At 38.1% G+C, this 144,179-nt stretch overlaps 1 long non-coding RNA gene across 1 annotated transcript; it reads right to left on the bottom strand.

Moving 5' to 3' along the window:
- Positions 1 to 73,191: 73,191 nt before the first annotated feature.
- On the bottom strand, positions 73,192 to 140,029 carry LOC140522644 (uncharacterized). The gene is made up of 5 exons (XR_011973360.1): positions 139,755 to 140,029; positions 139,042 to 139,109; positions 137,104 to 137,183; positions 94,245 to 94,317; positions 73,192 to 74,126 (listed from the first exon to the last, which is right to left on the bottom strand). It is a non-coding gene; the product is annotated as an uncharacterized lncRNA (long non-coding RNA).
- Between the last annotated feature and the right edge of the window lie 4,150 nt (positions 140,030 to 144,179).

The raw sequence follows: 144,179 nt of genomic DNA, 5'->3' as shown, positions 1-144,179 counted from the left end.
TCTATGTCTTCTTGAAGCTCAAATAATCTTTCCTTAATCAATTTGAATGCTCAAGCATTTGGAACATATAAGTTTATTACTGGTATTGGTTTATTTTCTATGGTTACTTTCAATATAATAGAGTTACCTTGTTTATTCTTGTTTAATTTTTTAATGTTTTGACTTTGTCTGATAGAATGATGGCAGCTCTTGTTTTTTTTAATTCGCTTGATGCATAGCAAATTTTTTCTATCCCCTCAGTTCTATTTTGCTTTTTTTTGTTTGCTTGTTTTAGGAATGTATTTCTTGTAAGCAACAGATTGATGGGTTTCATTTTATTATTTAATCCGTCAGTCCTTTTTCATTTTGCTGGATTATTTAATCCATTCACATTTAAAGTTATGGGTTAAGGTTATATTTTCCTTCATCTATCTTTAATTTTTTTTCAGGTTATGATCCATTTCCCTCCCCCCCCCCTTCAGTTGTAAAAACAGTATTTTGTTCCTTTGGTTACTTTAACCTTTTTTTAAAAAGATGGTTCTGTTCCCATTTGCTCTCTTCCCTTCACCGATAATCACCTCTTCTCCTTTGTAACCATTTTCACTTTAAAATTTTATTAATTCCCCTCTCTTGCTTTTATCTGGCTATGTAGTTCTTTGTTCTTTTTTTCCCCTCTTAGTCAGGTACCTTTTCCTCTCCTCCCCTTCACTGAGTTCTGATTCATTAGAGTTTTCTTTTTTTAATTTCAATTCAAAAAAATATTTGCACCTATTTCAAAAGGATTTCTCTCATTCTCTCCATTAGCCATATTCTATTTCTGTTTACTCTAGTATCCCATTATCTCTGATAGATGTCCATTATAACCATTTGGTCTCTCTCTCCTCTTCATATAATCAAAGATTCCAAAGTATCCATTTTAAGCTTTGCCCTCTAGGTACCTTCTGCCACTGCTTTGAAGAGCTTACTACATGGATTCCCCCTTTCCATTGTGCTTTACTTTCAAAACAATGCCAATAATAACAGGTGTCAGAGAGGGTACTACCCCATGTTAGGACACTTTTTCCCCCTTCCCCCTGACCCTTCACTGATCTATACCCTTTCTTAATGGCCTTTTCCCCCTATATTTGCCAGGGAATATCCTCCCTCTGTCCAGGCCTTCCCATTGCTCCACGTTCCAGTCATCCTGAGGAATTCCAATATTCCCTCTTCTAGGACAAGTAAATATTTAGGCATACAGTCTCACAGCCTTCATCTTGTATAAGATAGTGATCTCCCTTTGCTAGTAAGAGCATTTTTTAGTAGAATCCCCTCCATCATCCTTTTCTCCCTTTTTAAATCTCCCCCCTTCTTCCTCACCCACTCCCCTGTAGGCTTTTCTCTGAATCCACAGAGATCATCTCCTCATTGCTAGCCCTCTCTACCTTCCTGCTCTCCCCTACCTTTTATATACCCTCCTGCAAAAGATGCATTCACTCATAGGCAGACTATTGATAGCTTCCATCCATAATGCACCCTGACTGCCTTTTCACTGTTACCTCAACAAGATTTCTGCCTTTGCTTCTGTCTGTCTCCTCCTATACATTTAGAAAGAGATTTCTTACTGTTCTCTCTGTTGTCACTCTGTTGCTATTGCTATCAGCATTTTTTTCACTACTACATTTCTGTTATTTAGGGTATTTGAGAAATAGATAATCTCTTTAGTTCTGGTTTTCTTTCTAAAAATGTTTCTAACTCTTCTTTATTAGTGAATGTCCATCTCTATCTGAGATTTGCAGGATAGGTCACCTTGGACTGCATTGGAAGCTTCATTATCATCAGAACACATTATATCATTCCCTTGTTCTTTTTCTCCTAGGTACAAAATAGTCTTGTTTTTTGAATTTTTGCATTTGAAGATATTTTTCCTAGTGGCTTACAGAATTTATTATTTCTAAACTGAAGTGGTGAATTTAAACACTATGTCTTGAAGTTTGTAGCTTTTGTTTGTTTTCTGGAGGTGATTTGCGAATTCTTTCAATTGGAGTTTCATTTTCTATGTTTAGAAGCTGGTCAGTTTCCTTCATTATAATGTTAGGGGGGTTTTTGTCCTGTGGTGTTCTTCTGGTAGAACTGTGATACCTAGATTGTATCTACTCACCCCTTCCTTAAGATCCCTAGTTTTTTCTTGCAGAATGAACATATTTTTTTTAACGTTCTTGGTTGTTTTTTTTTTTTTTTGCTTCTCTTCTTTTAGTTTGTCTTTGACTTCTGTATATTTGTATTTCAAATCTAATATTCCTATATTTATTTAATTGTTTCTTTGCTGAGGCTTGGCATTGCTGATTCAACTTTTCCTATTCTCGTTATTCTAGTATACAGTACATAAATTGCTCTCACAATTCTCATTTCTTTTTTAAATCACCCAGGACCAGTGCATTGTGATTCCAAGTTCTGTTTAAATTCCAGAGTCCTCTGTCTCATTAAGTGTTAGATAATTTCCCTTCATTTTTGCCATATTTATTCGTAGATGCCTCTATTAGTTTACTAGACATAGAGGCCATATTTCCTTCTGTGGATATTGTTTTTCTATGCATTCATCCATTTACACACTGTTTGAGATTTATTCCTGAAATCTTTGGTATTTTCAATCTTTCCTCTCCCCACTTTACTATTATTATTATTTTTTATGACTCACTTTAGGGACTGAATCTCTAAAATGTCTCAGTCTCCTCCCACTCTTGGAGTACTTCACCAGCCTATGTCTCTACCCTAAGTGACTTTTGGGTAGTCAGAGCTGGCCCTGGCTGGATACTGTGCCCTTTCCCTAGGTTTTATGCAACACTACACAGCTCCCCACAGGCACCATATCCTGTCCTGGTATCCCATCCCATTCCCTCTGTTCCTTAGTATTTTGGCTAATTCTGGGTATCCTACACCATGGAAATAGCCAAAGTTGCTATATCCTTGGTGCAAAATTTCTGTTTTGGAAAGCTTTGAGAAGTCATGGGAATCAAGAAAATGTCTAATCTACCATCTTGTTGCTCACATTATACTGCCAATATTTTCAGAATCCACTGGGGCCTTCTGTTCTAACTGGACTTTCTAATCATGGCTTCCATGATCTGTCTCAGGAAGCTACTACCTAAGTTCTAGTGCTGGCAAAGACATTTTGTACACAGAGAAGAGACTAAGGTACAAAAGCTTTTAAAAGTACTTTGTAAAATTTCCCTCAGGTATGTGCTGTAGGAGCTTAGAATTTAAAACTACAAGGAACCTTAAAGATGATCTACTAGCAACCCCTTGTCTTACAGATAAGGAAACTAAAGATAGGTAAATTGGTCAATGGCACATGAGTAGCAGATCCTGGATCAAAGCCCAGGCTTCTGGCTCCAAATATTTCCTACATCACATCAGAGAAATAATTAACTCAGTTCAAAAACTGAGCACCTGTTATATGCAATACACTATGCTAAAAACTAGGGACATAAGGATAACCAACATGGTATAAGTCTTGACCCCAAGAGATTTACTAGCAATAGTGGAATGGGAAATATGATCAGATAACTAAAATAAAAATTGGAATATGATGACATTCTTAAGAAGGATCAAACAGAGAGGGAAGAGAAATTGGAAAAGGAAGACATCTCTTCAAGTTGGAGGGATCAGGGAAGATTCCATGAAAAAGGTGATACCTGAGCTGGGACTTGAGCTATAGAAGGATTTCATTCAACTCAATGCTATCCAACAAGCACTTATTAAACACCTACTATATGCAAGTCATGATGCTTTTACAAAGATAAAATTAAAAATTATTCTTGTCCTTAAGAAATTTGCATTCTACTGGAAGAATACAATATATAAAACACACACATGAATATCTTTGTGTGTGTGTGTGTGTGTGTGTGTGTGTGTGTGTGTTATTCAAAAAAGGAGAGAACGTTAACAATGTAGGGATCAGGAAAGGTTTTCTGCAGGCAAGGGTGGGCTGGTAAATGTTTAATAATCAGTTCTCTAAATATATACATATACATGAATATATATACATACATACATACATATATATGTATATGGATGTGTAGGACACTTTGAAGTTTAATATGTATTATTAACATTTTCATTTTCTTCATCACTTTTTGAAGTATGATCAATAAGACAATAAATCAAACCTGGATTTGTAGTCTTTGCCAATTTTTGAGGAGTAAATGATCACATTGAAAATTTAACATTCAGCTTTTGGGAGCCAATTTGAGCTTGTTCCAGCACACTACAGGTGATAATACTTTACTCCTTGTTTTAAAGGAAATGAGGAATTCCAAGAAGTAGAGATTGAGAGGGCATCCCAGGCATGGAGCAGTCTTTATAAAGTCATGGATACAGAATATGGAATGCCAGGTTCAGAGAACTACAAAGTTGGCCAGTTTGACAGAAATGCAGAAAGAGGGAATTCTGGACATGAGAGTCATTATGAACCAGTGAAGAGAGTCTGCAGAAGCCAAGACAAGATCAGAGAATGATCAAAAGGCCATTGCGTGGAAATTAACACTCAACAGATGGGAATAACATGATAAAATAACAGAAAGGTAGATTTAAAAGACCTTGGATCCCAGGCTATAAAATTTGTGCCTTTCTCATTACTTATAGACAATTGGGACCCATTGGAGGTTTTTGAGCAAAGAGGTATTAAATCAGAACTTTGTATTAGTAAGTGATACTGGCAACTATGTGAATGGGAGATTGGTGAAGGTAGAAAATGCAGGCATGGAGACCAGTTAAGAGACTATTTTGATAGAATAATGATGGACTGAACTAAGGGTAGTGATAGCATAAATGGAAGGAGGAAATGCACATAGACATTGTAGGATTAGATTGAACTGGTTGGTAGCCAGATATTAGAGGGTGGGAAGAAGAGTCAACGACTATACATGTCATCTATGATACTATTTCCTTAAAAGTGTGAGAAGACATAGTGAAGGAGATAGAAATGGGAAGCACTATTCTAGCAGTCAGAATACATATATTCCAGCCTTATCTATAACACTTCCTAGCTGAGTGAACCTTGACAAGTTGAAATCTCTGAGCCTCAATTATTTCATCTGTCAAATGGGAATAATGATACCTTGTAAAAGATGGTACTTGTTTATGATATGGACAGTTTGACTGAAAGAAAGTTTATTAATACTAATAAAACATGGTACTCCTTTATGATATGGACCATTTGACTGAAGGAAAGGACAATTGTGAGAGACACTAAAAAAGCAGCACCTAAGAAAAATGTCCTTCACACAGTAAAGATGGCTGAAGTATCCAGTTTCCCAGTCTCTAATTTACGTAGGACTTATACGAAAACTTGAAGCTTGATATCTGGGAAACGCTAATATCTAGAATTATTTGGGAACTGTGAGACAACTATATTTTGCCTCCATGTGGTTTGACTGACTGAAATGTGGACTTTGGTTTCTTATCATAAGAAAGAAGCAAGTCATTTCACCAAAGAGACTGTTATAGAGCAGTTATATTGGTCAAAACAAGACCTCCCAGTGGGACTGAGAGTCCGTAGAGCTGGATTACAGTAAGACCTCACAATCTGCACTGCTGTTTGCTATTTGAAAGAGTGAAGTATAATTAAAACTTTGCTTCTGAGAGAAGCTGATTAGAGGGAAAGTTTTGCTGCTCAACAGAACTGATTGAAGGGGAAAGGTTCTGCTTAACTTTCTAGTATGCCACCATCTGCTGATGTAAAAACATTTCAGAGCCAAAACAAAGGAGCAGACCTCGAAAAGCTCTTTGTGGCCACAGCTGAGGATTCAGTTTTACTAAGAGCCTAGCACTGCTTTGGTAGCCTAGAAGAGGAGTACTTAGGCAACAAAGATGTTGCTCCACATAGTAGGAGAGTGGAAAGACTCAGAGGAGAAGCATCCTGGTCCGCCACTGAACAGTTGTACAGAGTCTTCCAAAAAGGACTAGTGGATGTCATAGCACAAATTCCAAAGCTGGTGCATGTATAGTAGTGGGAGAGTGCATGAATAATAATGGGTAAATATTCTGTTTTAATTTGCCTTCTCTTCTAAATGCCTCTGATGAGTTAATTGTTAAGTGAGAGGCACACTAATAGGGGTTCAGGAGTCTGAGCCATAGGAATGTACCCCTTTCTCCCTCAGTATTACTGCCTTGAACATAGTAAGGATGTAACAATATGGAGAAAAGAATGGAGGTTGGGTTCTATGCCCATTCCATATCTGTACTTTACTCACATCACTGATCTCTGCTTTTTGTGGAAATCAGATGAAATGTAATCATAGAAATACTTTATGGGGGACACTTCCACCCACAAAGCTAGAGAGATTCTTCCTCAGTGTTACTTCCTCTAAGTTACTCTACTGAAAATGGAAGATAAAGAGGGAATAGGGCTGTACGTCATAGGGGCTTTGGGAAAAAGAGGAAAGAGACATAGCTTTCAATTTCCAAAACTGCACTGAAGGATGGACTGCTGGACAGAATGGCAGAGTAGAAAGAGAACTGGCTTTCTAATCAAAGGACCTGTGTTCAAATTCTATATCTGGTACTTGTCACTACTTGCCTTTGGGCAAATCACCATAGCTACACAGATCTTAGTTTACTCATGTATAAAATTATACAGTTGTGTTAGATGACCTCTGAGCTTCCTTTCAGCTCTAATTCTATGATCTAGTTATGCTCCCTGGCCCAACTGTACCTCCTTGCCCAACCCTCCCCCCAAACTCCCAATTGCATTTGTCCCAGGTGCTAGGATTCCTATTCATAGTCTTGATATCAACTATGCTATTATTTCTCTTAAAAATTTGTGAAATATAGAGTTTATGGTTTTCAGGGTCTTTTAATAGAAAATACTTTGTTAATCTTTATGTATTATATAAATATGAGCTACTATAATTATGTAATATTATTAATAATAACAAAAGAAAACAAAACAGGAAGATGGCATATTTTTCTCATTCCTAGATGGAAAAAATAGAAGGGGAGAAAATAATCCTTCCTGATTGGTCAATCAAATGAACAGTACATCATCCTGCCTCTCCCACCCCCAAACTTCCCATCCTAGGAGAGCTAGGCCCTCAGATACTCCTCCCTCTGCCTTTGAAATTTTCTGAAGTCTTCCCACTTGATTTGATGGAATGGGGGGAAGGTAGCAGAAAGAGAAAAAAGATTTATTCTCTCTCTCCCCACCCCTGTACCCCAGCCACGTGTGCTCTACTGTTTAACATGCAGGCAGTGCTTGGGATTCCCTGGCTTCATCAGATGGTTGAAAAAATTTTGTGGGAGCTGCAGCAAAAACAAACAGACTGTAGTGTGTCAGATTTTGTTAGGGGCTCACTGAGACGGGCTGTCAGAGCAGATTAACAAGAGGTAGGAGACCCGGAAATCCACACCAACAGGTTTGATTTCCTTGGTAAGTGGCAGTCTGAAGTTGGCCATGACTCCATCTTCCTTTCTTGCTCAATTGAAGTGAAACCATGGAGGAGTCACTAAAGCTTATAGAGGAGTATTTATTTAAATTGTCAAGATAAATTAACTTTTAAAGCCCCGATGAGAAAGTCCTACAAGTCTATATCACCAGTCGGGAGCCATGAATATGCAAGTACATGCAGCCATTGAATTAGCTAGTTGCAAACATATTTGGAGGCAGCTGTTCACTTAATAATCCAAAGGAGAAAAGAGGACTGGTTTACTTTGTCTAATTTGCATGGTTAAAATAATCGTTGTAGAACAGTATTGGAGCAGTTAACTCTACACCCTGAAACAAAGCCAGGGAAACATAACTGGGGGAAAATCTTGAGTCCCAAGACATTTAGATCAAGAACCATAGAAAAACTTGGTCTGGGCACTCTTCACCCTTGTTGTTGTCTAATGGATCTCTCTGGCAGTCTGGTGAGGCCTCTCGACCCCTCAGAATACCTTTTAAAAAATCATAATTGAAGGAAATACCAAATTTCACTTAGAGTTTACTGAAAATATAGATGTATCCCCCTCTAAAATCTCTTTGGGGCTATAGGAACCCCATGTTAAGAATCCCTGTCCTAGTTCAATCCTCTCATTTTATAGATGATGGAACCTTCGAGGGTCCATTGAGAGTAAGAGACTTGTGCAAGGTTATACTGGTAGAGAAGGGCAGAATTCCCAAACTCCAATCTAACACAATTTCTAGTCACACTGGTTGCTCCAGCCACAGGAGCCTGCAAGTTCTTCCTCATTAATAAAAGGCACTCATGAATGCCAAAAGCCCCTCATGGAAACCACTCAACACTTATATGCCCTTGGAAGAGTGGCTGTTCCTGAGTAGCAATCAATTCTGATTGGTTGACAATTAATGAGAAGAATGAATACTATGAGAGGTGGGCATATTCTAACAAGGGGAAAGGGAATGTGATTCTGATCACTCAGTCTTAGTCAAAGAGATTTAATTCTAATCCAAACTATTCTCTGCCCACCTAGGGCAATCTAGACAAATGAATTTACATTAGATTAAATTCTTTGTTAGGTTCTCTAGTTAAGTGAGGCAGCAACTTCACCTAGATAAGATGTTCAAGGTGGAGTAAATTTGGGGGCCAGTAGAGAAATTTTCTTAAAAAGGAAATAACTCTGGATCTCCTTAATAATTAATTATTTAATAATCATTTCTCTACTAGCATTGTGCCTTATCCATAACGGATGACTAATAAACATGGGGGCAACAAGGAAAGTCTGAGAGTTAAAACTTCTAGTTTGGAAAGTCTCTGGTTCTTACCTTTCTCTGCCATGTCTGGGTAAATAATAGGCAAGACAGCAGGACCAGAAAGCTCTGGAATGCTTGAGAATGTAGAGATTGTCAAGTCATTCTCATACAATGTCAGAACAGAAAGAAATCTCAGAACACAGAACGTTAAATCTAGAAGGGACCTTGGAGCACAGAACATCAGAGGAACACAGAACGCAGAATTTCAGAACTAGAAGGGAGCATAGAGGATTATCTAGTCCAATACCTGGAGGTATTGAAAACTCAGAAAACTGAGAGGTGCTGTGTATAAATGATTCATTCCAGGTCACATGGCAAAACTGGAATGAAGACCTGGGGCTGAATATTTCCAGCACAGGGTCTCTTTCTCCTGCACCTCATGGTGTGAAGGAGTAGTGATACAAATTTACATGTGGAAGAAACCTCAGTAAATAATGAATCCAATCTCCTCTTTTACTCTGGATTCTCTGACTACCTTCTTTCTAGCTGCCTGGCCACTGGGGACTAGAGTCCAGGCCCTATAGGTTTTAATCTTTTCATCTCTGGAACTTCTGCCCTGGGCTCTGCTGTCCTGATGAGTGAGCACTTCACCTGGCTTGCTGTTTCAGGCAGGTACAGCCATGTTTTTCTTGTTCATTATTCCTTCATCCTCAATTTGCCAGCTGCTGCATGTATATCCTCAACCCCTACTGTCTTCCCCATTCTGAAACCATGATCAAATCAGTTCTGAGGTTGCTCCAGTAAGGGGTGCATTCTTCTATTCTTCTGTGGGCCTGCTTACTATCTGTGAAATTTTCCAGATCAAAGTACCCTTCCCTGACTAATCCTCCCCCAAACATGTTGTCTTCCCCTATTAGAATGCAAACTAATTGAGAGAAAAGGATGGGTTTTTGTTTCATATTTATAACCCTAACAGTGCTTGGCTCACAGCAAGTACTTAATAAATGCTTTTTCATTCATTCTCTCATCTTTTTTTCATTTATTTTACAATTGGGGAAACCAAGACCCTGAGGGCAACATAACTTGCCCAAGTAATTCAGTGGAATTTATTTCTTCTTGTAATATTTGTCCAGAAGAGAAATAAATTAATCTCTTTCTTATGGTCCTCCTGGTTCTTTGGCAGAAGAAGGTGTACCACAGGCCGATAATGTGCACTCTGTCCCCTGAATTATTGGTGAGCCATATGCTGTAAAAATCAGACTCCCCCAGGACCACACATTCAGAATCCAACTCTAGAAGTTATAAACAACCCAAATCACCTCCTTTTTTTTTTTAGCTTCCAAGAGGGTTAATCCCCTGTCTAGTGCTTTATCAGTCTCATGAAGAACAGGCAGAGAAACCTGCCAATCTGAGCAGAGTACAGTGTGGTAAGGAGGGGGAAATCACATTATTCCATATCTGCACCTCACTGTAATTCACCAAACATCTCAAGCAGTAAAATTCTAATGCTATCCCTGATTCTTTTATTGAAATGAGAATAGAAATTGATGTAACATCAATCCACTCTTATTGCAGTGTTAAGATTCTCCTAAAATACTGCCTAGTGTTCCAACTCTGGGGAAATACTCAATGAACCTATTCATAGCTGCCTCACCAGTAGGCTTAGATTGCCCAGGATTATAAGAGCCACTAACCAGTAATGCTGAAAGAAGCTAGTATCCTGCCCTCTTTTTTCCACTCTCTACCACCATGTATCTGGAGCTGACAATCAGAGAACAAGGAATATTCTTGTTCTTTGAAACTACCTGTGAAAATTAAATTGTCTGATCACTCCCACTCTCCCAAGTCAATCAGAGTACAAACAAGTTCTGTAACAATGCATTGCCTTTTGGTCCCAGGTAGGCTTTGTTTCTTCTTGAATGAAAACTAGGATATAGGCTCCCTAATTCAGCAGGCAGTGGCAGTATGGTAGGCAGCTAGGAAGCTTACATTTGCAGAAAGAATGCTGCCTGTGAAGTCAGAGGATCTGGATTCAAATTCTGATGCCACTGTGTCCTACCTCTTTGACCTTGGGTAACCCATTGAACCTCCTCAGCTTTCATGTTCTTTATCTACAAAATAAAGAGGATGAAGAGGATGCCTCTAAAGTAGAATCCATTTCCTAGAGCTCTTAACCCTGTGAAGTGAGTCATGCAAACATTAATGTTAAGGACATAGAATGGTAAGATAGAAATGTCACTGACTCTGAAATTGGCGGACCTTGGTTTAAATCCCACATTTGCTGCTTGCTACATGTGTGATTTTTGGCAAGCCACTTAAAATCCCTTGGCCTCAGTTTCTTCTGTAAAGGGATCTGTAAAATTAAAAAGTGGACTAGATCAAGGGTTCTTATTTCAGGACCCACAGGGCACCTGTGCTGAGAAATTTCAGGGAAGGTCTAGGAATTTTGGATGGAAAAAAAAATGTTTTCCATTATTTCAATAAATGTGGTTTCTTTTGTTTTGTACGCATTTTATTTTATACATTTAAAAACATTATTCTAAGAAGAAATCCATAGGCTTCATCAGACAAAGACCATGATACAAAAACAGTTAAGAATCCCCAAACTATTGTCTCTGAGGTTCCTTCTAACTCAGCATCCATAAGCCTTTGAGGCAGACAGTGCACATATCATCGTCATCATCATTATGTTTTATTACCATTATAATTCTCATGTTATTGATAAGGAAACTGAAGCTCAAGGAGAAGAAATCATTTGATCAATATCACAAAGCAACAAAGTTGCAGAAAGATTTGACATGATCATTGTGGAGCATCCTGTCCTGGTCAGAACACACTTGGACTGCTATATTATATTCTTTTTCTTAAAAAAATATATGAATTAATTAATTTATTCATTTTTAGTTTTAAACATTCACTTTCATAAGATTTTGAGTTCTCAGTTTTCTCCCCTTCTCTCCCCTTGCCTCTTCCCAAGGCAGAATGCAATCCGATATAGGCTCTACATATACATTCATATTAAACATATTTTACTTTAGTCATGTTGGAAAGAACTAGAACCAATGGGAGAAACCACAAGAAAGTACAAAAATCTTTATAGTAGCTTTTTTTGTGGTGGTCAAGAATTGCAAATGGAAGGAAAGCCCATCAATTGAGGCATGGCTGAACAAGTTGTGATATAGGAAAGTTATGGAAGACTATTGTTCCATAAGAAATAATGAGCTGGACTTCAGAAAAACCTGGAAAGACTCACATGAACTGATGCTAAGTGAAGTGAGCAGAGCCGGGAGAACATTGTACATAGTAACAGCCACATTGTGCAGTGACTAACTGTGATTAATAGGCTTAGCTCTTCTTAGCAATGCAAGTATCTAAGACAACTCCAAAAGACTCATGATAGAAAATGCTATCCATATCCAGGAAAAGAACCATGGAGTTTGAATGCAGATTGAAACATAATTCTCTCTCTCCCTCTCCCTCTTTCTCTCTCTCCCCCTCTCTCTCTTGTTTCTATGTCACATTCTTGATACAGAATCTTAGTAAGAATCCTGACAAATCCAAGTTCATGTAGGGGTAAGGTGTTGGGTGGTAAGGTGGAGGACAGAGTTGGAGTCCATACTGTATGAGAATCAGCAGAGGGAACAAATAATACTAAGACAGGAGAAGAGAGAGTACAGAGGTAACAGGAGGGCTTTCAAGCACTTGAGCAATTGAAGGACTGGCAATTGCTAATGTATTTAGAAGCGGGGCAAGGAGTGATCACAAAGAAACAGGATAAGTTTTCATCAGGAGCAGATCATTCCAGACAAACCTCATTTTTTTTTGACAGAGCAGCTGGACTGCTAGATCACAGGGATGTCATGGATATAGTTTACCTAGGGTTTAGCTAAGCATTTGATAGTATCACATGCTGTTCTTGCCAGAATTAGAGATTCATGGGCTAGATGATGGAACAGATAGATAGATTAAGAAGTACTTGAACATCCCAGTCATAAGGGCAGCAATTAATGGTTCAATAACAACTTAGAAGGAGGTCTCTAGTGAAGTACCTCAGGGATCTGTGATTTTTAATCTTTTCTTTGACTTAGAAAAAAGCTATAGATATACAGGTGTAATGAGGAAATGTTTTACATGAGTCATAAGAAATGGAAAAAGCTGTGCAAAAGAAAGGCCACCAAGGAAAGTGTGCCAAGAGAAGGGGTGACGTAGCTCTCACCCTCATCCTCATTACATTGTTGGCTTATATTAAGCTTGGAATCTACCAAAACTCAGAGATGTTTTAAGTGACTATTCATGTCTCCTACATGTTATATTTTTGAAGTTTATTTTTTGAACCCATGCATAAGAATTTACATTTATTGCTACTGAATTTCATTTTATCAAACTAGGTCCAGTGTTCAAGCTCATCAAGTTTATTTTGAATCCTGGCTCTGTAATGCACCATGTAAGGTAAACACAGCTGGGTCTGGACAGTGGACAGGGCACTGGGCCCCGACTTAGGAATCAAATCCAAACTCAGACACTTACTGACTGTGTGACCTGGGCTAGTCACTTACCTATGCTGCCTCTGTTTCCTAAAGTGTAAAATGGGAATTATAATAACCCGTACCTCACAGAGCTATTGTAAGATAATATTGGCAAAGTATTTAGTACAATGCCTATCATGCAGTAGGTGCTACAAAAATGCTTATTTCCTACCCTGCCAAGCTATTCCTCCTTGCTGTCATCTACAAATTTGATAAGCATACCTTCTATGGTTTTATCCAAATCATTGATAAGAATGTTTAATGGTACAGAAGCAAGCAGAGATCCTCAGACACTCCACTGAGGACTTCCTTCTAAGCAGATGTTAAATCATTAGACTTTTCCTTGGGTTTATCCATTCATCCTATTCTGAATTCACTTAATTGAATTTTAGTCCAGCCCACATTGCTAAATTTTTCCCACACCAGTAAGAATAGCTAGTATGGATGTACAGCTTTAAGGTTTACAATGTACTTTTTACAAATATAATCTCATTCTATTTTTACAAATCGAAGTCAACTGCACATAGCGTCAACTCTTCCCTGATGTCATAGTCCTCTGAAAACGAAGGACAAACACAGCCTGTGAGTATATTGAGCTGCCTGAAGGGGACCCAGTTAGTTGGGTAACTCAACTCATCCTTTCCCTCTCCCTCTTCTCCTTCTCCTCTCCAAGGAAGGTAAAGTTTGGGTTTACTGGCTACATTTCTTTCTTCCTTCCTTCCTTCCTTCCTTCCTTCCTTCCTTCCTTCCTTCCTTCCTTCCTTCCTTCCTTCCTTCCTTCCTTCCTTCCTTTCCTTCTTTCCTCCTTTCCTCCCTTCCTCCCTTCCTCCTTTCCTCCTTTCCTCCTTTCCTCCTTTCCTCCTTTACTCCTTCCTTCCTTCCTTCCTTCCTTCCTTCCTTCCTTCCTTCCTTCCTTTCTCCTTTCTTCCTTTCCTCCTTTCCTCCTTTCCTCCTTTCCTCCTTCCTTCTTTCCTTCTTTCCTTCTTCCTTCCTTCCTTCCTTCCTTCCTTCCTTCCTTCCTTCCTTCCTTCCTTCCTTCCTTCCTTCCTTTCTCTCTCTCTTTCTTCCTCTCTTCCTTCCTCCTTTGTTTCCTTGCTTTCACAAAACTTCCAACCCAATTCACTCTGAAGCTCACAGATTGGACCACAATAGCTCCCTGCCCAAGTTCCACTTAATGGCTGTATCTTTGGCCCTCTTGGTTTAGAGTGAATCTCAGTGGTAACTGTTTCTCTTTGGAAAAGCAAACCTGAGGGTCTTCCCCTTCCAGCTTGATATTTTTTTTTCTAATTAAAGGGGCCATCCCTTGACTCACTTCTTAAAGAGGCCTATTCACTGAATGGGCATTACCTCACTCTGAGTACATGAAAAGGTTAAGGTCTCCCATTGCACCCTGGACCATCTCCAATCATCCTGATGAATATCTGGTCACTGGATCCAGATGGCTCTGGAGGAGAAAGTGAGGCTGGTGAACTGCACAGCCCTCCCTCACTTAAATCAAAGTCATATCGTGACTTCCTTGATGTCATGGTCCTCTTCAAAAATGAAGGACAAACACAACAACAACAAAGCCTGTGGAAGGCAGGTGCTATTATTATGCCCATTTTACAGATGAGAAAATTGAGGTAGACATAGGCTAAGTGATTTGCTCAGACTCACTCAGCTAGATAAGTGTCTGAAACAGGACATGAACTCAGGTCTTCCTGACTCCAGCTCCCATGCTCTATCCATTCCTCCACCCAGCTATCTATAAAATAAGAGACTTAATCAGAAATTTTGCTAATATTTCCATATAGCAGCTATTGGTCTAGTATGTCAAAAGGAGGAAACAAAAGTAGTCATGCACGATCAGTTTGTGATTAAAGCATGAAGGCTATTGCTAATTTCTGCCTCCTTTAGGATATTCACCAACTAGCTTGTCATCATCTTCTTTATCATTAATATCATTAATGACATTGACATATTATATCATAATAATAATAATCTATTCTCATTAATAGTATTATTATTAATTATATTATAATCATTAATAATGACAATACATTGTTAAATTTTGCCAGTAATCCAAGTTGAATTCACTGAACTAAAAGCTGCAGGCTCCAGTCTCTTTCCTTTTTAAAAAATTGGGACATTTGCCCTTCTTCAGGTTTTGTTTTGTTCTTTTTTACTATTCCTCTCCTATCCTTTCTATTCGAAGATCATTGACAATGGCTTGGCAATCACATCTGTCAGTTCCCTAAGGAGCCAAGGATGCAGTTCACTTGGACTCATCAAGGACAGCCAGGTGCTCTTTAAATATGTTCCTACTTATTGTGGGTATTAGCTTCATATTAGCGTATTTGTTCTCTCCTTTCCAGTCCAAAAATCATTTTCCTTGGCAGAGAAAACAGAAATGAGATTTCCATTTTTCTCCTTGTTAAAATTGTTTCTCTTCTGTCTTCAGAACTTTATTCTTAAGAATATCTCCTCCTTCCTATGCTGACTTTCTCTATAAAAATGTAGGCCACAGGATCATACCTAGCCTTCCTTCTGAATCCTTTGAAATATGATTTCCCCAGATCTAGAGTGTATATCAGATTAAGTTTGACTTTTCTTTCCTTCTCTATCACAAATTCTGAGGTGGAATGGTCACTTTCCTCAAAAAAGCTTGTCATTTTCCCAGCTTGGTAACTGGTTCTTCCTTATTCATTAGAATCATAGCCAGAAAAAAATTTAACCTTGCTGGTTTGTCTGATCTCCAACTATTAGTGCCTTCTTTCCCTAACCACAATTGTCTCAAACTACTCTATCTGAATTTATATTTATTCTCTCCATATTTGTCCTATACATACACACAAATATATATGCATACATATGTATATGTGTGTATATATACATGTATATATGTGTGTATTATGTATACATGCATACACACATGCATATGCATATATACATATATAGATATAAATAGATGCTTAGGTACATGCCTGTACGCTCTTCCCTTAACCAAAATTTTATCATCATTCTGTTCTTTCAGTCGTGTTTGACTCTTCATGTCCCCGTTTGTGATTTTCTTGGCAAAGATAGTGAAGTGATTTGTTAATTCCTTCTCTATTTCATTTGTAGATGAGGAAACTGAGGCAAACAGGCTTACATGACTTGCTCAAAGTCACACAACTAGTAAGTGTCTGCAGCCACATGTGAACTCAGGAAGAGAAGTCTTCAAGATTCCCGGTTTGGAGCTCTATCCACTGCGCTACCTAGCTATCCTTGTCTCAGATTACTTTGTATGTATTTGTATTTGCTCTCTTTATATTTATTCTGAATATACATATAGGTATCTATGTACATATGCCTGGGTATATACATATAGTTGCAGTCTCCTCTATTAAAGTATGAGCTCCTTCCCAGCAGACATTGTTTCATTCTTTGCATCTAGCACAGTGACTGGCACAGAGTAAGTGCTCAATAAATGCTTCGTGACTAACTCATAGGTTCCTCTATCTTTTGGGAAAAAAGAAATTAGGCTTAAAAGTAGATCAAGAAATGAGACACTATTCTGGTTTTGGTGGAAAACTTCAGCAATGACCTGGATATTTGGAGTCACTTAATATTATGCTTCCTTTCCAGATATGTGACAATAGCAAACTAAAACATATCCAATGGAGAGACCGGGCTTGTGAGGAATAGTAGGATCCATTGAAGGACCTAGGGATGTTTGATCTGGAGACAAGAAGAAACTGAGGGGTAAAGGATGGATGGAAAGTGATTGCCATCTCGGATATTGAAGGCTATTAGATGGAAGACCAATTTGTTGTTGTTCATTTCAGTCGTGCCCAAATCTTGGTAACCCTATTTGGGCTACCAGTATCCAGAGATACTGGAGTGGTTTGCCATTTCCTTCTCTAGTTCATTTTACAGATAAGGAAACTGAAGCAGACAGAGTTAAGTGACTTGTCCTAGGTCATTCAACTAGGAAGTATTTGAGGCCAAATTTGAACTCAGGAAGACTAATTAGACTTCTGCTTACCCATAGAAGACAGAAGTGGGAATGGTAACTGGGGTTCCAGAGAGGCAGGTTAGCACTATCTGAAAGCAGGGGGTCTTTAAGTAGAAATTGGCTGATCACTTGTTGAAGATATGTTATTTGTAAATCTTATTTCTCTGGGAGCATTGCCCATAGTCAGTAAGAGATTAAAAAATATTTATTTGAACTGTTTAGAGGATTGTCTATGGAGAGCTGACCTCTAGACCTATTCTGATTATTAACATTTTGTGACACTGTAAGGGATAAGGGAGGCATCTACAAACTGGATACAGGACAACCAGAAGTCAATAAGAAATATCTTTGGGGGCCACATAGGGTCGGATCTTCTTCAAAGAGAAGGCCATGGCACACCTATAGAGTTCAAAGGAAGATGTGGAGGAGCAAAAGTGCATCACAATTTCAGGATCAGAGGGAACACCTAGAATTCACATGTGAAGAGAAATGTGGGGGGCAAGCCCTAGAATAGACTGAGACCCCACCAGACCTAGGGTTGAAACCAAACTCAATGTACTTCAGGGAACTGGCCTGAAGGGCTTGGTTGGTCCAAGATTCAATACGGAAAAGGATGAAGTGACTAAAAGGCATAAGATTGGGTAACACCAGTGCCAAACCCTCACTGAAATCTCCTCTAGTCATGGAATCAGTAATAATATCACTTTCCTCTGAACTCAGCACTTTTCACCTCACTGGTGGACCTATGTTTGAATTTATATTATATTTATCTTTGCATATGCCTTGTTCCTCTTAGAAGATTATGAGCTCCCTGAGGATAAGGCCAATCTGCTGGTCATTGTTGGTGAAGTGGAAAGAGAAGTGTATTTGGAGTCAGAGGGCATGGGTTACTGTTAGTATTTAATACCTTTGCAAACTTGGACAAATTACTGAACCTATGCCTCAGCTGCCTTACCTGTAAAATGAGAGGTACAGACTAGATGATCTTAATGATCCCTTCCAATTCTAAATCCTATGATCTTCAATTTACTACATATATACTATATATACATACATTTGGATCTATATATCTATATCTATATGTGATCTATCATCTATCTATCTGTCTATCTATCTGTCTATCTATCTATCTATCTATCTATCTATCTATCTATCTATCTATCTATCTATCTATCTATCTATATCTTGTTTGTAGGCAGTTGTTTGTAAGTTGTCTCCCCCATTAGACTGTGACCTCCTTGAGATCAGGGACTGTCTCAACTTTCTTTGCATCCCCAGCCCTTAGCACAAAGCCTGGCATATAGTAGGCATCTAATAAATGCTAGCTGACTGACATATTGACTGAATGCTCCATCACCCTGCAGAATTATTTGAACACACCGTAGTTTAGTTCAACAAGCACTAGATTTGAAGTTGAGAAGCCGAGATTTGAGTTCTAACTGAAATGTTCCTGAACTACATGGAATTAGATATAAATAATCTCACCTCTCTAAGCCTCAGTTTATTCATTTGCAAAATAGGAATATTAACATTTGTATTATTTACCTCACAAAGTTAGTGACAAGGTTGAATGAGATTGCATGAAACACTTTGTAATTGGTAAAGGGCTATAAAAATGAACCATTATCATCACCATCGTTGTTTGGAGAACGCATGAACAAACCAATCAAATTCATCTGGTTCTAGATTTTGAATATTCCCATGCTTTTTTTAATTTTGTTAACAATGACCAGGGGAGGTTGGGAGAAGTAGAAGAATTCATGTGTGAGGAAGACAGTTCTGCTAAGATCATTTCCAGAATTCCACCTTCATTCACTTTCCTGCTTGTATGCCTTTGAGTGCAGAAGTAATAACTTCTATAATCTTCTGATTGGGGATAGCACTAGTGACCAGGTCTCCCAACATGCATAAATATGAAACCCTGAACTCATGGCCCTGCTGTTATTTCTGTCCCTGTTGTGTCTTTCTTTCCTGACTTGTGAAGGAGTGTTAGAGACCGAACAGACTAGACTGAAGCTTGGTGAGCATTGAAAGGCTGGAAGAGCACTGGACACAGGAAATGGAGTCCAGGCTAGAATTTGTGGGCAGCCAAGTTCAGTGAGGAGGAAAGCTCTAATGACCTGCTTGATCCAGCCTAGCCATAGGCTGATATCACTTATACCTAGTAGCAGACTGATGCTGGTTTCAGCAAGCATGAGAATGCCATTGCCCATCAGCTATGCTACATTCAGAGTCTGAATGTTTTATTATGTGAATTTGTGCTCATTCTCACAAAAGACAAAAATGATGTAGGGAAAGTGTTGGAGGGATATTTTTCTACCTATTCCTGCTATATCTTGGCAAACATCCATTTTTTTAAAAAGCTAATTGATGTTCATTGGTGTGATAATCACTGGGTTAATAATATAACTGTAATTGATTAATATTGGAGAGAATACACAAGAATGGGGGCTCACACAAATAGCATTAAAAAGATACTCCTTCCTGTAGAATCTTAAGCAGAGAGAGATGTAGCTAGCCAGCCCTTTGGGAGACCTAACTTGTTAGCATGAGTGTGAGTTGGGATAAGAAACCCTAAAGTTTATAATATGACTATTTTATTCAATTTTTAAAACTTATTTTGCACACACACACATATGTGTGTGTGTTATCTCCTCCATCTAGATTGCAAGCTCTCTGAAGAGAGGGACTGTTCACTTTTGTCTGTGTATTCTCAGAACCTAGCACAGTACTTGGCACATTAAGACACTGTACTTCTTGAATAAATGTTGATTAAGTGGTTTCTTGATTTTGGAGTCAGCCAACCAATCTGTTTTGAAGATCATAGTAATGTGCATGGGAATGTGATGTGTAATTCAGTATGTATGAACCTATCAGATAAATGAACAGTGGATAAACAGCCAATGAAGGAAGTAAAGTATAAAAGGAGATGGAGTTGGTATCAGAGGTCCTTGGTCTGAGTTCTTATCTGTATGAATAAAAATTTTTTATCCTCCTTGAGACTCAGTTTCCTCATCTACCTCTCTTTCATGGTTATTGTTAACAGGGTGCTTTAAAAGTCTTAAAATCCTATGAAGATCTGAGTTTTCCTTGTTATTCCCATGGACAAGAATGAAGGAAGAGAACTCGTGAAATAGGACTTATTAAGGAAGCCTTCAAACTTTTTATCTCTTTTTTCCCAGGTCTTCCAGCAAAGGCATTCTCTATTAGCAAATTAAGCTTTTTCACCCTCAAAGGGAGAGAAATAATAGGACAAAACTAATCCCGAGGAGATCTACAATCATAACAGAAGCTTGATGCTGAAGGAGAGGACAGTTTTGAATGCTCCAACCCCTGGAAAGAGCAGATCAGTGAAGATGGAAGGCAAAGAGCCCCATGTTTCCCTATGCTACACTCTCAGCAACACATGCTCCCAGAAAGGGTAGGGCTATGTGTGTTTGCTGGTGATGGGTCAGCATGAATAAGGATGAATAGTTCCCTGCCTGGAATTGTTCTGCAATTGCCATTCAGAGCCAGAAGGATAGACTGACTAGTGAATGGTGGGAGGGATTCTTTCAGTGGTGGGAGCTTCTGCTGCTCACTATAAGCTCTTTCTAACCTGCTCTTGGTCTTCTAGCCCCAACCCCTAAGATTATCCTTCTACCTCTGAATCTTCCTTGCTCCATGTTTCACCTAAATACCTGGTTCACAAATCTTTTAATCCAATGCTTTCATTTTACAGAAGAGGAAAATGACATCCAGAGAAGTGAGTAATTTGCTTAAGATCACTCAGGGCACTATTAGAATCATAACTTGAATTTAGGTTTTCCAACTCCAAATTCAGCATTCCACACACTGCCTATCTCAGAAGTAAAAAGTTTCTCTAGGACCTTCGCTAACTCCCCAAACTACAATTTGTCAGTCAGTCAATCAACAAAAGTGCTTTAAAGCACTTACTATGTGCTAGACATTGTGCTAAGCACTAGGGATACAAAGAAAGACAAAAACAAAGTCTTTGACCTGAAGGGACTATCAATCTAATTCCCCACATGTATGTAACTCCAGCATAGAAGGTATATACATAGTAGATGAAGGTCATTTCAAAGTGAAACGCATCCACAGCTAGGGAAACGAGCAAAGGACTCCTGCAAAATATAGTTGAAGAAAACCAGAAAACTAAGAGGCATAGGTGAGGGGGCCAGAGTATTCCAGGAGTGGGGTATGGCCAGTGCAAAAGCACAAATGAGAGGGAGTGTGTGAGATCTGAGAAACTGCATAAGTAGACCAGCGTAGCAAGGTTACAGAATGTGGAGAAGAAAGTTAGGCATATCAGAAGACTGGTATGAAGGGGTCATGTTATGATGAACTTTAAGTGCCTAACAGAAGACTTTATAGTTGATGCTAGAGAAAATTGGGAGGGGGAAGATGACATGGTCAGGCCTGTGGTTTAGGAGAATCACTTTGGTACCTGAGCAGAGGCTGAATTGGAGTGGGGAGAGACTTGAGACAAGGAGACCAACCAGATGGTTACTGCAATAATCCAGGTGAGAGATAATAAGGATGTGGACTAGGACAATGGCTGTGTGAATAGAGAGAAGGGGACATACAGAAGACATATTATGATGGCAGAAATAACAAAGTGACAAATAAATGAATTGTTGGCTCTTGAAGAAACTCCCAGAAACAAATTTTTGTAACAAATAATGACATTAGTACCCTATTAGAAATTACTTCCAAGAGCTCAGCTTTATCAGGGGAGCTACTCATCCTTCACATTTTCCATACTCCCTTCATTTGTCTTGATATATTATGGTAAGGGAAGGAGTAGGGCCCAGATAGCATCTTCCAGTCTCCTCCCTAGAGCATAGCACCGGAGAATCCATTTTTTACTGGAGTTGCAATTAACCACCAGACTACTTCAAGATGAATTTCAGTGGTGGAATCAAGTCAGTGAAATCTAGTATAGATCCCACAGTGGCAGTGAGGGCAAACAAGATATAAAAGGTATTTCTAGCTGAACAAACCAATGTGGTTGTGGGTCTCTTGGGTTCCTGGTTCATCTCAGATCTGGAAAAGATCCTAGAGCCCATCTAGTTCAACCCATATCTGAACCAGAATCCCTGTAACAGCATCAACCAATCAATAAATGTGTATTTAGTGTCTACATACCAGGTACTAGGGATGCAAGCAGGTATGATGAGATAACATATAAACCCATAAGTATATGATATATATATGTGTGTGTATATGTATACACCCATATACAAACATAAATATATACACACACATATAAATATGTACGTATATATAATAAATGCACAATATATACAAACAAAATAAATTCAAGGTAATTTGGGGGCTGGCAGAAGGGAGGCATTAGCAGGCGAGAGGGTGATCCGGAAAGATTTTATTTGAGCGGAGCTTTGAAGGAAATTAACAACTCCATGAGGCACAGGTGAGACAGCTTTCATTTTTTGGATTGTTTTCCTTGCATTCAGCTTGAATTTGAAGGTGGGGAACAGTTTCTAACCTCCAGTTCTGCTCCCAGAGCCTCACTTTTCTTCTTGGTTAAGTGGCCTGTGGCTCCCATTCAAGGAGGAAGGCTAACCAAGGGCTACCTCTCATTTATGTCTATATATACTCTGGGGAGAGTGGTCATGAAAGTAGCACTTGTCTCATTTACTTGGGGCTGTGGAAGAAAGCAGCATGGAGTCCAAGACTGCAAAGACACTAGGGAAAATAAACCCACAACAAGCCAAGTGCCCTTAGATATAGCTGCACCCTGAAGGTTTGAAGCTTCTGCCAGAGGCCTTCTCCTCTCTTTGAAAGCCTGCCCATTCCAGAGCCCTTGACAGCTGGTAAAAGAAACAGTTTGCAATAATTCTCCCATTAATAAGAAGGCAAGGGCAAGATAAGGGTATGTTCAGAAGAATATCAGCCCTTAAGAGAAAAGTCCAGCCCAAACACTTTTAGCTACTGCAGACCAGAACTTGCTGTTCACTCACTAGTTACTCTTTCACTTAAAGCTGCTTGTGGTATCAGTGCTTTATTAGAAAATGATAAGGTTGGAATGTGTTCTGGAAGGCAAAGGAAATTTATTAGGTACCCCAGACCTGCAGCAGCTCGGAGCTGTAGTAAGCCAGGTAATATAAATCTCCCAATGGGTGATCACCAACAGCACCATGTTAGGGAACACCATCATTCTCCTGGCCCCCTGCCATCTATCTAATTCATTATATGCTACATATATTATATATCCTTTACAGCTTGTTTTCCTTTTTAAAATAATATAGTAGATCCCTCTTTTAAACATAAAATATTATGGCTTAATAAACAATACTACAGAAATACAGTATCCAGATTAAAGAAGGTGATACTACCACTGTCCTCTACCATGAGCAGACTACATCTGGAGTACAGAATCCACATTTGGGCACCATATTTTAAGAAAGACTTAGTGGAGAACATTTACAGAAGGATACCCCGGATGGAAATGGGACAGAAAATCATGTCAGGGGAATAAGAAATAAGTGTAGAGCTTGGGAGTATTTAGTTTGGAGACCATAAAATATATTGAATGAAGAGAGTACCATTGATCCCTTCAAATATCTGAAGGCTGATTACAGGGAAGAGGAATCAGATGAACCTGCTTGACCCTGGAGATAGAACTAGAACCATTGGAATACTCAGGGAGATATGCACAGAGTAGAAATGTCAGATGTTATTCTGGATTGGAGACTTCCTCTATCAAGCTGTTAAAAAACTCAGCTCTGAGGTTTCCTTCTTGCACTAACCAAGATCATAATTATAATTATAATGTGTAGTAGATAGGAAGCTGGCCTTGAAGCCAGGAAGATCTGTCTGCAGCATATGCTGTCTACGTGACCCTGGGCAAGTCCCCTAATCTCAGTCCTCTTGGTTTCTATCTTGCTGGAAACCAGATCCAGACACCATGTCCTAGTCATCTCCCCAGCAATGCTGCTTGCACTCTGAACATGATCCTCATCTCTTTTCCACACCCTAACTGTGGACTCTGCCCCTGAGATGCTAGGCTCTGATAGATGATCTTACTTTGCATGGCACCCACTCTACCACTTCCCCATTATCTCCATACCACCTCTTTTCCCCCACTCCACTTTATATCTTCACTTTATATGTTATCTTTCTCCATTAGAACAAAAGCTCCTTGAGGGCAGGGACCATCTTGCTTCCTTGTATTTGTATCTGGAACTCTCAGTAGAATTCCTGGCATATATGGTGTCAAATAAAAGTTCTAACTATCTAGGTCTGTAGACAACTCTGTAAGACAATAAGTTGAAGAGAAGGTGCCAACCTGCTTGGTAGAGAGAGTTCTCTTATATACAAATTCCCTTTACCAATAAAATCATGGGCCCATTCCTTACTTCAGGCCCTGAAAATTGTAATAATAACCTATTTTAGAATACATTAAGTTTAAAAGAAAAAGCTTCAAACTTAAATCTCATTTAAATCTCACAATAGCCCATTGAGGCAAGTACTAAAGATCTATTATTCTTATTTAACACATAAGGAAACTGAGGATTAAAAAGATAAAATAATTTTTTCAGGATCAAAGAGCTAGCAAAATTTGAACTCCAGGTTCACTGTGCAGTACATTAGGCAATGCTGTCTTTTGTTCTGTGTATGTGCCTGCTTTCCTTGTGAGCAATTCAAGAGCCATGTGTCCCCAGAGACATATCAAGTCCATTCATCCATTAATCAGTCAATTAGCATTTATGAAACATTTTTAATGTGTCAAGCACTGTGTGATGTCCTGGGAATACAAAGACAAAAAAAATTCGACAATTACTCTCAAGGAACTCATTTTTCTTTTCCTCAAGGGAATAAGTAAGTGCCTATATAAATATAAGAGATAGGAACTAGAACTCTAATTCCACCAGTACAGTGAATTCTCAGAGGAGCAAACTCCCTCTCCCAATGCAGGCAAACATCTTCTCTGGACTTAAGGTCTTAGAGGGTTACCTAGAGCACTGGGAGTTGAAGTTATTTCTCTTGGGTCACACCACTAGAATGTTAGAAATGAGTCTTGATGACAGGTCTTCCTTTCTATATGCAGCCATATATGCAGTGAGTGAAATGATGATTTCTCTTGTATTAATAACCAATTATTACTATTATTAAAATTGGCTGGGACATATTAAACATAAAAAAGCTGGAACATATTAAAATTTTCCCTGTCTTCTTTCCTTGTCCAATATCTCAAAATTAAGGCTGGTGGAGTGTAGGATCAACATTCTCCTCATTGTCTGTATTACTACACCAACCAACCAGACTTCAAATCTAAGATGAAACTCCCTTCTGCTCAGGGTTGGATCAGGGATAAATTCTTTGAATCGATTGCCCAAGGGAGGTTAGTGTAAGTTAGAAATAAAGGACATGATCCAAGTACATTAGAATAAGTTCAACCTCTCATTGCAATATTCATTTTCTCATTAATTATTAACCAATCAGAGTCAATTGCCACCCTTGGGAAGACACCTTTTCCAAGGGCATATAAATGTGAGCCTATAGCCATTATTGTCTTTGGTCTAAGAGAGAGATGACCAAATGATCATCCTTTTATTAATAAACATGCTGGCATTATTAATAAAATGATTAAATTACCCAGAAATTATGTCTCTTGAACTTTTCAAACATCAGAACAAGATGCACATGCACACATATAGATATTTATTATATGTAATATACAATTATACACATTCATATGCACATGTATACAAATTATATATACCCAAAATATATAGAAGGTGTTTAGAGAGGGAAGGAAGTAGCAGTTAGAGGGGTCAGGATGGGCTTTGTGTCAAAGGTGGAGCCTAAACTGTGTCTTAAAAGGAATCAGGGATTCTATAAGGTCAAGATGAAGACGCAGTACATTCCAGATATGGAGGATGGTCCATACAAAAGCAAAAAAACAGGAGATGAAGCATCATTTGTGAGGAGCAAGATAATAAGTCTTTCAATGCTCTAAGCAGTAGACGGCCAAGGACCCTTCCTTACTGGGGGGGGATGCACCTGCTTGGCCTATTTAATCCCCAGGGATTGGCTCTCAATTGGACAGTCTCCATGGTCATACCTTGCCTTTTCTCCTAACTTCCCTATATACTTTTTCTTAAATACCTCCCTCATATAGCAAAAAAAACCAGGAGATAAAGGGAACTTTTGAAAAAATGATTTTCCCTCAAGGCTAGTGGTAGGGATCACCCATATCTATTACTTTGGGCTTTATATTGAGTAAGTCAATCATTAAACATCTATTAAGTGCCTACTGTGTGCCAGACACTATGCTAAACTCTGGGCTTACAAAGAAAGGCTTAAGGCAGTTTGTGTCCTCAAGAAGCTCTGTCTAATGGGGGAAGTCAACACAAAAAAAGAAAGTGGAGCAGGGAGAGAAGAAGGGTACCTGGCCTGGTGGAGCACAATGAAGTCCTGCAACTCAGTGGGAAATAATGAGATGACTACACAGGGTACCCTCCTATAAAGATCTGTGAGTAGCTCTCTAATGTCTACTCTTCCCTGTGTCAATCAGAAGGGGGAAAGGGCGCCAGGGGTAGGAAGTACTGAGCAAATGTGAGCTTCAGAGGTGATGTGAACTTGCAGGAAAGTAAATTTCTGGAAACAATAATGAAGTCCAGGAGAACAGCAAGGTGGGAAATGAAGTGCCTGACTTTTGGTGTATATGGGATAACATAGCACGCTGTTGTATCATCTCAAGAAAAAGACTCCCCTATGATGAATGGCCGAGAATCACTTTGGGGAATTTCTCACAGCTCTGTCACTTTGTCTCTACCCAGGAGAAACAAGACAAAACAAAACAACAAAACAAACAAAAGAAAATAAAACTGGGAATCTCATTAAATACCAGTAAGTGGTTACCATTTCTCCTTATGGTTCACAAAGGTCAAAGGCAGGAAGGAAATCTATATATTTACATTTTAAATAAAACAGAGAGATTTTTATGATAAATCATAGAAAATATTGACCCTTCCCTCTCCACCTCTCTTCCTGTCTATGTCTCTGTCTCTCTCTGTGTCCTCTGTCTCTCTGTCTCTCTCTCCCTCCTACCCCCTTTCTCTGCATCTGCCTCTGTCTCTCCGTCTCTCTGTCTCTCTCTCTCTCTCTCCCCGTGTCTCTACCTCTCTCTCTCTGTCTCTCTCTTTCTCTGTCTCTCTCTGTCTCTGTCTCTCCTCTGAATCACAGTCAGCCACTAGATAGGGTCTCTTACAGATCTAAGCATGCAGTGTCTCTTGCATCTCTCCATAATTCCCAGCAGTGGGCACCCATCCCTCTGCCTGTAACTCTCTCTGTAGTCACCAGAAAGTGATATCAATCAATCCCTCTTCCTGACTTGCCCCATATATTTTCTAGCTCCTGAGCTTTGCTATGCCTGAAGTTCATATCATTTCATGCCACTTCATGCTAGCAAGTCGCACCACTAACTCTTTTTTCAGAAGAAAAACATTATGGAGGAACCTACTCCTTGTGACAGAGGGAAATTTCAGGGATGTCATTTCAGTTCAAATTCAAAGCTAGAGATTCTTGCATTCTAAAGTCTTGTGTTATAATTCCTATTGGACTTTGAGATTCACACAAAAGTCTATCCAGTCAGGAACACAAATTGACCTCTCCTCATTCCAGAGGAATCTCTGTTACTGGCATTGAAGTGGATCAGAGTAAATCCATTTGAATGTCCCCTTCTCCTCTACTACCTAATTTGTAGCAGATCCTATAAATCTAAAAGTCTGGTAACTTCACCCACCACTTATACCTCTTCAATTTGTCCCTAGTTGTCTCTCAAGATTCATAAGTTCTTCCAAGGTCAGGAGTCTTCAAATTACACTGAATGGCTTACTTTGTCTCTTGTATACTATAATAGGTCCAGACTCTCCCCATGTCCAAAGAGTAAAAGAAGGAAAACAATAAAATTTAAGTCCCAGGCATCTACTTATGTTGCCTGTACTCTGACCATCATTTTTATCTCCTACTCCTTTCCCTCCCTCCAACTGTGGGCTGCCCCTGAGATCCTGGGCTCCAGTAGACATGCCTTTGTGTTAGTTGCCCTAGAACCAGGCCTTTACACCACTTCCTGGCCACCTCAACACTATATAGCCCCTAATATACCACCTTGTCTATTTACATGTTGTCTTTTCATACTAGAATAGAAGCCTTTTGAAGGTAGCACCTTGCTGCTCCCTTGTTCCTGTATCCCTAACACTTAGCACATTGCCCAGTACTTAGTAAGTACTTAACAAATGATTTATCATCTGTCAGTCAATCTATCTTTGTGCTGTAAACCTGCAAATATTTCCCTGGGGCAATATAGTATAATTAAAAGCATTCTGAACATGAGGTCAGGGTGTCTTTGACATCCTGACAGTTGCTAGCTCTGTGACCACGAGCAGGTCACCTCATATCTTATTTGGCACTCTCGACTTAGAATCAGGAAATGTTTCCTTTCTCTCTCTACTATCTATTACCTTATTGACCTGATGAAAACCCTTTAACTTCTCTTGTCTTCATTTTTCTCATCTGAAAAATGAAGTCTTGGATGAATAGTCTCTGAGGTCCTTTCTCTAAGGCATCAAGGGGGTACAGTGGGTAAAGTGTTGATCTTGGGGCCAATCAGATATGATAATCTTGCCTCAGACATTAGTTTCCTAATCTGCCAAATGGGGGTAAAAACAGCATCTATCTTCCAGGGTTGTTGCTGGAATGAAATAAGACATTTGCAACCTTTTTTTCTAAACCATAAACCATTATACAAATGTTAGTGATGGTGGTGATGATGATGACAATGGTGATTTCCAGATATTCATCCTAGTCCCAGAAATGAGCATAATAATATTTTCATGTTTTATCTCCTAGATTGGTTGAGAAGAAAGCACTTTGTAAACTTTAAAATTTGATAAAAAATGTGTTTTTAAATTATTACTATTTATTGAAGTGTAGAGAGGACATGTTTGCTAGAAGTGATGTAATTAAAAAGAAATGGGAGGCTGATACATAAAAAGATATTGGCAGGAAGGGAAGATTCCTAAGGCTTGGAAAAATCTTAAACTTTATTAATACCAAAAAAAAAGGTAACTGAGAAAACATCAATCCCTGCCAATCTATATTCCTACTCTTTCTCTGTACAAAATCTTTTGGAAGGTCATCTATACATTAATTGAGGCCTTCCTGTAAGAGGGAATTACCAGCAAACAAGAAGGCTTTCACAACTTCTACTCAACTATATTTTTACCATGTCACATTTGTTTATAAGATGTGGAAAGTAAGAGATCTTATGTGCTTATTTTTGTTGGTTATTTTTTAAAGACATTTTTACAACAAAGTGTCTACTAATTCTGCGTCAGGATCATTGGAAGATAAAAACAAAAATAGCTCTATTAAATGATTTTCTGACAATATACATTGGACAAGGGAAGTAACAAACATGAGACTGGACAGACTCTGAGAGACAGTGGAAGATATAGTCCATAGAGTCACAGGGAGTCAGACATGATTAAGTGATTTGTGAGGACCCCCGCCCCAAAAACCACTCCTCTTTTTCCTAATCTCTTTTCTTACTCTTAGGAGACACCTTGTTTTCCAGAGCTAAGACCCGGCAAGTAACCTGTGCCCCTGAGCTTGGCATAACAACAATCCTTTGTGCTCACCTATTGGATGAACTCTACTGTAGTCAAATCATAGAACTGGCTCAAACCAGCCTGAGGTGGTCCCTGAGCTTGGACAAACACCTTCAGGAACCATGTATGTAACCTGGTACGAATAGACTGTTTGTCACTAGGCAAACATTATCGCTGTTACAGCTTACTGCTGTGACTACACCTCACTACCTGCCTCTTTGTCTTGCCGCAACAATATGTATCAAGGCTGAGCCTCGATGCCTTGGATCTCCTCAGTGTTAGAGGAACTTCTGGCATGCATATCTAGTTTCCCTCCTCAAATGGGATAAAGAAGGCTTCTTGCCTGTAACTTCTATGAGCTCTTTGGTTTTATTTTATGTTATTTTTCAGTTAACAGTTGGTGTACAACCTCTGTGAGCCATTTGGTAATTTCGGAGTTTACAGTTGATACATAGCCTCTGTGGCTCTTTGGTCATTTATTTTCAGGGTTTGACAGACTGAGCAACAACAAAAGGGATAAAACACAACTCACCTGTGAAAACTGCAGTAATGGCGGAGATCTAGGATAGAGTCCAGAACAAGCACAGATTGCTGTAAATAGTGTAGTAAGATCCTCCAGATGCTCTTATTTTCAGACGCCATCGTGTTAATTCTATCCCTCCCCAAGACGCTGCTGAGTCTCCTGATTATAAAATGCTCAAAAAATTTGACCTATCTAGCTAAAGACTAAGTGGATGAAGAATGTCTGTTTGGTAGATTTTAGCTTGTATCTGAATGGACACTCAATAAAGTTTGGGTGAGATAAGGGACAGACAATGCACATAAACAATTATCTGGTCCTAGAGAAGTAAAGGAGGGGAAAACTCTACATAGCTTCCAGGAAGTTGAAAAACTTTTTTACTGATGCCCCAATCTTTCACTAGGGACATTTGACTGATGTTACTACGTTGTAGCCAGAACTGAAATAGCACTGCCTCCAAAGATTTGAAGGTGATTCTTATATAGAAAATAATAGAAAAGTGCATGGTGGGTGTAAGCAGAATGTGACATATAACCAATGAAGAACTCCGTAGAACATATGGAAGACATCATCAAGGAATTGTACGGCTGGAAGAAAAGATGGTCTGGTCAAGGAGTGAGAGCAAGGGCTAATGAGTAGAGATAGTCAGTGTGCTCCATGTATCTCTTTATTTTGGAAGAAAGGGAAAGACTCTAGAACATTGGATAGACCCCAAATGTTGTATTTTGGAAGGATGTGGACAAGGGTCACACAGCATTGTCACAGATATACATCCTGGAAGGAACTGCTAAATCAATAAGATCACTCAATCATTTGAATACTTACTACAATTACAACCATTCAAAAGTGCAAAATGTTTTTCCTGGGGGTGAGGGAGATCCCTATCCTTGGAAGTTTCTCAAGTTAAAGCTGTAGACCATGAAAATAATGAATAGAGAGTATGAGAAGGCTTATATGAACTGATGCAAAATGAAGCAAGCAGAACCAGGAAAGCAAAATACATAATGACTACAATAGTGTAAATGGACAGAACAACAACCAAGTCCCAAAGAAAGATATGGAAGGCACCACCTCCACCCCAGTCTTTGCCAAACTATTTCCCTTCCTTTTATATTGTTGTAGTGAATGGCTCTCAGGAAGAGGGAGGGGGAAAATACAGGTAATATAACAGCAAAAGTCATTAATAAAATTCATTTAAAAACAGAAAGAAAATTGTATTATCACTTGTTGAGGATGTTATAGAGGACATTCTTGACCAGGAAGAAGTTGGAGGAGATAACCCTAGAGATTCTTCTCAACCCTGAAGACTTTCTGTAATACATTCTATAAGCAGTTTAATTGACCCTTAGATACTGAGCTTTGTTTGCTGGGTTAGGATTTAGGACAATCAGCTCCCTGGCTCTTCCCCTTTACTTGGTACGAATGTGAATGGGGGGAGGGGAGGTTGCAGGAAAGCAAATTGAAAAGACTTGGTGGGAGTCCTGCTTCTAAGTCTTCCAAATGTTGTGATTTCCCCCTCCCTGGGCCTTAGATCCCTCAGCACTTTTCCTGTTGTCACTGCCATTCAGTCACTGCAGTCCTGTCTTGTTGCTTACTAAAGACCTGCAATCCCGAAGTAGGGAAGGATATTTGGGGGGTGTGAGCTATCCAGCCCTTTACCCACAGGGAGAACTAGCAGTACGTGGGGTTGGACACATTTCTCTGTCACTAGCCAGTTAATATGACAGGCTTTGCAGAACTATTACAGTGCTATAGGTAAGATTTATGATCATTACAGACCCATTTCCCTATCCCATGGGCCAAATCAGGACTTCACTAAAGGGTAACGTGTTCATAAATAAAATGGGCATTAATATTACCATTATACAACACTGTGGCACTTGACCAAATGCCTACTAATGACGTATCATCTGCACCTTCGCATACACCACTAACAGCAATTCCCTGAAAACAAATATATTATTTCCCGAGCCCTAAGAATCCACTTGCTATACTATGCTGTAACCCTCTTAAGTGAGTGCCTGATAAATTAATGGACCTGTTAAAAACCATTCATTGCAAATTTCCACTCTCATCCATTTTACCTTGGTCACAGGGATCCAAGTTAAACAGCTTACAGGACTTACAGAAGAACAGAGAGTCTGTGCATATAAACACATGTGAAAGAATGCTAATCTGTATAAGCATGCACGTGAATGTATGAGAAGTCATATAAATATGATAAGAATTCAGGACTCTCAGTTCCTAATCTAAGGTTCTTTTCAACAGTCAGAACAGTGGAATGGAAAGATCACTGATCCCAGACTTGGGAGAGCTGGGTTCAAATTCCAGCCTTGCCATTTACTAGCTTTGTCATCCTGAGGAAATTCCTTTGCCTTTTTGAACCTTCCTTTTCTTTTTCTTTTTCCTATCTGATGAAGACAGTGTAGTGTAGTGAAGAAAGGACTGAATTTGGAATCCAAAGACCTGGACTTTACTCAAAAGTTGCTGAGACTGAAGTTAGGTGGCACCATAGTGCACAGAGTACTGGGGGTAAAGTCAGGAAAACTCATCTTCCTGAGTTCATATCTGGCCTCAGGCATTTACTAACTGTGTAACCCTGGGCAAGTCACTCAACCCTATTTGCCTCGGTTTCCTCGTCTGTAAAATGAGCTGGAGAAGGAAATGGCAAAGCATTCCATTATCTCTGCCAAGAAAAACTTAAATGGTGTCATGAAGGGTCAGGCATGACTGAACAACAACCTGGAGCCAGAAAGACCTGAATTCAAATCCTACCTAAGATACACTTACTCTGTGTGACCCAGGGCAAGTCATTTTACTTCTGTCTGTCCCAGTTTCCTCATCTATTAAATGAGAGTAATAATAGCACTTACTTCCCAGGATTTCTGTGAGGATAAAATGAGATAATAGGTGGAATACATTCATTTCAGTCTGAGAACTTTCCCACTGTCAGAGCTATCCACCAATGGAGCTGGCTTTATAAACGTTAAAACAGCTAGGGGCAGCAGTGGAGCAGTTGACAGAGCATGGACCCTGGACTCAGGAGGTCCTGAGTTACATCCAGGCTGACACACAAGTTGGGTGACCCTGAGCAAGTCACTTAGCCCTGTTGCCTCAGTTTCCTCATCTATATAATAAGCTGGAGAAAGAAATGGCCAACTACTCCAATGCCTTTGCCAAGAAAACCCCCAAAAGTGTCATGAAGATTTGTACATGACTCAACAACGACAAAATTAAAAACCTTAAAGCACTATAGAGATATTGGCTATTATTCTTAGTGTATAGATCCTTAATCTAGAGATAAAAGAGGAAAGGAAAGCCTGATTCTCACCCTCAGGAAATTTGTACTCTATTGGGATGATAGGAAGTAACACTCAAAAGCCTTAGCTTTTTCTTTAGTTTTTTTTCTTTTATCAATGTTTGAGCAATTTTATCAAGATATTTTAGATAAAGAGGAAAGGTGTCCTTGACATTTTTTAGTAAAATCATAGATGACATAAAACTATCAAGGTCAGCTAAGACATGGACAGCATAGAGGAGAAAATCAGAATTAAAAATAAAATTCTTGATGTGCTAGAACATTGGGCCCAATCTAGGAAGATGAAATATAATAGGAATAAATAGAAAGTCTATACCTGGGTTCAAAGACATGCACAAGAGGAGTGAAATTCACCTAGAGAGCAGTCTGGCTATAAAAGATCATGAGGTTTCAGCAAACTTCAAGCTCAGTGTGGATCCATGGTAAATTTCCTAGGTCCCAAAAGATTCCGATAATCGAAGGCTGAATTGAGAGGCTAGCTGTCCAGAGTGAAGGAGGTACCCACTCTATTCTCCTCTACCCTGATCCTACCACATCTATAGTCTTGTGTTTAGATACAATATTTTAGGAAAGCCACTGATGAAATGGAGATTTCCTAGATTAGTTAGGATAGAGCCTGGCCTGCAGATTATCCAATACAACCTGGCATGTTTGGGGAAAGGAAAAGCATACGGAAGGATCTGATAGCAGTCTTCCAGTATATATGAAAGAAAAGAGTAGAAATTTATAAGAAAAATCTCCTTTGGCGTGCTTGGCCCCAGAGAACAAACTAGCAAAAATGTGAAGAAATTGCAAAGTGGCTCTGTGTGTGTATGTATATGCATATATGTGTATATATATGTATATATAAAATAAACTATGTACAAACAACTTATTTACAGGATAAATTGGAAATAATCAATAGAGGGAAGGCACTAAGAATCATGAAGACTAGGAAAGACGTCTTGCAGAAGATGAAATTTGGGATGAAACTTGAGGAAGTTAGGGAAACCTAGAGGTGAAGTTGAAGAGTGAGAGCATTCTAGGCATGGGAGAAATCCAGACAAAAAGCTCAGACACATAGAATGGAAGGTCATGTACAGGGGACAGCAGCAAGGACACCAGTGTCTCCAGATCACAGTATGGGCAGGGAAGGAATATATAAGACAACCAGAAGAATAGGAAAGGGCCAGATTATAAAGGGCTTTAAAAGGTGAAGATAGGATTTTATATTTGATTCTACAGGTAATGGGGAATCACTGGAGTTAATGAATGGGGGGAGGCTGGGGAATGATATGGTCAGGTCTGCATTTTAGGGAGGCCAACTTGATAGTTGAATAAAAGATGGATTAGAGTGGAGAGATAGTTAAGGCAGAGAGACCAACTGCCCCCTATTAATTAATTAATTAAGATAGATAAGAGAGTGATTTATACATGTACACATCTATCTATCTATCTATCTATCTATCTATCTATCTATCTATCTATCTATCTATCTATCTATCTAACTATCTTATCTGTCTATCACACACACCAGAGACAAAATGAATTCTAAAGTGCCAGGTCTGGGAAGCACCTTCAAACATAGAATCTTAGGAAAGTATCTCATGGCAGAGATCATAGAATCACACAGAAGGCAAGGTAGAACATTGGACATGGCATGCATGAACTGGAAGGGGCCTTAGAGTTTAGAATATAGAATGTCAGAGACAGCAGGGGCGCTAGGACAGATCATATAGAATTTCAGAGGTGAAAGGGGGCACGAAATATTAAATTCAGAATGTCAGAGCTAGAAGGAGGACTATTACTGGCTTCCTCATTTTACAGGAGGAACCAGGGCAACTGAGTGATTTCCTTGAATGAGGCCACCTGGGCTAATCCATAGCAGAACCTCCCATCTCCTGACTCTCTTTCCTGGGCTCTTTCCACCCCACTTTGGATCCAAGTGGATCCAAACACACTTTTGTGTGTGTGTATGTGTGTTTTAGAGACCATGGCTATTTCCATGAATTATTTGCAGTCTTTTTATTCTAAGCTCCCTCTCCAGCTGTCAGTCGGTCTGTATCATGTACTCATGTGCTTTTACTCCCTCTCCCTTGGAGCGCAAATTCAAATGAAACTTGGGCCTTTGAGGTCTTTGATTCCATAGGCAACAATGACAGCTCTTTCCCATTCATTCTGACTGGAGAAATCAAGGGAAAAACAAATGTTCAGTGCTGACTGATTAGCTGCTCAGGCCCAGGATTGTTTTCTTTCAGTCAGAATATGAAGCCCCAGTGGTGTCCTGAGTCACAGGACCAACACAAGACAGTTTCTGGTACTGGCCAGTGATCCATGGAACCAAGGGATGGAAATTAACTCTTCCCTAAAGTAATAAGGCATAATGAAAAGAAAACCAAGTTCAGAGTCTGGGAGACTTAGGGTTCCACTTCTGCCTCTGCCTCTCTAAGCATCAGTTTCTCTAATTGTAAAATGGGAATAAATTACTGCTCACTTCAGTGAGTTAAAGTGAAGAAAGTGGTTTGTTCTGATTAGTTTTCCTGTTTCAAGTCTCTTCCTACTCCAGTCGATCTTCTACTTAACTGCGAAGGTATCTTTCTAAAGCTCAGATCTGATTATGTCATCAATCCTTGACTCACACACAATAAACTCCAGGGGCTCCCTTTTACCTCCAGGACCAAATATGCAATCTACTGCTTGGCTTCCTTTACACATTGATCTCTATCTACCTTTCCAGTCTTCTTACACTTTCCTACCTTCTATATACCCTACAATCTAGTGATATTGGTCTTTTTTTGTTGGTCATTGAACATGACATTTCATCTCTCAACTATGTGCCTTTCCAGTGTCTGTGTCCCACACCTGGAAAGCTCTCCTTCATTACCTTGGCCTCCTAGCTTCTCTGATTTACTTTAAGAATAAGTTGAAATCCCATTTTCTTCAAGAGGTCTTTTCTGCACCTCACCTTTACTCCAACGTCTTCCCTCTAAGATCATCTTCTATTTCCATCATATATATGTGTATATATATATATACATATCTTGTATAGTTATTTTCATGCTGTCTACCTAACAAATGGGATTTTCTTGAGGATCATATTTTTGCCTTTCTTTTTATCCCTAATACTTAGCACATGGTCTGGCGCATACAAATACTTAATAAATTTTTTAACTGATTTATTTACAAACCTTGAGATAGTGTAAAAGTGAAGATTGTTTTTATTATTACTTGAATCATATTGAGTTTAAATCCAAGTTTTGCTATTTACCAGCTGGTCACTTTGGGTGGATCACAACAACTTTGAGATTCAGTTTCATTCATTAATAAGGAAATCAGACTAGGTCCCTTCCATCTTTAAATCTCTGATTTTATGGTATGATAGTGCCAAAATGGCATGGTGTTGTTCAGTTGTTCAGTTGTGTCTGACTCTTTGAGACCTTATAAACCATAGAACGTCTGACCCTTCTATCCTCCACTATCTCCTGAAGTCTGTTCAAGCTCATATTAATTGGTTCCATGACACTATATATCCATCTCATTCTCTGCTGTCCCCTTTTCCTTTTGCCTTCAATCTTTCTCAACATCAGGGTCTTTTCAGTGAGTCCTGTCTCCTCATTATGTGGCTAAAGTATTTTAAGCTTTAGCTTCAGTATTTGGCCTTCCAGTGAATAGTCTGAATTAATTTCCTTAAGTATTGACTGACCTGATCTCCTTGTTGTCCAATGGACTCTCAAAAATCTTCTCCAAGACCATAATTCCAAAGCATCAATTCTGTGGTGCTCAGTTTTCCTTAGAGTTCAACTCTCACAGCCATACATTACTAGTGGAAAAGCCATAACTTTTATTTTATGGACCTTTGGAGGCAAGATGTTGTCTCTGTTGTTTAGTATGCTGTCCAGATTTACCATATCTTTCCTTCTAAGGAGGAAGCATCTTTTAATTTCATGACTGAAAAAGTCTCCATCTGTAGTGATCTTTGAACCCAAGAATATAAAATTTGACACTACTTCCATTTCTTTTTTATTTGCCAGGAAGTGATGAGACTGGCTGCCAAAATATTAGGTTTTTTGCTTTTGTTTTTATGTTGATGAAGTGGACATTAATTAAGGACAAAATAGTCAGAAAAAGTCGTCTTCCTCTTCATCAACTTCTCCCTCTTCACATACTAACTGCCCTCCAAATTTACAGGTCTTGATGGTACAGCTAGTATTTCCTACTGCCTATTTTCCTTCTTGAGGAGATATTCTCATATTCATCCCCACCCTCCACCCTCCCAAACTCGAAATGTAAGGTTGAATTATTACCCAGTATTCTGGTTCAAAGAAAGACCTAAGGAAACACCAGACCAACAATTGTCTTGCTGAGCAGACAAGAAGAAAATGCATCCAATAAGAATGATAAGATTGTGTAAATTGCAGGCCACTTTTTCAATTTACATATCAAGAAGCCATTTAATAATCAACAAAACGTTCTTCTACTCAATTCCTTTGCAAGGGGTCAGCAGGGGATGCTGGAGTAGGCATGAGAGCCAGATATTAAAATGCTTACATACCTAATGCTCTGTGTCTCACGTACATGAGAACATTTGGAAATTATTTCAAGTTCAGCACACAAAAAAGTGCCAGACATTGAGAAGATGGAGAATGGGAGGCAAGGAGAATGCAGCCTGTGGGGGGGGAAAAGCAGCAAAGTAAGTCAGAAGTTGAGACTGTGACTCAGTAAAGAAAAACTCCTCCTTAGGGCAGCCTAGAAAGTTAAGTGAGCTCCTCATAATGGGAGGCTTTTGAGCAGAGGCTGGTTGGCCACTTGTTAGAGCCATATTAGAAAGGATTCATATTTCAAGTAGGGATTGGACTATATGACCTCTGAGATTCCTTCCAAATCAAAGATTCTGATTTTAAGTTTCTGTGATTCTAACTTTCTATAACTTTGAGTGTTTAAAACACTAAGATTCTGTTGGTCTAAGATTCTTTACTTAATTACAAAAGTCTCAGATTTAGTGCTAGCAGCTTGTTTATTCCTCTCAGTTTTTAGAAAAGGGAGCTGAAGTCCAGAGAGGATGTGACTTATGAGCTTTTTTAAGCAAATAAGGGTCATAGCCAAGTCTTCTGGCAAAGTCATCATCAATCTTCCCATCATGCCATGATGGTCAGATTTATGCCATGGGAAATTATTTTGGCATATGTGCTGCAGATAGATTGCAGATACGTGAGATTGAAAATAAGAATTTTTTTCTGAGCAGGGAGTAAAGATACAGGCTACTTTGAGGAGGGGCATGATTTTATAAAATCTGTTAGAATTTTATGGGGATGTTTCTTGGGAACTTTGACCCTTCCCTCCACAATTTTCTCTTATTGAGATTATATTTATAAAGTCCTTAGCACAGTGCCTGACACATAATTTGTTACTGTTCAATTACTTCAATCATGTTTGACTCTTCATGACTCCATTTGGGGTTTTCTTGGCAGAGATACTGAAGTGTTTTGCCATTTCCTTCTCCAGCTCATTTCACAGATGAGAAAACTAAGGCAAACAGGATTAAGTGACTTACCCAGGGTCACGCAGCTAGTAAGTGTTTGAGGACAGATTTGAACTCACAAAGATAAGTCTTCCTCACTCCAAGGCTAACATTCTGCCCACTCTGCCACCTAGCTGTCCCCTGGTACATGATAGTCACTTAATAAATACTTGTTTTTATTTAATAAATGACTGTCATTTAATAAATTCTTATTTCCACTTAGTCAATGCTTCCTTCTGCCAGTCCACTGCCTACGTGAAGATTAAAAAAAAATTCAATAAAGTTTCTCATGCTGTGCTAATGAGCAAAAGGGACAGACATGGACTAAATGACATAACAGATAGGTGTGGATTTGGAATTGGTTGAATGAATAGGACCCAGAATAGTGTAGGGTAGTGGTAGCAAAGTCAAATAGAAATAGGGTCATTAAAGCACGCATAAGGATTCCTATGGGCTACATATTGACTTAGAAAGCTACATATTAACCTTATTTATGTTCCATTATATTGTCATTTATTTTTAAAAATATTTCCCAATTACATTTTAATCTGGTTCAGCTGCATGTTTGATACCTCTTCTCTAGAATGTAGAAGAATTTTGATAGGTCATTTAGCCCAGTCCAAGACTCCAAATTAATTAGCCTCAAACACATGACAATTCTCATATTTTTCAAGCCCTGGTTTTCCCTTTTCCTAGATGAAAATTGTACTGGATAGATCTTTCTCATCTCTCTTCGGTGCAGGAAGAAGATGAGGATTTATAGAAAGAATGTTATCTAACTGCTTTTGTGGTCCCCAGAGGGAGGTATTAGGTGAATATTATTGTAGAGCTGCTTCCTGATATAGGGTTAGGTTAAGATTGGATTGTTACTTATTGGCTGAAAGCCTTCTCACAGGCACACGCTCAGAGCATGTTGAACACAATAAAAACAGCCAATTAGGTAGAAAACAAACAGGTAAGGCAGCAAAAATCTTTCCACCTCTCAGAGTCTCTGAGGTAGAAAATGCCAGGGATAGCATGACAGTAGGCTCTCATACTGGAAATGATCAACCCTTGGCTCAGTTAGGTCAGGGGAGAAAAGCTGGAATGTTCTAAAGGAATGGAACAGAGGTCCAATTGAGCTAGAACATGTATATATAGAGGCATGCTTGGCCAGGAAGAAGAAGGGATGAAGAATAAGTATTTATATAGCACCTACTATGTGCTAGGTACTTTGCTATGCCCTTTACCAATATTATTTCATTTGATCCTTAAAACAACCCTGTGAGGCAAGTATTATTATTATCCCCATTTTCAAGTTGAGGAAACCAAAGTTTAGTGATTTTCCCAGGGTCACATAACTTGTATCTAAGGCTGGATTTGATCTTAGGTCTTCCTGACTTCAGGTTCACTCAGTCCATGTACTTGGACAGTTTTCTGGGTCATAGCATGGAAGACCTTCAATTGGGGCTAAGAAGTTTGGGCTTTACACTGCCAGTAAGGGAAAACCAATGAATGATTTTGATCAGAGATGTTACTGTAGAAAGACTAACCTGGCAGCAGGTGTGAGAGAGATTGAGTTGGGTGATATTAAAGACCCTGGAGACAGGGAGAGCAGTTATATGACTAATATGGTAATTCAAAGAAGATGCAAAAGGAGAAGTCCCAAAATAGGGAGGCAATTTACTTTTTCTCCCCCTGATTTTTGAAGCCATGAGTAGAACTTTACTTATATCACCATTAAATTTCATATACTTGAGTCCTTGAAGGCCAAACCAATAAAAATGCAAGCTCTGGAGGATTCTATTATGGAAGAAAAACACTGAGCAACATTGGAGCAACAGACAGAGTCTGCTTTCTGAGGACCAGCTTTTTTAAGTATGAAAAAGCTATTGTTCACCTTTCATTTTCAAGGAGGACCAATGACATCAGGAGGGTGATGTTTTGACTTGGAAGTGAATTAGATTTAAAGAGGAAGAGCTGTGCAAGTCATCAGCCTCACTCTCTTCTCTAGAGTCATAGAGGTCTAATGGCAAAAAATAGGTCAAGATGACTGGTGATGGTCCTGAATGCAGTGGAAGACCTTGTCCTTTTTAAGTCAAGGTCTTTCCCAGGAATCAGCTTATCTGAGGCAACACCCATTCAATGATTAAAGGCTAGGAAAGAACTGAAGCAAGGAATGACCTAGTGTGCTTTCACAAAGAATCAGTCTGGGTAAGGATGACCCTCAGTTTCTGGACAGAACAGAAACAATTGCTATTTTATTCACTCTGAGCCATCAAAACTGAAACAATGAGGCAAGGTGAAGCTGACTCATCACCAGAAGGATGACTATTTGATTATGAATATTTTGCCCATAACAGTCCACAAAAAGGAACATTTTAAAATGGCTTCCAGTCCTTTGTAAGTTCTTTCTGCTTTTGCAGGGATGATGGCAGAGTGACAGAATAGAGAACAGAAGGTGTTAAGATTCTTATCATTTTTAGACCACCAACATTAACAGCTGATGATACTTTAAATATGAGCTTGATCCAGTGACCAGTAAGGTGACATACTATTCAAGAAAATAAATCATACAATATTGCATTGACATTTTTCACTTTCCATGAACCCAGTAGACAAAAGGAAATTGTAGCTAAATGGAAATATTATAGCTTCAGTTATAATATGTCCTTAGAGAATGAAATAAGGGAACTGGTAAACTTGTTTTTATTAGACATTCAGAGGCAATAAGACTAATAGTTTGCCAGGCCTAGAGGCCTGTGGGCTACCCGAGTCTTACCTTACCTCTATCGGAGGTCTTCGGCTGGCCAAACCGGATACTCGTATGAGAGAAGAGACCTATCAGAGTCGAACAAGGGTTGAGCTTTATTCAGGGTTCTGGTTACAAGTGCAGGGGAATTCTTCCTTAGGAGGGAGAGAGAAAGATCTCCCAAGGAGGCAAAGATCTTACAATAAGAGATTGGAAGTAGAAGTGTAAGTGGGGAGAGAGGGGGAGGGAAGAGTGGGGAGAGGAAAAGCGGAGCCTTCTGTCCTCACACGTGGCCCCTCCGCCCAAGAGAGCTTTCAGGCTTTCCTGACTCCAATTAAGCTCTCCAGCCGCATAGTTTGCATCTGAATACCGTGCCTGTTAGGTAACAATGGGTGTGCCCAGATCCGGGACAATCTCGAGGGCGGGGAGAGCTCTCTCCCATCACGTTTCTCACGGGAAGAGGCGGAAATACACGAGATAGCTCGGTTCACCTCGATTCCCAGTCGTTTCCTGGGGGACCTCGTGAGAACTCTAAGATTTAGAAGTTCCCACCTTTACCCGCCCGAGACTGTCCACATGGAATTGAGCTTCCATCCCCAGCAATAGTTCATATTACATTACTCACCATGTATTAGTGTTTGTTACTTATATCTGCTAAAATCCTGCCACAAAAATTCATCAGGATGACTGGAGATGGCCCAGGATGCAATGGGAGATCCTGGCCCTTTTAGGCTAAGGTCTTTTCAGGTACTCACTTAGAGAGAGGTAATGTCCATTCAGTGAATAGGTCTCTTTAAGAAGTAGGCAAGAGATGGCCCCTTTAATTAGAAAGTGAGCAGGCAAGACCCTGAGGGTTGCTGTTCCCAGAGAAACAGTAACCATTGACATTCACTCTTAGCCAGGGGGATCCAAAAAAAGCCATTAAGTGAAATTGGGCAGGGACCTATTATACTCCAGTCTATGGGCTTCAGAGTGACCTGGGAAGGAGGGAGGGAGGGAGGAAGGAAGGAACGAAGGAACGAAGGAAGGAACGAAGGAACGAAGGAAGGAAGGGAGGAATACAAGAAAGAAATCTAGCCAGTAAACCCCAAAATAATTTGGAAGCTTCAGCCACCAAAATTTACCTTTCTTTGGAGTGGAGAAGGAAAGGGAGAGGGAGAGGGAGAAGGAGAGAACAAGCTGAGTCACAGGATCGTCTGGTCACTGGATCCAGATAGCTCTGGAGGAGAAAGTGAGGCTAGTGACCTTACACAGGCCTCCTTCCCTCAAATCAAAGTTAACTGTAAGTCATGTCATCATTTCCCTCATGTCATGGTCCTCTTTCAAAATGAAGGACAAACACAACGTGTCAGTAGACTGAGCCGCCTGAATGGGAACCCAACTAACTGGGTAACTCAACTTGTCCTCTCCCTCTCCCTTTCCTTCACCTCTCCAAAGGAAGGTCAATTTCGGTGGCCAGAAGCTGCCCAGTTAACTTGGGGTTTACTGGTTAGATTTTTTTCTTTCTTTTCTTTTTTCCTTTCTTTCTTTCCTTCCTTCCTTCCTTCCTTCCTTCCTTCCTTCCTTCCTTCCTTCCTTCCTTCCTTCCTTCCTTCCTTCCTTCCTTCCTTCCTTCTTCCTTTCTTCTTTCCTTTCTTTCCTAAACTATAAACCCAGTTCACTCTTCTGAAGACCATAGATTGCACTACAATAGGTCCCTGTTCAGGTACCACTTAATGGTTGTTTTTGAACCCTCCTGGCTTAGAGTGAATGTCAATGGTTACTGTTTCTCTTTGTAACAGCAACCCTCAGAGTCTGACCCTCTCACCCTGATTTTTTCTTTTTCTAATTAAAAAGGCCATCCTTTGTCTACTTCTTAAAGAGGCCTATTCACTGAATGGGCATTGCCTCACTTTAAGTGAGTATCTTAAAAAGCCTTAGCCTAAAAGGACCAGGATGCATCCTGGACCATCTCCAGTCCTCCTGATAAATGAATATCTGGTCACTGGATCCAGATGGCTCTGCTGGAGAAAGTGAGGCTGATGATCTTACACAGCCCTCATTCACTCAAATCAAAGTCAACCGCAAGTCATGACATAATTTTCCTGATGTCATGGTCCTCTTCAAAAAGGAAGGACAGACACAAGAGCCACAAAGATAATTGTAGCTTACATACCAACACTGGCTACATAGGATGGGGACATAAAGAAATTCCACAAAAACATTTATAAAACTCTCAAATTAAATCAGCCTATATATTAATACCTGATTTTCATGCAAAGATGAGCACAGTGGGGAACAACAGAAATATATTCAAAAACATAGTTCAAAAATAAGATATGAAAAATATAAAAAGCTTTATGCCTATATATCATAAAAAAATTTCTTCAGGAAAAGAGCTGGAATACTAAGAACCAAATAATATCATAAAAATGAACAGATTCATATCAGAGAATAATTGGCTACTGATATGGGAATTATTTCTGCATTAAGTTATCTGCTTAGTCAGAACATTGACCTATCAGAGAAAAGATTCAATAAAAAAAATTCAGACATTATGTGTAATTGAGGAAGCTTAATTCTGAGCTAACTAAATAAGTCATTGTATCTTAAAAGTAGGAAAGGATAAAAGGACAGATATTAAAATAGACTATTACCCTTAAAAAATCTAACCACTGTATAAGCAGTCTATAATGAAGAGAAGAAAGGAGCCTAGAAACTACCTTGTAAATACTTGATAAGCAAAGAAATATGGCATCTAAAAATAATGTTGCTTTTGAATATAAATTGATTTACAAAATTTAATGGGAGAACATGATGGAAGATTATGAACAGTATCACTTCATAAGACAAGATGTATTAGAAAGGAAAACAAGGTTGCAAAAAGCTTGGCTAGTGACCCAGTTAAGCCACAGCAACCTGAAAGCATTTAAGGAAGAAATTAAAAGGAAGAAAATAGGACAAATGGTGTTAGGACTGACTTTGGTAGTCTGTTAGCTGAGGGTCCATATTGAAATGGAATGAGGCACTTTTAAGTCATTTTGCCATCAACAAAAGTTACTTAGCCATAAAGAATCACAAATGTGAGATAAGGATATGTTAGCTTTGGTAGACTTTCCTCCTCACCCCCCTCATCTCCATGTAAGAATTTATCTTCAAAATGGCAGGATTTGGTGACTCATATTGCCTTCAAATATTTACCAAATGTGAAGAACACTGACCCCACATGACCCTAGGTGACAAGAGAACCACTGTCAATACCGACAGCTAACAGAAATTTGAGTCAATGGAGGCATACCTTGAGTCCTTATCCTTCCATCAAATCCCTTCCCCCTCCTTCAAGTCCTGACTGTTGATTTTTAAGGAAAACCTAGACTAATCCATTTGGCAAGAATGTAGGAGACCTTAAGGAAGGGGAGAATCCCTGTAGATATTTTGTCCTGTTGCAAATAAGAATAAATCTGTCTAGATTTCCATAACAAACACATAAGATTTTGTTTTGTTTTTCTCCATCACTAACAGTGGAACCAATACATTTGGACTCTAACTTCATAATTTCAATTATGCTACACAAAGAAGGAAAAGTGGTACCCAAGAAAATAGATAAGGGAGTTGAACTAGAACAAGTATATTAAGAGGAGGTCCATTGTAGAAACAGCAGAATTTTTAGAATTTTGAGGCGTTGATGCTAAAAATATCTGAAAGAGAATAGTATGGCAAATGCTTGATCTCATCATTACAGTTTAAAAAAATAATTTGAAATATCAATAACTGTACCTCTTTTCTCACCCTCCACAAGACATGAAAATAATCTAGACAAATGTTGAAGATATTCTTGATGAAGATAAAAGTATTGAACAGCAGATTTCACCTTAGAGTCCCACAACTGAATAAAGCTTCAAAGAGTGAAAGGTCCTACAGTAATTTTTTGTTCATTAGGTATTAAAAATCATTAGATTTGGTAGAGAAAAAGGCTACTCCCACAAGATGCCTCTCCCATGAATATATTATCATATAAGATTCCTTTAAAAATATAACAATAGACACACTTTTTACCATGATTCTCTGATTATCAATATCCAGAGAGGTAAAAGAAAGGGAGATGTGTGCTTGCCAAAGGGTTTTCCATTGTCATAGAGCATGCCTGTCATAGAGCCTAAATCAAAGAAAGATATCTTTTCCTGGGGTGTTCCAAATGCTCCTTTAGGAAGATAATCTCATGCTTGTTATATCAAATCCCCAAACATTAGTTTCCTAAATGGATCCATCATTTCTCAAAAAAAAAAAAAAAAAAGCTATCCACACAGAGGGAAAAAAAAACACATTTGGAAGAATGTCTATTATCTAGAGTTTGATAAGCAGTTGGATGAATAGCCCGCAGTACTAATCTATCACTATATATATCTTAAGACTCACAGTGTGAATGGATAATTAGGCCCAGAATTAAGTAGGAGGTGAGCAATTTGGATTACATTTGGGAAACTGCCCAGTGTTTTTATTGACCCTAAGTTCCTTCCTGAAACCAAAGTTTAGATTTGTAATACCAATGTTCTTCCAGTATTTCTGTACAACTGTGTTTCATATAATATCAAACTTTATAAATAACTACAATGGCAAGCCACCAGATGGGCAGTGGAAAGGTATGTGTTTGGCATAAGCAGGCTCTAGCATGTTGCCAATAAAGAAGGGCATGGGAAAAGAATATTATTAGACAAATTTATGAATGCAAAATCACATAGGTTGGTCATGTAGCAAAAGCATGAAATAACAAATGGGCAACTCATATTCTTCATTCATAGCCACTCAGCGTCAAGAGGAAGAGAGGAAGGTCTCTTAATTTTTGGGCAGAGCCCCTGAGAAGAATTTATCTAAGGATATGTTCAAGAATCACAAAATGAGAAGGTGGTAATATGATTTGTACCTTTGAAAGGAGTACCCACATTGATGATATCACAAATTCATCTTTCAGTTTCTTAGATTCAGACTATTATGTGATCCTGTTAAGAGCTTTGTGGATACTGACTCCAACATACAATGCGTTAGCATTCTCTCCCAGCTTCCTGTCAATTATAAATTCAATCAGCACTCTTTCTATACCTTCATCCAAGTGATTTATAAAAATATTGAGCAGAAGAAGCCAAGAACGAATCCCTGGAGCACTCACTAAAGACCACCCTCCATATTGCCAAAAAAATTTTTTTAACTGTCTATGATACATTTTCATCCTGTAGCCTCTGGCAAGCCAATGAATGGAAGAGTTGGAAGAGACCTAAGTTGTCATTTAATTTTACATAAAATAAATAGGAATCTCCTCTAAAACATCACAACAAATAATCATTGTGCATTTGGTTGAAGATTTCCATTGATTGGAATCATGACTTCACTTTCTAAGAACTCATAAACTTCCTTTTCATTTTGCATTTTCAAATTTTGTCAGGAATCCAAATTAAGCTCGGCAGACTATAATTTTAAAAATGACTGTGTTAGTGATCACCCTCCTGAATGAGAAGGAAATGGGAGGGTTGAAGAGAATCTTTTAGAGAAACCAAATTATTTCATGTTCATACAGCTCTAGTTTTTTGGAAGTTCTTTTTCTCCTATGGTGAGACAAAATCTGCAACTTTTACCCCACTGTTCCTATTTCTATGCTCAGTGGTCAAGAAAGACAAGTTTAATCCTTCTTCAACATAAAAGCCCATCTCATTAAAATTTATTTTCTTAAAATGAGATGTTCCCAATTCCTTCAACCAATCCTCAAGGTTCCAACTTTTCTTACAGTCTTATTGTCTTTCTTTTTTATGTCTCTTTGTATCCCAAATACTTAGTATTGTGTCAGGTACTTAGTAAGTATTTACTAAATACTTATTCATCTGATGTGACTTAATATATTAGGTTTCCTTCATTGGATGCACTCCAGCTTGTCAATATTCATCCTAAAATGCAATGCTCAAACCCAAATAATTACTTCATTTATTCAATCCCTGACCTGACAGTTTTGTTACCCTAAAAAAAAGAAAGTGAGATAAATATTTCATATCTTGTTCCTAATGAACCCATGCTGGCTCTCAGTGATCATTTCCCTTTCAAAGAGCTTATAAATCATCCCTTTAGTAATACATGAAGCATTTGCAAGGAATCAAAATTAAGCTCACCAACACAAAATTTAGAGAATTTATTCTTTTCCCTCCCTTTAACAACTGGAACAACATTTTGGCCTTTCTGGAATCCTGTTACATCATTTCCATTCACCACAATTTGGCAATCATTCAGCATCCTGAGATATAGTCTCCCTGAGCTTTGTGACATGACCTCATTGAGAGTTTGTTAGGTGCTCTTTTACAATATTCTCACTTTTCTTAAATTTCAATTATGTTTAGACAATTCTGTTTTATCTTTCCCAGTCTGAAGATTATTCTTCTTGGTAGAGCAAATGAGCCAAAATGGGATTGAATGGTTTTCTCTTTCCCCATATTTCATTGTCTACTTCCCATCTAGCCTTAGCAGTGATCTTATCATTCCTTTGATCTTCCAGTGACCTAAATATAACTTTTAAATAGGCTTTTTGGTCATGCTTAGAATTCACACAAGCCTCAACTCCTTTGAAGGCTTTTGTGTTTCTGACACAGTTCTTTCATGACAATGTTACTCTTTTGCATTCATCCTGAATTACCTCCTCTTGCTTCTAGCATCTCTCTCTTTAAAAAGTCTAATTTCATCAGGATGTTTTCCACGTAGCCACATTGGTTCCTTTGCTGGCTTCTCCTTTTCATTCTCATTGTAATTATTTGTATTTTTGGAATGTCGTTTTTAAGAGTATTCTATTCCTTTACTCCTCTCAACCTCAGCTTACTCATCTGTAAAATGGATGTTCTAAGACTTGTATGACAAACCTTGCAATGTTATAATGGAGAAAAGGACATTGTAAATAATTAGACACTAAAGAAATACCAGTAAAATTTTCATGATATTACTTTATCAGGATAATAAACAGCTCTGGCTTTCACTGCTGCCTTACTGAAGAAGAGTAGGGATATAGGACAGGGGCTCTAACTCTTTCCAGCTTTGCCAAGTTGGACAAATCATTAAAGTGTTAAATTTCCTGGTGCCCAAGAAAACCTCAGAGTGATTTCAGAGGCACTATCAAATTGGTCTGCATAGAAACCTTGCAAAGCATCTAGGTACAGGAATTAAACTGTTCCCATTTCATGCATAGGTATGCTAAATTTGAAAACTCTCATAAAGGTGAGAAGTAGCCATGTTTTCACCAAGCAGATATAACTTGGAATGATTAATGTTATGTAGTAGTGAGTTCTCTATCACTAGGAATGTTCAAGGTGATATTACCTGGCGTCAGTCAAGTATATTTGAGGAGGAATTCCTGCATCAGATTGGACTAGTTGATCTTTAAATCCTTTTCAGTTTGTTGATTGGATATACCTTCTACCCTAAAATTCTACAATCCCACATTGTTTTCCATGGGAAGGATTCTCCCTTGTGGACATTTTAGCTTCCTGCCTGAGCCCAGTGGTGGGGAGGTGTGACTGAGTTGTCTCCTGAATGAGAAGAAGCTGGCAGGGTGGATGAGAATCTTTTGGACAGCGTTATGGCTTACCCAGCCCATCACTCATCTCTGTCTCTTCCTTAAGACAAGACAGAGAAATCATTTGTCTATTCACATGATGTTAATTACTATTAAGGCCAAAAAAGGCTTGGACGTGTGCTGTTTGTCCATCAGAGAGGCCCACTTAGTGACTCAACAATTACCACAATTTACGTTTCTAGCAGCACTTTCAGACTCACAAAGTATTTTTTTTTTTTTGGCAATACTCCTTCAAGGGAGGGAATGCAAATATAGCTATTTCCAGGGAAGAAAGGCTCAGAAAAGTAAAGGAATTTCCCCAAACCCACACAACTAATAAGTACCAAAACTGAAATTTGAAACTATGCCTTCTGATTTCAAGTATTGTGGCTTTTCTATCCCTCTTAAAAGTAAACTCTCTCTGACAGAGGTGCTAGAAGCAGGTAGAAGCCATATCTCAGAAATCTCTCTGACCCCTGAGGACCCCCAGAAGTCCCCCACTTCAAAGTTCCATGGTGTGCATGGTAGCGGCAATGGTTCTAAGTTATGTGGGAAGCCCTAAAAAGTCATTTTACAAATCTGGAAAGGTTAATATATATCCTATGGTGTTTGTTATGAGTGGCTATGTCTGCACAGTGGTAAACATGTGGAAGGAAAATGAAAAATCCAGTCCAACAACTAGATGGTTCCACATAGCCAGATAGGTGGTATGGCAGACAGAATTCTGGATTTGAAGTCAGGAAGACCTGAGTTTGAATCTTGCCTCAGACACATTTACTGGTTGGGTGATTCTGGGAAAGTTACTTAATCTCTGTTTTTTCCTGTTTCCTTATTTGTAAAACAGGGATAATAATGACACCTACTCCCAAGGGCTGTTGTGAGGATCAAATGATATGATATTTGTAAAGAACTTTGCAAATCTTAAAGTGACAGGTAGATAGACTAGCATATGTATACAAATTTAATACACACGCATACATATAATATGGATGTATATGTATATGTAGTACGTGTGGATATATATATATATGTACATATTACATGATGATGATGATGATGATGGTGATGATAAAAAAATAAATGTAAGAACTGCTTTTCTCCAGAACCAGATGCTGGAGTCAAAAGACGTGAGTTGAAACCCTGTCTCCCCCACTGGATGATAAATCACTTTTCCTTCTCTGAGCTTCAACAGCCTTATCTGTGAAATGGGGATAATCCCTGCTATCCTGTCCACCTCCAAGGGCCCTGCTTAAATGAAAGGATGCTTGGAAGTTCTACAGAAATATCAGCTCTTATTGGAATGGTTCTTCCAAGGTCTAGTGAGCTAACAGTGTTTCTTTGGAATGAACCTGAATCTAAAGCAGGAGCCAAAGCTGCTGTAAAGTGAGTTGCTTCTAGAACCAGCCCCTTCTCCCCCCTCCAGCCTTTAGGCAGAGTGATTGTCTCAGAAAAACTGGCATATCGGCCAGATAACATTTCCAATTTATTGCTTCCATGAAAGTGGCTCCAGGACAAGTACAAATACAGTCTGTGTTCAATCTGTTCAATTAGAACAGAACAAGGCATTTATTTCTACATGTACAAATCAGGGAGGCCTATTGTTGCCCAATCCCATTCATTCAGCATTTATGCAGGTCTAATTAAATCACCAGCAGGGGCTTCTGGTGAGGAGAATGCCCTTCAGAAAGTATGCTCGCTAAATACTCTTTAGCAACGAGGGGGGAAAAATATAAATAAATGATGTTGCCTGGTTCACTGAGTCCCCTGCATTTCCATCTTTCAATGCTGGGGCTGAAGCTCTTTGCTTGTAAACATTCAATTCAGCCAAAGCCACCCATGTGTTAATGAGGACTGGTGGAGAGCAGTATTATGCTAAGTGATTCGTAAACATCACACTTTCTGGATGGTACATTTTAATGAGACACCCTGCAGCGGGGAGCTCACAGACCAGGGGGGTACCATTCTTTCTTTTTTTCTTTCTTTTTATTATTCAAGAAATCCATTGCAGCAAAGAAAACCAGTGGGACACAATAAAAATAATAACAACCCTTACTAGTATTATTATTAATTAGTAGTAGCACTAGTAGTACTAGGAATAGGAGTAGGAGTAGGAGTAGGAGTAGGAGTAGGAGTAGGAGTAGGAGTAGGAGTAGAAGGGACTAGGTCTGTGATTTTTTTGGTATGGTGAACTCTCTAGTGAGGATACTACCTCTACAATGCAGGACAGCATCTTCTCTACAATTTGTAGTCCTAGAGATCAACCATGAGCACTGAAAAGTGAAGTCACAAAGCCAGAGTCTCATAGCTAGTAGGTGTCAGAGTCAGATTTTTGTGACTCTGAGGTTGAATCCTAATCCACACTGCTTCTTAGTAATTGTTTTTATCATGATAAATTCTAACCATTTAAAATAGGCCAAATAAGTTGCCTCTGTCAATGTATTTTATTTCATTGAAACATTTAAGGAAGCACCTACTATGTGCGATAGGTGTCAAGCATACAATAACAAAGATGGAATAATTTCTACTGTTGTGAAGCTTACATTTAACCAGGAACATGCAAACTGCAGCAAGTCAGTAAAAGCTAAGTAATCTGAGGCAGGAAAGAGAGCTTTGAAGAGGAGGTATCACCTTAGCTGAGCCTGAGGTTTTAGAATAAGCCCCTGGAGGACATTCTAGATATGGAACATGGTTTGGGAGAATACATGGAGGTAGCAAAGCTCAAAGAATGACTAGTAGCCCCATTTGATTGGAATGTAAAGCCAGTGAAGGAAAATAGTATGAAAAAATGTAGAGATTCCTAGTCTCAAAGCTAGAAAGGTCAAGGGGCTACTAGTCCAACCTGCAATTAAATGAAAAATTCCTTCTCCAACTTGCCCAACAAGTGACTTTCCAACCTTTCCTGAAAGGCTTACAAGGAGGAGGAAGCCAGTACTCATCCAGGATACCATTGCACATCAGGGTAACCCCTCATTGTTAAGAATTTCCTGACTTCAAGCCTAAAGCTGCCCCTTTGTAGTTTCTACTAACTGCTCTTGTGCCAGACAGAACAGGAGTGACACTTCCATGCAACAGCCTTTCCAATCCAAGTTGCCTCTTGGTCTTTCTCCCTCACTCCCAGTTCCTCCCTTTGATATTCATATAGCGTGAATTGCAGACCTTTTGACACACTGCTCTCCTGCTGCTGAATGATCCCCATTTTATCCACTTCCCTCCTAAAATGGAAAGCCTAGAACTGAACAGAATGCCACAAATGTGATCTGCCTTGTTACACGCTCCCTCCTTCCTCCACTCTTTACTCTTGCCAAACTGGCTGGCCAATTATATTATATTACATTTTATATTCATAATTATTTATAATTATATTATTTATTTATTCACATTTATGTTTTACTCCATCTAAGCTTGAAATTCTGAAGGCCCACGTAGGATCATGTTGACATCAGTCATTTAACGCTGAAACCTGTGTCCTCTGCTCCCTGTGCCCTGCATCCCTCCAGCCCATGCTTTCTAACTCTTCTTTTAAAGACTAATTAAGTCAACACTAGGGTTGTCTCTCTGTTGTTCCCTTTTTGATCCCTTGTGACTCCTTTTCTAATATTTTATTTTTTCCAATTATAGATATACATATATGTTAACATTTGATTTTTTAAATTTTGAGTTATAAATTCTCTTTCCCTTTCCTTTTTACCCCTCATTGAGAAAATAAGCAATTTGACATAGGATTATATATGTTGTAAAATAAAACAGAAAAAACCCAGAAAACTAAAAAAAAAATTAAATTATGCTTCGATCTGCATTTAGACTTCACCAGTTCTTTTAAGGTAGATAACATTTTTCATCATGGGTTTTTTTTATCTTGGATCATTGTCTTGCTAAACATAGCTAAATCATTCAGTTGATTATTGTACAACATTACTGCTGTGTACAGTGGTCTCCTGGTTCTACTCACTTCACTTTGCATCAATTTATGTAAATCTGTCCTAATTTTTCTGAAAGCATCCTGCTCATCATTTCTTCTAGTACAATAGCATTCTATCACAATCATATACAACAATTTGTTCAATTTCCCAATTGATGGACATTTCCTCAATTTTCAATTCTTTGCCATCATAAAAAGAGGTACTTTCAATATTTTTATATGCATACATCCTTTTTTTAATCTCTGTGTCTACAGACATAATAATGGTATTGCTAGATCAAAAGGTAGGCAGTTTCATACCCTTTGGGCTCTCCAGAATGATTAGATTAGTTCATAACTCCACTAATAGTGCATTAATGTCCCAATTTTCTCACATCCTCTCCAACATGTCATTTTACTTTTCTGTAATATTAGTCAATCTGAAGTTGCACCTCAGAAATGTTTTAGCATGCATTTTTCTAATCATTACTGATTTTTTCACATGGCTATACATAGATTTGATTTCTCCTTCTGAAAACTGCCTTTTCATATTCTTTGACCATTTATTGATTGGGGAATGACTCATTCTTTTAAATTTGACTCAGTTCTCTACATATTTGGGAAATGAGGCCTTTGTCAGAGAAACTTATTATAAAATGTTTTCCCCAGTTTTCTGCTTTTCCTCTAATCTTGACTGAATTGGTTTTGTTTGTGCAAACCTTTTCAATGTAATCAAAATTTATAACTTATAATGCTCCCTATCTCTTAATTGGTCATAAAGTCTTCCCTTATTTATAGATCTGACAGATAAAACTTTCCATGCCCTTCCCTCCCTAATTTGCTTATGGTATCACCCTTTATGTCTAAATCATGTATTCATTTTGACCTTATGTTAGTATACAGTGTGAGATGCTGGTCTATATCTAGTTTCTGCCAAACTGCTTTCCAGTTTTCCCAGAAGTTTTTGTTCAATGGTGAGTTGTTGTCCCAAAAGTTTGAGTCTTTGGATTTATCAAACAATAGATCGTTATAATCATTTATTATTATATATAGGGCAGAACTTCTTAAACTATTTCCACTTGTGACCCCTTTAGCATTTCTTAAACTGTGGGTCGTGACCCCATATGACAGAGAGTTTCTCATCTAGTCCATGGATTCACCACTATTTTTTAGCCAGTACCAGATTATTTTGATGATTACAACTTTGTAATACAGTTTGAGTACTGGTGGGCTGCCTTCTTTCACATATTTTGCATTGATTCCCTTGATATTCCTGACCTTGTCTTCTTCCAGAATAATGTCATTATTTTTTCTAACTCTATAAAATATTTTTGGTAGTTTGACTTTTATGGCACTGAATAAGTAAATTAGTTTAGTTAGAATTTTTATTTTTGTTATATTTGCTCAGCTTATCCATGAGCAATTGATAATTTTCATTTTTTTTAGATTTGACTTTATTCATATAAAAAGTGTGTTTTTTAAATTGTGTTCATATGGTTCATGAGTTTATCTTGGCAGGTAGACCCTCAAGCATTTTATATTGTCTACAGATATTTTAGATGGAATTTCTCTATCTCTTGTTGCTGAATTTTGCTGGTAATATTTAGAAATGTGTATGATTTTTGTGCATTTATTTTATATCCTGCAACTTTGCTAAAGTCATTAATTACTTCAGCTAGTTTTTAGTTGATTCCCTAGGGTAATGTTTCCTTATTATCTTTTCTAAATCCTTCAATTTCATTTTCTTCTCTTATTACTATAGTTAGCATTTCTAGTACAATACTGAATGATAGTGTTGATAATGGATATCCTTGCTTCATCCATGATCTTATTGGTAAGGCTTCTAGATTATTCTCATTACAAATAATATTTACTACGGTTTTAGATAAATAGTGCTTATCATTTTAAGGAAAGCCCCATTTACTCCTATGCTTTCAAGTGGTGTTAGGAATAAGTGTTATATTCTGTCAAAAGCTTTTTCTGCATTTTTTAACACTATCATATGATTTTTCTTGGTTTTGCCTGAGACCAAAAAAACATTTGCTTCACCATCATTTCCCTAACTGTATTGTTTCCTTCAGTTATAATATAAAGCATTTGAGGGAAACAACTGTCTTACTTTTTCAATTTATATCTCTAGCACTTAACACAATGCCTGTCTTATCTAAGAGCTTAAGAAACACTTTTTAATTCATCCTTTTATTCATCTTCTGCTTCTGTACATTTGTACTATAAATGTGGTCTCTGATGTGCTGGATGCTTTCTCTCTTCACATATACCTCCTAGAGAGCAGCTAGGTGGTGCAGTGGATAGAGCAGCAGTGCAGGAGTCAGGAGGACCTGAGTTCAAATCTCACCTCAGACACTTGACACTCACTAGCTATGTGACCTTGGGCAAGTCACTTCACCCCAATTGCCCCATCCTGGTTCATCTCCTGTCATCCTGATGAATATCTGGTCACTGGATTCAGATGGCTCTGGAGGAGAAGTGAAGCTGGTGACCTGCACAGTCCTCCCTCACTCAAAATAAAGTCAAGTGCAAGTCATGTCATCATTTCTCTGATGGCATGGTCTTCTTTGACAATGAAGGACAAACACATACACACACACCTCCTAGAATCCCAGCTAATGAAGTGAATAAAGTGCTGTACCTGGAGTCAGAAAGACTCAAATTCAAGTTCAGTCTTAGGCACTCAGTAACTGAGTGATCTACAAAGTCACTTAACCTCTATCTGCTTCAGTTTCTTCAACTGTAAAACAAACATCATAACTATCTCACAGCTTATTATGAGGATCAAATGACTTATTATTTGGATTTTTTAATTAATTATTTTTAGTTTTCAACATTCACTTTTATAAGATTTTGAATTCTAAATCTTTCCCTGTCCTTCCTCTTCTTCCTCCCCAAGATGGAATGTAATCTGATATAGGTTTTACATGTACAATCATATTAAACATATTTCCACATTAGTCATGTTGTGAAAGAAGCATCAGAACAAAAGGGAAAAAACCATGAGAAAGAGAAAACAGTGTGCTTTGATCTGCATTCAGATTCCATGGTTCTTTCTCTGGATGTGGATAGCATTTTAGCATTTTCTGTCATGAGTGTTTTGGAATGGTCTTAAATCATTGAATTGCTGAGAAGAGCTAAGTCTATTAAAGTTGATCTGAGATACTATTTGTAAATTATTTAGTACAGAGCATGGTATACAGTAAAGACTTAATAAATGCTTGCTTGCTTCTTTCTTCAGTGAAGTATGTCCCAATACATCCTCCCCTCCCATAAGGTGTTCATACTTGTTTCTTCTCAAATTATTGGTCTTACTTTTGGTATTTGTTATTATTTTTAACATGCCTCTTCTTTGTATGCATGCTGTATCTTTCCTTCTAATAGAATGTAAACTCCTTGAGAGCAGAGATTTTTTGTTTTTGTCTTTGTATCCTCAGGCCTAGCAGAGTGTTCTGAAAATCATAGGTGCTTGATAAATGCTTTCTGAATTGAATTGAAGTTAATTAAATTATCATCGCTCTGGTCTTGGACACAGTGCAGCATGAGATCCACATTAATTTCTTTGGCAGCTATATCACATTGTTGACTCATATTAAGCTTTCTTAGTCCATTAAAAATACCCATCTTTTTCAGACTGTCTAGTCCTTCCTCCCCCATATTGTACTTGTGAATATGATTTTTTTTAGTTTAATTGTAAAACTTTGCATTTAGCTCTGTTGAATTCCATCTTATTAAGTTCATCTTGAATGTTATAGCCTGATAAGATGTTCTTGGATCCTCACTCTTTCATTCAGTGTAATAGCTCTTCCTTCTAGGTTTATGCTACGTACAAATTTGAAAAGTGTGCCATCTATGCCTTTATCCAAGTAACTGAGAAAATTTTCAACTAGATTCAGGCCAATTGAAATCTTTGAGGCACTCCACTAGAGATTTCCTTCCAATGTGAAATCAGGCCATTAATGAGTATTTTGGGGTCCAACATTTCAATCAGTTTCTAGATCTATACAACCATCATCTAGTCAATATCTCTACTTTTTTTTTTTTTACATAAGAAGTTCAATCAAATGCTCTCCTTGTTTTGGGCAACCTTGTCAAAAAAGCAAATGGGCTTAGTCTGGTGTGTTTCCTTCATCCTGCTTTTTTTTGTTGTTATCATTGTTTCCTTTTTTCGTAAGTACAGTATCCTTTAACAAAATATTCTAGGACTTTATCTACGAGTCAAAGCCAAGCTCACTGACCTGTATTTTGCTTAATCCAGCCTCTTTGCAAAAGAAGGTGAGAATGAAATTGTGGAGGGCTTAAAATGACATGCTGAGAAGTTAGTATTTTGTCTTAGAGTCACTGAAGATTTGGGGGCATCACTACTGTTTTTATTTTGTTGTTATTGAGTCTATTTTTTAGTTGTGTCCATTTTTTTTTGTGGTTTCATTTGAAGATTTCTTGGCAAAGATACTGGGGTGGTTTGCTATTTCCTTCTCCAGTTCATTTTACAAATGAAGCACTAAGGCAAACATATTGGGTATCTTACCTATGGTCACACTTCTAGTAAGCATATGAGGCCAAATTTGAACTCACATCTTCCTGACTCTAGGTCCCATGCTCTATCTACGGTGCCACCTAACCATCTCATGGTGACGGAGCAAAATTTCAAAAGGAAAAACAATGAAAGGAAGAAGCTAAAAAGAGATTTGCACTGGGAGTCGGGAGTTCTGGATTCTAGTTCCATCTCTGTCACTAATCTATTGTGGGCAATAGATTGGGCAATTCATTTCACCAATCTGGGGAATCTTTTTGTTATTATAATAATAACAAGAACATATCATACCAATTGTGATAGATTCTCTGCCCCCAACATACTGTGTCAGAAGCCAACTAAGACTCATTGAGTTACAATGCACCTTAGAGATCACAAGGTGATAGATTTATCAACCTTCAGATTCAGCATCACCATGTTAGAAATGAAAAAACTAAACTCCAAAAAGCAAATATGGTTAAACAAAGTTTTGGTTAATTTGCAAGTTAATGGCAGAGCTAGCTAATACTTCACTCCCTGCTAGGATTCTTTCTAGTATTCTGGGAATATCCTTCATTCTTCAATCTTCTCCACCTCTACAACAGGTACATTGCCCACCTAAGGATGACTCCACCCCGAAGGATCCTCACTGATCAGTGAGCATCCGCCTGGGACTACATTAACTTGAGTAATCCCAGCAATGCTGTAAATTTCATTTCCTGCTTACTCTCCATTCAGTTATACTTACACACTAGCTACCTTGCTTTCAAGTGTGTATCTTCCCCCCTTTTTTACAGGTTCTGTTTATGTTTTGTCTTTCTCTATTACAAAGTAAACCCTGAGAGTATGGACTATCTTGGTTTCTTTTTTTGTTTTGTATTATTTTTTATCCCTAGTGCTTAGCATAATTTGCAGTGCATATATACTTGCTCTATCATCCATCCATCCATCCATCCATCCATCCATCCATCCATCCTATCTATTCATCCTATCTATCTATCTATCTATCTATCTATCTATCTATCTATCTATCTATCTATCTATCTGTCTGTCTGTCTGTCTGTCTGTCTGTCTGTCTGTCTGTCTGTCTGTCTGTCTGCCTATCTGTCTGTCTGTCTGTCTGTCTGTCCATCTGTCCATCCATCCATCTGTCTATCTATCTTGCTTGCTTCTTCTAACCTCTTTATTTTATAGATAATGGAACTGAGCTACAGAAAAATAAAATGACTTGTCCAGCAACACACAGTGAGCTGGTGGAAGAGCTAGGACACAGAACCAGGTCATCTATTGCCACACAATAGCCTTTTGGTTTTCTTAGCACGATGCCAGCCACATAGAAAGTGCTTAATAAATATTTGTTGATTTATTGATTCATGTGGCTGCCTCTCAATAATACCAACTCCCTAAATTTGCATAACAATTTACATTTTACAGAGTGCTTTCACAGACCTCACCTCACTTCATCCTTCTGCTAGCCCTGTCAGATAAATGGAATAAGAATTAGCTTAGTAAACTGAGACTGAAAGGGCATATGTGACTTGGCTATATGTGATGGCAATCAAATTAAGATCTTTCACTGTTTTTAAATTGCTAAAAGTACCTCTGATCAAATAATTTGACTAAGAATATCTTCCCACCCACTGATGGGCTTGCCATCTTGATTAGGGGAGTTGTTTTGTAGGAGGGTCTCAAGTACCTTTTGTTTTTCCTCTTGAGGCACGGAGTCAGAGGGTTATGCCCTCTGGCTCTAAAAAGTATATAAATATTTTGAAGGTGAGGTTTTAATTTTGGGCTTAGTTTTTGTAAAAAGGTTTGAGTACCAGAAGGGGACTTTAGGAAACCACTTTAAGGAGCCCCCCAGCTTTGAAAATCTAGATGTCAGGGCTTCCCTCTCTGGTAACTATGGTCAGACAAGTTGTACCTGTCTTGTTGAATGTGGATTACTTTGGGGCTTACTGACTGGAAATGTTTGACCAAATGAGAACTCTAAGAAGCAGCTAAATGAGCCCCCCAATTTTGAAAACCCAGATGTCAGTGCTTCCCTCTCTAGTAACTATGGTTAGACAGTTGGGGTCCAACTGTCTATTGAATTCAGGCAGAGGAAGCCATGTCTGTTGATCTTTTGATTTCTAGGTATTTTCTTTGAAGTTCAGGGTTCTGACTTCCCTGAATTAGGTGAATGATATATGTGCTTGGTTAAAATTATTTTTAACCCCTCAAAAGTTGCTTTTCCTTTTATGAATGTGGATCAAAAAGCCTGTAATATCAGACCTCCCTTTGCATGTTGGGGTGCTTATTGTTACACTAAAGTAACATAATCAGTGTGTAGAAAAGCTGCTACCTGAAGGCAGGTGTCTTGTTTCTGAGTCTAGCATCTTTTCTAATCTCACCATGCTGGCTTTCCTCACTGAACTTGACCCAGATTCATCCTGGAAGAAAAAAGCAGATGATGAAACCAGCTAGATTCTCAAGGGATCAGATGGTTCCCTCTTTGATCAACACCTGACATCTTTTGGGATTCACACCCATATTTACCCACTGGAGTAAGTGTCACATTGGTAGATAGAAAGAAAGGAAGAAAGGAAGAAAGGAAGGAAGGAAGGAAGGAAGGAAGGAAGGAAGGAAGGAAGGAAGGAAGGAAGGAAGGAAGGAAGAAGGAAAAGAAAAGAAGGAAAGAAAGAAAAATATTTAAGCCACTCAGTTAAAAAGGAATGAGATCCAAATGTCACTAGGTAGATGCTATGGAATCCTTGTATTCCTAGCATTGAGCTAAGACCTACAGAGAACATTTTAAAGATTCAAATGCAACTTACAATGAAGTACACTCCCTCCATTGTATCTTGGCCTTGGGAGAAAAATACTGCCTTGAAGGTTTTCAAAGGACCTCCCAGGGTGGAAATATTTATTGTCCTGGAAAAGAACCAAGGTAATGACCCTCAAAGTGTTTCTTCCGGATAAACACAGTAATGATACCACATCTTGAGTTTATGTACCAGAGATCCTTGTGGAGAAACTTACAGCTAATTAGACATGAAGGAGACATCCAGCATATTAGCAGGTTAGTGGAATGAGGGGAAGAAAAGGTTACATTTCAATTAGTTAAATCTCATTGCCCCAATCTCCTCTCATTGAACTCCAAGTCACCAAGGATTGTGGAGTTTATTCAGACAACTACTGCAAATAGAAGTCTTTCTAATATCCATGGACCTAGGGGGCATCAAAACAGCAATGAGCCAGAAGGGACTTCAGGGATCTTGAAATCATAGTACTGCTGAATTTCCAAGAGGAAAGGAACCTTATGTATTATCTAGTAGAGAAGTTGTTAACTTGGGGTTTGTGAATTCTGTATGTAAATATAAGTACATATACATGTATATGTAGATACATATATATGTATATGTATGTATGTGTATAGCTTTATATATAGCTACATATATACATGCAAACAAAGATACAATAACTGAACTTCAGTGTGATTCATTTTCTTTTTTTTAAATTTTTGACCACTACCTACCTCAATCTTCACTCCCTTCTTTTAGCCCCCCTCCCTTTTAATCCCCTTTTTCCTTACTGCTTCTTCCTTCCCTTTTAGCCTCCCCTTTCTTTTCTTTCCCCCTTCCCCTCCTATTGCCTATAGAGCTAGTTGTATTTCTATACTTAACTGAGTTTGTTGTACCCTCCTTGAATCCAATCAGATGAGAGTACCTCTCAAGCAATACTCATATCCCTTCCCTCTTTCCTTCTACTATAAATATATTTTTGTACATCTGTACCTTTTCCTGTGATGGAATTTTTTTTTGCCTCCTGTTTTCACATCTCCCATTACAATCCTTTCACACCTTTAAATCACATTTGTTATCATTACATCATTTAATTTATACCCACTTCCTCTCTCTACGTATATCCCTTTTATATTTCACAATAAATATATAATTCTCAAGATTAACAAGTTGATCCCTTATAGGGATGTAAGCAGTTTGCCCATATTGTGTAACTAGTTTTCTTTTTCCCCTGTTTACCTTATTATGCCTCTCTTGAGACCTGTGTTTGAAGATCAAATTTTCCATTGAGTTGTGGCCTTTTCACCAGGAAGGTCTGGAAATCCCTTATTTCATTGAATGTCCGTATCCTTGCCTGAAATATTATGCTCAGTTTTGCTGGGTAATTAATCATTGGTTGTAGTCCCAGCTCCTTTGCCTTGTGGAATATCATATTCCAATTACTTCAGCCTCTTAAGGTAGAAGTTGTAAGGTCCTGTGTGATCCTGATTATAGCTCCTCAATATTTGAATTGTTTCTTTCTGGCTGCCTGCACTATTTCCTTCTTCACTTGATAGTTCTGGAATTTGGCAACGATATTCCTTGATGTTTTTAGTTTGGGGTCCCTTTCAGGAGGTGAATGGTGGATTCTCTCAATGACTATCTTGCCCTCTGGGTCTAGGATTTCTGGGCAATTTTCTTTGATGATTTCTTGGATGATGTTGTCCAGGCTCTTTTTTTCATCATAACTTTCTGGTAGACTAATAATTCCTAGATTTTCTCTCCAGGATCTATTTTCCAAGTCAGTTGTTTTTCCAATTAGACATTTTCTTCTATCTTTTCATTCTTTAGATTCTGTTTGACTGATTCTTGATATCTCATAGATTCATTAGCTTCTACTTGCCTGATTCTATTTTTTATTAAATTATTTTCTACAGTTAACTTTTGCATCTCCTTTTTCATCTGTCCAATTGTTCCTTTTAAGGAGTTATTTTCACCAGTTAGGTTTGTACTTCCAATTGTACTTGTCCAATTTTCCTTTTTAAGGAGCTATTCTCTTCAGTGACTTCCTTTTACATATTTTTATAGTCATTGACTAGTTTTGCTTCTATTTCTCTAATTTGCATTTTAAAATCCTTCCAGAGCTCTTCCAAGAAGGCTCTTTGTTCTGACCAGTTGATATTTCCTTCTGAAGTTTTAGAGGGGAGTATACTCTCAATGCTGACCTCTTTGATATTTGTGTTTTAGTCCTTGTCCCCATAGAAAGATTCTATGGTCTTTTCTTTTCTGCTTTGCTTTTTACTCATGATAATAACCCTTTTCCTAGCTTTGAAGGTAGATCTCTGCATCTGTGACACAGGGAGCTCTGTCCCACAGTTCTTGTGCCTAAAACTTGAGGCTTTGTGTGTTGTGGCCTCTGTTTCTTTCAGTTAGAATGCAGCTTACCTGGTGCTGAGCTGGCTGATGTTTGAAATCAGAGACCAGTTAGGTCTTCTTGGGTTTCCCCGAAGTTACCCTAGAGGTAGCTCCTTAAGTGTGGGGGAGGGGTGGTTTGGACACAGGAGACTCTTCTACTGAGCATAGGCAAGCTCAGTTTTCTGTGCTAGTGTCTTCCTGATTCCACTGGGGGTGCTGAGGCATGCCTAGGATCCTGGTATTGGCAGCTACTGACTTCATCCCCCTGGGGTTCAGGATTTTCTCCTGGTTTGTTGAGGTGGGGTTGTCTGGGACAGCTCTAATCCTGCACTTGCCACAGCAAGAGGAACCTTCCCTAGCCAACTTTCTAGCCTCCCTGGTTGAGAGTCTGTTTACCCCTTCTGCTGCTCCCACTGTTCCAGGATTTGTCCCAGGGAGATAATCACTGGGTAGTCAAGGTCAACAATGGGAGGGAGATAGCAGTTACTGATCACTCTGCCATCTTGGCTCCAAGAACTGGAAAAATTGATTTATTTTCTTCATAATCTTAAGTATTTTATGGATTTAAAAATATTCTGAAAAAGATTTCATAGGCTCCATCAGTCAGTCAAAGGGGTCTATGTCACAAAAAGGAGTATGGATCTTTGCTCTAGCCTAGTGTAATCCCTTCATTTTCTCCAGAGGAGGATACAGAGTCCCAGGGAGGGGACATCACTTGTTGTTTGTCCTTCATTTTTTAAGATGATCAATGATATCATGAGGTGATGTCTTGACTCATGCATGAATTGGACCTAAGTGAGGCAGAGTTGTACAAAGTTGTCAGTCTCACTCTCTCTACCAGAGTCACTGAAGTCCAGTGGCAAGACAGAAGTCAGGATGACTGCAATGGCCTGGGATACAAATTGTATTCATCCACCCATTCCACTGGGAGAGGCCTTCACATATTTAGAGTAGACCTTCCCCTAACTCACAAATACATCAGTTATCCTCAGCCTGGCCTAGACCATCTGCTGAGATAGTTTACCAGGTTGTAGATGCATGCTGCAGCTTCTTGGAGTCACAAGTTGAGAATTAATATCAGGTATTCACCAAAGGTGAATGAAAAACCCCAAAAAGGGCTCAGCAAAGCCTCACACCAGGGGTGCTAGTCCTTCTTGAACACCCATATACTTCAGGGACATGACTTATAAGATAATTGAATTTAGAGCTGAAACAGTCACCAGTAAGCAACATATAAAAGCAAGGAGATCCTGAACCTCTGGTCTTGTGTTTGTTATAGGTTGGCCCATTTGTCCAATTACCTCATTTTACAAATGGGGAAACTAAAACCTAGCAAGAGGAAGTAATTAAGAGTTTCTTAACATTTAAGAACTGATAGAAAATTTAGTTATTATTTATTTCAATACTTCCCCTTCACTTTGTGAAAGAAAGTAAGACTTGAGAAGGGTCAGACTTAACCTAAGATTGCACACTTAGTATGCCACCTCACACTGGGATTTGAAACTACTCCTTCTGATTTATCCAAGGTCTCACAAAATGTTAGTGACAAAGCAAGGTAGAAAAATCAGATTCTTGACTGATGTTTTCCTTCATCTACACTGCCTGTCTAACACTTTTGTCTGACAGTCGATGAAACCAAGACTCAGAGAGAGAAAGTAGCCTTCCCATGATCATTCAGTACTTTAGAGGTCTAAGTACTTTAGTAGAAATAGTGATCTATTCTCACAGAGCTGAGAATAGAAACCACATGTCCTGGCTTCTAGTCAATAATCAATTACACCTACTTCACCATTTCCTCTAATTCTCCCTCCAAAACACAACAGACTGAAACAATTGTGTCTCCTCCTTCAAAGGGTTGCCATCTACTAACATGCAAACTCTACATTTTCCACTTTATAAGAAAGGCAGTGGCGAAGGGGGTGTACACTAGAAAGACCTCTAACTTGAAGACAGCTAACCTGATGCTCACTGTAACTAGCTACATGACCTTGGACAAGTCACTTGACATTTTGGAGTCTTAGTTTGCCCTTCTGTCAATGGAGGACAGGAATATTTGTATTAGGTAACTGTTGTTATATTTGTACTACTTACTTCATGGGTTTGCTGTGAGGAATCTGCTTTGAGAACTTTGAGGCACTAAAGAAACATGAGTTCCAGATGTATGGCCTGTCAAGGTTTGGTGACACAAGAGGTCAACTGTTTATAAAGAAACAGATAGAAGTGATTTAGGAAGAATCAGACAGAATGATAAGTGATGGACAAGGGACAGATGAACTGTAGCTTCAAATCTCAAGACCAAAGTCTCCTTTCTATTTTCTAGGAGAAATAACCAGCTTCTAACATGACCTTGGCAGATCACATTTTGATAGAACTTTCCTCATAGAACTGTTAGGGGAGTAACGCCAGGATTATTATCTCCATTTTACAAATCAGTAAACTGAGACTCAGAAAAGGGACCTATCTTGGCCATGTATATACAGACTTCTTAGCAGGAGGAAAATCATTCAACCAACTTCTGCCATATCCAGAAGGCTCCGACAGAGGAGCCTTGGATGGAGAAGAGGACACTGATTCCTTTCTTAGCAATGGAGGTTGGAGTGAGACATTTTAATCCATAGGCCTTCCCTGGTCTACTGCAGATTTCAGACTGCCATTTCCTTTCCTCCGTGGCCACGGGGCTGCGTGAGCCATGCATGCAGGCAAAAGTATTTTGAACCTGTTTGACTCATAAGAAAAACCATGCACCCAGGATTTATAAATTTGTCTGCATTTCTCTCTCTCTCTCTCTCTCTCTCTCTCTCTCTCTCTCTCTCTCTCTCTCTCTCCTATTTCTTGTCACAGGCTGAGTTGGTATCTTCCCCCTCACCTTTCTCCCATTCTGTCTGATTCATGTGTTGATTTCTCAATTCCAAGACAGCTGCTGTGTTGAACTGTGATATTACAGGCAACATTAGCAGTAAATGAACCTGTCAGGATCAAATTGAGGAACCTGGGGAAATTGATAATGAGAAGAGATACTGCCCCAGGGCTTTGGGGCCAAAGAAAAGTGTGATTCAGAAACTGATTAGCTTTGTGACCTTGCATAAGTCCTTTGCTCTTTCTGTCTCTATTTTCCTCAATTCTTACATGGCAATAATATTATTTGTGCATCTTCTTTCACACAGTCATGACAAGAAGGGTAGCTTGTAAACCATTAAAGAAGCATTAAAATCAAAAATAACTATGAAGATGATGATTGCTCTTATTATATTTCTTATTATTACTGGAAGAACTATTGCTTTCAGAATCTTATTTCTTTTTCAATACAAAACTCAGTTGTGGTGACCTGTATCCAGATTCTGAAAAGCAGTGATATGACTGGGTCATTTGGTACACGCAGGGTCCAGCGGAAACAGCAGGGGACTGGAGATTCCTTGTTGTGTCCCAGATAAGTAGGTTCCTCCAAGATGGGACACACAGAGCACAGATCCCAGAATCATAGATTTAGAAGGTGAAGAGACCTTAAGATTTTGTCCAACCCCCCTTAATTATAAATGAAGATCTGAGGCCCACTGAGGTTAAGTGACTTGCTCAAAGTTACACAGGTAGTGTGTGACCAAGCTAAGATTTAAATCGAAGTTTCTGGCTCCAAATTCAGGACTCCTAATATATCATGTCGCTTTCCAAACATACAACTCACAGTTATGAGTCCCACATCAGAGAATTAAGCCAAATACAGGATTAGAAAAGACAAATTGTTGGGTCATAAAGGTGGAAAAAGAACATATATGGGATATCTGTTCATTGGACAGTGTTCACATAATCAGAGAGATAGAGAAATTGACCTGTAAGGGAGGGAGGGAGCAGCTGCTGTCATCAAACTTAATGAGGGCACCAGCCTCTTTTCTACTCTGAGTCTTTCCATAAGCCATATATAAACACAAGAAGATTCTAAAACTCTAGGCTTGTGGATTTAGTTTTTTTTAAAAGACTTGCACCATGACATAGTTGAGTCCAAGAAAGCTAGGTTAAGCTTCTTTTTGTTCTTTGTGACAGATTTCTAGGATCTTTTATTCCTAGTTGGTTGTGTGTATGCTTCTCTCTCTCTCTCTCTTTCTCTCTCTGTCTCTCTCTGTCTGTCTGTCTCTCTCTCTGTCTCTCTCTCTCTCCGTCTCTCTCTCTCTCCACATCTCTCTCTCTCTCCATCTCTCTCTCTCTCTCTCCATGTCTCTCTCTCTCTCTCCATGTCTCTCTCTCTCTCTCCATCTCTCTCTCTCTCTCTCTCTCTCTCTCTCTCTCTCTCTCTCTCTCTCTCTCTCCCTGTGATTCTTTAGCTCTGTCTCTCTGTATCTATCTCTGTCTCTGTCTAAGGTCTTACACAGATAGGCCACAGAAAGGTTTTGGCAAAAATAATTCTTTGTCCAAAGGTCAGCAAGAGCTGTCCCTTAGTTTGCTCATGTTCTACAAAGTGAGAAGACTGAACAAGAACCTTTTGAGGTCCCTTTTAGCTCCAGAGCAGTAATCCTATTATCTATATTTGTGTTCTAGATTCTAGGGTCTCTTCTTAACATTCAGTGTTCCCAGGTTCCTTAGAGTTCTAAAGGACCTTTCAGATCTAGCAATTTTAGCATTGTAAGTATTATGGCCTATAGTTTCTTCATGGGTTAATATCACATAGTTCTGTAGTTGTGAGACTGCCAGGCAGCTGCTTTCACTTCCAGGATCACACAATAAAGTAGTAGTAGTACCAAGAGAAGAACTCACTAGTTGTGTTTTTGGTTAACTATTCTACATTGGCTACCCATCTAAGACATAAAAACGATGAGATCTCACTCAAGACAGAAATGATAATAAGGTTTTTTACATATTACATTTATGGAAAAAAAGCTCATATATTTAACTGTGTATTTGAGTTTATTTTTTTTGTTTATTTATTTATTTTTAGTTTTCAACATTCATTTCCACAAAACTGAGTTCCAATTTCTCCCCATCTCTCCCCTCCCCCACCCCATAATGGTTTGCATTCTGATTACCTCTTCCCTCAATATGCCCTTCTATCACACCCCATCATTCCCTTATCCCCATCTTCTCTCTTTTCCTGTAAGGCAAAATAGATTTCTATACCCCATTACCTGTATTTCTTATTTCCCAGTTGTATGTAAAAACAATTCTCAACATTTGTTTCTAATACTTGAATTCCTAGCTCCCATCCCTACTGAGAAGGCAAGCAATTCAATACAGACTATATGTATGTGTCATTTTTCACAAGACTTTCATAATAGCCATGTTGTGTAAGACTAACTATATTTCCTTCCATCCTACCCTGTCCCCCATTTATTCTATTCTCTCATTTGACCTTGTCCCTTCCCCAAAGTGTTTACTTCTAATTACTCCCTTCTCCCATTTGCCCTCCCTTCTTTCATCCCCCTCACCCCACCCCACTTGTCCCCTTCTCTCCTACTTTCCTGTAGTGTTACACAGATTTTCATACCAAATTGAGTGAGCATGTTATTCCCTCCTTAAGCCGGATGTGAAGAGAGTAAGCTTCTCTCCTCCCTTTTCTCCTCCATTAAAAAAGTTTTGTCTTGCCTCTGTTATGAGTGATAATTTGCCCTATTCCATTTCTCCCTTTCTCCTCCCAATATATTCCTCTCTCATCTCTTAGTTTTCTTTTTTTTAGATATCATCCCTTCTTATTCAACTCAACATGTGCTCTCTGTCTATATGTGTGTGTGTGTGTGTGTGTGTGTGTGTGTGTGTGTAATCCCTCCAACTACCCAAATATTGAGAAAAGTCTCAAGAGTTACATATATTATCTTTCCATGAAGGAATGTAAACAGTTCAACTTTAGAAAGTCCTTTATGATTTTTCTTTCCTATTTGCCTTTTCATGTTTCTCTTGATTCTGGTGTTTGAAAGTCAAATTTTCTACTCAGTTCTGGTCTTTTCATCAAGAATACTTGGAAGTCCTTTATAGCATCGAATGACATTTTTTTCCTCTGAAGTATTATACTCAGTTTTGCTGGGTAAGTGATTCTTTGTTTTAATCCCAGTTCCTTAGACTTCTGGAATATCATATTCCAAGTCTTATGATTGCTTGATGTAGATGCTGCTAGATCTTGTGTTATCCCTATTGTATTTCCACACTACTCTAATTGCTCTTTTCTAGCTGCTTGAAATATTTTCCTCTTGACCTGAGAACTCTGAAATTTGACTACAACATTCCCAGGACTTCCTCTATTCTAGTCTCTTTCAGAAGGTGATTGATGAATTCTTTCAATATTTATTTTTCCCTCTGGTTCTAGAATATCAGGGCAGTTTTCCTTGATAATTTCATGAAAGATGATGTCTAGGCTCTTTTTTTGATCATGGCTTTCAGGTAATCCCATAATTTTTAAATTGTCTCTCCTGGATCTATTTTCCTTGTGAGTTGTTTTTCCAATGAGGTATTTCACATTATCTTCCATTGTTTCATCCTTTTGGTTTTGTTTTGTAACTTCTTGGTTTCCCATAAAGTCATTAACTTCCATCTGTTCCATTCTAATTTTTAAAGAACTTTTTTCTTCAGTGAGCTTTTGAACCTCCTTTTCAATTTGGCTAATTCTGCTTTTGAAAGCATTCTTCTCCTCATTGGTTTTTTTTGGAACTCTTTTGCCAATTGAGTTAGCCTATTTTTAAAGCTGTTATTTTCTTCAGCATTTTTTTGGGGTCTCCTTTAGCAAGGTGTTGACTTGCTTTTCATGATTTTCTTGCATTCTCATTTCTCTTCCCAATTTTTCTTCCTCCTCTCTGACTTGATTTTCAAAATCCTTTTTGAGCTCTTCCATGGCCTGAAACCATTGTATATTTATTTTGGCAGCCTCTGATGGTAAGCATTGTTCTTCCTTATCTGAAAGGATGGAAAAAAACACCTGTTCACCAAGAAAGTAACTTTCTACAGTCTTATTTTTCCCGCTTTTTTGGACATTTTCCCAGTAAGTTATTTGGCGTTTGAGTCCTTTGTCAAGAGGAGGATACACTCTGGGGACTTGGAAGCTCATTTCCTCCAAGGTGGCACAATCAAGGGAAAGAGTTTACTCCTCTCCTGGTCTGCACACTGGTCTAAGAACAACAAAAAAACTTTTCTTCCTAGAATCTGCCAATAGTAGAATTCCCACTCCATAACCACCTTCAGTTCTGCCATGCCCCAGGCTCAAGGCTGAGATTCAGATCAGCAGCTCAATTCCTCCAAGGGCTTTAGGAAGAGGACTCCACAAATCAACACTGCTGCTGCCACTGCTGCTGCCACTGCTTCCTGGGGCCAGGGCTAGGGGAGGACCCTGCTTTCTTGTCAGGTGCAAAAGTTTTCTCGCTGCCCTTTGAATTTGCCTTTGGCATTTCTGGGTTGAGGGATCTGAGAACTACTGCTGCGGCTGGGGATTCTTCCCCCAAGGCCTGTTCTGATCCTGTTCCTCCTGGTGCCACATGGCCAAGGCTGAGCTACACTCTGCTCCATGACCTATGTGATAGACCTTACCTTTTGGCCTCCCAGGCTACCTTAGGCTGGAAATCTCTTTCACTCTCTCGTTCTGTGACTTCTGCTGCTCGAGAATTTGTTGAGTGGCATTTTTTACAGGTATTTTATGAGCTGTGGGGGAAGAACTAGAGTTTGTGTGTTTTTCTATTTTGCCATCTTGGCTCCACCTGCCCCCCCCCCCCCCCCCCCCCCCCCCGCCATGTGTGAGTTTAAAGGAAAAGTAGTCATAAAAATCCCACCTCTAGACTGGGAAAGGCAAGGGAAAATAACAGACTTTTCTCTGATAAATTTAGAAAGACTTTATGAAAGAATGGTAACCTTAAACTACTTAAAGGATTGTATTATATGATGTCAGAGGATTTGAACCTATGAGTTGATTTTTTGAACCTGAGTACATTTATGTCTGTTAAATTTTACCTTGTTAGATACTGGTTTATTTTAAAATGTTGGCCTGAAATTGCACTGTGGTTATTAAGCCTCATTGAAAAGATGGTGATTATAAAAAGATGGTGATTATAAAAAGATGAAATGAATCCTCAAAGCCAGAACCACTAAGTAATCATCTCAAGTTCCTAAGTGGTGGTGGTCATGATGGCTATAGGAAGGGAGGTGTTCATGTGATAACCTGCTAATTGTTCTACTTCTAGCTCTATGCTAGGCCCGGTGTGTGTTGAGTGGTTGTTTTTTTTTTTAAAGTATATACATACATATATACAGTAAGATATCATCTAGGGGATTATCTTTGGTTTTAGGCACTGTATTTTAGGATGTATGTCAACTAATTAGAACACCTTCTGCAAAGGATGATCAAGTAAGTGAAGGGCCTGGTGACTTTGTCATAGAAGTATTACTTGAAGGAGCCAATGATGTTTATTCAGGAAAAAGGGAGAGAAAGTAGTTGTCTTTGTATATAGAAAGAGTAATAATAAGTTTATATTCTAGACAGGAGTAGGTAACCTGAGGCCTCAAGGCCACATTTGGCCCTCTAGATTCTTTGACTGAATCCAAACTTCATAGAACAAATCCCCTTAATAAAAGGATTTTTTCTGTAAAACATGGACCCAGTCAAAAGGTCACATCTAAGGACCTAGAAGGCCACATGTAGCCTCAAGGTCATAGGTTCTCCATCCATGTTAGAACATGAGTTTATATTTTATTTAATATATTTAAAAACATTACTCTAAGAAGGGATCCATAGGATTCACTACATACACATGCAAAAGATTAAGATCTGTGCCCTAGAAAACAGAGTTAGTACTAGTGAACAGAAATGTGATTTTTGACTCCATACAGGGTATCCCAAAAATCATAGGGCAGTTTAAAACTTTACGAAGCTTATAAAGTCTATAAAAGGAATTTTGCAGAACTCTCTAACAATGGAATGAACTGGCTCAGGAGGTAATGATCTTTTCAGCACTAGAAATATTAAAGGAGAGCCTGAATGAGTATTTGTGAAGGATGCTCTATCATCCTAATCTTTTAAGTTTATAATGTCAGAGTCATCTTTGACTCTTTGTTCCGTTTCTCCCACTCACTGTATTCAAATAGTTGACAGATACTCTCTATTATACCTTCACATCCATCTCTTCTATCCCCTCTCCACTCAAACAGTCACCCAAGTTAAAGCTTTACTCACTTTTCCCCTGTATTATTGTAATCACCTACTAATTGGTCTCTGTGCTCCCAACTTATCTCCTTGCCATTTCAAATTCTACACATCTTCTTGGAAAAACAAATATACAGTGGTTTTTATTGTCTCTAGTGTAAAACAACTTTCCATGTCAAAAAGAGGGGTTTGCATTTAGGCCTAAAGTTCATAGGGAGTCACTAGAATTTAAAGATCAAAGAAGTGACATGGATATTCCTGTACTTAAGGGACAGCTAAATGGCACAGTAGATTGAGCACAAGGCCTGGAGTCAGGAAGATGGAGTCCAAATGTGGCCTCAGATACTTAGTAGCTGTGTGACTCATGGCAAGTCACTCAACCCTGTTTGCTTCAGTTTCCTCAGAAAAAAATTGCAAACCGCTTAAGTATCTTTGCCAAGAAAACCCCCAATGGAGTCACAAACAGTCAGATGTGACTGAAACAACTGAACAAGAAATATCACTCTGGGAGCTGGAGAAGATCTTGTAAATAGAAGTGACAAGTAAGACAGAACAATTAGAAGATTGTTGTAATAGATAAGGCAAAGGATGATAGGAGCATGAACCAGGGTAATGGTTATATGAATAGAGGGAAAGGGATGAAGGAGAGAGATGTACTGGAAGTAGAATTGACAAAACTGGGTAATTTGTTGTCATAGTCTATGAGCTGTGATACTTAAGAAGTTTATATTCTATGTGGCAGGACAAGATTTATAGCACACCTAGAAAACAAGTTACTATTTGGACTAATGAAATTTCAGGTGAAGGAAAGATTACAATGAGTGGCCACAACACTCAGAACTTTTGATTAGCAAATTTTGACACCTAGGGAAATTCAGTAGGGATAGGGAGGGGGAGAGAGATCCAGAGGACACTACAAGGCCAAATGTAGGAAAATTTCCATATGAAGAATGAGGATGGAACAAAGTAGAAGAACACATTCAGAAGATGGCCATGGTGAAAGTATAGTCATCTGCTAACCTCATATTTTAACTAAAAATATTTTCACTAAGTATATATTAAGCTTATTTATTTCTGCTTCCTATGCACTATATATTTTAGCATCCTGGGGTGGAGTCCTAGTTGCCCCATTTTAGTTATAGCTCTTACAACAACTTTTTCAAATGTAACTCTGCTACGAGATCGAAAACCAGTCAAAAGACAGAACAAAAATGCAAGTCAAATACTTTACTGGCAGGAGATTTTCTTTGCAATCCCTTGAATATCTTCTAAGCTACCTTTCTGAACTACTACTGAACCCCTGTATGTTTTTTAATTATGCCTGTTCCCTTTGATGGTCTATTATCAAAAGAAGAAAGAAAAAAAAGTCTCAATTAAGAAGCTCAAATGAAATTGAGCTAAAGAAGTATCCAGAAATCCTCTTTTTGTTTCCTATTCTGAATGTGCTTGGTCTGTTCATGTTGGGCCACTGTTTTTTAGCCAATTTGGAAAATAGATTTTATGTTCATTAGCTTTGAAGTCAAGACCCCTTCTACCTGCTGCAAAGCTATTTGTCAAATCTCTCTCCAATGGGGATTTCCCACCATGAAACTTAGTTCTGTGTGACCCAAGAATTTTGCCTGGAATTAGTCATGTTTCACTACATCAGTATCGGTTCTGGCCAGGGTCATTTCTTTCCTGGCCATAGCAAAGGCTCTTGTATTGGCAGCTGAGAGGACTTTGTTTAAATAGTTTCATTTCAGTTGGCAGGGCTCTTCCTTTGCTAGGCCACCTTTTTTCCTCTTTTTTTTCTCTTTGCCAGAGGTTTATGCTCCTTGAGGTTTGCCTTGATTTAAGCTGTTGGATTGTAAAATACAGCTTGCTCTGATGCCTCGAGGGAACTTGGTGGAAAGACTGCTGGCAGCTGATTAGGTCAGAAATGCAGACATCTCAAACATACGTATTGACAATCCTTCTTGAAAGCAAAGAGCTTCCAGGCTTATTAGGGCTGCTGGAGTTTTCCGTATAGCTGCTGTGTCTAATGAGGAAATAGAAAGAGAGTTCAGGGAAGGACAGTATTTCTCTGTAAACCAGAAACCCAGTTCTCCCTAGCATAAAGAAGTGGCTGGTTTTCCCCCTCTGCAGGCAAAGTTGGTGCTCAGCTTTATGAAAAAAGAACTCTAGATGCTTCTTTCCAAAGATGAGCTTGAGAGACTGTGATGCACGACAGGACCTTGGAGAGTTCCTTTTTGAGCAGTCCAGCTTCTTAAAACTCCCAAGAAGGCATGTGCAAAAGGAAAAGTTCCCACTGGTTTATCCCCTCACCTCCTACTCCTAGTTTGTCCATGTCAGAGACTCAGATCAAATCCCAGTTTCTTCAGGAGAACTTTCCCCTCTCACCCAGTAGTAGCTAATGCTTTCCTCTCTCAGATTACCTTCCATTTATTTTAAATAATATTTTATTTTTTCCCAATTATGTGTAAAGTTAATTTAGCATTCTTTTTAAAATATATTTTTAATTTATAGAATAAAACAGGCATTTTCATAACATAGCACAATAAAAAAGATGATTGCTCATGAAACTGCAAATCTACTAAGCACAACTTCCTATTCCTTACAAATGTATAACAAAATAATCACAAAAGTTTTTTCCTTTTTTCTTCCCCTTCCCCTGCCCTAGACATGTCTACCATTAGATATAAATAGATGTGTGTATGTATGTATATATGTATGTATGTATGTAAATGTGTGTATGCATATATATATATGTAAAATTATTCTACACATACTTCTATTTGTCAGTTGTTTCTCTGGATGCAGATAGCATCTTTCTTCATATGTCCTTTATAGTTCATTTGGGTATGTATAATAGATAAAATAATTTATTCCCTCAAAGTCATTCTTAAAACAATATTGCTGTTACTGTATGCAATGTTCCTTTGAACTCATTTCATTCTTCATTATTTTGTGCGTCTTTCCATAATTTCCTAAAATCATTGGGCTCCTCATTTCTTATAGCACAGTAGTATTCCATCATAATGATAGACTACAACTTGTTCAGTCATTCACAATTGATGGACATCCCTGCAATTTCCACTTCTTTTCCACCACAAAGAAAGCTGCTACAAACATTCTAGAACATTTAGATTTAGCATTAATTTAATAATATTTATTTTCTTAAAAAATTTTTTGAGTTCCAAATTTTCTCCCTCCTTCTCTCACATCCCCCCCTCCCTCAGATGGTAAACTATTTGATATAGGTTATCCATGTTCAATAATGTAAACATATTACCATATTAGTCATGTTGTGAAAAAGACAGACACAAAGGGAAAAAATACACAGAAAAAAGTGAAAAATAGTATACTTCAATCTACATTCAGACTCCTTCAGTTCTTTCTCTGGAGGTGGATAGCATTTTTCATCATAAGCCCTTTCCTCCATTTATTTTGTATGTAGCATGTATATACTTTTACATGTAATGGTTTACAATTATTTACAACAGGGGTGTCAAACTCAGTGGGAATTGGGGTCATCATGCTACATAACGATCTCTGTGGGTCTCATATTATCTTAGAAAACCACATGTTAACATTACCTATGTTCTATTGCATTTTATTTATTTTTGTTAAATATTTTTCAATTACATTTTAATCTGTGAGTGTTAAGGGCTGCCTGTTTGATGCCTCTGATTTTCACATTGTGTTTCCCAATAACATGCATATTCCTTGAAGGTGGGAAATATTTTTGCCTTTCTTTGTATCTTGAATGCAGTACTTAGAACATATTTTTTGTTCAGTTCAGTCATGTTTGACTCTTTGTGATCCCATTTGCGATTTTGTTGGCAAAATACTGGAATGATTCGCCATTTCCTTCTCCAGCTCATTTTATGCATGAGGGAACTGAGGGAAGCAGGATTAGGTGACATGCCCAGGGTCACACAGCTTGTAAGTGTCTGAGGCCAGATTTGAACTCCAGTCTTCCTGATTCTAGGTCCAATATTCTATCCACAGAACCAGATAGACAACCACTTGAACAAAGTAAGTGTTTAGTAAATGCTTTTTGATTTATTGACTGAAGGTAATACCTTCATTTTACCCATTTAATTGAATTCTATAAACATTTACCAAATATCTATGATTTACAAAGCTTTTTTCTCAATGCTGGTCATACAGCATAGTGCTCTGGAACAGCAAGGCAAGTGTCAGAAGACATAGACTTTAATCACGACTCTGTTATTTATTACATGCATAACCTTGGGAAAGTAAATTTGTCTTTTATAGGCATCAGTTTCCACAGTTGTAAAATGAGCAGATTAGGCTAATAGAAGGGTTCCTGACATTTTCTGTGTTCTGGACTTCTTTAGTGGTCTGATGAAACCTATGGACATCTTTTCAGAATAATATTTTTAAATGTATAAAGTAAGATACATAGGATTATAAATGAAGCCAAGTATGTGAAACAGATATTTAAAAAATTTATTTTTAAAAAAGTAAATTCACAGACCCCAGCTTAAGAACACCTGATTAGATATTCTCTAACATTTTTTCCAGATCTAGATTCCAGGTAGATGAAACTCAATATAACTTTTCAGGTGCCTACAAGCTACCCTAATGTAGAGAAAATTTAGTGTCACAGATATGGTTATGGATTTGTGGTCAACAAGAGTAGGGTTTGAATGCCACCTCAAACACTTACTAGCTGTGTAACCCTATAGAAGTTATTTAAACTTTGTTTCATTGTTTTTAAAATAAATGAGAGTGATAGATTTCACAACCCCTATGGTCCTCTCTTAAGTCTATGCTTTTATAAAGATCATGCAAGGTAAAATATGATAGGGGCAAAGGGGACCTAGAAAATCTTAAGAAGAGAGGGAATACTTCTCAACTTGGGGCGTGAGTAAAGGCTTCAAAAAGAAAATGACATATGAACTGGTTTTGAAAGGAGAGACAGGTTTCTGCAGGCAGTGGACTTGAAGAACTGTGTTTGAGGCAAGTGGAACAGCCTATACAAAGGCACAAAATGAAAGACAGTAGGGTGAGACTGAGGGATGGAGAGTAACCCAGCTTGTCTGGGAGGAAGATTATGTGATGTGAAGGGGACGAGTACAAGATAAAACTGGTTGGGGCTTGATTGTACAATGACTTAAATATCAGGGAAAGAGTTTGTATCATACATAGATACAGATATACACATGTATAAGTGTGTATACATATAATTTTGTATATTTATATACACACATACATATGTATATATATACATATATACATATATACATATATATATATATATATACATGTACCCTGTAAACAAAATGGAACCTTGTAGTTAAGGGTTTAATGAAATACTTCCCCACAAAAAATCTGATCTCATTAAGCTAAAGAAAAGGGCCTTGAGAATAATAGGCTTCTAGGCAGCCAATCTTTCCAGAAATTCCCAAATCAGAATTGGAGGACAATATTTTCAACACCCTTTATCAATTATTTGACACCCTACCCAACCTTCAAGCCCTGAAATGCCTTCTTCTTCTTGAAGAAGACATGACTTGACTTTACCAGCTGGAAATGAACTAGCTCTTATCTGAATTTCAATAATTTTATTCTTATTATGGATTCATTTTATGTTAAATTAAAGGATGATATGACTTAGAACTGGCAGAGACCTTAGTGATTTCCTCCCTTATTTCACAGATTAGGAAATAGTTCCAGAAATGTGATATAAATTGTCATAGATCACATAGACTGTATCTATACCCTTCAATTAAAATCTGGTGTGTTTCATATTGCATCTATGGTATCTTCTCAGTGTTTCTGTGTGTGCATTAAGTGGCCATTGCTAGAATGCAGGTTTCTTGAAGGCAAGGATCAAGTATTGTGCATCTTTGTGTGTCCCTTGCGGCTTATCACAAGACTTTAAACATCCTAAACACTTAATCAATGTTTGCTTAGTTAATAAATTAGAATTAACCCTCAACATTAAATGGCTGAGACAAGTAATATACAAAGGAGACATCAGGTAACAAATGTACCAAGATGAGGAATTTTTTTTTAATTGTTGATTTTCTTTTCCCCTTTAGGTTCCAAATATTCTGCATCCCTCTGTTGGTTCTTGGATTGTATATTCTCAGCTTCTATTGTTGCAGGAATAAGACTAGCTTCTGGAAAGTCACTTAGATACACTCCATGAGGATATATGAGACTTAATCCCTCCTCTCAGCCATGAAGGAACGCACAGTGTGTAGGCATAACAGGATCACAGAGTGTTAGAGCTAAGACATACCAAAGACACTATCCAATACAATCCCTTTACTGTACAGATAAGGAATCTGAAGCCCAAAAAGGGAGGTGGTGTGTTCATAGTCATACAGTTAATAAATAGGAAAGCTTAAAATGGAACTTGGGTATTCTGACCAGAAATTAATTCACTGGAGCACTTCTGACCATGCCAATAGTTAAGCATGGGCGAAGAAGAGGCATATTAAAGACTCGTGGCCAATGCCTGAAAAGAAACTCTATTATTTCCTACTATAACCATCCTACATGATATTGGCCATCACTGAAATAGATTGGGTTTATAAGACACACCCAAGCAAGTTATTTTCTTCTTACAATCTCTGTCTGCAATTCTGATATTTTCCATCAGGTAGGCAATGGTATTGGTTCATCAATAACTTGCATTTATAGAATATAGGTTGCAAAATGTTTTACAGACATTATTTCATCTGACCTTCCCAATAGCTATGCCATGTAGGTAGGGCTGGCATTAACACTTTCATTTCAATCCGAAGTCCCCTAGCCATTAAAAAGCAGATCTTACTTTAAAATCTATGTTTTAGCCAAAAATCGTGTTCTTTCATGTTATGGCTTAGGCTTAGTGATGAAACTTATTTTGTACATAGTCAACTGAAATCTCAGATGAGCTTCCATATTGGAACATATTTTTCCATTACAAAACTCACTAAAATTCCAATATAAATTAATTGAATGTTAATTCCTTAAATTAACTAACATAATAACATAAAAGTGGAGGGAAATATAATATGGAGCAAAACATTTTTAAATGTAGCATTCAGATTGAAGTATATATTAAGCACTTAATGAATATCTCTTGAATTAACAAGCAATATTATGTAATTTACAAGAGAAAGGGACATTAAAGCTTGCCTAGTCCAAAATTCTCAATTGATAAATGAGGAAATCGAGGTTCTAGGAGGTGAAGCAATGTTCCCTAAGTCCCATAGAGAGAGAGAACAGTCTCTCAGAAGCAGTACATGGCTTTAAACTCAAGCGCCAGTTTAGAAATGCTTTTTACATTACACTTTGATATTACTTTCCATTTAATTTCATATGACCCCTTGCTGAGTTAGAATAATAGAATCTCAGATTTGGAAGGGACAATACATGTCATCTTCCTAAATACAAACCTGAGTATGAATTGCTATAAACCTATACAATAAAATCCTTCAGATGTATCAACCTACCCTCTTTACAAAGACAGAAAATTTATTATTTATTATTTAGTAGTTCCTAAGGCAGCATAGTACTCTAATTGTTAGGATTCTTTTCCTATTTATTTTGAACCAAATTCTACTTTGCAGATCCACACTTTCTTCTAATTCTGATCTTTGGGATCAAGAAGAGCAAGCCTAATCTCTCACATGAAATCCCTTTAGATAGTTGAAGATAGCCAATCTGGCTCTATCAAGTCTCTATTTCTTTATGCTAAACACCTCCAGTTGTTTCAACTGATCCTTAGTCAGTATAATCTCTATTATGCTCTCTAACATAGCCATCTGCCTCTGGACATGGCTAAGATCATCAATATCCTTCCTAAAATGTAACCTCTAGAACTTGACATTCTATCTTGGCTTTTAACTTTTGCCAATGTCCAGAGTTTCAAGGAATTGAATTTCCAGATTTGGAATCTGTATCTGCAGATTCAGCCCATATATGGGCATGCCACTTTTCTGAGAAATCATCAGATGATTTAGTTATTTTATTTATCAGAGCTAGACTGTTACTGCTCTTTCTTCTCTACATATACATCAACAAAAAGAACACCTTGTTGTCTCTCAAGATAATTACTTTTCTGAATTCTATCTTTCCCAAGTGACCCACTTTTGGTTAAAACAGACCAATAATAAGAAAAAGATAATATTATTCCTAATTCAATTAAAAGAGTACTGGACTTGGATTCAGAAGACTTGGGATTCAAATTCAACTCTTTTGCTCACTCTCTGTAATGATGGGCAAGTTTCTTAATTATTCTAGGTCTCAGTTTCCTCATCTATAAAATGAAAGGAAAGGATGGGGTATCTTCTCCAACCCTTTCCACCTCTAAATTTACAATGGCATGACTTATTCTAGAACACTACCTCACAATTAGGCTGCAGTTACCTGACTAACTACATTTCCAGTAATTTCAATCATTGAACTTATTGACCTTATGAGAGAGATCAAAATAGAAAGAAGATTGAACTTGTATTACTCCCATTTAATAGATTCAACAATTAGAAAAATATTTATCTAACACCTATTAACTATAAACATTTGGATGAGTTTTAGGGACATAAAGACAAAAAATATCCCTGTTCTGAAAGAATCTACATTCTCTTGAGGTATAAAACATGTATACACATAAATAAATATAAGGTAATTTGAGGAGGAAGATAGCATTAACAACTCATAAGGATAGGTAGGGGCACTGACTCTAAGAAAGATAAGAATTGTGAGAGTTCAGATAATAGGGGGGTGGTATGTTCCAGCTTGGTAGAGGGTCTTCCATATTCATCCATTTGCTCCAGCCTCCACTTCCAAAATGGAACTAGAATACCTACTTTGAGGCCCTGGGCTAATGATTCATGTGGATTCATTATATCTAGCCTGGTCCACATTCATCACTACTTCCCAGCCATCCTTATGCCATGCCAACATTCACAAACCTTCTTCACCAAAAAAGTTTCCACCTCTAACCCTGTGGAGCAATAATCAAAATAACACCACCATTCCTTAAAAGGATATGTCAACCAATTACTCTGTACCTCCAATCACCATTCCTATGATTTCCCTTATGACCAATATTCTTCTTCCCCTACATATGTTGGCTTCTCCCATTAGAATTTAATCTCCTTGAGGTCAAGGGCTATTTTCTCTCTGTATTTGTACCTTTAGAGTTTAGCAGACTTCCTTCTGCTAGGAGAAATCTAATAATTTTTTCTTCCTTTATTGATTATTGCCATAATTAGAGGTAGGAGAGGAACTGCTCAGTTAGAGGATCATCTAGTAATTAAGTTTGCCTAAAATGAAGATAGAAGGGAAGTAAAAAGGAAAAACAAAGATTTAAAAAGTGCACTGAAGGAAGATAGGAAGGGGCTTTAAGGTCAATCTGATTAGTCTGTATTATCTCAATAAAAAGTCACTAAAGATTTTTGTTCGGAGGCATGATATAGTCAAATCTTTACTCAAGTGATGTGACTTTAATAGATACATGGAAGATAGACAAGAGACAGGAAAACTGGAAGCAATAGTAATGATGTGAAAGGAAAAAAAGAGTAGATAATTATTTCTACAAACTCAACAATAAAATGGAGGGAGAAGATAGGCTGGTACACTGGGAAAAGTACTGGCCCTGGCATCATCAGAGGACATGAGTTCAAACCTTTTCTTATTCTGACATTCTGCTGAGGATAGACATGTCACTTAATTTCTCCTGACTTCAGTGTCCTCATCTATAAAATAAGAGGATCAGGTAATATGACTTCTAAGGTCCCTTCTAACTCTAAATATATAATCCTAACAAATCTTCCAAGATAGATGACAACTTAAGGGATAACAAGGTCAAATAGAGTGGTTTTGTCTTTTGTTTTTAAGAATGGAAATACATGAGGATGTTTGTAATCATCAGGTAAGCAGCCAGTAGAAAGTAAGAGAAGGAAGATGGTAGAGATGGAAGAAACAATGCTTGGGCATGTATGTGCCTGGTGGACATGAGAAAGGATGAGATGAAGAGAATCTTCCTTAATAGGGAGAAGGATCACCTTTCTCCAGTGACTGCCCAGAAAAAGAGGATACATCAGGAATTACAGGGACTTAGAAGTAGTACTAGAGGAGATGAGGGTGCTCACAACAAGTGGACTTAATTTTCTCAGTTAAGAAGGAGGAAAGGTCATCTGCAAGAAAGTATAAGAGACTTTAAGAGAGATGAGAAAGTTTGAAAAAGCTAATTCCAGAATTGTAAGTCAATCATGATGAATAAAATGTTTGCCATATAATACTGAAAGCCCGGCTAAGAACATATATAACATTTGACATGGCTGTATGACTTTCTCCAATAATATTCTGGAGCATTGGAACAAGTCTGCAGAAGGCAGCTGCTGGTGGGGATTCAGGGCTGAGGAGGGGGAGTTCATAAAAGTTGGGAGGGCAAGTAAGGAATTAAAAGGGATAAGGTAGCATACTAAGCAATGGAGATACAAAGAAACAAAAATAGCCCCCGTCATAGCTAATATTCTAGTGGGAGAGACAACATGAGCATAATTGGTCCCATTTATGGCATATAACATAGTGGATAGAAAGTCAGGGCTAAGTCAGGAAGACCTGAGTTCAAGTCTGTCTTCAGGCACATCCTAGCTATGTGACCCTGAGAAAGTCACTTAACTTTGATTGCCTTAGTTTCCTCATCCGTAAAATGAGGTGGAGAAAGAAATGACAAACCACTCCAGTATTTTTGCCCAAAAAACCGACACCCTCAAATGAGGTTATGAAGGGTTTGGACATGACTGAAACAACTGGAAAGCAACAATAATGTGATATTCACAGAGTAGATGGAAGGTTGCTTCAGAGGCAAAGGCACTAATAATTGGTTTGTGGTCCTTCCAGGGCCTTTGACTTCCTGAGGATTCACTCTGAGGAATGGAAGTGAGTCATTTTTGGCGTAAGGCTTCTACTTCTAAATGAGGAACCTGAGGTTTAAGTGACTTGTGAAGCAGAGTTGGGACCAGAATCAGGTCTCCTGCATCCTGAAGTCATCATGTGAGCCCTCTACCACACCAGGTGGGTTTTCCATTATGACATCTCTATAATTGGGGAAATCAGTTAGGGAAGGGGAGAAAGTAGGATTCGTGTCACTCCTCCAAAATCCAAAGCCAAGGATACATATTTATAGCCAAAATTTCCATCAGAACCATTTAGCAAAGCCATTCTCTCTCTTCCAACAATAGGAGTAATTACCACAGTGAAATGCATTTTAAATTTTTTACATATCCTATAATGGTGCTTCAGCTCAAGAGTTCACAGATAGTCTCTCTCAATTTCTCTTTTGTTTTTAAAACATAATCTAAATTTAACAAGACCATTAAAGAAAATGTTTAAACAGCCAACTTTGAACTAATTACAATATTTAATAAATCTTGCCTGAGAAAGGATGTCTTTCAAAAACCAGCAAGCAACCACATTTGTGCTGTTTCTATTATGGTGGTGCCAAGAACTCATGGGAATGACTGATGAGAGTGGAGGGGGGAAGGAAAAAAAGTCCTTTCCTGCTCCCCCAAAAAGGAAAAATGAATTATAATCAAGTTTAAAGGCTCAATTTACATTTTCTAATTAGTTTGATAATGATGCCTGGAATATGGATCTGGGCTTTCCCTGGAAAGATAAGATGCCTGTTTGCAAATGGAACTATAACTAGTTAGTTGCACAACGCAATCACAAAATGTCAGTCAGAAGGGACCTTATAGGTTGCCTGTCCATATCTGTTTTTTTGGTTTTTGTTTTTATAGAGGTGGAGGGCTACAGAGAACAAATGGCTTGTTCAAAAACCCAATTAGTAAATAACAATGTCTTGGAGTCTGGGCCTCCTTACTAGAATTATCAGTAGTGCCATTTTTCACCCATAAGATAAACTCTTTGAAGCTCAACTGGGGCAAGCCGTATAAGCTTGTAAAAAGACAAATTCCTTTGAGGGAACAGAGACAAGCTGAAATCCTGGGTCACTGGCTCCTGTTGGAAGTGACTTTGGGACACAGCAAAGATGTGGATAGGAAATGGAAGAAAGATCACCTGGGATAGAAAAGAGGAAGAGTAACATGCTCCATATGACAGCTACAGAGAGGTAGAGACCTATCATAACTAATTATTTATGCCAATTAAATATTAAACTCATTTCTTTCTCTAATACAGAAGGGCGTGTTAGTATGGTCAGCAATCTATAAATGTTGACACCCTGAACAAAGCCCAAGTTGCTCTACCCTAGTTCTGGCTTTTGTTTCTGCTTCAAATCCAGGGCTCTTTCTACTATATGACATTATTGTGACTATTCCAATTATGAAGCCTGTGTTCAGTCTGCAAGTTTGTGAAGAGGTGAATGGAAGACCAGCACTTTAGAAATAGTTTCCTCTAGATATTGTTTCCCTCAACAATTGCTCAGTTCAAGTACTACCTACTCCAAGAAGACACCCCCAATTCCTCTTACAAAGAATGATTTTTTTCACTTAGACCTCTCATAGGTCTCTTGGGCACCCAACACACCGTATTTACATATTTCTATGTTTGGGTGTCATATCTCCTTCTTACTAGATGATAATGATAATATCTCACACTTCTATCACACTTTAAGTTTTACAATAGAGTTGTTACAGAGGGTGGAATAGTCAGTGTAAAGTCAGGAACATCTAGAGTCAAGCCCTGCCTCTGACACAAGCTGCATAACCTTGCGTAAGTCACATAGCATCTCAGGCAGCTACTCAAGACTTATCTACTAAGTTACACTGTGTGTGTGATTGAAGGGGGTTCTCACATTTCCCCAAATTAATAAATCAGAGCCATTATTTTCTCATCAAGTAAGGTTAATGCTATGATAGATAGATAGATGATAGATATTTGTGTGTGTGTGTGTGTGTGTGTGTGTGTGTGTGTGTGTAGTGTTTCATTTCATCCTCATGGCACCCCCATGAAGCATGGGGTTAGAACAACAATTCTGTTTTACAGATTTTCATGATTGTGTCCCCCACAGTCCTTATCACCCAACCCTGTACAGAAGCCTTGACTGAGAGCTGAAAGGGATCTTAGAGGTCATCTTTCTCAGTTCCCTCCTTTTGTAGATGAACAAGTGAGGCACAGAAAGGTTAAGTGATTTGCCAAAGGTCAAATAAATGGTAACTGGAAGAGTCAAGATATGAATCCAGATTCTCTGACTCCCAGTTCTGAGTGTTCACCACTGTACTATACACATGCTACCCTTCATAGATCTTCAGTGTCCTTTCTTGGTCCCCCAGTATTTAGCACTATCCTCCTCCTCAAATTGCCTTGTATTTCTTTATCTGCATTCTTCTTCTAATATATCCTCCAAATGGGCTATAAATTCCTTGGGCCCAGAGACTGGCGTCATTTTTGTCTGTGTATCCCTAGCATAATACCTTGCACATGCTAACTACTTAAGAAATGATGGATGAATTTAATTGAATCTAGGATCTCAGAGCTGGAAGGAACTTCAGACATTATCCAGTCTAAGTTTTTTATTTCATAAGTTTAAAAACCAAGGCCTACCGAGGCTGAGTGAATTGCCAAGCTTGTATAAGCCATAAGTGGCAAAGTCAGCATTTGGACTAGGCTCCTATGTCTCTGAGTCCAATCCTTTTTTGACTGACCATACTGCATGAACAACTGACTCTAAGAAGTAAATTTTGCTATCCCAGCATCACCCAGGTAAGAAGAGCACAAGGAAAGGATGTATTCTGTTGACCCAAGCTGATATTACTGACTTCACAACATAGGTGTCATCTGAGTGATAGTGGTTGCCTGGAGACTCACCATGGGATTCTGGGTAACCTTTGATCTTTGTTTGCCAGGCTGCCCAAGAGTTATAAAATCAATTTGTGAAGTTCAAACTATTCCATGTCTACTTTAATTTTAATAATTAACTGGAGTGACTCCAAATTCCTTGAATCTCCTAACCTAGGATCACAACCCCAATGAGCCAAAATCAGCAAGAAAGAAAGATTTAGAAACTAGAGAATAGGAGGGGTAGAAGTAAATCAGAGAAACTCATCACCAACTGTGTGTACAGGGAAAAGAGACATTACAGACCAATTCTATGAAATTCTGTCAGTTGAATCCAAGGTGCAACTGTGGGAAGACCAGTTTTGACCTAGATACAAAGGACCTTGTTTCCTCAGTGATCAAAGGATCCAAGAGAAAAAAGTTTTTGAGTTGAAGACAAAAGCAAAATATAAAGAAACAGGACAGATTGCATAACCCAAGGATCAGGTTTGGCTTTTTGCCCTCAAATGTCTTCAGCCCTTATAGCTGGGCTGCTGAATCCCAGTCTGTGACCTTAGCCTCTTTGGAATCCAATATCATTCCCAGACCCTTAGATCTATATTTCAGCATCAAATGGGCATTTGAACTTGTGCCTCCATGTTAAGTAACTAGGCTTCCATTTTTGCTTGTGACTATTCTCACCTTCAACCTGAGGCTCAGTTCAATGTACAGACCCTTGTCTTAATCCTTTTCCCTTGACCCCATAATTCAGTGCCTCGGTTTGCCTACCAGTGGAGTCCTAGCTTAAGCAAACTGTACAATATGAGGGAGGAAGTGCAAATATAGCAGGGACATAGGCCTTGCAGTCAAGCAGCTTACCACTTAACAGGAGAATGAGAGTTGTACAAATAAAACTAAGATGCAAAGTAGACTATGACAAATACATAGAAGTAATGCAAAACGCTACAAGACCAAAGAAAGAAACCATCTTTACCACCTGGGAAGAACAGGGAAGGATTGAGGGGACAGGAGACATTGGGGTTGGGCATTGGCTGATGGATCAACAGGTAAAGAGAGGGGCATTCCAGGTGAAGAGAATGCCAAGAGCAGAGGCAGTAACTCTTCTCTAGCGTCTTGATCTCTTCTGAAATAAAATCCAACCCTTCTCACTCTCATCAGTTCTCCCTAAAGTTTCTTACTCAAACAGAAACTTTGCAAGGCTTTGTAGCAGGAACCAATACCAAGACCTGGTGGTCTCACTGGTGGCATTTGCACATAAAAAGTAGTGTGTGGTTCCTTAGGGGGTACTAATCCATAAAGTAAGAATTGTCGGCGTGACATAATCAAGAAAATATTGGATTTAGAGCCAAATATTATTGTTCAGTCATATTTGACTCGCTATGATCTCATGGACCATTGCATACAAGGCCCTTCTATCCTCCGCTATCTGCTGAAATCTGTCCAAGTTCATGTTCATTATTTCCATGTCCCTATCTATCCATCTCACCCTCTGCTGTCCCCTTTTCCTTTTGCTTTCAATCTTTCCCAACATCAGGGTCTTTTCCAATGAGTTCCATCTTCTCATTATGTGGTCAAAATACTTAAGCTACAGCTTAAGTATTTGCCCCTGAACTAATTTCTTAAAGTATTGATTCACTTCCTCATTATGCAAGGGACTTTCAAAAGTCTTCTCCTCAGGTTCAAATCCTGACTCAGCGCTGAGGGAATTACTTCAATTCTTTATCCATCAGTTGGCTCCACTGTAAAAGAAGAATGCTGGACTTGATGTTCTCTAAAAACATTTCTAAATCTAAAGCCTATGTATGATCCTGCTAGAATGACTTTCTGGGCCCAGGAAGCAGGATGACTTCTCCCACTATTGTTCTCACAGATCAGTGGGGGACATAACATTCAAACAACTATGTACAAAAAAGGTATATACAAGGTAAGTTGGAAAAAATCAAGAGAGGGAAGGCACTATTATGAAGAGGGATTAGGAAAGGCTTTTTGTAGAAGGTGAAATTTAGCTGAGACTTAAAGAAAGCCAGAGAAGCCCAGAGATGGAGATGAGGAAAAAGAGAATTCCTGGCATGGAATACAGCCAGAAAAATGGATAAAGGTGGGATCAACAGCCCAACAAAATGGAAGACCAGATATTTTTTTCTAATCTTCACAACCTTTCAGACATCTCCAAATAGAAATTACGCACAAGAGATAAAATGATTTGTGCTGCCTCAATAATCAAGGACCCTAAGAACCCTAAAAAGATACTAACAACATAGAAGGCTAAAACCTAATTCCTAATGTAATCATGGAGCGTTCCCTCTCCCACCACCACTATACTCTAGCAAGACTGCACAAACCTACTCATAGGATTGCAAAAGATTTCAACTCTACCTTCCCCACCCCCACCTTCCCAGTGCCAAAGAAAAGAAGAAGCCAGAAACTTGTCCTTGCTGGGATTGCATCATAGCAGTGCTCTGAGGTATTACATAGATCAGCTAGATAACTGAGGAATAGTAAGACTTAGCACAGGATACATGTGTATCTGACTGTGTAGCATTCCAGAAAGCCTGAGGGAAAGAGTTCAGCCTTTAGCTGGGACCAGATCTATGTCATCCTTTCTCCACCCCACCATATACACACTAACAGCAAAAGTCACTTGTGGCAGAGAATGAAGTTGATGAAACATGACAAGTGTGGGAGTAGGCTGAGAGGGCTTTGAGGTCCAACCCTGTGCAAAAACTGTCCTCGATGGGGAAGAAGTCCAGAAGTGAACAATAAGGGAGTATAAGGGGAAAAAATAAAAGTACCAAAACATATTAAGAAAAAAGACAATTGAATTAAAGGCTCTGAGCAGCAGTGACTAACTTTGATAGACTTCTCTCTTCTTAGCAATGCAAGGATCTAAGACAACTCCAAAAGGATGGAAAATACCAGCCACATTCAGAGAAAGAACTAGGAACTCTGAATGCAAATTAAAACATTATTTCCTCTCTCTTTTTGTTTGTTTCTTCTTTCTCATGGTTTCTCCCGTTGCCTCTAATTCTTCTTTACAACATGACTAATGTGAAAATAGGTTTAATATGAATGTATATGTAAAGCCTATATCAAATTACAAGCCATCTTGGGGTGGGGGGAGGTGAGAGATGGGGAAAGTTTTGGGGAATCAAAATCTTATGGAAGGGAATGTTGAAAACTAAAAATAAATAAATAAATTTTTTTAAAAAAAAGTCTCTGAGTATAAACAAATAAACCAACCAGGAATATCTTAACAATAGAAGAGAAGATGGTCTCCACAACAGCTAAAAGTACTCAAACATCTATAAATAAATATTATAAGCCAAAGGAAAATGAATCAACACCTAATGTGTCAGAAGTTCTTGTAAATTACCAAGAGAACATGGAACCAAAATGGGATTTTCCTAAATCGTTTTAAAGAAAAATACAAATTGTAAAAGTAGAATATATGACCTGCAGAGTATAAATAATTGGCAGAAAAAAGCAATAGAAAAACTTGAATCCACACTGGCAAATCTAACAAACAAAATAAAAGATAAAATAACTTATTGTGAATGCATATACAGATATAAAGTTCAATCTGGAAGAGAAGCAAAAAACAGTGAAGCTGTAAGAAAATATGATCTCCCCATAAGTAAAGCAACTTGAGGATTATATGTTTCACAAAAGAACCCAAATTAAAAAAATGGATACCATAATGCAAACAATAATACATAAAACTGCCCAGAACATAGAAAATAAAATGCCAATCAGTAGAATCCACAGATTGTCTCCAGAAAAAAAAAAAAACAGGAAAGTCTGACACAGAGGTCAAATTTAATAATTCCAATGACAAACAAAGAATTCTGCAAGCAACCAGGAAAAAGACCTTCACTTCAAATATAAAGGAAATTCAAGTAACAATTCTCTAACCACCAAGAAAAGAGGAGAGAATGGGATAATGTGTTCTGAAGAAAAAAGGTCCTCAAGATGCAATCTAAGGGAACACTCTCCTCAATTCTGAGCCTAAGCACTGATAAAAATAAATGGAAATTCAATAAAAAGAGGTGTTCAAAGTATTCCTAAAGATAAAAACAGATTTGAACAAATTATTTGCTTTTCAAAACCTCCAGAGAGCAGAAATAAAAGAAAGGTAAACAAATCCTACAGCCAAAGACAAGAAAATAACAACAGAGAGAACATTACGAAATTTCTTCCTAAAAGTACATAAGAAGATAAGGGCAAAAGCAGAAGTCAAAAAGAAATAATGATAGAGAAATAGGACTGAAACACTGTGGACTGAAATTCAAGAAACTTTGCCTCCAGGTGAAGCAGTGCTGTTGTGGGATTAAGGTACAAGATGTGAGGCACATGAAAGTGAACAGAGGAGGAAGAAGATGAATGGGAATATGCAATGTGCCCTGATCAATTCAAAGGTTCACACTGAAGGAAAAGGAACTCCTCTAGAATGGCAGGAAGAGAACCTGCAGAAGAATGAGCAAGGGGAAAGAGGGATTAAAACATGAGAAAGGAAAGGGAGAAATCTTGTTTCACTGTTGAGTGGGGGACTTACTAATGAATGCTCCCATGGGGAAAGAGATATTGTATAAAGGGAGAAGAGCACATTCCTATATAATTGGCAAGAATGTGAAGTTTAGAGAGAATATTGATCTGTCACAGAAGAAGGGGAATCAAAGCTATCTGGGGCAACTGAAATCCAGAAGAACGGGAGTGCATGGACCAAGGGAGGAGACTGAATGGCAAATGAAGGAAAAGAGCTATGAGGAAAATAGAGGTTAATCATGAGAAGCAAATTTGGGGACAGGAAAATTCCTACCATTTGGGGCAATATTCTCTCCATTACCTGAAGAAATGGGTATGTCTAAGAGTAAGGCATAACAGAAAACAGGGTGGGGATTAGGAGGAAACACCTACAAAATAATAACATAGAAATGTGTTAGAAGAAGGAACCCAAAATAAATACCATAGAAGCTTTAATTACATCAAGAATATGGAGAACAATGAAAGACTAAGTACTAAGGCCATGAATTAGAGATTAATAATGTAGAATAAACAGAAAGGGAAGATAAATTATGAAGTGAATAAAGGAAAGGTATGTTTTTAAAGAGAAAGGCATAGAAAATGAAATTTAATAAAGCCACGAACAAAACAGTTGAAGGGGAAGAATTTGGGTCTTATGTGCATAGAGATAACAAATGAACACATGAGAGTTGACAGTCATCCAAGGGAAAAGTATATATAGAGAAGAAATTCCAAGATAGAGTGTCCAAGGATTGCCTGGATGAAGAGCTAGCAAAGTAGACCAAGAAGGAGTAGTCAGGTAGGTAGGAGGAGAACTGGGATGGAGTAAAGTCATAAATATCTAGAAAGAAGAGATTATCTGAGAGAGCAGGGTAAATAAAGGCTACAGAATTCAAGAAAGATAGAAATTGACTCATGAACACATATTGACAAACTCAAGAGTCTAATTTTCATATTCTATTATCTTAGAAGGTTGATTCTTAAGATATTATAACTATTGAATAGAGATTTGACCTTCACCTTAGTTCTATACCATCTGAATAACTCAGTGAATGTATATTTCTTGTGGCAAGCCAGAGTATGCTTTGGGCTCATCCTCTGGTGGGTGGTCATTTCCCCCCTCCTAACACCCTGAGAAGTATTATAATAGCTGTAAGGAATACCTTCTACAGAGGATTTAGCACTAATCAAGGAACCTAGGTACTCTAGAACTCTGGAACTGTTGAATTTGAAGAATCTGCCTCAGGATCACTATTCAGTCACCTGTGCTCAGGCAGAGACACATCAAGCAGAAGAATTTCTAGGGGCTTGATGGTCAATTTCAGACTCACCTACTCTTGATGCCATGTGAAAGCAAACATCATTGTTTGGCTTATGTCTTTGTTTTTGTGGAGGGAGAAGAACAAATACCCATCCCCATAAGATATCTGTCAGACTCCCCCTGTCACATGTCTAGAAGAGAGTAAGAGAGTAAGTTCTCTCTCCCTCGAAAGTACTAAGTAGGCAGCATTTGTTGCTGAGTGGCTGCTCTGTGGGACATTCAGAGTGGAGAAGGAAGTTGGGATAGGTGACCTAGAAGATAAACCAGAAGGTTCTAGTCACACATGTCCTTTATCAATAGACTGAAATACATGTCTCATTGGCAGTAGCCAGGGCATAGCTCAGCAGTACCTAAAAAATGTTCCAGGTAGAACCTAGGTTCCATTGAGAATATTCAGGATGCCAATTTAACCCAAACGAGTAACAGGCTAGGGGTAACCCATGTTACACTTTGCTTTTAGCATTATATTCAGGGTCTAGTGCTGTGACCCTAAATCCTAGTCCCCAGGGCTAGGTTCACATTTCTGCATCTGGAACCTTTCTGATGTTGCCTGCTACCCTACCATCCTAGACATCCCTTCAACCCCTCTCATACATTTACAACTTTCCACCAGAATCCCCTAATACCATGGCCTGGCTACCTACAAGAAAATCCCCCTAACTGCCAGATCTAATCATTATAAGATCATGTACTTAAAGCTGAACCTCAGAGGTCCTCTGATACAACACATTCATTTTTAACTCTGAAGAAGCTAAAATCCAGGAAGATGAAGTGTCTCATCCCAGGTCACACAGGTAGCAAGTGTTAAAAGCAAAAGGCGCTCTGACCCCAGAGTCAGTTCTCTATTCTGTACCATGGTACCTCCCTGATTCTCACTATTTACTGCCAATCTCCAACCTGTCCAAATTTTCTCCAATACGTAATATGCGTCCACTATACATCCAGATTTTTCAATGCTAGAATGCTCTTGGATTGCTTGCCTTGCATGGCTTCCATGGTTATGGAACTTTTCCAGAAAAAAAAGCCCTCCCTATTCTGTGCCAACTAAGACCAGGCTACATTACATCCCTTTTGAAACAGGGACTTCCAAGTCCTCCAATAAATCAGAGGTCTTCTTAGATGGTCTTCTCTAGGAAATCAAATCCTTTACGGTTATTTTTGGGTACAACCCTTGCTTCTTAGAATCTCTCTCTCTCTCTCTCTCTCTCTCTCTCTCTCTCTCTCTCTCTCTCTCTCCCTCTCTCTCTCTCTCCCTCTCTCTCCCCCTCTCTCCCTCTCTTTCTCACCCATCCCAGGGTTTCCATCTTTCTTCCTTTCTGCCTCTCAGTGAATTTCTCACTATATCTGAGAGTCCTTTTTTCTGTTTCTTAGGCTCTCTCCACCTCTTAGGCATTTTTTATGTCTCTCATTTTGTCAGGGTTTCTGCATCTCTTTCACTCTCTCTCTCGTTACTGTGATCTTGTCTCTATTTCAGCCAGCATTTAGAGGTATTTTAGAGGCATCATTTAATTTGATTCTCAAAACAACCCCATGAAGCAGATGCTATTAATAGTTCCATTTTATAGATGAAGTTGAGAAGCTAAATAACTTTCCCAGGGTCACACAGTAAGTATCAGAGACATATTTTGAACCCAGGTCTTCCTTGCTTCCAGCCCAATATTCTATCATCATACAATACTACTTCTCTCTTGCTATCTCAAGGATTTCTATCTAGGTCACTGGATCTATGTTCTTGCCTCTGCTTTATTTTCCTCTGTTGTGTATAGTCTTCATTGCTGGGTTGTATTATATGTGTATATGTTTGTTTTCGCATGTGACTGAGAAACATTAACCTTGGGTATCACTGATCCTTCACATGAAAGGCCACAGCTCTTATGACTTTAAAGAAAATCTTTTAAAGATCTAAAAAATAAAGTAAAAAAAAGCTCAGGATCACCTTTATAAATGTCCAGAGCTTTCTGGCTAAGTTTGAAATACAGGAGCCCTTTGTAGGATGCTGGCCCATAATAAGGAAAACTTTCTTCCCTACCACCCTGGGCCTGGGCCTTTGGTAACAAGAATTCTACTAACATGAATTAAATCTTGGCCCCAGTTTTCCATTATAAAGGAACAACACATTCAAGACATGTATCTTTTTTTATTTCCTGTCTCCTAGCCCTGTACTGCCTAAGAAACCTGACAACAAGGTCCTTATATCAAGCCAACTGACTTCTTCTCCCCATGTCCCTGGCTCCAAGGGAAATTACCATTGCTTTATTCACAGGACTTTTACTCACAGAACTGATGTAAATCTGTTCAGGAAATTTAGAGGAAATCTGGTTAAGTGCATGGTACCTTCCTGAGTTCTGATGGGTAAGCACACTCCCTCAATCTTACTACATGTATTTTGGAAATAGAACTCTGGTTGAGAAGTCAATTAAGAGGGGGAGATCACTAGCAGTTGAGGGATCAAGAACCCAGTGCTTTTCCCAGGACTTTAAAATGTAACCATCAGTTGGAGCAAATAGACAAGTTTTGAATATTGTGAATAAATTCACTTACCTTGGCAGTATACTTTCCAGGGATGCACACATTGATAATATGTTGCCAGAGCTAGTTCAGTGTTTGGGAGGCTCTGAAGGAAAGTGTGGGAAAGAAGAGGTATTAGACTGCCTACCAAACAGAAGGTCTACAGAGTCATTGTGCTACCTTATTATTGTATGCCTCTGAAATCTGGACAGCATACTAGCACCATGCCAGGAAACTGAATTGCTTCCATTTGAGTTGTCTTAGGAAGATTTTGAAGATCACCTGGCAGGATAAGGTACTGGACACTGAGGTACTTCCTCAGACTAAATTGCCAAGTATTTAAACTCTACTGCAGAGAACTCAATTCTGATGGGGTGGCCATGTTACTTGAATGCCAAATGTATGCTTGCCTAAAAGACTATTTTGTGGAGAACTCATACAAGGTAAATGCTCAGATGGTGGTCAGTAGAAATGATACAAGGACACTCTCAAGGTCTTTCTGAAGAACTTTGGAATTGATTGCATGACATGACAGGTCCTAACAAAGGACCACCTAGCATGGCACATCAAAAAAGGCACAATGAACAACGTGGAATTGAATTAGCTCAAAGTGGGGGATACGCAAATTTAGAGAATCCACCCCAAGTATTCACATGGACTATTTGTGCCTGACCTGTAGTAGAGCCTTCCAAGCTTGTATTGGTCTGATCAACCACAATTGGATGCACTGTAACTTGACTCTAACATAGAAATATCATTTGGTCCTCTTTGAGAATGGACATCAATCAACAAAGATGTGATCTATGAGCTCCCAAATATTATTCTTCATCATACCTGGGACCAAGCCCCATCTCTAACTTACTGGTATGACCATAAGTAAGTTATTTTATCTCTCTGCAAATCATAAACTCGTTGTCATCCCCTCAAAATCTACCCCTCTTTCCATTTTCCTTTTCTGTTCAATGTACTGCCATTCTTCTAGTCATGCAGGTTCAAAACCCAAGAATCCTTCATAACTCTTCACCCTCTTTCACTTCCAAATATCCAGTCAGTTGCCAAGTCTCATCAGCTCTACCAACACCATGTACATCCTTCCCCTATACTCTGTTTATGTTTCCATCATTCTCCATTACTTACTCTTCAGGTCTCCATTACTTCTCATCTAGACTATTGAAAATTACTTCCTAATGGGTCTTCTTGCTTCCAGTAACTCCATTCTCCAATCCATCCTCCATATAGCAAAGAACATGACATTCGGAACATATCACTCCCTTTCTTAAAAAGCTTCAGTGGCTCCTTATTTTCTTGTGGATAAACTGAAAACTTCAGAGTCTGACATTTAATGTTCTTCACAATCTCACCCAAACCTAACTTTCCAGATTGATTTCATATTGATTCCTTCTATATCCTAGCCAAACTGGTTTTTCTTTGCCCATGCTATTTCATCTCCCGCTTCCCTGAGTACCCTGGAAAAGTCTTTCTTCCATGCCTAGAAGGAGTTCCTTATTCAACTCCATCTCCTAGAATGCCTAGTTCTCTTATAGGCTCAACTCACATGCAACTTCCTACAACTAGATGCCCCTCAGTTGCTAATAGTCTCCCTACTACCTCTGATATTACTTTGCACTTCATTGGTGCTATTTTATAATTACTTACTTATATACATATGCACAACATTTCCCCTATTCTATCCCCTAAGAATAATGTAAGAGTCTTGAAGACAGTGAAAGGGGCAGCTGTGCTGGTAAAAAAAAAAATCTGGCTTTACAGTCAGTGGAACTGGCTTCAGTTCTCACATATCTGTGTGAAATTGAGCAAGTCAATTTCTCTGGGTCTCACCTAAGCAGATCTAGACCTATCTCCAGGGCATCTGGAAGATGAAGGAAATGGACCAAATATCTTTTGAGGTCCCTTCTAGCTCCAAATTTATGATCCTCAACATAGGATTAACTTTTGTCTTTGAACCCCAGCACCTACTGCATAACAAGCACCTTAAAATGTTTTTTGAGTTGAATTAAAATCAATTTAACTAACAACCCCTCAATAATAAAGTATTATGAATAAGCTTTGTGTTATACCAGTGGAAGGCAGACCCATACAGAGAAGACTATCACTCCAAAGATTTATGAACTCAATTTCTGACATTTGGCCTTAATTTTCTACCTATGGGACAACTCTGCAGCATACTGGATTAGTAAGGGAGGATAAAGATGTACATGCTAACTGTCTGACCTTGTATGGGAGTCTATATTTTTCAAGATGTACTAAATTCAAGAGAAACAGCCTTGGGCTGTTGTTTGTATTCTATGAGCGAGATTCACAGGAGAAAACTGGAGGTCAAGGTAGAGTCATATAATTTCATGGTTGAAGACTTTAGCCCGTAGTGCATACTTCTCAGATAAGGTATTTATTGCTGTAAGGGAAATTTGAACTTTGTTGGACAAAAGAGACTAAAGTCTTTTGCTTTTTTTTAATCTGTATTATTCTTGGAGTCAAAGGGTTATGGTAAAGATACACAGAGGTCTCTATTACTCTGACTATACACAATGTCCTCAACCATATGGACTAATTAGATGGACCTGGTATAGTGGAGGGAAAAGTATTGGGTGAGAAATGTCAAAAGACATGGGATCAGATTCAGGCTTTACTAGTTTGTTTGATGATGGGCAAGTCATTGCACTACTCTAGACCTCAGTTTCTCTATATGTAAAATGGGAGAGTAGACTAAATTACCTTTTAGATACTTTTGAACTCCAAATCCAATGATGTTCTTACTTATAGAATGCCAAATAATCTAGGAAAGTTAGCTAAATCATCTTACCTCATCAAGTTATTTTATTCATTAAGGTGGGCAAATTAGTTATCTCCTGACTGACCCAGGTTTGGCAATCAGTTGACAAGATTTGGCCATGAAGTTGGACACCATCTAGATAAGGTTACAGTGTCCTGTTGGGACTAATTAGGGGTAAGAATAATGAAATGGAAAGAGTTTTATCCTAGAAATCAATATTCAGGTTCTAGATAGATTGTGTCTACTCCTACATTACGTATGACATTGAGAAAGTCATTTCCTTTCTCTGAATCTCAGTTTGCTCACATCTAAAATGAAGAGAACAGGTCAGGATCTCTATGGTCCCCAATAGATCCATTACTCTAGTAGCAGATGGGGTAACTGAGATTAGGTAGATAGCATTTATATAATACGTTAAAGTTTGCAAAGCACTCTACATGTTATTTCCTTTGATAGCGAAGAAAGGAGTTGAGAAAGCAACTGAATTGAGGGCGTTTACCACATCTCCCAAGTTCCTACTTATTCACTGGGCTCTTTGTTATGTTTATGGATAAAATGAACTGGTAAGTGAAAATTTAACTGAAAAGGATGTTAGAAGCTATCTCTTCCAGATGTGTCATGTGCCTAGGAGGAAGCTATAGTCCAGAAGAAGGAAATGATTGACCCAATAATAGAAACAGGACTAGAACCCTGTTCTCTCAGTTCCCAATAAATTCTAATATGCTTTTTACTGATCCACATGGAAAGATTAATAATGAAGGATTGGGACAAGTTGATCCCTAAAATCATTTCCAGATCATAATTCTCAGCTATTATAGTTACTAGTTACTGAATATCTACTATTATCATTGGCCTAGCCCTGCTTTCCCAGAACAGTCTCATCTATTTTAGGAAAAAAAAATAGGTTCTGAATCACCTCAAGTCTGATGGAGGTAAATGAATCCCCCCTAATACCACCAGAGCAATCTATCCAAACAGGGGTATGCTAGTAAAATTTTCACAACCGACTCTCTGAAAAAAATGTTTGCATGGCATTCAAGTTTAATCTGAAATATTAATATTTTCATCATAACTTTCTCAAGTTTAGATAGCCAACAAAAAATAAATCAAAATATGGTGTATAAAATTTTCTGATTTCCAAGGTGTAAATGCTCACACTGAAAATTTACCAACTATCTCTCACAAGTCAGTACAAGCTGGTTTCAACATGCCCTTGAACCTAATCTATGTGAGCATGGGGCAGTATGGTGAAGTAGAGCCTTGAACATGACATTAAGATTCGTTCAGAGAAAAATAAAGTCATTTGATATGACCTTCTTCTCTCATTCTCTTCATTTCATTTCATTCTCAACACCATTTCCCACATTCCCTTCCTTTCTCCCAGCCTCCAACAAGGAGGTAGCCTTGCTGAGGCCAACCCTTCTACATGTGCATTTAACTATATTCCTTCCTGTCTTCTCTAGTAGATTGCAACATCAGTTGTCCTTGTATTTTTTTAACTTTTAAACATTCCCTAACTACTGCTTCCTTCCCTACAGCCTTCAAAGATTTCTGTGTCCCCTATTCTAATAGAATGCTAAGTGATCAAGGAAAGCTAGACAAATCATCTTACCATAGATCTCATCAAGCTATTTTGTTCATTAAGGTGGGCAAATTAGCTATTTCTTGATTGACTCATTTTTGGAAATACTTTCAATAGACTAGACCCTACCAACAGTTTAAGCTATCATGCTGTGTTTCCTCCCTTTCTCAACCAAATATCTTGAAAAGCCTGTCTATTCTCGCTACATCCCCTCACTCCTCAGCAGCTTCGACTTTTGCTTTCAAACTCACCTCTCAACTGAAACAGCTCTTTCTAAAGTTACCAATGATCTCTTAATTGTCATGTCTAATGGTTTTCCTCAACCTTTCTCCAACTACCTCAATATCAATCAATATCAACCTTCAATATATCTGCTGCATTTGACACTTTTGACCATCCTTTCCTTTTAGATATTTTTACTGTTTTTTTCAGGATAGTATTCCCTTCTGGTTATCTTCCAACCTTTGTGACTACTCATTCTGTCTCTTTAACTTCATCAGTTCCCCCAGGTTTAACTATTGTCACCATGTAGATGACTGATAAATCTATATATCAAGCCACAGTCTTTCCCCTGAACTTTAGTCTCACGTCAACAATTGTCTGTTGGATTTTGCCATGTGCCAAGGATTCTTCCCACCTCCCCACCTAAACTCTCTTCTATTCCAAATCTCCTTCTTTCTGTGAGAGACTCTGCCATCCTCCCAGTGATAACTCCAAAGTTATCCTCTCCTTCTCACTCTCCCTCATCCCACCTAGCCATTCATTGGAGGGGGAAAGGGGATGATGATTTCACCCCCACAACATTGCTCTCATCTGTCTCTGCCACCTTTGTTTGTGTCTTCATCACCTCTCACCTAGACTATTACAACAGCGTCTGAATAGGTTTCCTTGATTCAAGTTTTCTACCACTCTAGTCCATCTTACACATGGTTGTCAAATTAATTTTCCTTAAGCATAGGTCTGACTATGTCATTCCTCTGTTCAATTTACTCCAGTGCTTCCTTCTTCCATTTAGGATAAAATTAAAACTCTATTTGGATTCTAAGACCCTTTGCAAACTAGTCCCAACCTACCTTTCCAACTTCATTGAATATTACCTTCTCTTCTTTACTCTGTGATCCAACCCAACTGGCTTTCAGTCTGTTCTTGACTCCTTATCTCTCTAACTATGCATTAACTATCCTCTTCTTCTATCTGGAGATAGCCTAAATGCCACCTTCTACATGAAACCTTTTCTCATCTCACCAGATACCAGTGTCCTCCCTCTCAAACTACCTTATAATGAACTACTTAGTGTACATTTATCATGGCACGATGGATAGAAAGCCATCCCACCTCTGACTTATTCTCCCAAGCAATTCAGAGAGACTCTCAGTGATCTAAGCAACTAAGGCTCTAAGTTAAAGAGAAGATGGCAAAGAGGTGGAGGGAATTTCTTCACTGGGAATTTCTCTACCCCAATAAAATCACAGATCCAATTCCTATCCTCTGTTTCTGTATTTACTTTATATTTAATTTTATACACTTAGACGTGGACTTGTTGTCTTCCCTATTTTCACGTAAGGTCCTTGTCAGTCAGGATTTTTTCACTCATTGGATTTATATCCCCAATGCTTAGCATAGTACCTAGCATGCAGAAGACACTTAATAAATGCTTGTTGGTTGATTGATATATTTAAATTTGGGCTCTGATGATTTTAGAGCCTGGTCAAGCTTCTCAGTGCCTCAGCTGTCCTTATCTGCCAAGTGGGGCTCAGGATAATTGTGCAACCTCATTTATAAGACTGTTGTTAGGAAAATGCTTTGTAAGCCTAAAAGCACTATAGAAATGGGGAGTTATCATTATTATCCTCTCTGATATCAGCCATAATCCTTCTTAGCTTGTTCAAGCAAGCATTTTCCACACTGGTGATATTAAAGGCAGAAGGCTTAATTCTGACAGGGTTTTTATTAGCAGGCAGATATGTCCGTCAGCAGAGGATTAAGACCCCATAACTCCTCTAAGGGGTAAGACCCTCCCTAACCCTCTTCCACTACCTCATTGGAACTGACAAGAAGGATCAGAGTTGAAGCTTCCTTTAAAATACCTACAAAGTTACTGGCAACGTATCATGGGAAAGAAGAAAATGTGTCTCCCTGCCTGCACTCTTCTGTGATCTCTTCCTAGGCCAGGATCTCTTATTTGTAAGGCACTGAGTGTTCCCTCCCTTATAAAAGTTTCTTCTCTTCTCCCCTCCTCCAAGTATTTCTCTTTCTCTAGGATCCAGGATTAAAAAATATTCTGGGGAAAATTAGGTCTGTAAGCCCATTAATTCCTCACCTCCTTCCTTCCTCAACTTTGATTTGCAAAAAGAGAGAACCTTAATGTTAATACCAGCAGAGGCAGAGTTCTATTTCTACATTGTTTCTTAAGGAGAGGAAGCAGGGATGCATTATCTAGTTCCCCTTCTCCCCCAATAACTCCCAAACATTTAGTGAAATGAAGGTCTTTAACATTGTCATATGGAGATAGAACTGCATGTGACTGACAAAAAATACCTAAGGCTCATTGTCAGCCCATTTAAGAGGCAGCACTGCAGAAATAATCATCAGTAGAGAACATTCCAGAGACTTCAATGAAATCAGGCAGCTCATATAAAAGAGGCATTTAACTTACTTGGCATGGCACAAGAAGAAGAAATAGGTTTAAGACTTAGAAATGATAGGGAGCAGGGTTCAGCTCAATATAAAGGCAAAAACTGCATGATGGAAGACTGGTCTCAGGATCAGAAAGAACTAGGGTCAAGTCTTGCCTTTGAGACATGCTAGCTCTATGAGCATGTGTGGGTCCCTTAACCTTTTCTCACCCCAGGCAACTAACCAAGACTCTAAGTTACAGATGAGCTAAAGACCTATGCTTCTATAGAGAATTTTCACACTTCAGGGTCCTTGAACTGATAAAACTGTAGGTTCAGGCCAAGAAATAAAAAAAGGAAGACATTTCTGGAAAGATGACTGAGTGAATGTTGTGGCTAAACTTATCTCTGGCCAGCTCTGCCTCAAAAGCAGCAAGACTTGCAAAATTAAGTCAAAAAATAAAAATAAAGAGACTGGAAATTCCTAAAGATAGGGATGGGGACTAGACTTGTCATTTCATCAGTATAGGTACTCCCAGTTAAGAGAACTTCCTCAGCTAGTGGAGATCAACACCCTCTCTGCAGCTTATGTTCTAAGAATTATCTAGAACAAGAGTGTTCAATTCAAATAGATACAGGGGCCACTAAACCATATATAGGAATCACTGTATGTTGCATATTGACTTAGTTTTAAAATGTAATGTTACCTATTGTTTTTGTCATCTTATTTATTTTGTTAAATGTTGCTAACTATATTTTAATCTGGTTTTTTCAGGTATTGAGCCATGTGGGACCTGACCAGTATTTAAAACCTCTGGCCCATAGTACTAAAAGGCCCAGTGATTTTCCCAGGGTAATATAAACCCATATCAGAGGACAGACTTGACCATAGGTCTTCTTGACTTCAAGGCCAACTCTTTACGTACTATGCCATGCTACAACTCTTCTGTAAGGTAATCTCCATATAAGTTCTTAAAAATTACAAAAGTCTCATCCTCAACTTCCTGCTCCATCTCAGCTTTTCAGAATTACAAGAACTGCACATAATACTCCTCCTCTTCCTTTAGCCTTGAAGGTGAAAGTGTAGGAAGCTAGGGGGACAGGGAAGGATGCATATTAGACAGGAGTCACAATCACAGGATGATAGATATAGGATTGGAAGGGACCTCAGTGGAACTGAGATTAAGAGAGTTTAAGTGGCTTGTCCAAAGCTAAACAAGTACTAAGTGTTAGAGGTAGAATGTGAATCTAAGGCCTCTGACTCCAGAATCATGAGTCTTTCATTTAGTGATCTGAATCAGCATAGAAAAAATGGCATAGGACATGGGCCAGTGTGTAGAACTTATCAAAGAGAAAGAAAAGAGAGACAAAAAGGGCTTCAGCACAGAGGCAGTCATCTCGTTTCAGGACATGTGGCCCTTATACAATGACAAGATGATAATGAGAGTAAGTAATAAATAGAGGATAGGGTCAACTTTGAAGGAAGATCTAGAAGTTCTGGAAGGACATGCTAGCTTGTGACTTTGTTTAACCCACAACCTCTCAGCAGTGCTCTACATCACAAAAAGGATTTTAAAAATCAAGTAAGAGAGGTAGAGGAAAATGTGAGAAGATAAAGGAGAGTGATGCTAGAAATTCATGAAAAAGAAGATATCTTGATAAAGGAGGCACAAAAATGCTAAAGAAAATAACATCTTAAAAACAGACTAGGCAAAATGGTAAAAGAGTCACAAAAAGAAAATAATACCTTGGAAAGCAAAGTTTGTCAAATGAAAAAGGAGGTACAAAAGCTCACTGAAGAAAAAAATTCCTTCAGAGTTAGAATTGAGCAAATGGAAGCTAATGACTTTAGAAGACATCAAGAAACAATCAAACAAAATCAAAAGAATGGAAAAAAAAAGAAAATGTGAAGTATCTCATTGGAAAACCAACTGTCCTGGAAAATGGATCCAGGAAAGATCATTTAAGAATTATTCTACTACCTGAAGGCCATGATAAAAAAAAGAGCCTAGACATCATTTTCCAAGAAATTATCAAGGAAAACTGCCCTGATTTTCTAGAATCAGAAGGTAAAATAGAAATTCAAAGAACTCATCAATTACCTCCTGAAAGAAATTCCAAAATGAAAACTCCAGGAATATTATAGCCCAATTGCATACCTCCCAGATCAAAGAGAAAATACTGTAAGCAGCCAAAAAGAAACAATTTAAAAAATGTGAAACCACATTCAGAATAATACAAGACTTAGCAGCTTCTACACTAAAGTATCAGAGGGCTTGGAATATGATATTCCTGAGAGCGAAGGAATTAGGATTACAACCAAGAATCACCTGCTCAAAAATCCTTCAGGGGAAAATGGAAATTCAGTGAAATGGAGGACTTTGAAGCATTCTTGATGAAAAGACTAGAGCTGAACAGAAAATTTGGCTTTCAAATACAAGATGTAAAAGAAGTATAAAAGGGTAAACAGGAAAGAGAAATAATAAGGGATTCAATAAGGTTAAACTGTTTATATTCCTACATGGAAAAAATGGTGTTTGTAACTCCTAACTTTTTCCTTATTAGAGAAGTTAGAAAGAGCATACATAGAGGGCATAGGTGTGAGCTGAATGTGATGGTATAATTATCTAAAAATAATATTAAGTAATAAGAAAGGAGAATATACTGGGAGAAGGGGAAAGGGAGAGATAGAATGGGATAAACTATCTGACACAAAAAAGTATTTTACAGTGAAGGGAAAATGAGTGGGAAAGCGAGCACATGAACCTTACTCTCATCAAAATTACCTCAAAGAGAGAATAATAAATACATTCACTTGGGCATAGAAATCTATCTTACCATACAGAAAAGGAAGAAGGTAAGGGATAATGGGGGAAACTGATAGAAGGAAAGACAGTTTAGGGGAGGTAAAAGTCAGAAGCAAAACACTTTTGAGAATGAACAGAGTAAAAAAAGAGAGAGAGGGAGGAAGGGAAGGAGAGAAGGGAGGGAGAGAGAGAGAAACGGGGAAATAGGATGGAGGGAAATACATAGTTGGCAATCATAACTGTGAAAAAATACATTGGATTTCTCTGATAAAGACTTCATTTGTCAAACTTATAGAATACTGGGTCAAATTTATTGAAATAGGAGCCAATCTTCAATTGATAAATGATCAAACGATATGAATAGGCAGTTTTCAGATAAAGTAATCAAAGCTATCTATAGTCATATTAAAAAAAAACACTCTAAATCACTACTGATAAGATAAATGCAAATTAAAACAACTCTGAGCAGTCACTACCTCTTACCTGTTAGATTGGATATGACAGAAAAGGAAAATGATAAATGTTGGAAGGGATGTAGGAAAATTAAAACACTAATGTACTATCAGTAAAGTTGTATACTGATTCAACCATTCTGGAGAGCAATTTGGAACTATGCCCAAAGGGTTATAATACCATGTATACACTTTGACCAAGCATTACTAGCACTAGGCCTATATCCCAAAAAGATAGGGAACAAAAAGAAAAAGGACCCATGTGTACAAAAATGTTTATAGCAGATTTTTTTTGGTGGTGGCAAAGAATTGGAAATTAAGGGGATGTCCATCAACTGGGAAATGGCTGAACAAGTTATTGCATATAATTATAATGGAATACTATTGTACTTTAAGATATGATGAGCAGGATGCTCTCAGAAAAAAACATGAAATGACTTATATAAACTGAAGTGAAATGAGCAGAACCAGAAATATATTGTATACAGTGACAGCAATATTGTATGATGATCTAATATGAATAATTCAGCTATACTCAGCAATACAATGATCCAAGACAATTCTGTAGGACTTAAAATGAAAACTTATAATGAAAGGTGCTGTTCATATCCAGATAAAGAACTGGTAAAGCCTGAATGCAAATCAAAGATAATTTTTCTTTACTTTCTTCATTTTTCTGGGTTTTTTTTTTTGTCTGTGTTTTCATTCACAGGATAACTTACATGGAAATGTGTTTTGTATGACTACATATTTATAACCTATGTCAAGTTGCTAGCCTGGTCAATGGGAAGAAGAGGAGAATTTGGAACTAGAAATTTTAAAAAATAATGTTAAAATATTTTTTTACATGTAATATGGAAAAAATAAAATATTAAATAAGGAAAAAACCAAAAATTTTGAAAAAATTCATGAATTATCTATTATAAAGAATTATTGATCTGGAAAACAGGAAATGAAGAGATAATTTTATAACTATTGAATTGCCAGGCAAGCATGATAAAACAAATGAACAAAAATAAGCCCAGAATGCCATAATATTAGAAATCACAAAAGAAATTTTCCTAGAAGGATTAGAAATCAGAGAACCAAATGCTGATTAATAGAATTCAGAGGTCACCACCAGAGAGAAATGCTACATGTAACATACAGAGAAATCTAATTGCCAAGTTCCAGAGGTGTCAGGTCAAATTTTCAAAAAAATGCTATATGTATTCTGTAAGAAACATTTTACATGCCATGAAACTCCATTCAGAGCTATGTAAAATTATGCATTGAGCACAACAGAGAAAAAAACATATTGGAATCGATATACTGAAATCCAAAGAAAAGAGGATTTGCCTGCAATAATAACTTATACTTACACAGAGGAAATTGAACTTTTAACAAAACTAATGACTTCCAAGGACTTATACTGAGAAAAACAAAACTAGTTAGAGTCTTCAAAATGACAACACTGCAAATAAAAGAAACTAAAGAAAACTAAAAATGTTTGAATAACTCAAGAGAATCATGATGTACAAAAAAAGGGAAAAGAAATTGTTACCTCTTTGGATTCCAAAATTTTTAAGAGTCACTGGGGGAATAAAGAGAAGCAAGCTATAGGCTTATGTATGAAAAGAAAGAAGGAAGGGAAAAAGGAGGACCAGGAATGATCTACATATTTCCTATGTATAAGATTAGGGTGGGAAGAGTAAGGTTTGTCTTAATTTTACCTGGACCAGACAAGTTAAGGGCTTCTTTTTTCTTTAAGTAATTTATTAAAGAAGTAAAATACAGAGGCAGACATATAATGAAATGGAGTACTGCCCTATAACTAGGAAGCAAATATTGATATCTGAGGGGACTTCAAGTAGTGGCTAACCACAAGTCCAATTGCTACCTAAGCTGAACTATTTTTAAAGAAAGTAAAAAAGGGCAAGACAGAGAGATTTGATTCAAAGCTAAGAAAAGTGGTAGAGTTAAAGACTGAGTATAAAGAATAATAGCAACAGATACCTACCACTAATGAGGAAGCCCTATTATAACAGTATATGAGGAAGGAAAAATGAAACAAACTTAACATTCCATGAATGTAAATGAATTGAAGTCACCCATAAAATGGAGGAGGGTGGTAGAACAGGTTAGAAAGAAAGAAAAAATGTTGTTTATAAGAAAAATACTTAACTATAAAGATTCATAAGACATTAAAGCCAAAGTTGGGATAAAATTTGGTATTATTCCACAAAATACAAAAAAAAGCAAGAATAGTAATCATAATCTCAGACAAGTAACAGGAGAACTAAATATAGTGAAGTGATTCAAGCAAGAAAGCTTCATTATGTTTAAAGGCACCATAAATATAAAACAACAATAATGGTAAATTTATATACACTGAGTGGTGTAGCATCTAAATAAATAAAAGTAAATCACACTGAATTTTAGGAAGACCTAAGGACTTGAATGTCCTTCCCAGAGATCATGTACATGAGTGAGATGAAGTCTCCCAAGAAATAGAAGAAGCTGGCAGACAAGCAAATCTAACAGACTGACAAACAAGAAAGAAGTTAAAGGTATGTACAGAATATTGTAAAAATCAGAGAAGTAGAAAAAATGTAAATCCAGAAGACTATATCTACTTTTAGCATTGATAACACCTTTCCAAAAATTAATCATTATGTTAAGGTAAAAGAACAAATTAATTCAGAAGGCCAAAATATTTCAGAAAGCCAAACATTTTTTTACAAACCATAATGTAATGAAAATTGTAATCTACAACAAGATTATGATCAATTTAAGGAATAGCTTCCTAATAATTATTGCTATTCAACAATGGAATTGGATGACTCAGAGTTAAAATTAGAAATCATTTAGTCAAGTCCTCTCAGCATTTAGATGAGGAAATTTTAGCTTTGAGAGTTGATATAACTTAAAAGTGTCCAAGACCAGACAACTAGTAAGTTATGGAGTGGAGATACTTAACACAAGTCTATTTCTAAATCCAATGTTCTTTCCACTATACAGATAGTAAAGTCCTGTTGTTGGAGGTTTTCAAGTGAAACTTGCGAAGGATGTTGTAGAGATGATTCTGCCTTTAGGTTCTATTTGGAAAATTATCTGAGTTCTCAGTTACTTTGATTAGGCATCTAGGGAATACAGTATATCGAGTGCTGGACCTCCAATCAGAAAACTATAAGTACAAATCTGACTTTAGATGCTCACTAGATTCTTGACTTTAGACAAGCCACTTATCTCTCTTAACTTTGGTTTCCTCATAAGTAAAAGAGAATTGTAATAGCACCTAGTTCACAAGGTTGTTGAAAAAATGAGATGATATTTGTAAAGTATTACTCTTACTGTTGTTTTTACAATGTTAACTGAGTTTTAACAGTAATGCAGAAAAACAATTTAGTTTAACAGAAAGTACACTGAACCAGGAATCAGAAAAAGACTATTTCCAACTCTATTTACTTTCTTTCCCCCCACTATAGTTTTATTCATTTCAATAATTTCAGTTACACATAAAAGAGTTAATTTTGTTTTGGAAAATTTTGACTTCTAAATTCTCTCTCCCTCTTCCCCCTCCTTGTGAAGACAAGCAATTTGATATAGATTACACATATGAAGTCATGCAAAGGATATTTCTATATTAGTCATGTTGCAAAAGAAAACAGAAAAGAAAAAGTAAAATAAAGAGGGTAAAAAAACATACGTTGCAATATTCATCAGAGCTCTATCAGTTCTTTCTCTGGAGGTAGACAGCATTTTTCATCACAAGTCCTTCGAAATTTTCTTGCATCATTGTGTTGCTGAGAATAGCAGTTACTCACAATTGATCATCATACAACATTCCTCTTACTGTGAACAATGTTCTTCTGGTTCTGCTCACTTCATTTTGTGTCATTTTGTATATGTCTTCTGAACTTCTTCTGAAATCATCCTGCTCATCTTTTCTTATTGCAGAATAGTATTCCATCACAATCATACTCTACAATTTGTTTATCCATTTCCCAATTGATGGGCATCACCTCGGTTTCCAATTCTTTGCTTCCACAAAAGAGCTGCTGTAAATATTTTTATACATACACATTTCCCCCTTTTTCTTTGATCTTTTTGGGATACAGACCTAGTAGTGGTATTGTTGGGTTAGAAGGTATGGACAGTTTCATAGCCCTTTGGGCATAGTTCCAAATTGCTCTCTAGTATGGGTGTATCAGTTGCAACTTCACTAACAGTACATTAGTATCACTATTTTTTCCAGATCCCCTCCAAAAGATGTCATTTTCCTTTTCTATCCTATTACCTGATCTGGTAGTTGTGAAGTGGTACCTCGGAGTTATTTTAATTTGCATTTCTCTAATCAATAGTGATTTAAAGTATGTCTTCATACGATTATAGTTAGCTTTGAATTTTTTTGTCTGAAAACAGGTTGTTCATATCCTTTGACCATTTGTCAATTAGAGGATGATTTGTATTTCATATAAATTTGACTCAGATTTTATATATTTGAGAAAAGAATCCTTTATCAGAGAAACTAGCAAAAGAAATTTGCCCAGTTTTCTGCTTTTCTTCTAATCTTGATTGTATTGGATTTGTTTGTGCAAAACCTTTTCAATGTTATGTTATCAAAATTATCCATTTGATATCCTGTAACACTTTCTATCTCTTGTTTGGATATAGATTTCCCCCTAAGTAATAGATCTGACAGGTAAAATTTTTCATGTCCCCCCTAATTTGCTTACAGTATCACCCTTTATGTGTAAATCATGCACCCATTTTTTACCTTATCTTGGTATACAGTGTGAAATGTGGGTCTGTATCTAGTTTCTACCAAATTGCTTTCCAGTTTTTCTAGAAGCTTTTGTCAAATGGAGAGTTCTTGTCCCAAAACCTTGGATCTTTGGGTTTATTAAATAATAGATCACTCTGGTCATTTATTACTACATGTAGTGTACCTAATCTATTCCAGGGATCCACCACTCTATTTCTTAGACAGAACCAGATTGTTTTGATGATTTCAACTTTGTAGTATAGCTTGAGATTTGGTACTGCCAGGCTGCCCTTTTTTCCACATATTTTTCATCAATTTCCTTGATACTCTTAACTTTGTCTTCTTCCAGGTGAATTTTATTATTTTTCTAGCTCTATAAATTATTTTTGTTAGTTTGATTGGCATGACATTGAATAAGTAAATTAGTGTAAGCAGAATTGTCATTTTTATGATATTGGCTCAGCCTACCCTTGAGCAATTAATATCTCTCCAATTGTCTAGATCAGACTTTTTTGTGCAAAATGTTTTATAATTGTGTTTATATGGTTCTTGGGTTTATCTTGGCAGGTATGCTCCCAAATATTTTATATTGTCTGCAATTATTTTAAATGTAATTTCTTTTTCTATTTCTTCCTGCTAGTCTTTGTTGGTACTATATAGAAATGCTGATGATATATGTGGGATTATTTTATATCCTGCAACTTTGCTAAAGTTATTTCAACTGGTTTTTCAGTTGTTACTCTAAGATTTCCCAAGTATACTATCATATCCTCTCCAAAGTGTGACAATTTTTTTCCTCATTGTCTGTTCTAGTTCCTTCACTTTTTTCTTCTCTTATTGCTATAGTTAGCATTTATTGTACAATATTGAATAATAGTGAGGATAATGGGCAGCCTTACTTCACTCCTATTCTTATTGGGAAGACTTCAAGCTCATCCTTGTTACAAATAACACATGTTATTAGCTAGATGCTACTTATTATTTTATGGAAAGCTCCATTAATTCCTATGTTTTGCAGTGTTTTTCTGTGACTGGCGATTCCGCCCCCAAGGGCTATTCACGAGCCAAGAGCCTCGTGACCAGCTGGCAAGGCTGGGCTGGGCTGGGCTCCGCTCCATGTCCAGTGCAACCGACATTTCCTGTGGGCCTTTCAGGTCACCCTGGGCTGGAAATCTCCTCCACTCTGTTGTCCTCCACTTCTGCTGCTCCAAAATTTGTTGAGTCCCTCTCTACAGGTATTTTATGGGCTGTGTGGGGAGAGCCTTCATATGTGTGTCTTTCTACTCCGCCATCTTGGCTCTGCCCCACCTGTTTTCTAGTATTTTTAAAAGGGATAAGACTTGCATTTTGTCAAAATGTTTTTCTACATCTATTGAGATGATCCTATCAATTGCACGAATAGTTTTCCTAACATTGAACCACCCCTGCTTTCCTGGTATAAATCTCACTTGGTCATGGTATATGATCTTTGTGAAATGCTAGTTTTTATTTAAAATGCTTACATCAGTATTCATTAGAATAATTTATCTATAGTTTTCTTTCTCTATTTTTTATTTTGCTGGTTCTAGGTATCAACATCATATTTGTGCTGCAGAAGGAATTTGGTAGGACCCATTCTTTACCTATTTCTCCAGATAGTTAATATAGTATTTCAATTAATTGTTCTTAAATCTTTGGTAGAATTTACTTGTGAATCCATCTGGTCCTGAGAATTTTTTCTTAGGGAACTTATTTGAAGTCTGTTCATTTCATTTTTCTAAGATAGGGTTAATTAAATTTTCTATCCCCTCTTCTGTTAATCTAGGTAATTTATATCTTTGTAAATATTCATACTTTTCACTTGGATCATCAGATTTAATGGAATATAATTGGGCAAAAAAGCTTCTAATAATTGCTTTAATAATATCCATGGGTGCTGAATTCACTGTTTTCATTTTTGAAACTAGTAATTTGGTTTTCTTTTTTCTTTTAAAAATAAAATTAACTGGGGGGTGGAGCCAAGATGGCGGAGTAGAGAGACGCACATACACATAGCTCCAAACCCACAACCCAAAGAAGTAACTCACGGCGAATTCTGCACGCAGAGGCCACAGAACATTGGAGCGAGGGAGATTTCTGTTCCGGAGAGACCTGCAAACCTCTCACAAAAGGTCCTTCACGCTGCGGACGGGGCGTCAGGACTGGGAGCTGAGTACAGCCCTGCCGCAGCCACGGCACCAAGAGGAAAAGATCCGAGCGGGCTTCAGGGATGGGATCTCCAGCGGCCGCACAAGTCCCTCCACCCACAGGTGACGGGGGTCGGTGAGAGAGTCTCTTTGGCGGGTCGAGGGGGGAGTGGGGTGACCCCATGGCTCGGGCCCCCTTGGGAGACAGAAGCTGAGGGGTGGAGGCAGACCGGGGCTCCCCAAGCAGGCAGGAGCCTGGATCCATTGTTGAAGGTCTGTGCATAAACTCCCTGAGGGAACTGAGCCCGTGAGGCGGCCCTGCCCTGACCTGAGCATCTGAACTTAATCTCACATTGAATAGCAGCCCTGCCCCCGCCCAAAGCCCTGAGGCTGGAAGCAGCATTTGAATCTCAGACCCCAAACGCTGGCTGGGAGGATCAGGAGGCGAGGTGGGTGTGAGGAAAATATTCAGAGATCAAGTCACTGGCTGGGAAAATGCCCAGAAAAGGGAAAAGAAATAAGACTATAGAAGGTTACTTTCTTGGTGAACAGGCATTTCCTCCCTTCCTTTCTCATGAGGAAGAACAATGCTTACCATCAGGCAAAGACACAGAAATCAAGGCTTCTGTGTCCCAGCCCACCCAATGGGCTCAGGCCATGGAAGAGCTCAAAAAGAATTTTGAAAATCAAGTTAGAGAGGTGGAGGAAAAGCTGGGAAGAGAAATGAGAGACATGAAGTCAAAGCATGAACAGCAGATCAGCTCCCTGCTAAAGGAGACCCAAAAAAATGTTGAAGAAAATAACACCTTGAAAACTAGCCTAACTCAATTGGCAAAAGAGGTTCAAAAAGCCAATGAGGAGAAGAATGCTTTCAAAAGCAGAATTAGCCAAATGGAAAAGGAGATTCAAAAGCTCACTGAAGAAAATAGTTCTTTCAAAATTAGAATGGCACAGATGGAGGCTAAGGACTTTATGAGAAAGCAAGAAATCACAGAACAAAGACAGAAGAATGGAAAAATGGAAGATAATGTGAAATATCTCATTGGAAAAACAACTGACCTGGAAAATAGATCCAGGAGAGACAATTTAAAAATTATGGGTCTACCTGAAAGCCATGATCAAAAGAAGAGCCTAGACATCATCTTCCATGAAATTATCAAGGAAAACTGCCCTGAGATTCTAGAACCAGAGGGCAAAATAAATATTCAAGGAATCCACAGAACACTGTCTGAAAGAGATCCAAAAAGAGAAACTCCTAGGAACATTGTGACCAAATTCCAGAGTTCCCAGGTCAAGGAGAAAATATTGCAATGAGCTAGAAAGAAACAATTCAAGTATTGTGGAAATACAATCAGGATAACACAAGATCTAGCAGCCTCTACATTAAGGGATCGAAGGGCATGGAATAGGATATTCCAGAAGTCAAAGGAACTAGGACTAAAACCAAGAATCACCTACCCAGCAAAACTGATTATAATATTTCAGGGGAAAAATTGGTCTTTCAATGAAATAGAGGATTTTCAAGCATTCTTGATGAAAAGACCAGAGCTGATAAGAAAATTTGACTTCCAAACACAAGAATGAAGAGAACCATGAAAAGGAGAAGTCATAAGGGACTTACTAGAGTTGAACTGTTTGCATTCCTACATGGAAAGACAATATTTGTAACTCTTGAAACTTTTCAGTATCTGGGTACTGGGTGGGATTACACACACACACATGCACACACACACACACACATAGAGACAGAGTGCACAGAGTGAATTGAAGAGGATGGGATCATATCTTAAAAAAATGAAATCAAGCAGTGAGAGAGAAATATATTGGGAGGAGAAAGGGATAAATGGAATTGGGCAAATTATCTCTCATAAAAGAGGCAAGCAAAAGACTCATTAGTGGAGGGATAAAGAGGGGAGGTGAGAGAAAAACATGAAGTTTACTCTCATCACATTCCACTAAAGGAAAGAATAAAATGCACACTCATTTTGGTATGAAAACCTATCTCACAATACAGGAAAGTGGGGGATAAGGGGATAAGCAGGGTGGGGGGGATGATAGAAGGGAGGGCATGGGGAGGAGAGTGCAATTTGAGGTCGACACTCATGGGGAGGGATAGGATCAAAAGAGAATAGAAGTAATGGGGGACAGGATAGGATGGAGGGAAATATAGTTAGTCCTATACAACACAACTATTATGGAAGTCATTTGCAAAACTACACAGATTTGGCCTATATTGAATTGCTTGCCTTCCAAAGGGAAGGGGTGGAGAGGGAGGGAGGTAAAGAAGTTGGAACTCAAAGTGTTAGGATCGACTGTCGAGTAATGTTCTTGCCACTAGGAAATAAGAAATACAGGTAAAAGGGTATAGAAAGCTATCTGGCCCTACAGGACAAAAGAGAAGAAGGAGACAAGGGCAGAGAGGGATGATAGAAGAGAGAGCAGATTGGTCATAGGGGCAATTAGAATGCTTGGTGTTTGGGGGGAGGAGGGGATAAAAGGGGAGAAAATTTGTAACCCAAAATTTTGTGAAAATGAATGTTAAAAGTTAAATAAAAAAAATTAAATTAAATTAAATTAACCAAAGCTTTATGTATTTTATTTTTCCCCTAAAGTAAACTCACAGGTTTATTTATTAGTTCAATAGTTTTCTTACTTTCAATTTTATCAATCTCTCCTTTGATTTTTCAGGGTGTCCAATTTGGTATTTAATTGAGGATTCTCAATTTTTTCCTAGTTTTCTAAAATTTTATGCTCAATTCATGGATCTATTCTTGCTCAATTTTACTGACAAGCATTTAAAGATATAAATTTTCCCCTAAGTACTGCTTTGGTAGGTTGTCTCATTGTTGTCATTTTTTTAATGAAATAATGTATTGTTTCTATGATTTCTCCTTTGATTCACTCATTTTTTTTAAGGAGCAGGTTATTTAGTAACTAATTAATTTTTAATCTACATTTCTATGGCCTTCTGTTGAAGATAATTTTATTGCGTCATGGTCTGGAAAAGATACATTTAATATTTATGATTTTCAGCATTTGATTTTGAGATTTTTATGCCATAATACCATGGTCAACTTTTGTGAAAGTGCCATGTACAGCTGAAAAAAGTGTACTCTTTTTCATTCTTGTGCAGTTTTCTCCAGAAGTCTATCAGTTTGAAAAGACTTATGATAAAAAATGCTATCCACCTCCAGAGAAACAATTGATGGAGTCTGAATGCAAATTGAAGTGTAATTTTTTACTTTTATTTTCTTGCTTTTTTTGCAACATTGTTGATATGGAAATATATTTTCTATGATTTCACATGTGTAATTCACATCACATTTCTTGTTTTCTCGATGGATGGGAGGTGGATGGAAGGAAGAGAATTCAGAACTCAAAATTTTTAAAAAATGAAAGCTGAAAACAAATATTTTAAAAAAGAAACAAAATGGGAGGTTACAATGATGAAGCTTGGCCCAAAAGACACATGTGATAATTAGCTGAGGTGAGAGCCTATGGATATGGAACACAACCTAAAATATCAGACGTTTTTGAAGTGTTAGTTTACTTTAATAAACTATTTTTCCTTTTATGTGACCTTGAGTTGGAATCAAGAAAACCTGAGTTGGAATTCTGACCAAGATATTTGCTAGTTATGTAACTTTGAAAGCGACATAACCCTCATTAAATCACAGATTCCTTATCTGCAAAACTGGAATAACAATATTACCTAGCCCATCATGATAGGAAGTTCAATATTTTTTTTGAGAAAGTCAATAGAGTTTATTTTTTTTAAACAAGCATTTACTTTTCTCTATTGCACATCTCCTACCCCACCACAAAACAAGAAAGGAAAACCAAATCCTTCCAACAAATAGACACAGTCAAGCAAAACAAATTCCTAGGGCTCAAAGTAATGGAGGGTAGTTTCAAAGAGACAAGTTAGGCACAATTGTAGTTTTCTCCAAGTAGAATGGTCTGCCCCGGGAAGACATAAGTTTCACTTCATTGGAAGCCAAAACTAGAACAGATTATTTTTCAAGTTTAGGTTAGATTAGGTGGACACTGTGGTCTCATGTTGTGATGAAATTCTGGGAGTCTAGCCTGGGTTGAATCAGAACTCCGCCACTTATAATCTGTATGACCTTGGACAAGTCACTGCCTTTCTAGAGTTCACTTTCCTCCTCTGCCAAATGGAGGAGTTGAATCAGGTGGTCTCTAAAGTCCCCCCTGTTCTTATACTCTGTGATCCTATGATTCATGACACTGAGTCCAGTGTTCTTTAATCAAGTCATTTGGTCTTCTTTGGCAACGAAGGACGAACACACAGAATCAAGTCATCTCAGCTTTTTATGCCTGCACCTATTCTTATTGATGATCTAAAGACTCAGACGTTTTCTGAACTCACAAACAAACAATCAGTCATCTATTATTCCATCTGATACCCAATCACATAGCACTTACAGAAAGCCTTTGTGAGCACCTGTAGATTTGATTACTCAAATGGTAAGCAAGAGAAAATGGAACCCCTGGGGTTTACCAACAATGAGTGAAAGCAACTAGAAAGAGAGAAAAGGCAGTCTTGGTATCAGAGCCAAAGTGAAATTACATAGTGGTCACAAGTACAAAACTGTACAATTTTTTAAGCAAAGAGTGTAGTGAAAGTAATCATAGTAGGCATTTCTGTTATGACTTGAGGTCCACAAAATGTTTTATATAACTTGAGCCAACACAACCAAACTATTGTAAATATAATCATCCTCATTTGACAGATGAGGAAACTGAGGCTCAGAGAACTGAAATTATACAGACCTGATAGATCAGGTCTGAACTCGTCTTCTTTAGTCTAAACTCAACATTCTTTCCATTACACCACATTCAAAGAATGGTAAATAAAGGTCCTGGTTGGGAAGGAGAAATTATCATTGGGAATCAAGAAGTGAGAGCAAATAGCTCATACATCCCATACATGTCAATGTTTTTGATGTACAGAAGAGAAGACTAGGTTGGGGTCAACAATACAGCCTTCAAATATCTGAAATACTTGAAAATCATTTATTCTTAGCTAATCCTAAGTCCCAGTAACAGTCTCTTCTCCTTCCTGTCCCCATACTTCAAAGCTTTAGGAGCACAATATCCTCCTACTTCTTTCTCTAGATGTCACCAGTCAATATTTGGCCTCTGGTGTTTTCCAAATTCTCCTGGTCTCAGCAGGTACACCTCTATCTCACTTTTTTTTTTTAACTCATCCCCTTAGAAGTTTTTGGGTTCCTTTTCTAAAGGAAATTTAATTAGAATTTAAAGTACTTGTTGAAATGATAGGAACTTTGGTGCGAAATGACAACTTCCTGTTAGAATTTGTTAGAGAGAAGAAGAAGAAAGCTGGATGTAGGCTGACATGCCCTATAGACTCTGGAAGAGCAGGTTTCAAAGTGTTCAGAAGAATGATAGGTAAAATTCAATACTCAATGAGAACAGAATTACTGAGATACAGTATTCAAGAATCTTAACCAATTTTCCCCTAATCTGGCTATAATGACTGCCCATGCATTTGCAACTTTCTTTTTTTTCTACTACACCGCAGAGAAAAAAGATCCTGTCACTTGAGATTTTTAAGTGACAGTTGTTAAGAATGTTGTAGAGGTGATTTCTGCTTCAGGTCCCATTAGCAGAACCATTCCAATCTTCAGTTAATTCTATTAGGTAGATAGGTGGTGCATCAGATAGAGTGTTGGACCTGGCATCAGAAAAAACTGAGTTCACATTTGGCTTCAGACATTTCCTGTGTGTGACCCTGAGCAAGTCACTTAGAGTCTCTGTCTGCCTCAGTTTCCTCATCTGCAAAATGAAGGACATCATAACTCCTCTTTTTCAGGATTGTTGTGAGGATAAAATGAGATGTTTGTAAATTGCTCTGCAAACCTTAAAGCTATAAATAAATAATTATTATTATTCTTGAAGCATATGTAATGTTACTTAGGTATTATATATCATACAATAGGGCAGCTAGGTGGTACAATGAATAGAATGCTAGGGCTATAGTCAAGAAGATTTGTCTTCCTAAGTTGAAATCTGGACTCATGTACTTACCAGCTATGTGATCCTGGACAATTCACTTAACCCTGTTTGCCTCAGTTTCCTCATATGTAAAATGGGCTATAGAAGAAAATGGAAACCATCCCAGTATCTTTGCCAGAAAAATTCCAAGGGAAGTCACAGACAGTCAGATACATCTGAAAAACATCTGAACACACACAATATGTTATAACACGTAACATGTATGGTTCTTTCAGAACCATATTCCAATCATGGACTCTATCCCATCAAGTCTAACTTATATCTGTGATGTCAGATTTGCCCCCCTGAAACTGAGATCTTTGCATCATATGGCTTGTCACCCATGCATTGTTTATTTTTATATGGAAATGTAAACATTTGTTGTTGATTATTTTCTTGGATCTAATAAGATTTTGGAGGCATCACAACTGTTGCCAGTAGATCTCCTTCACGTTAATGGAATGGGGCAACAGGGCAGTGGGGGTTGAACATGGGAAGAAAAAAGGTTCACAGCTTAGCATCAGTGCTGTCAAATGGTGCTAGTCAGTCTTTGGTTTAATATTGTTAGTGTTTTGTTAGGAATTATTTGATGGCTTTTGTTAAAAAAGTTGAAATCAATTTGCATGAGAGAGAAGGGTGCTAGAATGCATTGTTAGTCATTCAGACACCACTAGGAAGCACATCATAAGCCAATCATTGTGGATCGTATCTGGCCCTGCTACTTCCTAGTTTTATAGGGAATCTAGAACACACACTTGGTATGTGTGTTCGTCCTTCATTGCCAAAGAAGACCATGCCTTCACAGAAATGATGACATGACTTGCACTTGACTTTGTTTTTGAGTGAGGGAGGGCTGTGTAGGTCACCAGCCTCACTTCTCCTCCAGAGCCATCTGAATCCAGTGACCAGATATTTATCAGGATGACTTGAGATGACCCAGGATGAGGCAGTTGGGGTTAAGTGACTTGCCCAAGGTCACATAGCTAGTGAGTGTCAAGTGTCTGAGGTGAGATTTGAATTCAGGTCCTCCTGACTCCTGTACTGGTGCTGTATCCAATGCACTACCTAGCTGCCCTCAAAGTCCTTGGTATACTTGCTCTGTCATTCATTATATTAATGGCACTCAAGCTTTGTGTTTTTAGTGTAAGTCAATTTGTACTTTTCTTGTGCTGGACTTCTTTCAATTACAAAGATTGCCAGAAATTTTCTACATCCTCCTTCCTGGAGGGATCTTTCTTCTAATTCAGAGTGTAACCCATGGCTGAAAGCCTACCTGCAAAAGACTCTTTCTTATTGGTGGAGATCGGTTATTCAACAATCTGCAGCTTTATGGTGAAGTTAGCAAAACTTGCGAAAGAAGAGAGATTTGGTTTTCTGTCTTTCAACTTTGAGAGAGAAGATGCATGATTCTTGATTGAAGAGAAAGACTCTAGGAAGAAGCTGACATGTTAAGGAGCTGATGCCTCCATCATGTCCCTATCCCCAGCTTGGTATCCTAGAGACTTTGGAGAATTTCTCATGGGGTGAAATCTGAGACAGTCTCACTTTTGTTTGAATGGAAATATTTTGCACTTGGTAGGAGAGTGGCTTCTCTCTGTTTACTTTCTGATATAATCTCATCTGCATTGCTATTCTGATTTCTGTTTGCTATCACCTTGGATAAATGAGTCTATTTGCTATTTGCTGCATGTGTTCATTGTGCAACTGTCATTTGGTGGGAAGGGAGTTGATTATGCTAGGAGTATTCCTCTTCCATTAAGGGATAGCCTTTATTTTTCCTACCAGGGATGGGGAACCTACATCCTGTAGGTCATCAGATGTGGCCTTTTGACTGAGTCCAAGTTTTACAGAACAAATTTTATTAAGGGAATTTGTTCTGTGAAGTTTGGATTTAGTCAAAGGGTCACACTTGTCTGAGGACCTAGAGGGCCACATGTGGCCTTCCTGCTCCAGGTTCCCCACCCCTGCTAGACTAACAATATATAAGGGGCAGATAGATATAATTCTAGCCTAAATAAGGTCAGAGTGACAAGTTTTTTACTCTACCTTCTTGTTTCCTGGAATGTATCAAAGTCTCCCTGAAGGATGGGCAGCAGAGACTCTAAAGACTTTTATTCATGCCTCTCTTCAAGGCACATCTAAATAGCCCCATATGGATATATATATATATGTATATATGTATAACCTTTCCATATGTGGTGGACTCCTTTGGCAGCATGGTGAAGCCTGTGGATCCCTTTTCAGGATAATGTTTTTAAATACATAAAACAAAACACAGAATTTGAAAGAAAACCAATTATGCTAAAATATAATTGTCAAAATATTGTAAATTTCTGGGCCCCAGGTTAAGAATCTCTGGCTCACTTCTTTGCTTCTCAAGCCTCTCCAGTACAGATTTTGATTAAAGCTTAAATTGTTCATCTTGTTCTTTCTGCTGTTTGGACTCTCTCTGGCTTTTAATTGTGATTAAGATTATCACGAATTCCTAATCCACTTTTATTTCTGAATGTTATTCTGCGTAATTCCTTTTTGTTACTTTTAATGAAGTGATATGGGGGTAAAGTTTTCTGTTATTAGTATCAGCTCTGAACCGAAATAATCTTCAAATGTCTTTCCAAGAGTATTTAATAGTTTTTTGCAGTTACTTCTGCCATTTGACTCCTTTTAGATGTATTCCTAAATAGCACCCCCTTTCCTCCTCCGGTCCTTGCAGACAAGTAGACATAGCATATAGCACTATGTGCGGTTCCTGAAATATGTCTATATTCTTTTCCAAACGTCATGGGAGAATAATTCATGCATAATTATTGAAGGAGAAATCAGCCTTTTGGGATTCCTTTGTTTTGGTATAATTGGCCTATTAGTAGGATTAGTGTCATCAAACTCAAATAGAGCTTTTTGGAATTCTACCTTATGTATTTCCATTTCTCTTTCAAAATCATTTAAGACATTAGCATTACTTTTGCTATCCATATCATTATGAGCCTTTGGAGTGTGTGACTGGTGTAGATTTTTTCAATGCCTTCAGATTCTTTAAGTTTAAGTAATTGCTTGATTTCAGCTCTTATTTCATATGATCTGAGCTTTCAGATAAAGTCAATCTGCTACACAAAGTACAGTAACTTGGAGCTGAGGATCTCTTTAACAAAATACAGAGTCCTTCCCTATAACTGGCAAGACTGTATTCTATTGTATATTATGCAGTCCATCCTGACTCATAGCAAAAACATTCATATCTCCAGCCTATTTCATGCCCTTATAGTTTTCCTGCTTTAGTGACCAGTGCCTTCTGCAAAGAATCATGTCCAGAAGGTAGGCTGTTAGTATGTATCTCACCTTCTTTTAGTACTAGCACACAAAATAACAACTCTTGCTCCACTGTCTTCCAAAGCAGGCCGATCGGCAGACAGTTCCTTGCAGAGTCAACCTACACTCCTGTCCTGGCCCATCTATTTCTTAGATTCACAGGTACAGTTTCATTACACTATCAAGAGGATGCTTAGCCAATCAGCAAATATTCAGGTCTTTACAGCTGTTATAACCATCTTAGAGTACATAGTCTCCACTAGTAAGCTCCACCTTGGCTAACATCTTTTTACTTTGTTATTCTCCATCCCCATGCTTTTGCATATGTGCACACACACACACACATACAATCTCAAGAATATGTTATAGGGCTGGCTTTCACTGGGTTATTATTATTGTTACTGTAGCAGTTGTTATTATCATGGGCTATTGTACTAAGACTGAGTAGCTATGGAGGAAACTTTATGATCTCAACCCTAGGCTCTTGCCAACTGTGCTATTAGATGAAAGCTTTGACTGGTCCTACCAAATTTTGATAGGAGGTTCAGAAATTCATCTGTAGGTTAGCCTCTAGGTGATGCTATTTTGGGAGGGGGAGCACAGCAACCCACAAAGATCTTCTATGGTATCTAAGGATTTCTCTATAACCCAACTTAATTCAACCAGCATGATCACTGATTTAGAACTGGAAGCACTGTTAAATAGTTTTGAGTCCAGTGAAATCATTTTACAGATGAGGAAACTGAAGTCTAGAAGAGATTAAGTGATTTGTCCAGAGTCATCTAGCTAGTAAGTTTCAGAGGAAGGATTTAACCCTCTTCTTCCCAACTCCAAGTCCAACACTCTATAAAATATGCTACAGTGTACCTAGGATATGAAAGTACTAGGCATATGAAGACAACATAAAAAAACAATGCTTGGATTTTCCTACTGGAAATCAGTGACATTTGAAGAGTGAGAATATATTACTCTTAGCTGGTGTATGTGTAATATGGTAAGTCATTAAGGAAATTTTTCTATGTGGGAGAGGTTGATCTATGATGCAACCAACCACAATGGAAGCATGCCGATTTGGCAAAATCATGGCAACTAGAAGCATTTTTAGGAAGTTGGACTCTGAAGAACTGGGAGGTGAAGAATGGATCCAGTGAGTATCCCCAGCATTTAGAACAGTTCCTGGCACATAATAAGTGCTTAATCAATGCTTGTTGATTGACTGATTGAAACCATTCCCTATGAGGTCCAGGTGAGTGGACTGAGGATGTTTAGCTTGGAGAAGAGAAGACTTGGGGGCGGATGAACTCAATCAACCAACCAACATTTGTTAAGTACTTTCTATGTTTCTCTTATTGTGTTATGCACTGGGAATCCAAGGACAAAAGAGAGACAGTATTCTCTCTATGCATCTAGAGAACAGATATGAGGTAAGCGTGGGTGAGGCAGTTGGGAGACATGCAGAAGTGATGTATGAGCTAAGTCTTGGAGGAAACCAGGGATTCTAAAGGGGAATGTGGGGAAGGAGTGATCTCCAGGCAGAGTAGATAACCAGTAGAGTATCATATGTTGGAAAAGGACACTTCAGCTGGACCCCAGAGTAAAAGAAAGGGAGTAGTATAAAGCAAATCTAGAAAAGCAAGGTGGGGTCCAACTGTGGAGAGCTTTATATTTAACCATAAAAGTAACAGCAAACCACAGAGTAGAGAAGGGGTGGGTGAAGTGGTCAGAACTGCACTTTAGGAATGGACCATACAACATAGAACCCAGAATCCCAGAGCTGGGCAGGAGTTTAGAACCCAATGTATTAGATTCCAAATTAAGAAGGAACCTTAGAAAATATCAAGCCAAGGAGAGACCTTAGAAGATGGAATATACGTAAATTCAAGTATTTGAAGGGATGACCTAGAAAAGGGGTATTAAACCTGTTCAGCTTGACCCCCCCCCCAAAAGGTACAACTAAGAACAATGAACAGAAAACTGCAAAGGTAATTTTCACTTCCATATATGAACAATTGTCAAAAAAGTGGAGTAGTCCAAAACTGGAATAGTCTGGGTGGTAACTAGTGATTTCCCCATCTCCAAAAGTCTTCAAATAGAGCCTAGACGCCCATTTGTCATAGTGGTTATAGAAATGATGGACACTTACTCAGGTATGCACTACACTAGATGCCCTATGAGGTCTCTATCAATCATAAGGCATTTTTATGTGTTTAATAAAATTAGTAATGTAATGGACCCCAAGCCCTAAGGCAAAGCTAGAATGCCTCCCAGGTGGGATGCAAATCTGGCTGCTATTCCATTCTCTACTTGAAAACACCATTTCCTCACACTGAGGCATTTATCTACTGCTCAGAACAGCTGGCTTTGAGTTTCAAGTCTCAGGAAATAGATGGGGAGATGACAGGGGAGAGACTTCCATGCAGCAGACAGCCCGTTTTATGCTACACTTCCTTGCTCACAGGAGGCTTGTAAGAATTAAATTTGGATAACGATGAGAAGTGGTCCATAGGTGCCATGAGCCCATTATTTTCTTATCATCCTCTGCCTTTGAACCCCAGAGCCTTCTTTGAGAGCTACAGAATGGCATAGGGAGAACATCGGACTGAGGCCATAACACATTGTAGTTGTAGAATGTAGAGTAAGGTACTTCCCTTCTCTGAACCTCAGTGTATTCAACTCTAAAATGGGGTTGTTTTGAGGATAATGCTTGATAAACCTCAAGGCGATATAGGAATATGAGTTGTTACTACTATTGTGCTAAAAGGAATATCAAATTCCAGAGAGTTTGCTTGGTCTGGGAAGAAACATAGTTATCAAAAGTCCGTGGAGAAAATTCCCATCTTCCTTTCTTGAGAACAGCTGTTGCCAGGATACAATAGCTTTTAAGATTAGTTCCAAGCACGCAGAGGTGCAATTTTCTGAAAGTGTCTTAATCTTGACAAATTCTTTCTAAAATACATTACTGTCCCTCTTATTTTTCTTTCTACAAGGCGGAGATTATAATAATAAATAATATTTCTTTAGAATTTTAGAATTTATGAAGACTATTCCCCATAACAACCTTGTGAAGAAAGAAATATGGGCACTGTTATTTCCATTTTACAGATGAGTAAATTGAGGGTGAACAGCAAGATAAATTACCCATAATGATGCAGAGGTACCCATCATTCAAGAAAATGTATCCTTTTCTCAAAGTTTGGTTGCTGGAACAATTTCTAATACTCATATTCTCACAGAGGGTCCCCATCAAACTTTTAGCCCCAGCTCTTTGGGCCTCAACTTACACATTTCTCCTGCCATAATATCCTTGCTCATTCCCTTAAGGAAGAAGACACAGGGATTTCCCACTGCAGTTCAATCTCTACTTTGTGTCGATCCAATAGTCTCCATAGAAATTAAGAATTCATTCCTTTTCCATCTGGCATACCCCCATTTTAATAGACATTTGGTGTTGAAATAAGCACTGGATAATGATTTGTTTCAATTCAGCATTCTGGATATTATAGTAAAGGATAAGGATATCACCACAACAAATCCCCAACAACTGGTCCAGCAAGTCAAGAAACATTAAGTTCACAAACCTTTGGGAAAAAATATGGGGGTACTGCAAAGGGTAAATCCAAAGAGCATTCATACAAAGAAGTCCAATTTTAGAAAACTACCTTCTGTACACACACACACACACACACACACACACACACACACACATTTCATGTGCACACCAGGTTATATCTCCCTCTATTCCCAACACTAGTTTAATTCTGTGCATATCAATAATTACTCTTGCCAACTGGTCTATCACATCAGATAGAGATGGAATTCATGACTCTATGGTCTTGGTAGAATCCTAATTCCTACAGTGTCAGAGTTTGATGGTATCTCTGAGATCATCTATCACAACCTGTATTTAACAAAGATACCCCCCATAATATGCCAAATAAACAATCATTCAACTTTCACTTTAAAAGTTCAGATAAAGTAGAAAACACTATCTTCTGTGTGATACATTTCCATTTTTGGATGGCTCCAAAATATCAGAAAGTTATTCTTTGCACTGAATTCCATTCTTTTCTCTAATTTCCTTGTTCTGATTCCTTGTTCCTCTTCTACAGACAAATAGAACTAGCCTTATCCTTCTTCTACATAGCAGCCTTTAAAACACTTGAAATCAACATTCACATTCCCCCATGTTTTCTCTGCTTCATGTTAAATATTTCCAGTTTATTCAATTGATCCTCATGTGGCGTACTCTCTGGAAACTTCACTATTGAGGTCGCCTTTCTCCTGTTACCTTTTAGATTGTCCGCATCCTTCCAAAAATGTACCTAGAATGAATCATTACGCTGTAAATGCTATCTGACAAAGATAAAGTCCTAGAAATAATACCCCTCTTACACTTAAAGCATCTCAGTGTAATTAAAATACTTGAAATCAACTACACACAAATTCTTCATCATGGTATTTCAGGTCCTTCATGATCTAATTCCCACCTACTTTTCCAGTCCCATTTGATATTATTGCCTAGTAGACTAGCCAATCAAAATGCTTGAATTTGAATTATAAGGTTCTTGAAGTGATCCATAAGGCACTCTTAAGGTGTTTATTGAAGGATAAATGAGATCTGTTGGAAATTAGTAGCTCTATTCCTGCTCACAGCTTGAAATGTCTTTCCAGTTCAGCACAGCCAAGGTTATGTCTCAGACTCCTGCACTCTGAGATATTCTTCAAGCCCCGTTGAAAGCAAATGTGTTTATAAACAGGTAGGGTGCTGCCCCAGTGCTGCTTGTTAAGGAATAATGGATTTATTCACAAAAGGAAAAGTGGATAGAAGAGTATTAGACTTATATTAGGAAAGAAAAACCATGCATGGTCTGAAGTAAATACTAGATTTTAGGACCACAAGTTTCAAGGGCTTTAAGAGGAAATGATAAATAAGATACCGTAGTCTAAAACTGTACAAGGAATTCAGACCCAGAAGCATGGAAAACTAACAAATGAAATTCTGAAGTCACAAAGGTAAATCATTCCAATTAAAAGCAAAAATTGTGACTTGTTCAAATAAATCAATGTGGACACACAGGGAACTCATTAACCAACCCAGATTTTTCAACATGTGGAGAAGATGGAAGGAAGGACATATGATAGAGGATAAAGATAAACATATCATATGACTCTATAAGAAGAGACTCAGTGATATTGAAACTGAGAAAGAGCTGAAGCTACTCCAGGGAAAGCTGAGGATAACAAAAGTAAGTTTGTTTGTTTGGTTTTTAAGCTCTACTGGGGTAAAGGAAAGGATCTAAGCAATGAAAGCAACAATTTCAGAATTTCAAAAGGCCAGTAGTACAGCTTTCTTAGAACATGTCATGCCAGATGAGCTCTATTTCATGTTTTAATATAGTTACTAAACTTGTAGATCAGGGGAATACATTAGATATTGTTTACTTAAATTTCAGTAAAGCATCTGTTAAGCATCTCATGTTATTCTTATCCAAAAGATAGATATTATAATTAGACAGATTCAGAACTGGTTAAATAGCTGAACTGAAAGGAATGACCATGAGTGTTCTAATTTCAACTTGGCAGGAAGTCTCCATTGGAGTGCCTTAGGGATTTGGCCTGATGCTGTTTAAAATTGATATCAGTGGCTTAGATAAAGACACTGATGATGCACATAAAAGTCTAATGTTACCCAAACCTAGGAGGGACAGCTAACAGACTAGAAGACAGTCAGGATTCATAAAAAGTTGGATATATCATTTGGATTGAACATAATAAGATGAAGTTTTGAAGACATAAATGCAAAAAGTTTTATGCTTGATTTCCAAACTAAACTTCATGAATACAAGGTGGGATGTGTTAGAAAACATTTTTTTTTCCAAAAAGTGTTCTTATGGTTTTATAAACTTTAAGTTCAATATGAGACATGAGCTTGATGTGGCAACCAAACAAGCTAATGTGATCTTGGAATTCACTTAAAGGAGGCTAGATTCCAGAAATAAAGAGACAATGATTGTCTCTCTGAGTGCCATACTTTAAGAAGGACATTCAAAGTTGAGAGCCTTCAGAAGAGGACTACCAGGTTGGTAAAAATCATTGAGTCCATATCATATGAAATTTAGTTGAAGAGTAAGCATGTAGTAAGCATTCATTGAAGGATGAATGTCTTCAAGGATTCGGAGTGCTACCGTGTAAAAGAGGGGTGCTTTGGTCTTTTATTTTCCTTAGAAGGAAGAACCAGGAGTAAGAGGTGTAAGCTTCAAAGAGGGAAATTGAAACTGATGTCAAGAAAAGGCATCCTAACAATTAGAGTTGTCCAAAGGAGAAGTGGGTTACCACTGAAGGTTTAGGGTATCCACTTAAATGGGTCAAGGGCAGCAATATATGGAGAAGACTGGGCCACAGAAGTGAAAGACAACAATCCAACTTGTACAGGGGATAGAAACCAAAATAGGATTGGTTTGCATCCCTGCTTATTCCAAGGTATTTATTCCCTGAGACATTTCCCCTAATATTCTATACACATACACACACACACACACAAATACACACACATATATACATACATACACACGCTACCAAGAATAAATATAGACTAGGAAGCTTCTCATAAAGTCTCACAACCTACAAATCACACAGCTGAACAAACTGAATCAATGACTAAAGCCCTTGAGACCACACAGGGCACATGCAACTCATATCAAAGTGAAAACTATGAGTTCCCCATTGCTGCAAGAGGCATGTTTCATAGAACTTGTGATCCTGTAAAGTAATCTCATTGCAATAATGGTACTAGGTCAATACTGGGACATCAAATTAACTGGGGTTAGAAGAGTGTTTGTCATACATATGGTAGAGGAATTTTTTTTAGATGCAAATTGAACTACATTAGGAGTTGGCAAACTACTTTTATTTAAAAATGTAAAAAGAAACAAAAGCAAAAAAGAGTTCACTAGCCATATAAAAGTAGAGGGTCAGCTAAATCTAACTCATGGGTAATAGTTTGCTGACCTCCAGATTAGATGGCCACTAAAGACACTTTCAATACTGGAATTCAGTTTTTCTCAGAATCTATTGGCCATCCTTCTAGTAACGTGTTTTTCTTGTATGTCCTAGTTGTTAATTTATAGGAAGACTGCAAGAATCTATATGACTCAGTTTCTAATGTTGTTATGTACACTGATTTCTCACTGGTTTATTTCTTGTCCTTGCATGTGTAGAGTGAGGACATAACACATGGTAGGTGCTTAATAAATGTTTGTTGAATTAAATATATTATCAGCTTTTCAGTGAAAGGTAGATATTGTTTTTTAAAAATAAAGACCCTTTTATTTTGAGCACTCACTCTCCCTTTTTAGCACATGCACTGTGAAAATGGAAAGTGGCCGAACAGAGGATTTTTCTTTGTTTCTTGAGTTACAATGCCCAATGAATTAATCAATTAGTGACCAGTGTCTTGGTGGTGAGCCTCTCTGTACTTAGCTGGACAGGTCCTCAGAATACAAGTGTAGTCTGTTGCCAGAATCATGCTTGAAGTCTTTCCAATATGACAGAACCTGCCAAAACTTGTGTTCTGCTGGCATAGCCTCCAAGAACCCAGGGTCACCTCCACGCTAAGATTAAAAATTAAATTAGGATTTTCAGGGAGGAATAATAATACAGCCTACCACAATTTGTTAAATACAGTTAAAGTGTTTCTCAATAGTCCATTTCTTTCCTTGAATATTAATCCTGACAAAAGAGAAACAGAAACTAATGAATTACACCTACAGTTAAAAACAATTAGAAAAGGGGCGGAGCCAAGATGGCGGAGTAGAAAGACACACATACACATAGCTCCGAACCCACAATCCACAGAATGGCTACAGGGGAGTAACTCATGGCGAATTCTGCACCCAGAGGCCACGGAATATTGGAGCCAGGGAGATTTCTGTTCCGGAGGGACCTGCAAACCTCTCGCGGGGGGTCCTTCATGCTGCGGACTGGGCGCCGGGACTGGGAGCTGAGGGCAGCCCTGCAGCAGCCGCGGCACCGAGAGGAAAAGATCCAAGCAGGCTTCAGGGAAGACATCTCCAGCGGCCACGCGGGTCCCTCCACCCACAGAGGGACCTGCAAACCTCTCGCAAAAGGTCTGTCGCGCTACAGACGTGGAGCCCAGCCCAGCCCAGACCTGCTGCGGCCATGGCACCAAGAGAAACAGACCTGAGCAGGCTTCAGGGATGGGATCTCCAGCGGCCACACAAGTCCCTCCACCCACAGGTGATGGGGGTCGGTAAGAGAGTCTCTTTGGCGGGTCGAGAAGGGAGTGGGGTGACCCCATGATTCGGGCCCCCCCCAAGGAGGTAGAAGCCGAGAGGTGGCTGCAGACAGGGGCTCCCCAAGCCGGCGGGAGCCTGGATCCATTGTGGAAGGTCTGTGTATAAACCCCCTGAGGGAACTGAGCCTGAGAGGTGGCCCTGCCCTGACTTGACCACCTGAACTTAATTCTCACACTGAATAGCAGCCCTGCCCCCGTCAAAAGCCCTAAGGCTGGAAGCAGTATTTGAATCTCAGACCACAAACACTGGCTGGGAGGATCAGGAGGTGAGGTGAGTGTGAGGAAAATATTCAGAGATCAAGTCACTGGCTGGGAAAATGCCCAGAAAAGGGAAAAGAAATAAGACTATAGAAGGTTACTTTCTTGGTGAACAGGCATTTCCTCCCTTCCTTTCTGATGAGGAAGAACAATGCTTACCATCAGGCAAAGACACAGAAATCAAGGCTTCTGTGTCCCAGCCCACCCAATGGGCTCAGGCCATGGAAGAGCTCAAAAGGAATTTTGAAAATCAAGTTAGAGAGGTGGAGGAAAAACTGGGAAGAGAAATGAGAGAGATGAAAGAAAAGCATGAAAAGCAGATCAGCTCCCTGCTAAAGGAGAACCAAAAAAATGTTGAAGAAATTAACACCTTGAAAACTAGCCTAACTCAATTGGCAAAAGAGGTTCAAAAAGCCAATGAGGAGAAGAATGCTTTCAAAAGCAGAATTAGCCAAATGGAAAAGGAGAGTCAAAAGCTCACTGAAGAAAATAGTTCTTTCAAAACTAGAATGGCACAGATGGAGGCTAAGGACTTTGCGAGAAAGTATGATATCACAGAACAAAGAGAGAAAAATGGAAAAATGGAAGATAATGTGAAATATCTCATTGGAAAAACAACTGACCTGGAAAATAGATTCAGGAGAGACAATTTAAAAATTTTGGGACTACCTGAAAACCATAATCAAAAGAAGAGCCTAGACATCATCTTCCATGAAATTATCAAGGAAAACTGCCCTGAGATTCTAGAACCAGAGGGTAAAATAAATATTGAAGGAATCCACAGAACACCGCCTGAAAGAGATCCAAAAAGAGAAACTCCTAGGAACATTGTGACCAAATTCCAGAGTTCCCAGGTCAAGGAGAAAATATTGCAAGCAGCTAGAAAGAAACAATTCAAGTATTGTGGAAATACAATCAGGATAACACAAGATCTAGCAGCCTCTACATTAAGGGATCGAAGGGCATGGAATAGGATATTCCAGAAGTCAAAGGAACTAGGACTAAAACCAAGAATCACCTACCCAGAAAAACTGAGTATAATACTTCAGGGGAAAAAATGGTCTTTCAATGAAATAGAGGATTTTCAAATTTTCTTGATGAAAAGACCAGAGCTGAAAAGAAAATTTGACTTTCTAACACAAGAATGAAGAGAACCATGAAAAGGTGAACAGCAAGGAGAAGTCATAAGGGACTTACTAAAGTTGAACTGTTCACATTCCTACATGGATAGACAATATTTGTAACTCTTGAAACATTTCAGTATCTGGGAACTGGGTGGGAGTACACACATACACACGCACACACACACACATACGTAGAGACAGAGTACACAGAGTGAATTGAAGAGGATGGGATCATATCTTAAAAAAAAATGAAATCAAGCAGTGAGAGAGAAATATATTGGGAGGAGAAAAGGAGAAATGGAATTGGGCAAATTATCTCCCATAAAAGAGGCAAGCAAAAGACTCATTAGCGGAGGGATAAAGAGGGGAGGTGAGAGAAAAACATGAAGTCTACTCTCATCACATTCCACTAAAGGAAAGAATAAAATGCACACTCATTTTGGTATGAAAACCTATCTCACAATACAGGAAAGTGGGGGACAAGGGGACAAGCAGGGTGGGGGGGGATGATAGAAGGGAGGGCATGGGGAGGAGAGTGCAATTTGAGGTCGACACTCATGGGGAGGGATAGGATCAAAAGAGAATAGAAGTAATGGGGGACAGGATAGGATGGAGGGAAATATAGTTAGTCCTATACAACACAACTGTTATGGAAGTCATTTGCAAAACTACACAGATTTGGCCTATATTGAATTGCTTGCCTTCCAAAGGGAAGGGGTGGAGAGGGAGGGAGGTAAAGAAGTTGGAACTCAAAGTGTTAGGATCGACTGTCGAGTAATGTTCTTGCCACTAGGAAATAAGAAATACAGGTAAAGGGGTATAGAAAGCTATCTGGCCCTACAGGACAAAAGAGAAGAAGGAGACAAGGGCAGAGAGGGATGATAGAAGAGAGAGCAGATTGGTCACAGGGGCAATTAGAATGCTTGGTGTTTGGGGGGGGAGGGGATAAAAGGGGAGAAAATTTGTAACGCAAAGTTTTGTGAAAATGAATGTTAAAAGTTAAATAAAAAAAGAAAAGAAAAGAAAAAAGAAATACAGGTAAGGGGGTAAAGAAAGCTATCTGGCCCTACAGGACAAAAGAGAAGATGGAGACAAGGGCAGAGAGGGATGATAGAAGAAAGAGTAGATTGGTCACAGGGGCAATTAGAATGCTTGGTGTTTGGGGGGGGAGGGGATAAAAGGGGAGAAAATTTGTAACCCAAAATTTTGTGAAAATGAATGTTAAAAATTAAATAAAAAAAAACAATTAGAAAATTGAAAGTTAATAAGTCCAAAATAAGAGAAAAGAAAAAAGATAAAAATTGAAAGGAAAATGAAGAGAACTTGGAGAAAATCAATCAAATCTAGTAAACAAAATAGAGAGATCTTTTTAAAAAAACCCATTAAAGTTGACAAAGTTATAAATAATTTCATTGTAATAAAAGATAAAAACAAGTTTACGAATGAGATATTTTAGATACGAGAAAGGAAAATCACAACAAATGAAAATTAGTGACAATATTAAAAACTACTATACTCAATTATATATCAAATTTAAAAGTTTAAATAGGATGGGTGGGCTTATAAATATGCAAACTGATTTCAAAAAACAGGAAACAGATCTTAAATAATCCTAATTTTTTTAAAAAAGCAAAATTAAATAATTCACTAGTGAACTATCTAAAAAAGATATAGCTAGAATTTCTGGAACAATGTTAAATGATCATAGTGAACATCCTTGCTTCACCCCTGACCAAACAGATTAATAAATAAGCCCCATTAAATATTTAATGAACAAATAATTCCCATACTTCATGAATATAAAAGTTTAAAATATAGAAATATGGCATTCTATCAAATTTCTTCCATGAAACAAATATCAATTTGCTATCCAAACCAAGAAAAGATAAGCCTGAAAATGATAAGTATAGGAAAGTAAGACTTTCAAATGTTAATGCAATGACTGAACAAAAGCTCTGGGATACAGATTATAATAATAGAAACAAAATGCATTCATTGTATTTATGTTAGCAATGAAAATGTTGTTTTTAACATTAATAACATATCATGATGGCAACAATAATATGGCTAGCTGACAGTGTATAGAGTATCAGGCCTTGAGTCAGGAAAATTCATCTTCCTGAGCTCAAATCTGGCCTCAGACACTTAGTAGCTGGATGACCCTGGGCAAGTCACTTAACCCTGTTTGCCTCAGTTTTCTCATCTGTAAAATGAGCTTGAGAAGGAAATGGTACACCACTCCAATATCTATGCCAAGAAAACCCCAAATGGGGTTAGGAAAATTTAGACATGATTGAAAATGACTGAACAACAAAACAATAAAATCTATTATATCAATGCAGACAAAACCTGCAACAAAATTGCAAAGCTCATTAAAAAAATTAAATAAAAACTTAGGAATAAAACACCTTTTCCTCAATAGAATAAAAAGCCTTCATCTGAGATTAAAAATCAGTATTATTTGTAATAGGGAAATATTAAAAGTTTCCTTACTAAAGTCAAGAGTGAAGCACGGAGGTTGCAGAGTAAATGAAGTACTGGACTTGGAGTCAAAAAGACTTAAGTTCAGATGTAGCTTCTGATATTTAATAGCTGTGTGACTCTGGGAAAGTCATTAAACCTCTCTGTGCCATAATAAAGGTAAAAGGCTGGAGTAGAATATATCATGCTTCAACTGAAGTTAAAAAAAGCAGGGGTAACAATCCTGATCTAGAAGAAAGCAAAAGCAAAAATAGATCTAATTAAAAGAGATGAAGAAGCAAACAGCATCTTATTAAAAAGTACTATAGACAATGAACTGATATCATTACTAAACATATATCCACCAAGTGGTTTAGCATCCAGATTCTTAGAGGAGAAGGTAGGGGAGTTACAGGAAGAAATAGAAATTCTACTAGTAGGGGACCCCAACTCCCCCTCTCAGAACTAGATATATCTAACCACAAAATAAGCAAGAAAGAAATTAAGGAGGTGAATAGAATTTTAGAAAAGTTTGATATGGTAGACCTCTGAATAAAATTGAATAGGTATAGAAAGGAATATTGTGTTCATCCTTCATTTTTGAAGAAGACCATGACATCAGAGAAATGATGACATGACTTGCACTTGACTTTGTTTTGAATGAGGGCGGGCTGTGCAAAGTCACCAGCCTCACTTACTCCTCCCTAGCCATCTGGATTCAGTGACTAGATATTCATCAGAATGACTGTAGACAGCCCAGGATGCAATGGGAAACCTTGGCTATTTTAGGCTAAGGCTTTTTCAGGTATCCACTTACAGGGAGATAATGCCCATTCATTGAATAGGCCTCTTTAAGAAGTTTTTCTCAGAGGTACATGGAATCTACACAAAATCTGACCATGTATTAGGGTATAAAATCCCTCACAATCCAATGTAGAAAGGCAGAAATTGTAAATGCATCCTTTTTAGATCATGATGCAATGAAAATTACATGTAATAAAGATCTCATCATCTCCCATGGATTTAATTATCAACTCTCTAGACAAATGATTATTGAATCTGCATATGCAGCCCTATTCTCTTTCCTAATCTGCACTGTCCCATCACCATCTACTTATTGGGCATCAAACTGGATGTCCCAGAGATATCTCAAACTTGACATGTCTAAAACAGAACTCTTTAGTTTCCCTCTAAACTCTCCTCTCTTCTATTATTGTCAAGGGCACTACTATCTTCCCAGTGAACTGGGATCAGAGTATCAATGCCATCTTCAACTTCTTGCTAACACTCATCTCATATAGCCAATCTATTGTCAAATCTCGTTGTTCTAACCATCATATTTTCTCTGTTATACATCCCCTTCTCTCAACTAACACTTCCAGTACCCTACTTCAGCCCTCCAAAAGCTTTCACCTTGACAATTAAAATAGGCTTCTCCCTGGCTTCTCTGACCCTAGTCTCTACCCACTCCAATTCATTCCTCTTTCAACAGTCAGGACAATAACAATAATAACATTTATATAGTGCTTCCTAAATGCAGTGTTAAACATTTTACAAATATTATCTCATTTTATCCTCAAAAACTCTGGGAGGCAGGTACTATTATTACCTTCATTTTCATAAATGATGAAATAAGCAAATCAAGTTTAATTGACTTGCCCAGAGTCACACAACTAGTAAGTGTCTGAGGCCAAATTTGAACTCAGGTCATCTCAATTCCAAGTCTTAATCTCTGAGCTTCATGGCTGCACCCTTCTCCTCTACCGCCAAAGTGATTTTCCTGAAGTGCATGTCTGACCATGTCACCTCTCCGCTCAAAAGGAAGAAAGTCATTATCTCTATTACTTACTATTTCATCAAATACTAAGTCCTATGTTTATCATATGAAGTTCATTCACCAGCTGGCCTCTTTCTACTTTTCTAGTTTCTTATACTTTATTCCCCAAAGTGAACCCTATGATGCAGTTACACCGGTGTACTTGCTGTTCCTCTCCCATCTCCACTCTCCCAAATTTAACTTTCACTGGATGTCTCCCACATCTAGAATGGTCTCCATCCTTATTTGTGACTCTTAATTTTCCCATCTTATGTCAAGACAGTGCTCAATTCCTACATTCCTCAAGGAGGTTTTAATGCCTTCATACCTCCAAGATCTATGAGATTAAATTCCAATTAGAATTGATAGCTCTAATATATATGGTCATTGGAATGTTTTTTTTTCCCCTCATTAGAAGGTGAGTTCCTCAAAGGCTGACATTCTGTTTGGTTTAGTTTGTTTTTCTTTTCTGTGTACTCTTAGCACATAGCATAGTGCCTGGCACACAGTAAGTGCTTAATAAATAATGAATACCTCAAAATAAGCATTTTTGAAAGAAGAAATGAAAACCTCTAATGCTCATTTTTAAAAGTGTCAGTCACTAATCATAAAGGAAATTACAAATTAATACACAGTGAGGTACAAACTTAAACTCATCAAATAGGCAAAATAATAAATGAAAAATCAAATGTTGGTGTGACTGTGGGAGAATAGGCATATCAATTCACTGCTAATGGAGTTGTGAATGGGTATGACAATTTTTGGAAAGTAATTTATAATTTTATGATAAAAAACTAAAATGATACCCTTTGATTCAGTAATTCCACTTCTAGGTCCATATTCTTAGGAGGTTATTGACAAGGAGAAGGAAATCTACATCAACATTCATCTCAGCACTATTTGTAAAAGCAAAAAGGCAGAAATCATGTGCCCTCAAAGTGAGGAATGGTTCAATACAGCATGCTATGTGATTATAATGAAATGTCATTTTACTTAAAGAAATGGTGAATATGAAAAATGTAAAGAAATATAGGAAGCAATATCAAATAACACAAAAGAATGCAAAAATTAAAAAGAATAATAAATACTCCAGTTATGCAAATGAAGACAACAGCAAAACTCATGGTAAATATACACTGGAATGACCTTTGTTGAAATAAAGATCGCTGTTTCATTTGTTTAAATAATTGGCATATAGTATGTAACATGAGAGACCTTTAGACTGGAAAGGACCAGATTTCCTGTCATGTCTGCATCATGAACAATCTTTGGAGAAAAGCAAGAACTAAATTTCCCATGAGGCTAGATGCCTCCCACTCTGCACCTGGGGATTCAAATGAACATATTTGTGGGAAAACAATGGAGAATGGAGTTCACTACCATGTTAAAGATTGGAGTTGAACAATGGAGGGTAATATTTTTTTTTTTCTTTCCAAGAAATGTTGGAATAAATGAAGAGGACTCATCTAGAGATTTCTCCATACTACCTCCTCAAGTTCCTTGAGTACATTAGCAAGTTTTTGTTGTTGAAGTCTACATGGAAAATCATCGCTGGACCAAGAAAATGAGATATTCTTGGCTGTGGAAAAGTTCTAATGTTGCCTATGACTAGAAGTGTAATTAATGCTTGAGGTAAGTCAGGCTGGAAACTTTAGGAGGCAGCAGTGGCCAAGAGAAGCAAGTGGTTGGTTAGACAGATTGAGTCTTTTCACTGAGGTCCTGAGCCTCAGTTCTCCTGTAGGAGTAGTGTCTTCCTCATCAAAGTCACAGCTTTTACTGAATCTTGAGTTCTGAACTACTGGGGGAGGGGGAATAAGGAAGAGGAAGAAAAAGAGCTAGAGAAGAGAATGAAACTATTCAATCCATGATGTGACAAAGTTTATTTTCTGTTGCTTTACTATCAATGTCTGTTCTAATCAATGATTTTATGATTTCAGTGCAGTTCTTTGCCTGTATTTTGGTGGTCCTCTGGACATCTAAACACCCCAGACTCAAGCTAATTTCATAAGTCCCTAATTTTCTAACTGGATGAAGAAAAAAGGAAACTTTTAGAAACTCCTCTTGTATGACTTGAAACCAAGATTGAAAAAGGTAGATGTACCTGAATTATAAAAAGAAGCTACATTTTAAAAATTGTTTTGCATAATTAGTTTGAGTTTTTCCTTTTAGGCATTCTGTTTTGTTTTTATCTGTGATTTTGCATGTACAATTTCTTTGGGGGTTTCACCTATTTATTTTTGGATGCCACTGTTGATAAAATTAAAATTCATCCTTTTTAAAGAGACAGTAATTTTCAGGGGGCAGTCTAACTTTACTACTGGTGTCCAGAAGCTCTTATGGGACTCTAACCGAGGAGAAGTCAGTTACTTTCTCAATGACCTAGGCAACTCTTTAAAAGTATAATTAGCTTCCCTACCAGTACTGAATCTCTATTGGTAGAGGGTGTTCTCTTCATTGGTAAAGTTCTCTATTTCATTGAAATCCCAGGTCCCACTCCTGAAATACAAAATAATATTAAGAAAATCAGAGGTAGACCTCTGGATCATCAGCTACATCCACTCTGGAAGATTAACTGAAGATTCCTCATATATTGGAGGAAGGGGGAAAGGAAGACATATGTTTTAATTGGTATAAGGAAACTTCCCAAAAGGAAATTCTACTAATGCCAATCAACACCTTTTATTATACTTAGGGTCTTAGAGAGTGGCCAGGAACATCAATTAAGTGACTTGTCCAGGGTTACACAGCCAGTATCCGTCATAAACAGGATTTGAACCCAGGTCTCTCTGATAGATATTAGTATTCCCTCCACTGCTTGAAATTATTTCTCCTGACAATTGGCTCCCCACATGCTAAAAGAGAAATGAGTACAATTGAGCCTTGCTCCATGTCAAGGTATTTTCTTTCATGATGGCCTTCTGTATACTTCAACTTCCCTAATAGAAAGACAAGGGGGAAGAATTATATAGAACAGGAAGTTATCACTATCAGTGAAAGGAATATTCACATTGATATCACAGATTCACCAAAGTACATATTTTTTCAGTTGTGTAAGAATGTGGCATTGTGGGATTTTTTTTGTTTACTTACTGTTTTTTGTTTTCTTTCCAAAGAGGTTTGATTCTAAGGGTAGGGTCTATATTTAGAGCTTGACAATAGTCCTCCCCCCCCCTGCCCCCCTGCCCCCCGAGGTGGATGACAAGCATACTGTCCCTAGGGTCTGCTAATAGATAACATTTCTATCACCCACCCACCTCTAGGGCACTCATCACTATCTGCTACGGCCACGTGGGCGGACTCTGTTTCCATGGAGACCAGCTGATCAGCAGGGTCTGCTTAGCAAGAAGGACCAGGCAGTTCTAGTACATACCAAATGGCATGGCCTTCACACCCTCAACACTCAAATACTGGCATGGGCCAGGAAAGAAAAGCAAGCTGACACAGTTATGATTGGAATTAGCACGACAGAAGGGCCAAAGTCCATGTGAGAGAAATCAAGTCCAGGAGATGAGCAAAAGGTTGAAAGAATAGTACAGGGCAAATTACCCAGCAGTCAATCAACAGGAGTTAATTGAATGCCTACTAGGTTCTAGTCACTAGGGATCCTAAAACAAAATTGACACTGTTCTTGAACTCACAAGAAACTGGTATAATAAGGAGGGAGGGGGGACCCAGAGGTATAAAGATGAATAGGTTTTTTAAAAAATTATGTATATATATACATACATATGCAAATATGTGTGTAGTATACATATATGTATATATACATGTATGTAAGTGTATGTACACACACACACAAAGTAATTTGAGAGGGCATTAAAAAGGCATCAGGAAAGGCCTCCTTTAGGAGGTAAGTTTCAGCTAAACTTTTAAGGCAACTAGAGATTCTAAGAGACGAAAAGACCGTCATGGGAGTGGGGTGGAATAACTGGGTTGGAGGCAGATTGTGTGAAAGGTTTAAAGTCTCAAACAGAGGCATATGGGGTTGCTGTTGTCTTCCCCCTCCTCCACCTCCTTTCTGGGATGAGTTTGACTCAGACCAGGCCCTTGGTAGTTTAGGTTTGAAATTAGAACAAAATGATACACTCAAAGGTTATTATGACAGTTAACAAGTGGAGATTTACTTAGCCATAGAGCCAGAGAAGGATATTCAACAAGGATAAGCATTAAGGATACCTTGGGATAATTCAGCCCAGCAAAACTCCCCTTCCTGCCTTACCCAACATGATCAAATAGCCATACCGCCAAAAACTTTCCTATATTCTCATGGCTGCTATGTATTCAGATGATGTGAAACTGATGTAAGCAGTCTAAGCCCCCTGAGCCAATCAATTCCCAACAAATATCTCAATACCTTTTAAGGAAAAAGAAATCCAACTTTTATGGGGAGAGTAGTTAAGATGTTGCTTCTCGTAGATGGTCCTAGAATCAAAAGAGAGCCATTGTAGCTTTTTAAGAAGTAATATGGTCAGCATATAGGACAGTATAGAATAAAAATATGCTTTAGCAGCCCCATAGACAATGGTTTGGAGAGGAAAAAGACTAGGCAGGAAGATAAATTGGGAGCCTTTTGTAATAATCTAGGCCAGCATTCTACAAACTTTTATTTTTGCACCCCTCATCAGTAAGAAGAAATTTTGAGCACAAACTCCCTGTGTGTGTGTGTATGTGTGTGTGTATTAGTGCCCAAGTAGCAACCGGGTTATGACTACCTTGAAGAACCAACAACTGGTAAAGAAGGGTGGAGATGAAGACTTACACATTAGCAAGAATATTGAGAGAGGGTAAGGATCAGTATAACTATGACAGAGTCCAGTCTGGAAATTGTATGGAGAATAGGAATCCAAGCAGCCTTCCTATTGTTTGATTAGTTGATTACACACCTACCTACTGGCATCATGTAATAACCTAGGTGGTAAGTGATAAAGGCACTATGTTGGTAGTCACTTGAGTGGAGAGAAAGGGACATTCCTAAGATATCTTGTGGACATCTAGAGGAACTAGAAAAGAAGGAGGGGGAAATGGCAAAAGATAATAAGAAAAAACCTTGACACTGAGCAGCCCTACCTGCCTTTACTCCTCTCTCACCCTTTTGAGAACCCATTGCCACAGAATCTGTTCATGTAGGGGGTGATCACTAAAGACAGCTGGCTGGATAGGCAGCACGCAGGTGAGAGTGGATACAGATCTCTGTGGCAGAGGTAGTTCCCTGAGAGGTGAGCAAAGTACTTGACTTTGGCAAAGAGCTAATCACTCATTCATTGTGATGAGGCATGATTATTTATAATCATATATGCTAATGAGAAAGTCATTGTTAGCTCAAGGCCAACATTCAGTACCTTATAACCAGCCACTTTCCCCACTGAAGCTCTCAACTCTTTTCTCTCTTCTTCTCCCTTCTTATAGGAAATAGATAATCTTAGAGCTAGAAGAAACCTGCAAACATAGCTGACAGAATGAAAGTCAACCTAAGAAGCATGTATTAAGCATTCACTATGCAGCAAACACTGTGTCACTCCCTGGAAATACAAAGACAAATATGAAAATATTCCCTACCTTTAAGGTACATTCTACTGGAATGAATGTTCTAGAAGGAATCTTAGTACATATTACATCAGAACAAGAAAGGGGCTTAGAACAAACAATCTTGCAATTGAAAGAATTCCAAGATCTAGAATGTCAGAGCTGGAACCAACATGATTCAGTGGAAATTATGCTAAGTTTGGAGTTAGAGGACTTGAGTTGCAAACCTGGTTTCACTATATACTACCCTATGTGACCATGGGCAAATCACTTAACCTTAATGGTCCTCATTTGCCTCCACTGTAAAGTAAGGGGATTGGATTAGCTGCCCTTTAAAGTCCTGCCTGGAGTTGGAAATGAAAAACCACTCCAGTATCTTTTCCAAGAAAACCCCAAATGAGGTCACAAAGAGTTGGAAATGACTGAACAACAACAAAAATGTCCTTCCAGCTCTAAATTCATTGGCCTTTGATCCCTATAGGAAAACGTTCTCATTCTACAGGTAGCTAAAGTGAGGCCCAGAAGAAAAACCAGCAGAAGAGAAATCAATCAGCCAGAGGTTACACTGGGAGTAAAAGGTTAAGCCAGGAAGAGAATCCTTATCTCTTGACTCCTGGTGCTATGCAGGATTCTTGTGATATCAAATGACAGAAATAATTTTGGTGGTCATAGTAGTCTGGGTGGGAGGGGCCTAGGTCACTTAAGGCAGAACCAGCCCCAGACATCTTAGGAACTTCTATAGTCCTGACCCTGAAGCACTGAGGCTTCTACTCTGCACTTTGAAGGGAGAGCATCTCCTTACGACATTGGAGTCTCATGTACCAGGATTCACCTCACATCAAACCAAAGCAATCCCTTTCCATATTGGTCCTGGAGGAAAAATAAGGACTTTTTTTTAGAGACCCATGAAGCTCTAGCATTTTATAAACTGTGGACTACAAGACTACAGAGTGCTATCAGTTATCATTTTTCAGTGCAATTGCTATTATGTCAAGGTTCTGAAAAAATGGTTGGCATTCGTTGGAGCACAGGCAAGAAGCAGCGTAAGACCAGTGTCATGCAAATGAGCTAGGAGGCATTTGATAAACGCTTGTTGATTGATTAGGACAAGCACAAAGCATGGCAAAGAATTACATATAAGCATCTAAGTGATACACTGAATTCCAATAAATAATCATGGTATTAGCAAAGTCGTGAATTGTGTTTCTTTACACAACTGTTTCCATGGATTTTTTTATTTCAATTTTTTTTCAATTAACAAGCATTTTTCCCTCCTTCCCATTGAAAAAGAAAAACAAAATCCTTGTTACAAATATACATAATCAAGCTAAAAAAATTACCACACTGGCCATCTTAAAAAATATATGCCTAATTCTACGTTTTGAATCTATCAACTGTCTTTCAGGAACTGTGGATTATATATCATCATTGTGCCACTAGAGACATACTTGGTCATTGCTTTGATCAGTAATTTGTCTTTTTAATGTTATGGTATAAATTATTCTCCTAGTTTTGCTCACTTTACTCTGCAGCAATTCATATGCATCTTTCTAGGATTTTCTGAAACCATTCTTTTCATCATTTCTTACAACACAGTAATATTTCTTTACATTCATATATCGTACTATGTTCAGTCATTCTTCAATTTGTGGACACACCTTTAGTTTCCAGTTCTTTTCCATGAGAAAAAAGAACTCTAATAAATATTTTCATACATCGGTGTCCTTTTCCTCATTCTTTGATCCCATTAGTATTATGGCCTAGTAGTAATATCTCTGAGTCAAAGGGTATCCACAGTTTAATGACTTTTTAGGTATAGTTTCACATTGATTTCCAGAATGGTTATATCAACTTCTTACTCCATTAACTTACCTGTTTTCCCATAGTCTCTCTAGCATTTATCACTTTCCTTTTTTTATCATCTTTGTCAATCTGATACATATAAGACAATGTATCAGAGTTGTTTTCATTTGAATTCCACTACTTATTAGTGATTTGAAGGTTTTGATAGCTTCAATTTTTTTCCTTTGACAACTGCCTGTTCATATCCTTTAACTATTTATCAATTGGAAAATAGCTCTTATTCTTATAAACTTGAATCAGTTTCTAGTTTACCTTGGAAATGAGACCTTTATGAGAGAAACTTGCTGCAGACATTTTTTCTCCTAGTTGACTGTTTCCCTTATGATTTTCAATGTACAGAAGGCGAATTTTAAGGTTTTTTTTTCTCTTAAGGCTCTTAACAAATGAAAATTAATTTCCTTTTCACACAATCATGAAATCTGAGATTTGAAATGGTCATCAGCAACCAGTTAGTCAATCCATTCATGAAAGCAATCTCCACCATGACATACCTGGCAAATGATCATTCATTCTCTGCTTGTAGATTTCTAAAAAGGTGAAACTTGTCACTTCTCCACGCAGCCCATTCACCTTTTGGAAAGCTTGAATTGTCTGTACATTGTTTTTTAATGGTAACAATCTTAGATTTTCAACTTTTATTTATATATTGAAGAAGTCTAGTCCCTCTTCTTTAAGACAGTCTTTCAGATACTTGAAGTTATCATGTCTTTCCTGAGTCCTCTCATTTCCAGGCTAACCATACTCAGTTCCTTGAAAGGCCTCAAGGCCTTTCACCATTTTCATTCCCCTCCTTTGGATGAGTATCCATTTTATCAATATCCTTCTCAAATTCAGTTTTTTTTTTCAACAAAGTCTTGAAAATCTGACAGTTGATCAAATGTCCATTCTTTTCATTCAAGATTATGCTTAACTTTACTGGGTACAATATCTTCAGCCAGAGTCCCAATTCTTTTGTCTTCAATATATAGTGTTTCAAGACCTGTGGTCTTTTAATGTCTTTGCTGCTAGATCTTATGTGATTCTAATTGTGGCACCATCATGTTTAAATTGTTTTATTTTTGTTGCTTTTAATATTTATTCTTGAGCTGAGGGTTTCAGAATTTGACTATAATATTCCTATGAGTTTTCCTCATAGGATCTCTTTTAACTGGTAATCAGTGAATTTTTTTCTATTTCTACTCCCTTCCCCTTTGTTCTAATGCTTCAGGATAATTTTCTTTCATTATTTCTTATATTATTGTATCAAGTTTCTTTTTGTGATCACAGCTTTCAGTTTGATTATTTTTATGTTTTCTCTTCTTGATCTATTCCCCACATCTGTTGTTTGTCTTATAAAATGTTCACTTTCTCTTCTATTTTTTCATTACTCATATTCTGTTTAATTATTTCTTAATCTCTTATAATTTCACAGATTTAGCTTTACCCAATTCTAATTTTCCAGTTGTCATTTTCTTCCTTAAGATTCTGGATCTCCTTTTCTAATTGGTTGACTTTCCTTGATTCTTCTTTTTTTTTTTTAGTTTTTCCTCCATCTCTGTCATTTGATTTCTAAAGTCTTTTTAAAGATCTTCTATGAATTCTTTTTGGGCAGGTGACCATTTGACTTTACTCTTTGGGGAGAAGGGGGTTTCTTTACTTCAATGTCCTCCTCTAAAGATGAGCCCTGGTCTTCTCTATTCCCGTAATAACTTTCAATGGTTGGATTATTTCTCCTTTGCTTAAGCATTTTTTGTGGTAGTAGCTTAATTTTCATAATCACCCCTAGTCCTGGGGTATGGGGGATACTACCTCTTGCCCCAGATCTTCTGTTCTCCCCTCCTGTCTGGAACCAAAGCCAAACTTCCAATGTCCTGTAAGTGCCCACAGCCAGGGGCTTCCTGCACTCACTTGATTGTGCTATTTCCTTCCCATCCCCACCACTCTTCTCAGCATAGCTGGGTCTGGTGTTCTTGGTCTGCAGAGATTCCCTTGATCTTTCCCAGTTCAGACACCCAAATCCCTTCATTGTTCAGGGGTAGAAGTTCCTGTGTCTGGGGCCTAGTCAGCCTGTCAAACCAACTAACCCCAGGGCTTGCTGCTTGTCTTTTAAGCAGCTTATTACTTAAA

This window comes from Notamacropus eugenii, chromosome 1 (assembly GCF_028372415.1).
Source record: "Notamacropus eugenii isolate mMacEug1 chromosome 1, mMacEug1.pri_v2, whole genome shotgun sequence".
Lineage (NCBI taxonomy): Eukaryota > Metazoa > Chordata > Mammalia > Diprotodontia > Macropodidae > Notamacropus > Notamacropus eugenii.
Note: the sequence above shows the minus strand (reverse complement) of the source record. Positions and strands in the feature narration are given on the sequence as shown.